Source organism: Cupressus sempervirens, chromosome 9 (assembly GCF_028749045.1).
Source record: "Cupressus sempervirens isolate cs-2001-9-10 chromosome 9, ASM2874904v1, whole genome shotgun sequence".
Classification (NCBI taxonomy): Eukaryota; Viridiplantae; Streptophyta; class Pinopsida; order Cupressales; family Cupressaceae; genus Cupressus; species Cupressus sempervirens.
Genome location: NC_143126.1, coordinates 127,861,900 through 128,006,078, shown reverse-complemented (window position 1 = coordinate 128,006,078; position 144,179 = coordinate 127,861,900). Strand labels below are relative to the sequence as shown.

The window sequence follows — 144,179 nt, the reverse complement described above, 5'->3', positions numbered from 1 at the left end:
GATTTTCGGCTTTGATGACACCATAAATGTAATCAAAGTTAAGCATAAAAATAAAAAACAATCATTAAACATCATTACCCAAGGCAAAGCCTCTAAAATTATCCTACCAAGACCTATTATAAATCTTGATCATGCAACTGCAAGTTCCTCCTTTCCCAAGTACAACCTGGTCATCTAATTACTCAAGACTCCGACCCATATCTCCATTTTTGAACTATTGCAAATCTCTCTAGAGCATAAGGAAATAATTACTGAAGCCTTAGTATCGAATGACTTGGATGTGAGTAGATTTTAGAACATGGTCAGCAACCTCATCACCCCTCACTATATATCTTTTTCAGCTCAAGATGACATGTCTATCATCTAGCCTCAAAACTCTCCTTTGCATATTGAAGTCTTTATCCATAGAAATAGAGTTAAGCGAAAATTGGTTGATGGTGGATTAGGCCTCCATATTTTCACACTCAATTTAGTAAAAGCCCTAGGGTATATAGAGGATGTTTTTGACCCAAGAAATAAAATTACCATCAAAGCTTACGATGACAAGGAAAGATCCTCCAAAGGCATGGTTATTTTTCCAATCAGAGTAGGACCAGTTGTGAAAGAGATTGTTTGTTAGGTCTTTGATCTAAAATTAACTTATAACATCCTATTGGGAAGATTGTGGATTCATGACATGTAGTCCTTTCCCTCCACTTATCACCGATGTCTTAAATTTCCTTACATGGGTCAAGAAGTGACCATACCCAAAGACCAACATTTTGCATAGTATTGTAATTCCTTAGTTCCTCACAATAGGGAAGAAACTAATACACCAAAAGATGACATTAACCATTCCACAACTATAGAAACTTCATACTCTACCAACCAAAATGACAACCACTCATCAACATCAACTAAGAGTAAAGAGAAAGTGGGTTGTTTGGGTCCTTCTGTTCCTTCACCATCATCATCTAAAGACCCCAGTCACACTACAAAGAAATGGATAAATTGATGAAAGAATTTGATAGAAAGTGTAAATTGCATCACAAAGGGGTGGGAGAGTACTCAGTTTCCTTATTTGATCCCCCGTTTTCTCCAAGATCTCATGGAAAACCATCATCCACCAAGCCTTATCATGTAGTACATTTTATTAAACCAAGCAACACACCTCCAAACTCAGTGGCAAAATTCAGTCAACAAAACATTGATATCTCTACCCACCTATATAGAGAAGGTTTTAACCTAATGAAAAAGATGGGATGCATGGGAGATGGCCTTTTAGGAAAAGGGATAGGCATCATTGAACCTCTAATGGCATAATTTATGTCTAACAAGTCTAAAATGGGAGTAGGATATGATGGACAAGATAGCACACAAGCCTCTTCAGATGCTCATCCTAAGAATAGAGATTCCTCCTCTTCCACCTTGGTGTGGGTACCTAAACAAAAGGATGGTTATAGTCAAAAAACAACTAACATCATAAATGAGAACCTATCCTTCTTAGGTTCATATCCCATGAAAGAAACATCTATAAACACCTCTAATAACAAAGACAATGATGATTCCACTAAATAGGAATTTGAGTCATTATCTGAGGAGTCTCTTCATGATAAAGAATGTGATTTAGTCCACATACCCATATTTGACAGTCTATCTACACAAGGAACAACTCGTAGTCCAAGACCCACTTCGTTGAGAATTAGGATACAATAGAGTAGCTTAGAAGATGATAAACATGTCATAGGATTTTGATTTCAAATCCTATTCCCTAACTTTTTTCTAGTAGAGGTTGAGAATGACTACTATGAGCCTCTCGCAATCTCTATTTTTCTTCAAACTCTAGAAGAAGCTCATGTCATGGATCTAATAGATACAACATATGAGCCATCCAATGAAATCATGTCCTTAAATCCTACTGAACCTATTCCATATTATGAATCATTACCCCTAGTCCATCCTAAACTCATTAGCTAGGATACAAGAAAGCCTCTCCACATCCCTTATTTTGACACTGACCATAAAATTTTCCTCTACCTTAATGTGGTTGAACCATCTCATTGACAAAGAATAGAAGAAAGGTATATAGTCAAGTCTCGTACCAATTACCTCAGTCACATTAGAACAAGTCAAGCATTCCACAACCTTAATAATCACTACCAAGTTGTGGATGACCTCGAGAAAAAAATGGAAATAAACAAAAGTGATGCATCCCAAGGTGAAAACCCAACTGTGGCACCCGCGGATGGGGTGATTGATACTTTACCTGAATACTCTGAGGAAAGATCTTCTATTCTGATTGAACCAATAGAGCCAATCAACATTGGCACAGAGCTAGAACTAAGGGTAATTTATTTAGCATAGTCCTTAAGCATAGAGGAAAGATAGGCATTCATTCACTTCTTTGAAGAAAGATAGATAAACTTTGCATGGTCTTACGCAAGCATGCTTGGATTAGACCCAAATTAAATCCTCCATCATCTCAATATTTCTCTGAAGGCCAAGTCACTAAAACAAAAGCTTAGAAATATGCATCCCCATATAGCTCTATTGGTCAAGGCAGAGTTAGAAAAGTTAATAAATAGCAATTTCATCCAACCCTTGGTGTGTCTATCATGGATATCCAACATTGTCCCCATATCAAAGAAGAATGGAAGCATACACATCTGCATCAATTTTTGAGATCTAAAAAAAGCATGTCCTAAAGATAATTTCCCCCTCCCCAACATCGACACCATTGTCAATCTACCAATGGGTCACTCCATGTTTTCACTCATGAACATGTTTTTAGGGTCTAATCAAATCAGGATAGCACTGGAAGATCAAGAGAAAAGAGCTTTTACTTGTGCATGGGGCACATTTTGTTGGAATGTAATGCCCTTTTGGTTAAATAATGCTAGGCCTACCTATCAACAAGCCATGACCACTATCTTTCATGATATGATGCATATTTTCATAGAAGATTATGTGGATAACATTCTTCCCAAATCCCATAGTTTAGAAGAACATCTCCCCATACTAGCCAAAATATTCACCCACCTAGAAGTGTTCAAAGTTAGGCTCAATCCCAAGAAATACACTTCTGGCATCAAATTAGGTAAGCTCCTAGGATACTTTGTCTCATCCAAAGGGATAAAAGTTGACCTTGAAAATGTACAAGCCATAATCAGTATGCAATCTCCAAATAACCTGAGTTAGTTACACTCTCTTCAAGCTAGGATTTAGTCAGTTCATCAATTCATTTCTCAATTGGCAGAAATGTGTATACCTTTCACACACTTGCTACACAAAGATATAAATTTTAAGTGGGATGACTAGTGTTAGAATGCTTTTGACTTTCTCAAGACCTACTTGATGAATCCACCTGTACTAGTACCTCCTATACCACACAAACATTTTTTATTGTACATTTCTCTAATGGATAAATCAATCAAAGCCCTCCTAGCCTAAGAAAATGACCAAGGAAAAGAATGTGCCATCTATTACATCAGTTGTACCTTGGTCAATTATGAGCTCAATTACTCTTTTATTGAAAAGGCTTGCCTAGCCATAATTTTTTCTTCCAAAAATCTATTTCACTACCTTCTAACACACAAAGTCAAGCTCATATCCAAAATTGACCCCCTCAAATATCTTCTCAGCAAAATAGCATTAATCAATCAATTGGCTAAATGGATGATGATCCTAAGTGAGTTTGACATTGAGTATGTTGATAGGAAGGCAATAAAAGGGTAGGCCATTTTCAATCAATTGGTAGGTGTACTTATAGAGAGTTCAAATCCTATCCTAACATATTTTCTAGACATGCACATTCTTCAGACAGAGCTAGCAATGTGGAAATTTTATTTTGATGGTTCCTACACACACCATGGATCAAGTGTCAGTATCTTGTTCATCATGCCACTAGGTGTTACCATCCCTATCTCTTACAAACTACTTTTCCCCTACACTCAGAACATGGATGAATATGAAGCTTTTGTCTTGGGTCTCAAGCTAGCTTTAGAATGGAAACTGACAGCACTAGAGGTTTATGGAGACTTCCAGTTGATCATCAATCAAGTTATCGAAACTTATAAGACTAAAGATGAAAAATTATTGCCTTATAAACATATGGTCAATACACTCAAGGCATGTTTTGTTCACATTACTTTTGAGAAAATTCCTAGAGAGAAGAATAGAGCAATAGATTCTACGACCACCTTGGCCTTCTTACTTCAGCTCTTGGACCATCACAAGTGGTATGAGTTCCTAGTAGAAGAGGTGGTTCAACCCACATTTATTCAACCTGATTCCCTTATTATTTACCACTTAGATGCTCCCGATTCCCTTTGGTACAGCCCCATCATCACTTACCTCCATGATAACACCATTCTATTTTACCTCTCACACAACCAAAAATGAAATTTCCTTCTACAAACCATTTGTTACACCTTGGTGGCCAATATGTTGAATAGGAAAGGTCTTGATGGTACTTTATTTAGATGTCTCAAAAGGGATGAGTCTAGAGTTGCTCTGTAGGAAGTCCATGCAAGGATTTGTGGGTCACACTCCAGTGGGTTCACACTATCAAAGAAGATTCTAGGATAGGCTATTTTTGGCCAACCATGGAAAAGGACTCTATTGAATATGTCAAAACCTTTAAAAAAATGTCAAATCCATGGTAACCTTGTTCATGCACCAACCCAAGAGCTCAATCCTTTGGCCACACCATGGCCTTTTTATCAATTGGGCTTTGATTTGATTGGAGCCATCCATCAACCCTCCTCTGGTTGGCATAAATGGATTATCACCACCACATAATACTTCACCAAGTGGTTCGAAGCAGTGCCTTTTGTCAACTCTATGGGAAAATAGATCTCTTCTTTTATCCTCAACCATATTATTTGTCAATTTGGCATACCTCACGACATTCTCACAGACAATGCCCTATACTTTAAAACTCAAATAATTGATGAATTATGTGAAAAATTTCACATTATATACCACTCCTCATCAATTTGTTATACCCAAGGCAATGGCCAAGTAGAGGCCACCAATAAAACCATTATCAACATCCTCAAAAGAACTATCAATGATATTGGTAGAGATTGGCATGTACAGTTGAACCCCATCCTTTGGGCCTATAGGAAAAGTGTTAAGATGCCTACAAGTGTGACACCCTTCTCCTTGGTTTATGATTATGAAGCTATTCTTCCTTTAGAGGTTGAGATCCCATCCTTGAGAGTTACTCTTTGAGACATCCTATCAGATGAGGATTACAGAGTGGCCCATCTAGAATAGCTAGAGTTGTTAGCACAATATTAGCATACAACACATGAACATCTCAAAGTGTATCAGAATAGATTATCAAGACATTACAAGAAAAAGGTCAAACCACATGTGTTTTAGATTAGTGACCTAGTGCTCTAAGTAAACCCTAAGAACCAAGTAGAAAGGGAAAAGAAAGGCAAATGGGAGGCCAATTGGATTGGTCATTACCTACTTTTAGATTGTGATGGTTTAGAACTAGCAGAACCGATTAACAACATCCATCTCAAATGATTTTATGTTTAAAATCTTTTGGGAAACACATCAAAAATACCAAAAATATCAAAAGATATCAAAAATAGCAACAAATAAATAAAATTTGGTACAAAAAGAAGTGAGAATGCCACCTTTGGTTTGAAAAGGGACAAGAGACAACAATTTTGGACTTCCCTAAACAACACAAGTCCTTCAATGCCGAAAAACAATTAGGACGACCCTCAAGCAACTGTCTCTATACAAATTTTGCTTGTTTCAAGCACTGTCGAGTTAATTTCACACATACCCAATTGAGAAACACTTGTGGGTTATAATTTTGGAGTCTTTTGGCATCAAATGTGGTTCACAACTATAGAAATAGTTAGTATGATAGTAGCAATAGAGCAAGGAAAATAGAGCCCACAATAGCAATAAAAATAATAATAATAAGAGCAAACCAAAGCCCTTTTCCTTGATTGAATGTACACCCACAGCTCTTTATGTTCATTCAATAGCCCCTATCCATACCATGAAGCAAAGACTAAAGTAGAACTAGAGGTGGGAGTAGTAGGAATCAAGAAACATTTGAGGGTCACAATTCCATGGTTCTTTTGGCATTCAAATATAGTTCTAGCAGCACAAATAGATAGTATGACAACAACAAAGGGGAGCACAATGAATTCAGCAACTTAGGGAGTCTGATTATGTATTGAGATACCATAGACATGAATTGCAAGAAAATCAATGCACATCTCCACTATCCACCTTGGCCAATGATCTCCAATATTTATTTTAGTCCTTAGTCAACCCATTTGATGTCATAAACTCCCTTCATTACCTCTTTAGGTACCTCACATGGTCTTCGTTACCTCTTTATTCCAAAAAATCTCATTCACATCCTTTGTTTCACCCCCACAACCGAAAAAATTGCCTAATTCTTTAAAAAAAAAAATCAAAGATAGCCTAAAAATATCAAAAAAATCCAAATATTGCCAAAAATATCAAAAAAATTCAAAAATTGCCTAAAATTATCAAAAAAATTCAAATATTGCCAAAAATTATCAAAAACATTAAAAAATTGTCTCAAAATATCAAAACAATTCAAAAATCATCTAAAAATATCAAAAAAATTCACAAATTACCCAAAGCATTCAAAAGGGGGTCATAATTGCCAAACACGACCATAAAAGCTTGACACATTAACAACACCCCAAAATTCTTATCAATTACTACGTCATTTTAGCTCAATTAGGCTATACAACAGGACATAATATATTTGAACCCAACATGCCTTGCTGATATTAAGAAGCAGCGTAGTAATGTCCTTAAACATTTCACAAGACTTTGGAAAATCTAGCACAACACGAATAGCACAAGAGGTGCCCCCATTTTCTTCCTCTTGTCAAAAGCAACAATTCCCCATGGATCATTAGTCTTTTTAAAGTTACGGTGAGCATAATTAGTCTAGTCCCCTTCAACAAATATATCAATGCTATCCCAAAAGCCCATATATCTATTAGACTCTTTCATCCTCACACAACTAGGGGCATAGAATAAGTAATTGGCTCCCCCCTCTAGCATGTTTTTCAAGGCCTAAGCATCCTTTTTTGGCCCCTCTAGTACCTTTTTAGGTCCCTCAAGTGCCTCTTTCAAGGCCCAAGGACCTTTTATAGGCCTCTCTAGTGCCTTTTTAGGCCCAAAGTTCCTTTTTAGGCCACCCAAGTGCCTTTTTCAAGGCCCAAGCATTCTTTTCGGACCCCTCTAGCTCCTCTTTAGGCCCAAAGCACCTTTTTCTAGGCCCCTCAAATGACTTTTTAGGCCTCAAAAGCCCTTTTTAAGCCCAAATGCCTTTTCTCAAGGCCTCATTTTGCCTTTTTCAAGACCTCAATGTTCTTTGAGCCCCCAACATGCCTTTTTCATGTTAAAGTACCTTTTCAAGGCCTTGTTTCACCTTCATGAGACCCAAGTATCCTCTTTTGGGCCCCAAATGCCTTTTCATAGGCCTCAAGAATGTCTGTCTCATCACACACCTAGAGAAACATCCCCACATTGGCCCTATTATTGTTTGTAACAATTCTTAATATACTCACAGACATTCTCACCTACCAATCATGGTTATCCTCACTCTACAGATTGTATTGTTCTCACTTTTTACAAGAGTCAAACCATTCCAATATTTATCACAAAAACACAAAAATATTCAAATATCCACCAAACATTCCAAAAACATTTAAATATTTGACAAAACCACAAAAAATCCAAATATATTCTGAAAATACCAAAAATACACATGACAATGCATTATAATCAACATTAGTTGTCCCTTTGATTGCCACAACAACAAGCACAAACTTTTTATTCTCCTACGATAGCAATGACAACATTACATTAAAATAGTATCTAGTAGGTTATTTATTCTAGCCTCCCTGTGGGAGGTGGCACAATAGGATGTCTAATTAATGGTGTCTCTTCTAGCCTAGCTCTAGACAAAGATGCTCCTAGTGTCAACCCCCGCCATACCCACACTGTATCCATGGGAATTGGAAACCTCCCACCACATAATTGTGTGTTCAAAAAATGTGTAAATTCCCTATCTATAAACTACATCTCTCATTGGTCCTCATTCAGGAATGCCTGATAATAATGTCCCATCCAATAAGAGGCTTCCTAGTGTACCTTTTTCATCTGGTGCATTTCCACAGACATATTCTCCACCAACTTACTTACCCTTTGTGTAATGATCACTTAGTGGGCCATATCCCACGACTATTGCATCTGATCAGTCATCATTCACCACTGATCTATCTCCACTTTTGCCTCACCCAAAAACTACTACAGTTGCCTCACCTTCCCCTCACTTAACACTAACTACTCCTAGAACTTCAATGCCAGGGAGTTCACCTTTGCAATTACCTCCCTAAAAGATTCAGACTGCAACTACAATAGCACCAACTCATTTCGAGTGCTATCTAAACCCACCTATGCCATCTTTAGTGATTCTTGCAACTATTGAACTCATGATCATTTAGACTACATTTCGCATCACTTCCCTCTACTTGTGCATGTTCTACACACAATGCTATCTCTAGTGATTGCACCTGCATCCACTCTGCATCCACCACTGCTTATAGTCATCTTGCCTCCATTTGCACCCCATCCTCCTGCACCTTCTCCATCAATCCCAGCAAAAATGTAACTTCTTGTTCTACATTCTCTGTTCTACGTTCTCTATAGCTAATAGTCTCTATAATCCTTCCATGTCCTATAATGATTGATCTTCATCTCTCACCTCTAGTTGTGGCTCCCCCACATTTACACCGCTCATTCTCCCTTCTGTTGACCCTTGTCTTGACATCCTGAGGCTCATCCACCGATGCATCCCACTCATTATTTCACCTCCACTAAAACCCCCCAAATCTTCAAAGTTTCTCCCACAAAATTTTTAGGGGATTTTATTTTCCCCATCTCCTCCTTTTCTCTCGACACACTCTTTGTCTTCTTAGGTGGACTATTCTCCACCTGCATCACTAGCCCATCATCTAATACCACCTACAACACTTATTGCACTATAGGCCCTGATAACATCATTACAACTGACAAGGGCATTTCTTCTGCCTCCATCCCCACCTCCTTGGGTTGTGTTGTCCCTTGTCTTGACTAACTTGCCTCATCTAGACCTAAAATTAACACCTAGAGTTTCAATCGATCCACCCACTACTCAAAGGTTCGTTGAACATGCTTTGCTCTTCACCCTTGCCTCATCCACCTTCACTTGATAGCATCACTCTCTTGCTGCAAATGATCTGGTGAGCTTGACATATTTTCACTTGCATGATTCCTACAACTTCTCAATACATCCAATAATTGCATTCTACTCTTCACTTTTCCTTGGTTCATTCCCATATTATTCATCTCCTTATAGTCGTTACTCTCCTAAGACTTTTTCTATTCTAGGCTTCCACATATCCACTCTTTGCATCCCACTGCACTAGTGCCTAGTACACTTGACCCTTGGCTCCAACATTCAACCACCCAATTTTTTGTTGATGCACATTGACCATAGGATTTTGTTGCTAAATCATCGCTGACACATCCCATGCCTTCTTGTTTTCCTAGTACAACAATTGCTCCCAAGAAAAATTGAACAAACTTGACATTGTTACACACAACTAGAAGCATGCCTAGTTCACAAATAATGATTTTCTATGCTATCATGTGATTTTAGTACCTTAATGATGTGTTTGACTAGAGGTACTAGGATGAAGTCATGATATTTTTATTGGTTTTTCATTGTTTAACTCCTATGATCCTTTAGTTTTGCACATTATTGGTGTCCACTTATAAGTGCCTCATCTCGAATGGAATGCCATGTGTACCTTGACCAATTTTGTATGCTACCTTACGTGAGGTCTTTTATCTGACAAGTGACTATTTGCATGCCTAATTTCATTATCACACACTCTATCACAACAATTAGTTTGCATCTCTTTAAAAAAGTGACAGTTAGTTGCATTCATCTAGTTTACATTTCCATCTTGGGTCCCTTGAAAAAAAACAATTGGAACATAAATTAAGATGCAATTCACCAACATTAATCAACAACTTCATGACTTGTTATCAAAAAATGGACAACAACATCAACATCAACCTTAGGATGTTTTTTTGAGCACTCGACTATCATGGACATTGTTTCTTCATCCCATCCACACTATCATTACACTTCATGAATTCACCTTTCCACTCCAATCATTGTGTTATGTGACTTTTGAATCTCAGACACTTCTATTCACTACCAATTTTCACCACCTCATCAGCTGCCTTGCATTGCCTTTGAATCTCAAACAATCTCATTTAACCACCTTCCATTTCATCTAATTCGTTGCATCATATTTTCTCATCCTCCATCAACTTCATGTTGCAATATCATCCATTCATCTTGTGGCTTTTGAATCTCAAAATTTGACACTCCACCTCATAGCCTTTGAATCTTAAACAATTTCATTTCCTTCCATTTTCACCTTCACTCACCCCTTATTTGTCACATCCCATTTTATCACACTTCCATTTATCTTTTCATCGCCTTTCATCCCAGCCCCACACTTAGACATTTCATTCCACTTCATTATTCCATATCATCCTATCATATACCATTTTGTTCCTTCAACATTTCATTACTTCTGTTCATTTCATCATATATCATTTTGTTCCTTAGACATTCCATTCCCTTTTACTATCCATTTTGTTGCATTACATTACATGTCATGTCATTTCATTTTCATTCTGTTACCTATTTCAATCCATTACCTATCACATTTCCTTTCATTTCAATACTTCTTTCATTTTATTTTATTGCCTACCATGGCCTCACATATCATTTCATTTCATTTTTATTTTGTTCCCTATTTGAATCCATCACCTCTTACTTATCATTTCATTAACTATCATGCCCTTACATATCATTTCACTTCATTTCCCATTTCATTTCATTTCATTAACTATCATGTCCTTACATATCATTTCCCATTTCATTAACTATCATGTCCTTACTTATCATTTCATTTCATTTCCCATTTCATTTCATTTAATTACTCATTTCATTGCATTTTAATTTCTTTACCTATTTCATTCTATTTTATTTCATCTCATTAAATCACACTGTATTTCATCATATATCATTTCTTTTCCACACATTTTTATCACATTTCATTACATTACCATGACATTCACCTCATTAAAATTCATTTTTCACAATTCATTCCATTACATTACAAATCATTTTCATTACATCATGTTACATTTCAATTCATTGCATGAAATTTTCTTTTACCATATCACATTTTCATTACATTATTCATGCCATACGATCTATTTTGAATCATGATACATCTACATTAATCACTCACATATATATACACATCTGCATCCACTGCTACCATATCCATCCACTTATACAATCACATGCACATGTAAGTCCATGATATAACAAGTGCACAAGTCTGAACATCAACAAGCTTGAATATCTCATAAATCAAAAAGATCGAATCATCAACATCAAAAGGTCATCAACATCAACATCAAAAGGTCATCATCATCAACCTAAAAGTATCCTCATCATAAATGATATACATGCCCAACGAATAGAATAAACACAAAAGCTCACCAAATAAACCCTATCTCACACTACATACATCATCTATCTATGTATGATCCGAAGGTCCTTGCTCACTGGGGGCACTCATCTCATCTCGAAAAATTGAACACTAAACAATGACATTAGTTTTTCATCACAAGTGATCATCCTACATCAATCAAATCTCAACATCTAGCTATTCAGCTAATGGTTCTATCTTGAACCAATTATGTGTCCTACTCTCTATCCTTAGATGGACATGCTAGTTTTCCCTACTCTATATCTTGAGGGGGCTAGTTTTTCTATCTATCAACATTACCTAATTGATTCTATAAATCACTTCATGACTACACATTCCCTATCAACTATTCTCAATAAAAATTTTTAGCAATAAAATTGGAACGTCCCTATTTTGCACATCCTATTTTCCAATTTCATTTATGAGGGGGTAGTATACCGAGGTATCAAAATTTTCCAAAAAATCAAAAATGTCCTACCACAACCAAATTTTAAACATCAAATCAAACCAGAGCATTCAAAATGGGGCATCAAAATTTTTACCAAAATCAAAAACATCCTGCCCAGCCAAAATTTTCAAACATCAAGTGTACCAAAACTGAGATATCCAAGCAAAAATGCTGCAACACCAAATCAATAGCAATCAAAACATCAAATCAACAACAATAAAAACATCAAATCATCAACAATGAGACACCAAACCATCAACAGATAGAGACCATGACAATGACAAAATATCAAAACATCATCGAATAGACATCCAATCATCAGAATTTGACCTAAAATTAGACAATCAAGATAGTCTTTGAACTAATATGCTTTGCATATTAGCTCAAAGATGGGCATTTGTAGACACACAAAAATTGGCAAAGACTTAAATCACAAAATTTTGATCAATTAGTACAAATTAAAGATAAAAATAGATGAAATAAAACAAACTTTCAAATCAAAAATTAGATTAGATCATTAATCACCTATCAAATTGACAAGAATTAAATCAACTTTAAAAGAGGAGAAAAATAATTCAAATTCATAAAATGAGATTCAAAAAAAGGTGGAAAAAGAAAAAAAAGTTGAAAATAAGTAAGACATTTATTAAATCAATAAAATCATTTATCCTCACAAGATTGAAAATCTCCCTTTTTCATTTTAAAAGAATTAGAAATATCCTCCATTATCCTCAAAATCAAGTCTATTGGACTCTTCCTCCTGGTCTCTTATGAGATATTTTCAGTTTCACTTTCACCCTGAGTCAAAGGTGAAAATCTTGATTCTTACCCCAAACTCATCCAAAATCCTATAACTAGGAGGGAAATCTAAGAGGCAAGGGACCCAAATTTTTTATGCATCTGCACTATAGGCACATTTGAACTCATCATTTTAGCATTTTCATTGTAGTAAGTTTAGAGAATTTTCACATCATTTTGCATCATTTATTTTATGTTAGTTCATAGCAGGATCATTTCAAGAGCATTTCTAGGAGTTGTATTTCACATATAATCTACATTTTAGTCATAGATCTTGCATATTTTCATTGTAAATCTACATTCTAAGCATACTCCCATTCTAGAACTATCACTAGGATGCCGGTCTAAGAGCTATTTTTGTAGTTGTAGTTAGGGAAACATGAGATGCTCATAGAGATTACATTCTGATGATGATATCTTGGGTCTAGTATAGTTGGTCGTCAGTCTATTTGTATACTACACTAAATTTTCATGAATACACATTCACACCGAGTACAAAAACCATAGTATTATTTCAACTTACATTAAACATTTACATAATCCATTAGATTATCAGTAAAAGCAAATTGAAATACAATTTAGAGTGAATTACAACTAAAATTTAATAAACTTTTCTCAAAAAACAAAATAGAGACAAAAAAAGAGACAAGATTCGGTGTGAAATCTAATCTCAATATTTGTATTCATTTCTTTGAACTATATACAACTCAATGATCATCTCTATCATAAAATAACACAATAGACCAAAAACTATACTTTTTATATTCAATTTTGGAATTGATTTACAATATGCATGGACCAATTAAAAATTTACATAAACATATGAAATAAATGAAACACAAACCATCAATCCACATCTTCGAAATCCTTTTATAGACAAGGACTACAACAAGCTTCAGATGTGAGGGCATGTATATTCAAAAATAGCTACAACCTTTTTCATATAAGACAAAACTTCAAATAGAAATATTGAAGATAACCAAAATTTGAGTAGTTGTTAGTTCTACTATTTAGGATCAACTCTGAAGTTTGTAATAGGAATACACCCACAATAGGTAAACCACAAAGATAAAATGTCTCTATTAAGTAGTCATCCTCCCTTTTGATATTATTTGACATTTCTGCATGCTCAGTCACTGTCTCTAGATGTAAATTCTTTAATCTCTACCACAAGCTCCGAGATAGCAATATTTGTATCAATCTCTGGCTAGGTGACATCTCAAATGGTGTTTATTTCATCTAAAAACTCACTCCATCTAGCATCAATCATTTCCCTTACTTCAACATTTTTTTTCATATCCAATTCGATCATGTATAGCAAGTCAATCATATCATAGACAACTATAACAACTATCTCATTATTACAATAAGAAATAAACTATGGATGCATCAAACTATCCTCAAAAGAGGAAGACTACTCCTACCAATCTTTTATGCTTCTATTAGCATATATAATATTAGGAATGAAATTGGGTTCCCTATGTCAATTATCCTCATTTTATTCTAGATCAATTGCATCTTTCCTAAGAAAAATCCATTCAATTCATTTACCATATTTATCATCTTCCTAATAGGAATGATTACTCCATAGGGAAATTCTTTCTTCTGAGTCAAAAAAGGACCAAGCTATAAAATAATTGTGTATAGGGGCCTATTAAGTTGTCGTTATGCATGATGCTAAATAGTAGGAATTCTTGCAAACTCCTATCTTGAAAAGCTGATTTTGTGAATCAACTCCAAGGTTCTAGGTTGATCTCATGACCTACTAGAATCCATTTAGTTGAAGATAAATGTGATTGTTCACAAGGAGTCATTTTCTAGTTCATCTTTATTTTAGATAAGATGAAGAACTTGCATGCTACTTAAAAATAAAATACCGAAAAGAACTATGTTTTAGTATTTTTATGTTTTTTATGAATGCAATCTAACAATGCAACTAGTATGAATTCCTATTCTAATAGGGGGGGTATCAAAGAAAATAACAAGAAATTTAAAGAAAATGACATGAAATTGAAATTCCTAATAGAAATAAGCTATGGAAAATGACATGTCTATGAGTTAAGCTTTCAAAGAAATCGGTAGGTAACCAATGAAAGAAGGAGCAATGCTTCCTTGACTCCATTGATACACTTCCTTGATTCCACTGATGCAATCATCATTAAGAAACTTAGTGATCATATGATGTTTCACCCTTCATCAAATCACAAGACCATGAAAAGTGTGCTCATGCAAGAAGAAAAGTTATGTAGGCACAATTCGATGATTTCTTCTCAAGCTAGTTATGTCATTGAAATTTGTCAAAACCATAACAAACACCAAAACTAATGAATTGCACAACCAGAAACAAAGCAATAAACCTTTGGCTCAATCAAAATCCCATGAACATAAATCCACAAAAATATGACACATTTGGGCAAGAATTACTACACTCCAAATATGAGCACTAAAAGCATAATTTTATTGCAAAATAATGGCAGCCTTAATGACATATTACAATGTAGTATTTATAAGAAATTGTCTCCTTAATTTATGTTGAGACTGAGAGATACCTTCATGCAATAAAATTCTTTTTAATTTAATACAAACTAATTATATACAAACTAACAATCTAACTGGTGCTAAACAGAACTCCATCCATTTTTTATTCATTAATTGGATGCATGAGCCTTGAGTCAAAGTGGAAGTATCTAGAAGTGGAAGTGTTAAAGAAGTGCTAAAAATGGAAGTTGATCCTTCAATAGGCATTTGTTAGAGTTAAATTGTCATCAGAATGCATTTTCAATGCATGGAAAGCTCTATTTTCAAACTAGCAGTTAACTGTCAACGCACCTCTAGAAAAGTGGACTTGCAAACCTATGCACCTATGAAGATGTGGACCTACAAACCTATGCACTTGTGGACCTACACATCTATGGAGCTACGCACCTCAAAATGGTCCAAAATCTCAAAATTTTGCTAAGTATCAAAATTGAAATTTTGGCATCTGGGTTTTGTTCCCCTTCATCACAAGACTATGTCTGGATGTTTTCCCTCAAATTTCTCTATGATCTCACTAATTTTAGCTACATATAGTAAATCTAGAGCTTCATATTTTTCCTTTATCTTATGTCTATAATTATCTACTTTAATTAGGGTGTCAGCAAAATCCCTGAGTTTGGTATCCAATTCTAACAAGGCTTCTTCTATTCTGAAAGCTTGCCGAATATCTTCATCATTAGCAGCTTCCTAAAAAATCTTCTTAAAACTCTCTACTACTACCTCTACAGGCAAAAACTTCTCTCATTCCTAATATTCAAAAATCATTAAGCATGCATCACTATAATGCTTCTCTGCTTCCAAAATTCACTCTCAGGCTTGGTCCTTGAGCCTATGGATCTCTGCATGTAATGTTTTTATTACTTTATTAGCATCAACAATCTTCTCTATCCAATCATCAATCAAATATAATTCCTTCACCGTGTATACACCTACCAAAATTATGTACCTTTTCCCCTTTATTGCTTGCAAAATTTATAAACCCTTACTCTAGGCCCTTACCTCATCCACAATGCTAAAGTCTTACTTCAAAATTGCTACCATTTTATTCACATTCTCTTGCATAGCATGCAATAACTCTAAGTTCCCATGGATAATCAAAATTTCCTTATCTTCAAAACTTTCCTACCACTATTGAAAAGCTTTCAAAAATGGATCCACATGTACAACTCCCTGTTCTCTGAGTATGGTGCTCAATGTATCCTTGGGGTGCTCAAGATCTAGAGGACCAACCACTTCAGCCAAATATCCCCTTAGAATCTCATTTTGCCATCAAAGTGTTCAAAGTTCAACCTCTTCCTATTCCATGCTCTTGAAGACTTCCTTGATATCCATGGTTACCATTAACCTAGATATATCCTATGTGGGCCTCCCAAGCATGACCTCTTTGATTTAATAGTCTTGAGGACTGAGGCTTTCTACATCCATATCTTCAGGAGGGACAACCACTTGGGAAAATAAATCCTAGTCTCTTGTATTGTTGAAAAATTCCAACGGTCTTGCCTCATGCAATGGAGACTCAGGTTTGTTCAAAATCTCTTCCAACACAAAAATGTATTCCTCATTAGCATGGAATTATGGTTTTTTGCTCCTCATTATTTCTTTCTAAAGACATCTCGGGATGCACTTAGCTTAAGGCCTACCTCTCGAGGTTGAAGGAGTATGTTTTGCTACCTCCTTTACCTTATCACTCCTCCTCAGAGTACTTTCTCTTTGTGAGGGCTCTTATTTTGTGGCCTCTATTTTTGTAGACCCTATAGTGTGCACCTCAGTGTATTGGGAAGATGGTTGAGAATATTCTACCACTTGTCCCTCCTTTGACACTTCATCAGTTGTCATTTGTTTTGGTTCCTCCTCTTGTGAAGGTTCCTTTTGAACCTATTCTTCTTCTAAACTTTGAGGTGGAGGAGTAACCGAGCCTTTATCTACCACTATGATTTGTGGTGGAGATGGGGGAGTAAGATTAGGACCCTATGAATTTGGTGGCATCTACGTCCATTCTTCTAGTTGGTGTTCACTTGTAGGGGTATACCTGATCTTATCCCCAACCAATTCTATTCCCATGGGCATAAAATCAAAGTCTAATATTTTGAAAATGTCATCACCCTCTTCACTCAACTCATCCACCCATTGCTATACTTTATCTTCTGAAGAAGAGACTCCCAATGGTTCCTTTGGGGTAGATGGTGGTATTATTATGGAACTTCTCCTTGACCGTTCCATAGCTCTAGCTAGCTAGGCTAATCCTTGTAAAGGCACCTATTCCTCTTCTTCTTCCTCTTCTTCTTCTTCCTCATCTTCTCCTTCTAGAATGGTCTCTTTAGGGACAAATGGGAAAGGCACCATTCTTTAAGTTAGCCTTTGGCTCTTCTTCATTTGGATTGTAATCCTTTTCTATTTCATGGAGGTAGAAGGGAATGTTGGCTCTACTTGTGGAGAAGGAATGGAAACCTACTGAATCTCTCCCTCTTTCAATTGGCTGGGCACAAAGGGAGGCAATTGAGGGTCATCCTAGACTTGAGTAGCTCCAATATCCTCAGACCCTTGTACACTTTCTTCCTATTGCTAGGGAGGTGCTTGCACTCCACCCTCTTTTGCTTCAATCCTTTAAGGGAAGGCTCTCTTCCTTTTCCTTTCCTCTCTGAAGGATGATATTATCCAACTAGGAAATCATGTTGGTATACTATCTTTGACCTGATGGGAGACTGGGCTGCAAAGGTAGGAATTGTAACTTTCTTTCCTCTACCTTTCTTTGGGTAGGCTTGTGCGTGAAATATCACAGTATTATGTATTAGATCAAGCTAAAAGAATTTCTTGATCCAATCCTTTTTCATTCTGATTACATGTCTCACTTGATGATAAATATCATTGCCCTCCTCCTTGTCAACCTCAGTAGTCATGATGGGTCTCTCTTCGATTTTGTTCAAGTTGAATAGGGGGTCTAGTAGCTCCCCAAGAATCTTGCTACCTTACTTCCTCTAGAATAGTTATTTTGAGAGCCTTCTCTACCAAATACAAAGTCATCCTACAATAGTCCCTAATATGGACATCGTAGTCATTTGTTGCATTCATCCAGTGGTCTTCAACGGCTTCTTTGTGATGGAACTCTTTGCTAGCCAAACTCTCAACTTTCCCAATATTATCAAAATAGGACCGAGGAGAGTTGCATTCCTCAAGGGAATAATGTTTCCACTCCCACTTAAAAGATAGAATATCTTGTTTTTGCTTGACCTAGTATGGTCCTATGACCCAGGGCCATGTCCAACATGGTGTCTATTGCTTCCTGACCCTATCATACGCAAATTCAATCGGCCATGCAATCTCCAACAAAACCAATTTATCACTAGGATATCTAGGGAGCTTCTTAGGATTGATAGAGGCACCAACTACCCATAGATATGTGAATGTCTTAAACTGGATGTAGTACGCCCCAAGAATTGTTATCTGTGCTATTGCCTCATCAAATAACCACTTTGCATAGTCTCCCTCTATGAATCAAATGATTTTGAATATGAACACATCATTCACGATTATTTATTCCTTGCTCTATGTTGAGAGTTTCTTCCTCACCAGTTGAGGGTAAACAATATAAGGCCAGGCATTGGGATCATGCATGCTACCTCTTTTGTACAATCTGGGGTAGTTTTTTGCCCTTTCTATTAGTAGATATACCATGTAGGAAGTCATATAGAACTTCTTCTTATCCTTGACTACCTCTAATTGTTCACACAAGTTTTCACTTGATGTGGTGGCCTAGTCTAGTGGCATCTTTGCCATCTTGATAGTCTCAATAAAGTTCACCATAAAAACACTCAAATGTCCCATTGCTGGTAGACCCATGACCCCACTTAGAAGAATGATGGAATAGCCAATATTTGCCTTCATATATCCCCTTTTCATGTCCACCTTCCCTGCTATCCTCCCTAGAGGAGTCTTCTCAATGAGGTAAGATGATTGAATTATTTTTGTTGCTTCTTTCAGGTGTTCTCTATACCACCCTTTTGCTACCTCATAAGGGTCTTATGAACTGGTTTGCTCTTAGGAGATGAAAGACCATTGCAATGTTGTCGGGTTAGAGGTCCAGTACAACTTCTTCAATCAAAATTTTAACTACCCTTTCCTCTAGAACAAAATGTTGTACTAGTGTCATGATTAACTCTAATAATTCTACTGATGTTGGGTGTGAAGCTGTGCTTACCAACCCTAATTGAATTAAAGCACACTAGTACATTTGAGCTCATTTTTTGATGAATATTTGTCAAAATTTTGACCCAGGTTGGTCAAAATGTCAACTAACCAGTTCGTCAAAAATTTTCTCATCAAAATTTTGACCAACTTATTGGTTGGTTGAAATTTTGACCAATCCATTGGTCAAAATCTTTTAAAAGCCCTAGCACAATTTCTACCAAGCATTGGTCAAAATTTTGACAAATGCATGGGAGAAAAATACTAGGAATTGATTGAAATTTTGACCAATGCACTACCAAGCATTGGTCAACATTTTGACTAATGCTTGGTAGAAAACTGTTAGGCATTTGTAAAAATTTTGACCAATGCTTGGTTGAAAATTGCCAGGTATTATTCAAAATTTTGACCAATGCTTGGTAAAAAATTGCTAGGTATTGGTTGAAATTTTGACCAATGCTTGGTAAAAAATTGTCAGGCATTGGTCCAAATTTTGACCAATGCCTGGTCAATTTTTTTTGAGGCATTCTATAAAATAGTTCACATGCCTTGCCTATGATTTGACATTTTGCATGCATCCTGCACTCTCTCATCATGATGATGGATTATAGAGAGTGATTTGAAATGATGATGCTAAAAAATACACAATTAAATCCAAAATGAACTTGCATTACAAATGGATTGTGGAAATCTGATATTGTTAATTTTGCATGCATGTCTACAAGGACAATCACAACTTAAACATATATATATATATATATATATATATATATATATATATATATATATATATATATATATATAATAGATTTCATGGCAGCTACCTGCCCAATTTTTTCCAATTTTATTTGGCCGTGTTCATCTGATTCATTAAAGTTGTTCTATTTTGCAGAATATGCAAGATGAAATGATGAATTTAATGGATATAAGTTCTGAAATCCAAGACTCACTTGGGCGAAGCTACACTGTGTCAGACGACATTGATGAAGATGAACTCATGGGTGGTAAGCTCCTGCTTTGTGTACAATAAGAGAACATATTAGCAATTTTCAGGAGCCAAAATAAATTATCTAAAATCAAAACCAAGTTTTAGAAATTGAAAGATTTTAAATGTAGCATGTCTCTTCTCTAGTCTTAACTGATAGAACCTTTATGACAGAGCTAGATGCATTAGAAGTTGACATGGGCTCAGAGACCAACACTGATAGTATGCCTGTATATTTCCAACCTGATAGAGATTCTGATCTGGATGCTGAACTCAACTTGCCTTCAGCGCCTTCTGGTCATTCATCGGCCACTCTACAAGCCAGCCCTTAGGTACTTAAATTGCGCACTAGACATCCATGTAACCACTTAAAAAGTCAAGCTTGTTCATTACAATGCCATATAATAATTTGTATAATTGGGTTATTTTTAAAACTTTTGTGATGAACTATACAAATTTGCAGGCCACAGATGAGTTTGGGCTGCCAACAGTTCCAAGGGCCTCACTACGATCATAGGATGACTATCTCCAGATTACTGGATATCCATTATAATGCATTTCTAGCCTGCCTGTCATAATATCCTTACCATGTACAGATAAAAATGACATATTCTTGCAATCACCATTGTTTTTTATTATGAGTCTTATTTGTTGGTGTTTTGTATCTTCTGTCATCTTGGTTTGTATCAGTGTCTGCTGAAGTTCTTGAATGAAGACAAGCCCAGGCTACTTGATCTAAAATTTAATAGTAACATGGTGGAGACAATGTCACTTAATAAATATCTAGAAACTCTAAAAGATGCTGGTGATTTTAAAATAGCGGATAAATCAAAGATGTGATGGTGCAAAAAAGAAAACCATGCAATTTTCTTTTTAATTGAAACTTATTTATTTTATACCACAAATGATAAAATAGTAACCACTTATGTATTCGGGAGAGAATTGACATCATGTTCAAGGGGCACTGGTCAGCAGTATAGTAGAATCTTATGTTATCGCCTAAAGGCTAATAATGCAATCTTTAAACATCAAAGGTGGAAAGTAAAAGTCAAGACCTTCTCCACCCTGTACTACATTTTATTTATCAACTTTGATGGTTCATTAGCATATTCTATCGGATTAACTATTGGAACATCTTATGGAAACTGTGGTTGATAACAATATCTTATCCACTTCTATCACATATCATAATTCTAAAAACAGCCTTAATCATGCATTTTGGAAAAGATTCCATGCTGAACGACCACTCCTAATTGACAATTAAAGAAAAGCTCTAATCACCTTTTTAGAGATTATTTTATTCAAAGCAAAGGAACATGCCATATGTTAGTTTATTGTTTTGGATATTGATGATTGTGTTTGTTGGCAAAGATGCAGGCTTGTCTCTTTTTGTATCATGGTGTGAGGTTGACGTTGCTACTATTTCATGTTAGGTAGGAATAAGTGTCAGTGTAAAGCATGCAACTTAATTGGTGAGATTGGAATTTGGCTGCTGGACATAAGATTTGACTAGTTGCATTTAAACTATCCAAGCTAAACCACACTAATTTTTGGGACAGAGCGATGATCCTTATAATACTAGGAGAGGGCATGTAGAAATTCATGTAAGCTACGAGAGGGCATGTCAAGAGGTTGGTAGGTATAAATTGCTAAACATGTTTCATTAGTTATGCCATATGGTGCAGCATGTTAGGTAGGCTTGAGTGGTGAGCAAAGCTAGGGAATTGACAAAACCATCAATATTAGGTAGTCCAAATTGAAAGATGATAGTACTGGCTGCTCTTAGACTTGTTCAATAACAAGTACCTAATGAAAATTTCACTGACCCAATAATCAAAACCACACTCCACACCTAGCAGATACTGGGCTCCGAAGAACCACATAATATTATCCATTGACAATTATGAACTAGAGCCCAATTGAGTATATGTAATAAAGTATGCAATAAAGTAATTTTTCTTGCTACAATGGAATAAAAATTGAAATCAAATATATTTCAAAAAACTTGAAAACTAGATTAAATAATATTACAAAATATACTCATAATACTAAACTTCTCTGCAAGGAAAATCACAGTATGAGATCACTATAGGTGAAAGTAAAACAAGAACTCCACAATAAAACTCATTTGAAAGAGTTTCAGCTAAGTGTTAATGTTGTTTCACATAAACCCAAGGACCATTTCATGAAATCCATTGTAAATGCAACCAATAATAGTTCCTATAGTTCATCTTTAATATCAATAGAGAACATATTTATAGAAAACAATAGATTAAATACCACTTCGACATATAAAATAAGTGTTTGATATAGGAACCTACCTTTTAGACATAGCCCTCAATGCATCACAACAGTTTGTTTGAATGCATTAAAGATACATCCATTATTGATTTGAAATGTGCATTAAAGTTGCAAGCTTTTGACCTGGACAATGATTTCGAGATTTCCCCTCAAGTTAACAAGGAGGAGATTTTTCATGCACTCCAATGCTCACAATCTAGAAAGAATCCCAGAGAACTTGACAAGGGCCTAAAAAGTTTTGGAATTAGTAAGGGAATTGATAGTTTCTATTCAATTTCAAGAGCACATGATGTTTCATAGACCTGTCGCTCAATAGCATGGGTGTTGATAATGACATGTTTGATATTAGGCAACTCTGTATAGTGTTGTAACCAAACTTACAATATTAGTGATGCATAAATATTTCCTAAGAAACCATTTGACATAAGGAAAAATGGAGTAAAACCTAAAAAAGGTTTCAACAAAAACTCATATAGACAATATTTCATACAAAATATTCAATCTATATTAAAGCTCAAGTGTACTCCCAATGAATCACCTACCTGAAGTGCATGCATATATAAACTAGCTTTCTCACACAACTGTGCTATATGAGGATGGTCATAGTGACTGAAAATTTTGTTTTCCAAGATAGCATTAGCAACATTAGGGAAAGTGACCAAATTAATCTCAAGAACCTATAGTTTATAGGGCTTGAATTGTAGTGATTTGGATAATGTTGCCTATGGAATCATTGTTGTTTCCAGTTTGACCGGTCTTTGGTTTTTCTTTAGGTTGTCTCTTAGATTTACGAGCAGCTTCACTTGGATAGTATTTAGTCGCACTCCTAAGATATTGTGCTTTTATTCATTGCACTCATATCTTTCCCATTTATTCTTTTGGTCCCAAGTTTGTCTAAGATTTCCCCTTACCTGCTAATTTTTCTCTTTGTAATCATTCCCATTTATCCCAACCCAAACATTATGGTGAAAAGTTGAGTTGTTCTGGGATGTGGTGACTGCTGAAACTAAAAACTGTGGTGTTTTTATATATAGGATGTTGTGCTACAGTGAAATACTAATGTTGGTTTGTGGTTGACTGATATAGAAATTAACAAAAAATAATTTCAAAATCATGTTGTGATAATGCTATCAAGATTTTAGCTATGTGATTTTGAGTCAAACCCATTGAACCATGTTTCATGAGTAGTGATTCAACATGAATCCATCTCTAATGAGAATAAATGGAACACTTAGTACTCATTGGATCTAGGTGATGCTCATAGGGGTGAAACACTAGGATTTCCTGGGAGCTCACCCATCCTAGTACTACTCTAGCCTGAGCATGCTTAACTACAGAGTTTCCTCCATGGTTAAACCCAAAGCTTGCAACCCCATTTGCAAGCTTTCAACATCATTTCATAGTTCAATATCCCATTCAACCATCATCTCAAAAACAAAAACACCATTATAATTTATATATAGAAACATGATTTGGTACCATTGCAAATTAATGAAAGTCACAGATAGCAAGTTAAAATAATTTTCAAATACTGACAAAAGAAATAACAAAATGTATCAAAATTGTAAATAAAACCAAGGAATGAGTAAGGAAAATTTCCTCCATAGAACTATTTTCAATATATATTTATAGAGTTCTTTACATTTAGTCATAAACTAATTTTAACTAGTATTTGAAAAAGACTAAAAAATCTTTCAATGTAGTAACAAATAATTCCTAACAAAAAGAAACCTTGAAATACAAACCCATGAGTTAGGACACTCTTGTATGGTGCCTATCCTCTAGTGGCTATGCTGGCTAACAAAGAGCTTTGAAACCACCCTATGTGTTGATCACTTCCTTCAAGATAAAGATCAACAAGCCAAGCCAGTCCATCTCTTTTCTCCACAAAAATAGCCCAAGAAGATGCTAAATCAAACCAAACATCCATGGTTTTTGTGCCCTTTTTATAGTTTTGTACTTCACTATGATAACTTTCTGGGAGGAGATCCTCAATACTCATGTACAATCATGCATCACTCCCATTTTTGGCTATAACATATTTAATATGTGCTATAGTTTCTTTATTCATCGATGGCTTACCAGAGCTCACATGATAAAAAACTAGAATAGGCACACCCCATGCTCTATAACATGAAATGCACCAATTAGATCAGCTGACTATCATGGATGTTATCTAGTTCTTAGCCTATGGAGGAACCCATTTCACATTCTTGATAGCATCCAAAATAGCTTGCATGAATCTCTCAACAAAGGAAAACCACTATTTCCTTGCTCTAAATATTGTAGGCCTTTTGTCCTCTAATCATAAGGATATTTATGTTTGTACGCTTCTTCCATGATAAGACATGAGTGTTCATCTAAGCTCTTGAAAATTTCCACATTTCCATCACCCAATACATCCAAACAAACAAATTGCCTAGTTTCTTTAGTAAACTTGCCATTATCATCTACAGGAGATAGTACTAGAAGCTTATATTTCATGCCAGTCAAAAAAATCTTTTTGGTCATGGCCTGGGGCAGTATGAACTAGCCCTATTCTAGATTCTGTCATTATGTAATCTCCACCCACAACAACAAGGCATTCCCTATTTTCTAAGGGATGGATATAACTACAATTTTCAAGGTGTGAAGGACAAAAAGTTCCCAACACATCAAGCTTAACCCCCTACTTCAACTGTAGAGTACTAACTAAATCTACTGCAACAACAATATGTTGGCTGCTTTCAAAAATAGACTTTTTAACACCTTTTGTAGTAGTATATTTAGATGATTTTTTTCTTACCTAGACCACTACATAAAGAAGCTAACCATTGACTACTACTACAATGTTTCTAGGAATTGTCCATGGGGTTGTTGTCTAGATAGCCAAACCCAAACTAGGTAGAAGTCCTTTGAGAAAATTAGGAGTTGTTTCTGCTACATTAACCACTTTGAAAAAAACATAAACACTTCTTGATATGTTTCCCTATAGATACTCCAACTCAGCCTCAATCAAAGCTGTACCAGACAAGGGACTCCAATGAACTAGTTTCCAGCCTGTATAAATGTGGCCCTAAAAAACATTTTCCCAAATACATCAATCTATGCATCTTCATACTCTATAGCAAGTGTTAGATAGGGATTGTCCCACTATCCCTTTATTCTATATCTCCTAAATAATTTCCTTTGAGCATCAATAGTTTTCTTGGCAACTTGAGCAACTTTCTTTCTTAGTTTCAATGGTGTGAGCTCTTTCATTGCATCTTGGTCTATGGTCTATAGAACTTTGAGCTCAATGGGCAACCCATAACAATCCCAAGCAAGCACATAGTGCACCTTATACCCTTCAAGTAACTTATATCTGTTGATAAAATCTTTTAGTATCTTTTTCAAGGCATTCCCAATATACAAATCTTCATTGGCATAAGGGGGACCATCATGAAGGGTAAAAATATCCCCTATGTTCTTGTTTGCAACATTTTTTAGCTTTCTATAAAGCTTTAAATTTTCTGAGGAAAAGGGTTATGTTGGAGCAATCCCCTTACCTTCTAAATTTACCCCTATTAATTATTCCCATTTATCACAACTGAGACATTATAGTGAAATTTTGATTCACTCTGGGATGTAGTGATTGTTGAATCAGAGATGTGTGGTGGTTGCTGAGATTTAATTTTGTGGCATAGTGGCCAACAAAAAGTTTTTCCTTCACCTGCTTGGGAATTAAACAAATAACTCTTTTAGGGTAATTAGAGGACCCTCCAGTTATAGTGTTAGCATTTTATAAAGCATCAACTTCTCCAAGAAGGAGGCTTCAACAGCGTGGGAATTAAACAAATAACTCTTATAGGGGAATTCCTATAGCTATAGTATTAGCATCATACAAAGCAATAACTTTTCCAAGGAGAAGGGTTATGTTGGGGCAATCAAGGACTTTTAAATTAGCATTTAGTGAGCTATAGCAAAGTGTAGAAAAATACAACTTAGTATGTAGTGAAGATGATGGCAGTTTTTTTAATATGAAACAACAGTGGGCTGCAATAGCTTGGAGCTAGGCAGTGATTTGAGTAGGGTGCTAGACTACTTGCAATGAAAAGGAAAACTTGACTTAGAGTCCCAAAGAGGGGCTTGGATAGTATGATAGACCAAAATTGTGCATGTGCCAAACCTAATAAGGGACCACTTAGGTTCCTATACAAAAAAACTCATGTTTGGGAGGTATGCAAATTGGGCACAAGATCCAACTTCATTTAGGATGGTTGGTTGCCATTTTTGAGCTATTTTGCCATCTCATAATAATTATTGTGTTAAAATCATTTTAGAACAAGAGGTTTAGCATTGATAGTAAATTCTAGTATCATCCAAAATCATCCAAGCCGAGCCAATCTAAGGGATTCCTCAAGATGTACATAGTTATATATGTATATATATAATTATGCATGTACTAGTCCTCCCAAGTGATCATTCAAATTTCTTTGTGAGGACACACATCTCATTTTAGGACCATTCAAATCAAATGAGGGATCCAAATTGGCTAAGTACACTTGATTGATATGTATGAGCTTTTTTGCCATCTCAAAATAGCCTCAATATTTGACACAATATAGAAGAGGGGTAGATTTGGAAGTCCAAAATCAAGAGTTGATTCATCCAAGCCATATACACAAGGAATATTGTGGAAGCCTCCATCTAGCTCTTGTGTTGTGCTACTTGAGAATATCTCTCTCATTCAAAAGACCCTAGAAATTTCTACTCCATCAAATTTTAAAGTTCCTTATAGTCAGCTAAAATAGATTTCAAGCCTTGTAAACTGCAACTCACTAAGACTAGCAATTCACTAGTCAATCAATCACCTATTATCCTAGACTTCTAACTAGTAATTGGAGATTTTAAGTTTATTAAAACCTCTCACCAACCAATTGGAAATACTTCACACATTGTTAGGGGATTGGGGATTTAAGAAAGACCTTAACTCTATGCCAACTTTTGAAAGGCTATGTGAGACCGATAGTTAGGGAAGGGAACCAAGACCACAACAAGTCAGTTAGACTTGTGTGCTCAAAAAAAAAAAAAAACCCTTTAGAAAGAAAGAAAAATGGAATTTAACTAAAAATATCTCTAAAGGGAGAAAATTAATATCAAGATAAAGAGAATCCAAATGACCAATGTCAAAAGAGTAGACACAAATGAATAGACACATAAAATAGAAGAAAGAAAGATATTGTGTACAAGGGAACGAGGGGGGAACTAGATTAGATAGTTTTCAAATCTTGCCCATTGTAGGAAAGAGGAAGATTGGTACCATATGGGTATTCCAAAAGGAAGGAATTTTTACCTAGCACATTTTTTTTTTTGAAAGGACTCCTCGCCAAAGAGTCAAACTTTTTATGCAATCCTTTAGATTTCTTTAATTATCCCAAAAAAACCTATATCTCCAATTTAAAAGTATCTTTGTCAAAATATCTTATTGAATATCTTCTTTACATTTTTATGATGATTTTCAATGATATCCAACACTATTTCTCTTTTATATTCAAGATGATTCAACTACATGATTCTCTTCTCAATACCAAACTAGAATTGCTCATCTTTTATTGCCTTTTATAGATTCAAGGAGTGAGTTCTAAAGGAAATGAATGGTTGCATCTATATCATATACCAATTGGAAGGGAGACATACCAATAGTACTTTTGTAAATGATCCTATCAGCCCAAAGTGCATCTTGAAGTTTCTTCATAATTAATTTGTCAAAAAAAAAAAAAATCAAAATTGACCCACAACACAATGCATGTGAAACAAATAGAAGCACTTGTGCATTACACCATGACCATGGTAGTAAGAAACTCCTTTAAACAACTGGTACATGAAGCTCTACAACATAATAACTTCTTAATAAGAAGGGGGTTGGGGATGAAAGAAAGACAAAATTAAATACCAACAACAATACCAAAGAGCCAGTGATTCATATAGATAATCTAAATAAAACTACCATAACTTGCCTCAAGAGTTTCCTTAGTTCTTAAGGCACCTTAGAACATAAGATTATACACCAAAATTGATTTATTACAAAAGAAAGTATAAATAATTTGAATATAATGCAAGACTTGGTATCTACCTTAACTCATGAGAAACATTAATTTATAATATGTAAAAGTTGAAACAATATTTCTTAGTATAGAAAAATACCTTAATAGGATTATGAGGTATTTTTTTGTGGATTTTTTGTCAATGTAATTCCTGAGATCACAATCCATGTATTCAAATACCAAATAGATGAAGAGTCTACCATCATTGCATTTCATGTGATGGACATCAAGCAACCTACATAATTGCTTTAATTAGCCCCAATGAGAAGATTGATAAATGCAATGTAAACAAATACATAGGAATTATTGTCATTGAGAAACAATGCATGGAATGTAAATAAACACAGAGGAATTATTGGCATTTAGAAACAATGCATTTAATCTAAATAAATGCAAATGAATTGTTGGCTTTGAGATAAAATGTGTTCCTTACCTTACAATGTTAAGATTCTTAGATAACATCCTTAGAATGGATATCTCGTGAAGGGTAGTAGTAGTAATTCCATCTTCATCACACTCAAGCTTAGCTTTCTTAATTGCTACAATTAGAGCAATAGTTTGATAGTCACCTCAAATTTTAATAAGAGCAATAGTTTTATAGTCACCTCAATTTAGACTTCAATATCAAAATCCAAAAGTTATTTATAAATGGGAAGAAAATATGTGAACTTACAACATCTAGAAAGCATATACCTAAAGAAAAAGATCGGTGATGAAATTGTATAAGTCAATAGGGCAACCCCCCTCCATTGGAGACATCATCAGTGCAAAATTAACAGTGCCCTATAAATAATTTTCAACAAATAAGACCTCTTTCTTTAAAAAATCTTCAAATTCACTATCAAAAATATATTTTTATAAATTGATAATACGTGGGGATCAGAGAGTAGAATTGTTTGAAGGAGAAACAAGTAATCTAGAGTGTACCCAACCTACAAAATTCATTAGTGCTCTATGTTATGCCTCATTCACAATCTATAAAGCTATAAGCATTAAACACAACAAAGAGAATGTTGAACTAAAAGAAACAAATGCTTCTAAGAAATATATACTTGTCCAGTTAGTTTAAACATAAAAAATCCCTATCTCCCATCATAAATGACAAGTGAACAAATCCAAGGCATACCTATTTAGAGTAAATAAGTATTTTATCAAACTCCCTTCTCTCAGCAAAAGTTGGTACAACTTTTGGGGTAGGCCTTGCTTTAATATCTATTTTTAGTGCAAGGTCATTGTCCATAGTGTACACCAAGAAATAAAAGGTAACTCTAAAAAAATCATTTAGCATCATATATACAAGTGTGCATAAAGTATATAATTAATTATCCAAGTTTTTAAATAGAACAAAGAGTTACAAAAAGATCTAAACAATCAAAAAAAAATTTATGGCAGAAGAATGACAAGATTAAATAGTAGAGTAGATCAATCCACTAATAAAGCATTCTAAAAGTTCATAACTTCCTAGTAAAAAAAAAAATAGAAGATGCTGCAACATTAAAACTAGAATGGGTTTTGCTAAAATAGAGCATGAAGAAACAACTTTAAGATTATAAAAAATTCTGTGCCACTTGACTAAAACAAGATATAAGTTCCCCAATAACAAGTACCCAGACCATTTATATTTTATAATATAATAGGGATAAGAATTTCCAAAACACACTTTCTCAAAAGGTGAAATGAGGAAATAGCTGCAATTTATAGTCACAGAACAAACATAGAGGATGGTTGACAAAAATAACAGACTTGACATTGGCAAATTTAGCCAAAAATAGAATTATACTAATTACCAAGATTATAGGAAACCTTAAGGCATAAAAGACCATATAATAGTTTAGTAATTACAAAATACAGTGTTGATTAGTGTGCAAATCATGGTACCTATTTTAACCAAAAGTATCATAACTAACCTTCACAAGATCCCCCAATTCCTCAATACACTCCAACTTGTCCTCAGCAAGCCAATTATCTAAAAAGATCTTTTTGTTCTGATTTACAACTAATCATGATAGTTCAAGAGACTTAAATGCATTTAGGTTTCTTTTTGTCAATAAAGTACCAAAATACTAGAGAAGTGGTAGTGTTTTACCTGGTTGTACTGGAACTCTCTATAAAAACATTGGCAGTTTCTTTAATAATAATTCTAAGTATGCTATTTTTCAATATTGAACACTTGCTATTTATTAGACCTACTTTTGATAGAATATATCTTTGATGAAATCCAAAACTACCTAGAACTTTGCTACAGCGTCTGGTGTATGAAGAATGCCTTAAGGAGATTCTATTGCAAGTTTTGTTGCTTCTTTATACTTCATCTGAGAAAACAACTCTTGGAAATGATGGAAAACCTACATGACAAACACAAATATCCAATTACAACATATATTTCCTCAAGCTGCAAGAACATAATATGCATGCATTTCAGAAATGTAGTAAAATATGCAACATTATTATTGTTGACACTTACCAAATTTTTGGCCCCTAGAAGGTTTCCTCTTTTAGCAAGATTCATAGCAAGCTCAAGGTTGTTGAGCTAGAGAAATTCAACACATAAATTAGTTAATATATGGAGAGCATTAAATGGAAGGCTAGCTTTAGTTAAAATACCATATATCAAAAAACCACATGTCCGCTAACAAAAGGCACAATTGTAGCTTCATTTATAGTTGCAAGCGAAACTTGCCCCCTTTGATTGATAGCAAAGAACCCACCAACTAAAACTACTTTAGATGTTAACAAGATTGGATTTGGACTGATCCTATTCCTATAAACTATTGTTGCTATTTCCAAATCATAAAAAAATAGAAGTCCTAGCTTTGTAATTAAATATATTAGACTATACATATATCAGACCATACAAGTAAAAGAGATAAATTTGGCATACTCTTTTTCTTTTTTAAACTATTACAAGTATGTAATTAAGTACTAGTACAACATAACATACATTTTTCTTACCTGACATTGCCACATCATGTACATTAACATTTTGATCCGCCACCACGTCAACATGTTGAACACTTGGAACATGCTCCACTCCTTCACCATGATGTTAAATTGTATTCATAATTGCATAATTAATTTCTAATAGAAAATTAATACCTCCACCACTATGATGTACCTCATGGACTTCATCATGAGTAGGTTATGTGATAGGATATGAAGGTTGTAATAAAATGTTATGCACATTGTTATGTAGTTAATTTGCATTCAAAACTAATACCAAAAAAGAATCTTCTCAACTATTCAATTTTATTTACTTTTAATCTAACCAATACCTATGAGATATCATTTGGTGTATTGGATTCTTGGGCAAGGCTTTCAAATTATTCACATAAGCATACAGCCATGACTTTATAGCCTTCCTTCAAGGCATTTTTTCTATCTTCATCTATGAGCTCCACATTGAATTCTATGCTTTGTATTTTTTGCTTAATATCGTCAATTTTCCATGTATAGTTTCATTAAAAAAAATTGTTTACAATATTATATAAAAAAATAAATATGAAATTTTATTGCTTCTACTTACAAGTTGAAATTGGAGACTCATATAGCCACCAAAGACAAGTTTGTGTTGGCCAACCTTTTCTAGTCTCACTTTTGTAGCCATGGATGTGTCCTACAATCTACAAACAATTTCAAACATCTTAGATTATATATTTAAAAATATCAATAATTAGTGCATGATTACAATGTACTTAATACTATCATGACATACCTTTTTTTGCCCTATGCTACTTTATTTACTATATTTTCACGTAGTCTATTCTCCTTTGCATCTTCTATTATTTCATTCCACTCCATTAGTGGAATCATAGGAGGATGGTCATACTTTGGGTTATGTTTAAAAGCCCTTCTATATTGATCCTTTACAGTCTTTATATTCTTTGATGCTCTTTTGAGAAGTAGGCCAGTGTCAAAGATGTAATCCAATGATTTTTTAATTCCATAGCTTGTAAATTCCCTCTTTTTAAAAAATAATTAGATTGTTAGATTAATAACTTTAATATAATACAATAAATGGAAGAAAAGAAAATTTATGTAGCAATGATATGAAAATACGTACCTTTTATGTATGGGGGGTCCAAATAGTCTCAATGTCATATCAAAAAGATGATCAAAGAAAGCATTATTACCTATAAAAACATAAACGGATTATCAATCCAAAATGAGTAATGTAAAAGTAAACTAAATTTACACTTTAAATAATAACAATTTTGAGGCACCTGGAAGCTTTTGTTCTTTTAATAGAAACATAGTTTTCTTGTCTAGCAACAATGTCCTTACATACGAATCAGTATTGATCACTTCAATTGCTCTAGGAAATGGATTAGCTTCAGTAGTACTGGCCTCTTTGCTCTATCAACTAAAAAATAATTACAATTAAAGAACACACCAAATGAAATAAAAGATAGAGAAACACCAATAGTCAAACTTTTATCAAAATTACAATCTAGATGTACTAAATGAAGATTTTTATTTTTTATTTCATTCATAGTAGAAAAGAACATCTATGTGAAACAAAGGAAATAACATTACAACAATAATAATCAGCATCTACGTCATGGAAAAAATCATAAGTTTAGTGCAACAATTAATGTTCAACATTCACAACAATAATGAATACAAGAAAAAAAAACTATGCATTGAATATCATGAAATTGAATGGGGCTACTGATGTTCATTTTGATTGTGAGGCCTAATTTTCAAAGTTCTAGCAGATTTTATTTTCAATGCTTTATTTATATAATTTGTTAATCACAACTAGTATAGTTAGAAAATTTTGTAATAAGGGTATTTTGATTATTGTTCCTATAGGCGCACACTAGAAAAATCAAATAGGCTATAACTCTCAAGAAGAATACTAGTAGGAGGCTTAGAAAAGATGCTAGAAAACAAAGGAAAATGTCAAAGAATGTTTTCTACATCATACAGAATAATCCTATCATGCACTAGTTATCATAAAATCATAGTACAATAGGAGTTTTGAATATTTTTTAGCACATTGTTCTAGCTTAGGAGTACCCTATATTTTTGACACAACCTCTATCATGAGTTCAGGTTACTGCAAAGTTTGTTAAGAAAAATATGGTTGTTGTTGGAGATTTTTGAGGTAGATTCTAGAAAAGCTTAATATTAAGGGTATGTGTAGGATCATGGTCAACCAAACTATGCCCTTAAGTGGCAATAAAAAATTAGAAAATCAAGGTTATGTCAACTTGATGTGCAATTTTCTAATTGTTATTAACTTTATATCAAAAAGTTGAAAGAAAAGAATCTCTAGAAAATTGAATCTAGTTTCTAAACTACTAGGACTTATCTCAAAAAAAAAAAAAAATTGATTGGTCAAAATTTTGAATTTTAATGCAATATTACAAAAATTTCACAATAAAAATAAGAAGTAGACGTATGTCTAACCACCTTAATCAAAATCAAATGATAATATTTTTTAATAATATTCTAGATATAAATAGTAGACTTGCACCTGGATGTGACACATATTTTTGAATATTTTTATTCTAAATAAATAATAATCAATTAATTTTTGACTTCAGTATTTTTGGAATAAAAAATCTCTCATGTGTGACCACCTTAACTAATTCAAAACTTTGCAAAATTCAATTTTTTTCCCCCTTATAGTAGAACAAACATAGAATGTGATGCATCTTTTGGATTTAAAAAATGTTGTACCATTTGAAAGTTATAGTTGTTTTCCAAGTAGTCTATCAATCAACACTTTATACATAACTCCATTAGAAAATAAGTAATAATTATTTACTAAACTCATAATTTGACAAAACTTACATTTATGGAAAGACAAGAACATTCTTAAGAAACCCTTTTCATTTCATCAAATTTTGGTGCAAAAAAAGTTGTCAACTACATGTTTGAAGTAACAATCACTTAAAAATAGGCCAAAAGCACATTTTTAGGATGTTTTTAAAGTTGACCATATAGGTTTGGTATTAGAAAATATAATAGACCTTATAAAGATATTAATTGTTTTCATTTAGTATCAGGTTGGGTGGGAACAAAATTGGAATAGATTTTGAAATGGTTTGAGATATTTTAGAACTACAGATTTTCTAGATCGCCTCTTTTTGGCAAACCATGATCCTACACATACCTCTTATAAATATGAAACCCTTCTCAATTCAATAAAATTTAATTAATCAAACTATTATTAGTTGAGAAATAGATTACCAACACTACAAATAGGCCAATACTAGAACAATTGTTACTATATCGAGAAAATAAATGGTCAAATATGCAAAGAATTAGAAGAGTTATTGACAACCACAATAAACTAGTGAGAGCATGCCACAAGGAAGTAGTTCTTATCCAAGATTGAAAGCTAAATCCCTCTAAAATTGTAAAGAAAATGAGAAACAAGAGAAAACTATGCAACAAAAATAGGGGATGGATATAACTCCATGCTTTAGGCTTGACTTCAAGATAGAATAAATTTCACAAAAGATGGACTAGGAGGATAAAGTAGTGAAGGGTTCAAATTACTATATTTTTAAAATTGTTGTCTAAGCTCTTTGAGGAGAAACCAATTTGGAAAAAACAAACCTTGTAGGAATATTTGGTAGATTATGGACTAAAAGTTACATATGATCATTTGGAAAGGGTTATTTTTAGAAAAAATAACATTAGTTTGGGTGTGGTCCATATTATAAATGGTTACTCCCAACAAAAAAGAAGAAGCAAAAACCAAGATCCAATAAACAAACAAGTTGATAATCAGCTTCAAGAATGAAGATGAATAACTTAATAGAGCCTTTCTTAAGCAATTGGAGCTGCTAAAATGCCCTACCCTAAATAAATGGTAAACACAAAATAAATTCACAATAACCAGTTTTATTAAAAAACTACTGCTAGCTAAACCACAGTTGATGATTGAACAAAAAAATCAAATTGGTCAGAAAGAACCCACATAATATATATTAGAGATGACTTCAAAAAATACCAAAAATAATTCATCAAGCCACTGAGAGCTATCATATCAATAAAAGAAAAAGATGAAGATAAACTCATAAAAATTTGGAAACTTGGGTTCAGTGACTTCCCTTCCACAAAGAAGAAATAGAATAGTAAAGATAGTTATCTCATACTGACAATTGTTTTACAAGATAAAAAAATTGCTAAAATAAACTATCAAGTCATGAGCAAAAGTGCTCATATTAACATCAAAACAAATACATTATACCTATAGCTTACATATGCAATACCAAAGATCATATATCAAAAGTATAAGCTCAAGATAGAGATAAAAAAATAGAATAATAAAATCTTGAGGGCATAGACATTATGAAATATATCAAAACAAGGTTTACCAGTTCTAGTGGGCATAGACGAGGATGTTTGCATGGTCCTTGTTGCTGACAATGCACTAGGAAATACTAGACCACCAACTGAAGGAGGCATCTACACTTCATCATGAGTTGAAGAATAGAATATTATTAGCAAAGAAATTTGCAATGGATAAAGTTCAAATGAGATACTAGCTAGAAGCATCCACAAAAAAAAGGTAAGTGTTATAATGTTGATGAAAACAAACCAAGAAAGGGTTACTTACACAAAGGTTGTGCGCTACAACCCTCACCATGTGATTTTGCAACTGTCACATATTTCTATACAAGAACACATAAAATTAGAGATCATGATCCATAAGATACTATAAAATATTAACATCTATTGAAGTTCTATTATTGCTTTAGTAGAATTACTACTTACCTTCAAAGATTGGATTCTACGATCTAGTTCTTTTCTTAGTGCCTCTTTCTCCTTGCTTGTGTCACCCTCGATGATAATGTTAAAAATTCCATCAATGTATCTTTGTTTAATTTCCTGGGTGATGAACATAGGGTCAGCACTAAGGGCAATGTCATGTAGAAATGATGCCTATATTTCAGTGGTCATTCTAGCTTTTTCCTATCATTTGTGACATCAAATATTAGTAAAATTCAATTAAAATAGCTCCAAATCTATAAAGAAAAGAATGTAATAATATTAAATTTGTTTCTATATTAACATTAAAAATTACAATAATTAATGTTTACCTCTGCTAAACATTTCTGAGATGGTGCATCCATGTCGTCCTATAAAAAAAATTAGTAAGTCTTAGAAATTGGTAGAAAAATTAAAGTAATAGACTTACCCAAAAAAATATTAATAATAAAGTAGATTGTATATGTAAATCATTTGTCTTAAGTTAGCCAAAAATTTGGTTTAACTAATGTGTATATCTAAACAAATATTTGATATGTTCTACTTAATGTTTATATCTGCACATATGGTTTGGAAAGAAAAATTTGGTCGAACATGACCCCATCATAGTTGACATTGATCCTACCTAGACATTTCATTGATCATCATGATCTTCATCCTTGTCATCATCATCATCATCATCATCACTATCATCGTACTTGTCACTTTGATCATCGTCATCACCACCACCATCTTCATTGCCATCATCATCATCTTCATCACCACCATCATCATGACCATCATCGCCATGATCATCACCATCTTCATCACCATGACCATGATTTTCATTAGCATCATCATCATCATTATCACCATTATTGTCAGCATGACCAAAATCATCACCATCTTCTTCTTCATCATCACTGGGTAACTCTCATTCTTGATAATCATTTACTTCATCTTGTGCTTCTTCAATAGCTTCTTCTTTGATCACATTATATTTTACTAGCCTTCCTCTTGGGTCATGTCTAACAACAAATGACTAGCCTAGTTTGTGTGAAACACCAAAGTAAAACACTTGCTCACATTGGCTTGGAAGAACATTGGGCTCATCTCCGACTGGTTCAAATGACCTTGTATTAATCATAGTAAATCCACTATCATGTTTAATAACAATCCTATCTGGATCATTTTGATTCAATCATAGTCTGAACCATTTTATGAAAAATAGAACTATTTTCAATGAATTAAAGTCACACTCAAGTATATAATCCAAAATTTCATAGTATCAATTTTCAGATTGTTGATGATGTAAGTCAATTCTAGATGAAATATTGGTAACCATAAAGACAACACTTATCCTAGAATTACATGTTTTCTTCATTTCATCTAACTTTTTTGTGTGAAATTTATAGCCATGGTAGTACATAGCTTTGTGATATTTGACCTACAATTATTCAAAAATGTCAAGATTATTTGCATCGATCTGTGAGTTGATATTAAATTTATGTCTCATGATTAGTAATCTTATGTGTACATTTGTATCTCTTAAGACATATACTAGATCGAGTACCATTGGCATAACATTGGGACCTTCATTACAATGAGCTTCTTTAACCAATGATGCAACACCATCCCATATTAATGAGCGACAATTTTCTTGAGACTATTCAATCCATACCATCATCCAATCAAGATTGTTTACAATATACAAATGTAGTGCATCCCACTCATGACTAACTATAAAGAAGACAATTAAACTAGTTAGAAAAAACTTATATATATTGATGATGGATAAAACTTATTAAAATACAAAATGCAAAACTTATAATTACCTCTCACCCTCCACAATCTACCTTTCCCTATTAGGTACTCTCCTTCAAATTTGTCATTAGATTTGGGATCCCAAATGCGATCTGTTGGGGTTGATGAAATCCAACTCCGAAGATGCCCAAGATCACCTACATACAAAAACTTGTCAAAGGGAAGCCAAGGGGAGAAGAGCATGGAGCAAAGGAAAAATCCTAAATGGACATGAGAGACCACAAGATATTGAAATACAAAAAAATATGTATTTACAATATGCAAGAAGTGATGTTATATGAAAATAAAATGAGGGAGAGACCATTTATAAAGGCCTTAAGGAATCTTCTAGAATGAGCTAGAAGATGCTAGGAGATAAGTGTGACAACTAAGCATACATCCACATTAGGTGGAAAGTCCTCGAACAATGTGAGAGGATAAGTATGACTTAGCAGAGAACAAACTCCCGTATTGTCAACAACTTATAACTAACTCCTAGACTAAAACTAATTAATGAATGCATTTACCTAAGTAAGCTTAAGTAAATAGAATACATAATTAGTAAATTAATTATTTACTCTAAGACTCCCCCTTAAGTGCAACTTAGAGAAATTCCTTAAGCTCACAAAACTAAGAAATGCAGAATGGGCCCCAGCAACAAGGCCATGTTAGGTACCCATGTACAATGCAAAAAAATGCAACCTCTAAAAATGAGGAAAGAGAGAAAACCACATGGGAAAAACCCTCCCCCAAAAAGAGGTAAGAACCTAGTGAAGAATTGAAGAAGCCTCCAACTAGGGAAATGTCCCCTAAAATAGGAACAAAGAGTGATCATGAAGAGCATCATTGAAGCATGAAAAAGTCGCAAAATCTTCCATCAAGAAGAAAATTGGTGATTTGAAGAACCTCCAAGGAAGAAGAAGGCATGAACCGAGCATGTCTATATGGTAGATGATCCATCTCACCGAGATGAATATGTAGCCAGCCACCACAATCACCTTGTATATAGGATCAACCATTATATACATAGCTCACACTAATGAACCATCAAACCAAGGATGTATTAGACTATCAGAATAACCCCCCTTAATGCAGATGGGGTGTGATGATAGACAGCTAAAAAGGAGGGCTAAAGTCCTACAAATGAACCAAGAACGAGAGAGGAAGAGGTATAGACACCTATAAAGACACGGTCACTCTGACGCTGCATAGGGCTAAGGTCATGGAAGGGACACTCACTTGAAAAAAGGAGAATGCCTAAAACAACAAATAACTATCCCCCCAATGGTGCTTTATGAAAATAGTGCAGGTACAACTATCTCAAAACAACACTCATGACCCCTAAAATGCAAAAGTGGCACTTTATCTTAGTGTGATACATAAAAGTGCTTCAAAATGATAGCTACAATGATCAAAACTAAAAATAAGCTGATACAAAAAAAAGTACAGCTCAAAACAAAGGAGCCATGCCAAGAAAATGATCCTTGGGCCTAAAACACTCAAGATATCCACCATATAGAAAAAATGCCAAAAATATGATAGAAAGAGCATGGGCCAAAAAATGAGAAAAAGAACCACATTTCTCAAAAGGTGATAGAACTATCTTTTCAAAAATATAAAGTTTTTAAAAAAATGACATGGGATGCAAAAGATAAGCTTGTCAGAGTCAAAAATTGAACTTCAAACTTTGACTAAGAAAATAGGAAACAAAAAAGCATCAAAACTTGAACATACTTATATCAATGTCTCTATTTCGGAACTAATTTTCTGGCGATTCTTTCAGATCAGAAAAATACTTCCGTGTGCTCAAGTTATGGCCAAAAAACTACAAGTAGGTCAAAAAGGACCTTGGAGAGTGCAAGAAGAAGGCTGATGTAATGCTGATGTCATGCTGATTTCATCATTCTACGAGAAAAAAATTGATGGCCATAAGGTCATCGAAGCAAAAAAGAAGCCACATGGCAGGCTGATGATGTGGTAGGTGACATGGCAGGTCCACATGGCAATGTGCCATGTGGCACCTATGTCACATGTCACCCCCACAGTTACTGATTGGGCACTCCCTGGCACTGACTGTGCATGGGTGATAGAAATAGGTGAAACCTTTAGCTGAGTGATGAGATCAGTGGTGTTGGAGTGGCGAATGTGGTGTCACAACCGGTGGAGACGACAGAATGAGTAGTTCTTGGGCTACGGCGGGGGCTGGGTGCTGCTCAGATAGTGCTGCTAAGGTCCATCGATGCTACCGCTAGCTGTGGTGGTGCATGGGCCACATGGTGGCGGTGCAGCAGTGGCCGCTAAGTGCCATGCCCTTTTTTTTTAATTTTTAAATTTGCCTCTTGGAGCTCTGCCATCAAAAATGAAAAGTTTTATATGAATTTTGACTACAAACGACGTTTTGAATCCATTGGTAGCATTCATTTGGGCTGAAAGTGCTCTGAAAAATTGGTGATCCCTTGATTTAAAGAAAAAATACACAAACAAACTAGGGTTTGTGACTTCAAATCATGGCTTCAAAAAATTTTCAACCAAGCAGCAGCAGGTAGGCTCTGATACCCTGTTGGGGTTAATGAAAACCAACTCCGAAGATGCCCAAGATCACTTGCATGTGAAAATCTGTCAAAGGGAAGCCAAGGAGAGAAGAGCGTGGAGCAAGGGAAAAACCCTAAATAGACATGAGAGACCACAAGATATTGAAACACAAGAAAATATGTATTTACAATATGCAAGTGATGTTGTATAAAAATACAATGAGGGAGAGACCACTTATAAAAACCTCAAGGAATCTTCCAGAATGAGCTAGAAGACACTAGGAGATAAGTGTGACAACTAAGCATACATCCACATTAGGTGGAAATTCCTCAAACAATGTGAGAGGATAAGTATGACTTAGGAGAGAACAAACTCTCGTATTGTCAACAACTTATAACTAACTTCTAGACTACAACTAATTAATGAATGCATTTACCTAAGTAAGCATAAGTAAATAGAATAAATAGTTAGTAAATTAATTATTTACTCTAACACCATCTACATGAATATTTTCTACGAAATTTGGAATATAATCACTAATGTACACCATGGTCTAGTATACCATATATCCCTCTACCATAGAACCCTTAGAATGTGCTCTTTGTCGAACCAAGCTCTTCATAAATTTGAAGTGCCTCTCAACCATCCACATAGACGTAGTTCATACAGGTCCACACAATTCAATCTCTTCAACTTGATGTATGAGTTAGTGTTCTTGAGCATTGAAAAATGTTGGAGGTAAACACTTTTGCATTTCACACATAAGCTGTGGAATTTTTCTCTTCTAATAGTTATATCTTTTTAATTAATTTCTTTAAATGATAATCACCTAAAAGAGATTCAACATGCAAAAACACATAAACGATATTTAAAATATAATTATACAATAGATTTCATATAAAAAGCTACAAATCTAATAAAAAACACTTCTAACCTTGTGTATTTTCCAAGATCATATATAACTTATTTAATACTATTGTCAAACTGGTGTGGAAGGGATAGAGGTAGGATTTATTACAATCATTAAAAAAATGATCATTTCAATCTATTATTAAATAATGCAATAGGTTGTGTATTCAATTTTACAAATATACTATAAATAGAGAATATGACTTACCTTGACGAAGGTATGCCAATCACATGTTTTAAACCTTGGCCCAAAATCATCTTTCTTTGATAGAAGAGTGCTTATATTTGCAACAAATCTTGTTGAATTTTTTTCTTTTTTATGACTTCTTTTAATGCATTGCTTAGTTACTTCATTAATACCCAAGGAAAAGCACTTGTATATTTGATTCAATGAAATCTTTTAGTGCATGATTGGATTCATAAATGTTAGTACAAATTTTGGAAATTTTTCTCTATCATGCATTCCATCCAACATTTTTTATAGTTTCTTTGTTACATTCTTTCCAATATGTCTAGCATCAAACAAATGCACAATTGGGAGATCATTGTAGTATGGTAACCTACTAAATTGAGTAAGATAAATTTTCATTCCTCTAAGAATTTTATCATTTGTGCCTTGAAAACCTTCATGAGCATCAATTATAACATTAGTAAATATAAGACAGAATCAAAATATAATTTTTAGAGTTGAGATCCCAAATGCGATCTACATGAATATTTTCTACAAACTTTGGAAGATATTTACTAATGTAAACCATGGTTTGGTATACCATATATCCCTCTACCATAGAACCCTCAGAATGTGCTCTTTCTCAAACCAAGCTCTTCATAAATTTCAAGTGCCTCTCAACCATCCACATTGACCTAGTTTGTACAGATCCACACAATTCAATCTTTTCAACTTGATGTATGAGTTAGTGTTCTTGAGCATTGAAAAAGGTTGTAGGTAAACACTTTTGCATTTCACACATAAGTTGTGGAATTTTTCTCTTCAAATATTTTATATCTTTTTAAATGATAGCCACCTAAAAGAGATTCAACATGCAAAAATACATAAATGATATTTCAAATAAAATTATACAATAGATTTCAGATAAAAAGCTACTAATCTAAGAAAAAATAGTTCTAACCTCATGTGTTCTAACCTCATGTATTTTCCAAGATCATATATAGCTTGTTTAATACTATTGTCAAATTGATGTGGAAGGGATAGAGGTAGGATGTACTACAATCATTAAAAGATGATCATTTAGATCTATTATTAAATAATGCAATAGGTTGTACATTCAATTTTACAAATATACTATAAATAGAGAACATGACTTACCTTGATGAAGGTATGTCAATCATGTGTTTTCAACCTTGACCCAAAATCACCTTTCTTTGATAGAAGAGTGCTTATATTTATAGTAAATCTTGTTATAATTTTTTTTTTTTTTTATGACCTCTTTTAATGCATCACTTTGTTGCTCCATTAATACCCAAGGAAACACACTTGTATTTATGTGGTCTCCATTGCTATTTGATTCAATAAAAAATTTTAGTGCATAATTGGATTCATAAATGTTAGTACAAATTTCGGTAAGTTTTTCTCTATCATGCCTTCCATCCAACATTTTTCATAGTGTCTTTGTTACATTCTTTCCAATATGTATAGCATCAAACAAATGCACAATTGGGAGATCCTTATAGTATGGTAACCTACTAAATTGAGTAAGATAACTTTTCATTCCTCTAAGAAGTTGACCATTGATGTGTTGACGACCTTCATGAGCATCAATTACAGCATTAGTAAATATAAGACAATATCAAAATACAAATTTTAAACTTCAGATAACAAATTGTACATTACCTCGATGATTTAGTCAATCGTATTTCAACTTTTATATATGAGGTGTCATTCTTTGTGGCCTTGATGATGTGTCTTCTTTCCCATTGAAAAGATGTTTTTCAAAAATTTGATACCTATGATTATTGTAGAGAAAGTGCCTAAACTCATCAAACACCTTCTTTCCTAAACTTCTTGAATGATGAGATTTCATCTTTGGACCACAAGCTAGACATGCAAATTTTCCCTTTATCTGAAGACCTAAGAAAAAAAAAAGGAACAATTGGAACATGTACAATTGTTATGGGCAACTTAAGAATACAATAGTAATGTGTAAGTACTATAATAGACCAAAAATATTTGATCTTAACAATATAACATACTGCAAAAATGAGTTAGCCTAGAGGCATCATGTATTGTCCATACAAACATTGCATTGAATTGAAATCGTCAGTGTCCTACTAGTGTAGAGATGTCATACATAGTGACACCATCCCATAACTTCAATAACTCATCAATTAGGGGCTCAATATACACGTTTATATCTTTAACTTGGTACTTATCTAGTAATTGAATGAACATAAACATTATATAATTATTATGACCATTTTCATGCACTATTTATAAATTAATTTAGATAACTATAAAATGAAAAAATACCTAGCACAATCATTGACAACATTATGTGCTCCCTCTTTATGGACATCCAAGGAGGAATTTTATTGTTAATAACAAAAATAGGCCACACTGAGTTAACAGATCTCATATTTCCATAAGGATTGACACCGTCCACTGCCAATGAAAGCTTCAAATTACTAGATTCTTCTTTAAAGTGTGACCATGTTTCTTCTATCTCTTTAAATGTAGAACCATCAACATGCATCACACAATTTCATCTTAACTTCTATTGCGTGCATGGTAATTCATAAATTGTGCCAAGCTAGTGCACCTGAATAATCATTGAAGATGTGGAATAATGAGAATGTATTGAAGAACCTTGTGAGGCACCTTTTTTTTTATTTGATCTAACTAATATCTACTAATATGAAAATCAGGGAAATTAGTTTCAAATTCAAGTTGTTTATGATATAGAATTTGATCATTGAGACATGCATGTATTGTCTGATACTTCATTCCAATATGATTCATAATGTTAGATAATTCTTAGTATGAACGAGGTGAAATGTTTGATGGTGGTAACAAAAACTCACTAATCAACTTACAAAACAAATATGCATTGTTAATATAATAAATAGTAATTCAAAATGGCATACCTTATCATATGTGACATTGCTACATTCAATATACCATTCATAACTTTTAAGTTCACCAACAACACTATAGCCAAGAGTAGATTTTTTTGGGAGCCTTCATATAAGGGTTCCTGTGCCTTCTCAAGTAGAGGTATATCAAGACCATCTTCATCATCATTATTAGATTTGCTAGTACCATCATTGTGAGCCTCTTCAATACAAGCCCCAATACCATCCTCTTCAATCATGTCCTTTTGCACATTATCATCTTCTTCCATGGGAGTGTTATTCTCAACTTGGATATGAACACCTCCATGTTCCTCTAGTAGGAAATCTACATTCAATGATGGACAAAAATCATGGCCCCCTTCAACATGACCATGTTGACTACAATGACCCTGGGCTGTTGTGATTAGCATTCTTTGATTCTTTAAGCCCTTACACTTTTTGCAAGGACAATAAAATTTATCAAGTTTTCTTTAGAACTAAGCCTACAATGCATCCATTGTCTCATTATTTTGTTCTAGGTTCATATTGTTAGGCGTGGTCTTTCTTCATAGAAAAATATATTTGCAAATAAATTGGACATGTTGTAGTTAATGTTTATAACTACACATATGGAAATTGTTGATTAATGTTTTCAAATGTAACTAAAATGATCCTATAATTTTTAGAAGGCCTCAAAATGTTTGCAAAATGTGGAGTTATAGAAAATGAATCTTAATTATTTGCAAAATGCCTCAAAGAGATGTCACAAGGTGAAAGTTACTTAGGTGCTATCGACAACATGCCTTGATTAATCCTATTAGCAATGACTAATGTAATTAATGCATCAACTAATGAAGATTACTAAAATATTGAAACATATTTTATAACAATTTTTTTCTCGAGGAAATATATGCTCTTCAGTAAGATATAAAAGGAAATATGAATTAGATGTGATCTATGTGTGATCTAGGTAGATGGACATTACCTTTTGAAAATCATTCAACAAGGGCAAGCATGTTCTTAATAGATATATTTATTCTTCATATGGATCTACTCTCTAATTATAAATAATATAGTTCTTTTCTCAAGCAATACATCAAATTTACAAGGGCTGGTATATTACATAGCTATAGTCGGCATTGCATGGAGGTCATATTGGTGGAATACATTTTGTAAATATCATAAATTAAAAGCTACAGTACAAAAATTGTTTGTTATTTAGTTTCAAAATTACTCCATGCTTTATTTTAAAATAATCAAATGCTTTTCATTAAGAACCTATGCAAGTAACCAGCTCAGTATGACTCCTAACTCTCATGTAGCAAAGGACAAAGCTTGTGCAAACTACAAAAGCTAATCCTCATATTTTATTTGAAGGAAAAATTAGTTGGGTTTTCACAATGGTAAAATAAAGCAAACTCTTTGACAAAATTTCTCAAAGTTTAGGTTACAAAAATTTCAATATGGAACATCACAGCATCTTAGAGTTGTATCAAAGCACAAAACATCCTGCTAGCTTGTGTTTAGTGATTTAGTATTGATGATGGCTAATGTGAGAATAAGTCTTTTAAATAGTTCAGTGCAATAAATTGTTTAGAGACATTAAATCTATACCTTCAAATGAGGTTCTTGAAGTGAGTATTATGCTCTTCTATTTGGGAATTTAGCTTATGACTCCTCTTAATCTTTCCTTTAGCCTTGAATTGTGAATCAATGCAAGAGACTTTGAAGATACATCAAGTTGACATGTTTTGTTATTGTCTAGTCAATCTATCACATTTTTCAAATGAAGGTATTACAAATGATGCTCTTGAACTCTCCATGATAGAGTAAAAGGAAGTAGAGGATCATGAAAAAAAAAATTACTCGAAAAAAATAGAAATATGTATTACTTGTTAGTTTTTTATTTCTAATAACTAGCTCAATGAGATCTCAATATTCTAAACATAGCTAAGTAATATTTATTGGTAAGAAAAACATGAGTAAAAAGGGATGCAATTTATTCTTATAATAACACAACTCTTACCCTTTTAACTAATAAAAAGAGATTTGTGTACTCGTTTCATACTCTTTATGGATTAATAAACTCCTCAATATTAAAGAATGATCTATCTTAAACATGCACTTCAATCAAGCCTATAGCCTCATCAAGTTTATTTTCATTTGAAAATATTTGATATTATTTGGAGTAATTTAAAGAGAAATATGGAAGGATAGAATATTAGAAGAGGAGGAAGAGGTGGCCCACTTTTTTTTAATTGTACAATCAAAAGGATGATAGACCAATAGGCTCAAATATGACTTAAGCATTAATTTACTAAATGATCCTTTGATGATAATGAATTGGAATTAGTTGTATTTGAGGAGATACAACAAACTGATGTAAGATAGAAGCCTAATTATGCTAAATGAAAACTTATAACATAATAAAAAAGACAAAAATTAGACATGAAATTATAATGAGTGGAAATAGAAACCACATTTCATCGCTAACATAGGATTTAAATTTGAAGTTATTTTGGAGGGTATAGGAAATCTAGATGTCATATACCTGGGTATAGGATGCCTTCTCACTATATACCTTATACTTTCTCCCAAAAAAATTAGAGATCATTCATTTGATCCTATACTTTCTAGATTTGTAATAATAGGTTTGCCACCAATTCTTGCACATGAAAAAAACATAATTTTTTAAAAAACCATAAGTATTCTATACACATGCAATGTCATGTAAACAAACATTTAAGAAACCCCAAACTCGAACCAATGGTAGAAAAATGTGATAAGTACAAAAGAAGCCATAGGTTAGGGAAACCATAAACCCTAGAGATAGAGAGAGGTAGCTAGATTGTAAACCATAATATTAAAATACCTAGAGAATGTGTACAGGATGTTGAGGATGCCCTTAATATTCTATGTTTCTCACTCTATAGTCTCCTTAGCCAACTATTAATGCTATTTATGCTAACAAGAACCTAGATGCCCTCTGCAAAATAGTTGGTGGTTTTGATCATCCTATAGGAATAGAGGACCCAAGATGTCAGTATGTAGAAAAGTTTGAAATAATCCCAATTGCATTGCTTTAGTTTGAAGAAAATTAAATTTGGGTTGAGAAATCTACCTAGCTCTTGTGTCAACATGACAAAACCTTGAGAAATTTTGTGTAGCCATTCTTTGAGAGACCTTGTGAGGACAAATACTTTTAACTATCATCCATATGTAAGTGGTAACATATGTGCTCCTCGCAGCTACAAAATTGAGGCCTCTCCAAAACACAATATTTGTTGCCCTCCTAAAAAATGATGCTTCAAATCATTGTGTAAGAAAAACTTGTAAATCATTAAAATTTAATTTAATTTCCTGGTCATTGTACTTGAATAAAAGAGATTGTGCTCCTAACAATGCAAGAAGGACTTTGTACCTTACACTAAAGTCTGCTTTCAAGAGTTTGGAGATAAAGTGAAATACTAGATCACTTTAAATGACCTTATGCCTATGTGGCTATAAGATATGATATGGGCATACTCCCTTCGACTCATCATTTGGCAACAAATCCATATATTGTAGCCTACAATCTTCTCCTTTCTCACACAACTATAGTGAATCTCTATAAGAGCAAATATCAGGTAACCCATCAAAGTTTTTCTTAATATTACTTTTTATCATGTGTGGGTTTTTATTGTTAATGTTTCAAATCATTTTATTTCAAGTGTCTTGTGGCTATGCTATTTTGGTTTCTGTTAAGATGATGTGTGCTGGGTCCTCCTAAGCCAAAGACCCAATGTGGACCATTGACTATAAAAGATTTTAACTATGATGATTTGAAGCTAATGTTGTTGGTAAAAGACCACCTTTGGGCTTGAGTACTTGGTTGAAATTGGATTCATTTGGTTGTTTTCTATGATATGAGCTGAATGTAAGGAGAATCTATTTAAGTTTCTAGTGAGTGAGAATGTGAATGAATGTCTAGTCAAGCCCTTTCTCAAGGGAATGAAGAGAAAATAGTCAAGAATGGTGATATTTTTGAGGGGAACTTGATATAGATTATAGGTAGGAAGAATAGGCAATATTTTGGTTGGAGAAAAAACTTCCACTTCCCAGCTGCAAGAAGAATTACATAATTTAGGGGTGGATAAAAACGTTTAGGAGATTCTGGTCATTTCTTTTCATTATGGACCTTGAAGTTAATCCTTGGCTCTATGATCCTTCTTTTTTTGTTGACTTGGGTTGTGTATAGAGTGTAGAGATAATTAAATTTATTAAGGTGCATGTTGTAGTTCTTTCTTCAAATAGACCTATTTATAGAAATAGTGTATATGCTAATGTTTTAGAATGCTAGAAAATAGTGCCTCTTGAAAGTGGCCATACGAGCCAATCTAGTCTAGTTTGCATTTCTTAGTGTTTCTTAGTGGTGTCTGAAGGATTATTTGATTCCTTTTGTTATTTTTTTAATTTTTTTTTAAGGGTTATATTTGTGCAACATGGCTCTCATTGATTGTATGCTAACTGGATGGTTGGGTGTATGTAGGAGCAACTTTTGTTCAAAATTTCTATCACTATATTTGGTGAAAAAATTTCATTTTCTATATAGTTTTTGAATTATTTTTATATCTCTAGCTATTTTTCTTGATAAAATAGGGTTGGAGCTACTTGATAGACCCCAAAAATATATATCTGAAAAACTACCTATATTTACTCTCTTATGTTGTTATTCAGAAGAAGTGAATGAGAGTCAACTTCTTGGAGCACCAATCCTTCTTTTTTTTGTCGTTGACCAAATATATCTCTTATTCACTTTCTTTTAGCTGATTTTTTTGTCTTACAATTGACCCCTTTGAGTGTTAATCTTCTTCATTTCACACATGCATTCAATCACAATAATTTGTAATAGAGACCCCATTAATGAGTCATTTAATTAACCTCTTTGAGAGTTAATCTTCTTCATTTCATACATGCATACAATCACAATAATTTGTAATGAAGACTCCATTAATGATTCATTTACTATTATATACGATCTTTGATAGATTTTGTGGAAAGTCAAATGGCTATTTTATATGATGGTTGTTAGACCGTACTTTAGTTCTCATGTTCTTATGCTATTAATTGCTTCACTAGAAAATGCTTTGTTTGTATTTCCAATCTTAAGCATGTTTTTTGACATTCATTACTTTTTGACTGTGGTTGTATCTAGGGTCTTGACCAACTTTGGCCAAGTCTTCTATAGACACAAAAATCATTTATCCATTCTCCACAATAGCAATACCATCAACTTCAAATGCTGACTCCATAGGGACAACAACTATTAATGCAAGCACAAGCACAAGGAAATCTGACATCAACTTTACGTTCAAATGTTGATGATGTGGAAAGCATAAGAATTTGGATGCTTTTGAGTAGTAGGAATCATGTTGCTAGCAAGGATGGTCAACCAAACACTATTGGTGATATGACTCAAAATGCTAGATCTCCATTGTAATCTACAAAACCTGAAGCTAACATGATATTGAAGGTATATGTAGTGTTGTTTATTTGGAAGCATAGTTTAGTGTGGCTTAGTGATTTCCTTATTCTTCCATGTTTTCTCAATCATAAACTTCTTTTATGACATCTAGAATGAGATTTCAATAGAATACTTGTCTTAGTTTCTCTAAATTTATTTCCTTTTTCCTTAAGGAAGTCTTTATGCATTCCAATAATTTTTGTGTGGACCCCTATTAAATCTTATTAATTGAAAAACTCTATGTTGTTTTAAGTTCTATCAAAACATGGGATAAACTTACAATGGTTTTTGAAGGTTTTGTTATGTAGTTTCTAATGGCATTTTGCACCCTGTTGTTTCTCTATATGGCACAAATTGCATGTTACAATTTGTGCCTAATGCTTCAAGCACGCTATTTATGTCATAAGGACATTTGATGATTGATAATATTATAGAACTATCTAGGTACTACCAAGTAGTTTTGTTAACATCTCATTATTGTCATCATATTTCAATCAATTCAATTTATGGAATATTTGTTGTATTCCAATTGAATACTATTTTTTTTATCTTTCAATCATGTGAGCACTCATTGATCTCATTAAAAATTGCCATTGTCTTCCATTTGAAATGTGTATCCTTCTCTCAAAACAATCAATGTGTAGTATATTATTTTTTCTTAGAACTGAAGTCTTGGAATAAAAGCAAAGCCTCTACTTTATTTTCCTTGCAAACTCATGTATTTATCTTTCTTGGAGTTCTCAAATTATTGTGTAAGCGAAGATTGATATTTTAAGCCCCTAGACAAAATTGTTTTAATTTTGTATCCTTTGTTCCCCTATTAAGGCATCGTTAAGAATCCTTTGAATGATAGGAGCCTAAATAGTGTACTTTGCTAGCATTGAGATATAAAAGTGAAAGGATAGAGAAATATTCTTTTGTTAAATTTAGAAGAAAGGAACTAGCAGATATGCATGTAAAGGGAAAAGAGTATTCATTCAAAGGGATGCATGCAAAAAGATTACTAGGGGTGGCAATAGCAACTAAAACAATTTGATCGACCAATTTTGTGGATCATCATTGAATTGTTCACAATTACCTCATAAAAAATTAAATATTTGAACTATAATAACTTTTTCTATGGTGCATATAGGTCATAGAAAAAAGCAATGAAACTGTAATCCTTATTCATCCACAATGATACCAACTCTAGAGATATCATTTCCCAGATATAGGAGTTCATGTAGTAGCCAAAAAAGTACTTATTTTTTGTGGTACATAATTTTAATTCTTCATGCTATTGGGTATAATCTCATGGTTCTTAAAGTGCTATCATTAGTTTTCTTGAGGTGAGGACAAAATACCTTAGAGGTAGTTCTAAATTACATTTATAAGATGAAATAACTTTAGGACAAGATACCTTATAGGTCTAAATAACTAAGTTGGTCTAGAAGTAGACAGAGAAGCATGGTAAATAATTCTTAACCATAAAAATGTGTTTCGGTAGCTTTTTATCTTTATTCTTAGGTCCCATTCTGATTTGGTCACAATCATAATCAAATATTAGGTCATATTTGGAGAAGCTACATGCAACTCATCAACTGACTATTCTATTCTAGATAGAAGAAACTGGTAATTTTTAGCTTTATTATTTAAGTCATGATAACTGATGTACATTCAAAAATAAGGATCCTTTGTTTGTATTTGATATGACATTGGTTGCTCTGATTTTCTTTTGCATTTTATGGACTAATATGATAAAACTTTCATGTGGCTGAAACCCTATGTTTAGATACCATGAACACCCATGTAGCATCTTCTAAAATTCCTTTTGATAAATTTTAATCTAAAACATTAATGCACATATACACAGTAAAGTTGAAATGGAAACCCAAAACAGTGTTACCTACCATGTACCAAAGGCCAAGGTTCACCATACTCCCATCCACCACCACATTTGCACTAAAGTTGTCAAACACTATTGGCATATAGTCCTGGCCATAAAATCCACATAGGTTCAAAACCCATAAGCTTTCAAAATAAAAGAAACATACCAAAAGATGTTTACAAAACAAACCAAACAGCCCACTAAGCCCTTAAAATCGAAGATTCAAACATTTATTTACTTTTCCTCCACCAACATACGCCAAATTCAAGATTTACAGTTAGGAAAGTGTTTCTTGTGTAGGAAATAAGCATACAAGTCTTTCCCATGGCATAACAATGAATTAGGGTCCTGTCCTCCCAAAGCAAGCACTTGCCTTAAACTTGTGCTTCCACAATAGAACATGCCACCACTATTTTTGTAAAGAACAATTATAGGATGGGGTCTATCCTTGAATGCACCAAAATACATGTATTATATGTTGTCTCAAGGCACATCCAAACACCACTTGTAAGGTTCACCATGGCCCTTGCTGAAAATGCCTCCCCTCACTGTCATGCCAAAACTACGAGGGCAAAAACACACAAATATTTTATTTATTTATTTTAATTATAACGCATTCTCATTTTGCAAATGTTGGTCTATAAACATGTCACTCCTCTCACCACTCACTCCCTTTCATCTACAAAACACCCTACCAGACATGATGGTCAAAGCCCCTTTACTTTTCACATTCAACAAGCATTTCTCTTTACATGAAATAGAACTATTTTTATTTTAACATAATGAAGCTTGTTTTGGTTGAAATTTTGACCAACATGGGCATGGATTTAAAAAAAAGTTTTTTTTCCTTGCATATTCTGACCAATTTGACCCATTTTAATAGATGATCTAAAACTTTGGTCTAAAAATGGGGTCAAATGTACTAGTGGTAGATACAAAAGCTGATCTCTCTATAGGCTTGTTGCAAACTCTAAGAAATTCTCCCAAGTCAGTGTGTCCCAAAAGAGTGTCTATTATCTCTACGTAGTCATCATGGAATCCTGATTTTGATGGGACCCCTTAGAATTTGATGACTACGGGCTTAGGTGTAATCTTCTCACCAAATGTGGATGCCATTATATCTATACAAAGAAAAGACGTTTATTAGTTTAGGATAATGAAAAGCTAAAAAAAATTTAAAAATGCAAAAACCCATTCAATTCCCCTTCGATTATTTATCGATAAAAAATAAAAATAACATGTGCACCATGCACTAGACCAGGTGCACTATGTGCACCTCATTTTTTGTGCTTTTGCAATGTGTATGAGGGGTTTTATGTTATGGAGGTTTGTGGGATATGTAAGATGGAGCACAACACAAAGGTGTGCTTAGTACAAGGGATGCACGTGACACATTGGGCATGGAGGTGTGCATAGTACAATAGTGCTCATGTATTATGTGTATTTTGTGAATGAGGATTTTTATGATGACAAGGTGTGCAAGGTGTGCATGGTGCATGACAAGAAAGGTGCACACTTTGTGTGGTGTACACAAGTGAGCAACACGATGCACACAGTAGTGTGAGGTATGTGGTGTGATGAAGATGTATGGCATGTAGGAGGTGCATGGCAGTGAAGATGTGTGAAGGTAAAGTGCAAATGGTGCAGGATGCGTGCAGCATGGGGTGCGTGCAGCATTGATGTGCATCGGTGCATGTGCATGGTGTGCAGCTTACATTTGTGCAAGGTGTGCAGTGTGGAGGTTGGGGTGTGATGCACACCTTAATGTAGGTGGAAAATCAGAGAATGTTGTGTCAAAATAGAAAATTGTGAAGAAATCATAAAAGACAAGGTGGAAAGTTTGGAGGGGGTGGGGGTTTATATAGCCCTGGCCACCCTTGGTGGTGTGTAGTGTGCACTGTACAAGTGTAAAGCCATGCATTGCACACCACCAAGGGTGGGGTGCACTCTTGCAGCTGCACCAAAGGTGGGATGTGCTCATGTAGCCCTTGCAAGGTGTACAGGTGCACAAATTTTGAATTTTTTTTAGTGCTTTTCTAATTTTTTAACCTTTTTATGACTTTTTTGATTTTACAATTTTTTGAGTTTTTGGATTTCACAACTTGATGACGTGGACTTAGGGCCTCAAAATTAGTCCAAATCCAAAAAAGAGATAGGGGGTCCCTATTTCCTAAACAAAATGGGGCATGCATTATGAAACCACAACAAATAGCCCCAAGAAAAGAAAAAAATGACAAAGGCATTTATTCATCAGCAAACATCCCGTCAATGTGTATCAAACACCAATAGAATTTTGAATGCCTCAAGCATATTTCAAATGACTTTACAATCCAAACTTCAAGATCCAAAACCATCAAACTCAATGTGTGATTCATGTATTCATTCCCTTCAACATCTCAAGATGTAGTCATTTTAAGTTCTCTGACAACTTGAAAACAATCTTCCACCCCTCTTGGCTCATTCATTAAAAATATTCATGAAGGCTATTCATCAATCACTTGCTTGACCAGATGAGAGAATCAGTTCAAGGGCTCTTAGCGGGATATCACTTTCATTTAATTTTTTGGCAAATTTTGAAGAATCACTCCATGTAGCTTGTAATGTCACTATTTGACAAAGCACTATTTTAGTACAAGATACTTTGTTTTGAAATTGCATCCTTTTTCCATTTCAAATCTTTAGAATCCTTTAGTCTTAACACCATCCTTTTCTTTTGATTTCTCCCCTTTTTTTTCTTTTTTCTTTATTCTATATCTTGACTATTCTTAGATTGTGCAGCCAGGACATCGGTGTCATTTCTTGGATTTGAACTTTGGTGAACATCCCTTGTGTTCCTCTTTCAAAACTTTTAGAAACTCTCATGTCAAACAATGATCTTAGTAACCCTTCAAGAAGATCACTCTTGTTTGAACCAATTGGGGTTTAGATCACCCCTTGCTATTTTCAAACTTAATTCGACAACACCTAAGATGATTGATTCTTAAGTTTTTAAAGTGTTGAGAGCTCATTGATTTAGAACCCTAAATTTAAGAGTGAAAGTCTCCCTATTTCTACAAGCAATGTTCACTACTTAGTTGGTATAAGACACACCATCATCCAAATATTTTGAAAAATAAATACCTCTTCCTAAAATTAAAACCAAAGAGTAGTTAGGAGGACATCTTGAGATAAAATCTCAAGTGCACCTTACCCGCTCAGACTAACACAGCTTTGAAAGTAAACATGCAACTGAAAGCAAACACACAATTAAAAACAAAACACACAACTGCAAAAATAAAACCTAACTAATTTTATTTTTTTGTTTTTTATAAAATTCTTTTAGGCCTCAAAATACTATTTTAGAAATTTCCCATTTACTAGTAAGGGAAGAAATTTCCCCTGTAAGGAACTAAGCCTAATAGTGTTTTCTCTGAGCATTTCCACAATCTGATAAGGACCCATCCACAAGCACTAAAACTTGGTATGGCTACTTGACTTTTCTTTCACCTTATCCCAAAGTAGAAAAAGTTCAAAAATCCTAAATGATTTTATCATGGCTCTCTTGTCAAGCCATTTTCTCACAATAGCTTGATGTTTAGCCATGTGCTCTAACGCAAATGCTTGTTTCTTGTCCATCTCTATAAGATTCATCAATCTAATTTGTATTTTTTCAACATCTTCAGCATATCCATTCATGAACTTCAAAATAGGAATTTTGAGCTTTAGTGGGAATACTAGTTATTGTCCATAGACAAGTAAATACGAAGAAGTCCCCAAAGCATTTTTGACCCTCACTTGATCTGTCCATAGGGCATATTTTAGTTGTGTATGCTAGTCTCTAGGGTTCTCCTTCAATAATTGCTTTATTACTATGATCAAGTTCTTGTTCGTACATTCTACTACCCCATTTCCTTGTCGGTAGTAGTTTGAAGAGAACTTGATAATAACTTTATTCTCAAATGCTCATTGAGTCAAAAATATTGATGCAAAAGCAGATCCATTATCACACACCAAGGTAAATGGAAGTCTAAATCTAGTAACAATGTGTTCCTACAAGAAGTCTGTCACCACCATGGTAGTACAAATTTTGTAAGTTTCAACTTCTGTCCATCTTGTACAATAGTCAGTGGCCATAAGAATATAGATGTGTCTAGTTGATCATGGTGTAACTAGACCAATGAAATCCAACCCCTACTTTGTGAAAGGGTGCATCTGGTATACAAGTTGTAGTGGCATTGCTAGGTGTCTTTCTCAGTTAGCACTTGTTTGGCAGACATGACAAGAGCGCACATACTAAAAAGTGTCCTTGAATAATGTGGGCCAAAAATAACCTGACCTTAAAATCATATGAGCCGTCACTTTCAACGAACCATACTTGGTACCATACTTGTTGTGAAATTGTTCCAAGACTTCTTGTGCTTCCTCACATCCTAGGCATTTTCAGTAGATCCCTTCATAGTTCCTTTTGTATAACTTTTTTTCTTGCAGCATATAGGACTCACACTTCATTTTAAGTCCTCTATGTTGTGAATTATTCATCCAACTAGGGCATTAATCCTATAGGAGGTAGTACACAATATCCTAGTACGAGATATCTATCAATACACCTTGGCTAATCTCAACTTGAGCTACTATCATTTTCTTCTAATCCTCATCATCAGTCTCTTTCTCAAACTCAAATTTCTTTTCATCACCAATTTGGTTATCAGCTATCATCCTTGACAATCCTTAACCTCTAACTAATTTCATAGGTTAGATCTCAAGGTCAAACTCTTGAACTATTTCCATCTATTTATCTTGTCTTTCACCAAGTTATTTTTTGCATCAATAATGTCTTTACTACTAGGCCAGGTACAATAGCATACACCTTACTTCTTAAAATGTAATGGTGCAATTTTTTTATCACTTTAATCAAAGACAAAGACTATTTTTTGAGGTTAGAATAATTCAACTCAACATTTCTCAGTGGGCAACTCATAAAAGTGATATGTCTTTCATCTTCCTTCTCCTTCTTCTGGGTCAAGACCCCTACACATGAATTCTTTGAAGCAAAAGAATATATCTTAAAGGGAAGGTTGTAATTAGGACTTACCAATACTAGAGCTATGGAAATGGCTACCTTAATATCCTTGAATGATTACTTTACCTCCATAACCCATTCTATTTTAGCTCCCTTCTTGAGCAAATTATTGAGAGGGTCCACAATTTCTACAAATTTTCTTATGAATTTTCAAACAAAATTTATCTTTCCAAAGAAGGACTTGAGTTCCTTCCAACTATTTGGGGGTGATAACTTCAAAATGCCTTCAACTTTATTAGGATCAATGGAGATGCTAGTTTCGAAAATGATATGACCTAGGAGCTTGCCTTTAGTGACCCCAAATGAAAACTTCTTGGGATTGAGAGATATTTCATATTTACAACACCTATTAAACACCTATCTTAGATCAGCAATGTGAGTAGTTTTATCCTCTGAAAAGACAATCAAGTCATTCATATAGATAACTATACATCTATTAATCAACCCTTTAAATGCTTCATCCATGGCTTGCCAAAATGTAGCCCCCACAATAATTAATCCAAATGGCATTCTCCTATAGGTGAAGTTCCCCATTTGGTTATAAAGGCGGTCTTTAATCTATCTTCTTCTTCTACCATTACTTGATTGTAACTAGAATATCTATCCAAGAAAGACATCATTTTCGAACCATTCATGATCTGTAAGACTTCATCCAGTAAAGGCAATGGGTAATTGTCCTTCTGAGATGCCAACTTCAAATTGCAAAAATCTATGCAAAGTCAAATCTCTCTAGTCTCCTTTCATATAGTAACCAAATTATCCACCCATATAGAGTGACACATAGGGAAAATATTTTTTGCATCTAGTAATTTCTTGACTTCCTTCATTATTAGAGGCTCGAGAATGGGATTGACAGGTCTTTTCCTTTGTCATAAATGTTTGACTTTGGGTTTGAGTGGAATATCCTGCATAATGATCCAAGGATCATATGTCTTAAGATTCTCATAGCTCCGAGCAATGACATCTTTATATTCTATGAGAAATTTGAGCATGTCTTCCCTCTCCTATAAACTACATGTTTTTCCAATCCTTACCATCTTGGGATAATCTTTTGTTCCTAAATTGTATGAATCACATTTTTTAGTCCCCTTTTCTTTAGGAATTATTTTTTTGAGTGCTGATTCATCATGATCAAAGATACATTCTAATTCAACCATTCCCTTTAGAATAGTATTGGTTTTCCAATTTAAAATTCAATCTTTGTCTTGAATTGTAGTATCCTTAGGTTCATCACCTAGGGTATCATCTATTTCATGTCCCTTAAAGTGACCACTACACATAATAAATTCTAGTATATGTTGATCATCCTAAAAAACTTGGAAGTTCATGATATTATCAGGAATAGATGGAGCAACACCCAGTTCAACTGAGAATTATTTCAACTTTGTTCCTTCAACTGGCTATAATGAACTTGCTAAAATAGCAAGGGCATCTGCTATCATGTTCTTCCTTCTTGGGATAGAATTTATATTCAAAGCCTCAAAGTCATCCAATAGATCCCATACTATTTTCCTATAAGCAAGCAATCTCTTGTCATTGCAAGAATACAATGATTTTACTTGTCAGATAACGAATTGAGAATCTCCTTCAACTATGAGAACTGTAATTCTTTTCTCAAGTACAAAGAGAAGTCCTTAAATCAATGCTTCATATTCTACAAAATTATTAGTGCATCTAAATTACAATTGATATGTTGCATAAAAGGATTTACCTTTTAGACAACCTAGCTCAATACTTGCACCGACTCCTGATTTGCACTTGGAACCATCAAAGTAAAGCATCCAAATTGAGCTTTCTTTGGGTTTTCTAACCTTATCCTTATTTTTCCTCATTTTTTCTTTTACCTGAGCTTTAAAGGATTGTTTCTTAGGAACCCCTTGTAATTTTCCAAGAGATGGACTTAATGATTCTCCATTGTGAATTTCTAATAGAAGAGGTGTGTGTTTTTCCTTTTTGTCTTGAATTTCTCCTATCAACTCTCAATTTTTTTCAACTTTAGGCAAAGGATGAATGACCACAGAAGTCCATCCCTTTCTTTTTATGTACCATCTTCTTCTTTATACTTTGATCATTCCTAGTAGAGGAGAAGACAAACCTCCACTATCTAAAGAGGTATCACTATATGATGGATTCAAGTCTTTAGTTTCTCCTTCAATGTCTTTATTGACATTAGTTGTGTTTTTAAGACTTTGGTTTTTTTTGTGCTCATTTTGTGGGTCATCAACTTTCCTTACTTTGACCATTTGTGTCAATACCTTAGCAATTGCTTCTTGACATGATGAACATTCAAACTTTCAATGGCTAGCTTTATGCAATCAACAAAATCCTAGAAGGAGGAGAATATTGGGATCAGCTTCTTCTCCTAGCCATTATAGATTAGCCATCATATGGTCTATGAATTATGTCATGACCTCATCTTTTGGGGCTAAAATCATGGAGTCCATATCTTGATCATCTATTTTTCTAGCTGACATGGTATCAAAAACCATCACCTTGTAGGATTCTAAATCTATTTGTAAGAAGGCTACTCATTAGGGGCATTGTAATTTGTGATCATCTATTTTAACTTTGGCTCTGCATCTATTTTTATTTGATTGTTCAAACCTTTCCATAGTAACCAAAGTTGAATGAAATTCATGGAAAACCATTCCCTTAGACATTTCATCCATTCTCTACTAAAGAGTAATCTGTATATCTCTAGGATATCAACCACATGTATATCAATGACATCTTGAATTCAGGGGTCAAATGTCAACTATATCAGTACATCCTTCAATACACCTATGACTTTCACCTCTATTTTGTCCAACTGTATCACAACTTGATTGGTAGGTTGAGGGGTGACCCCTAACTTCTATGCTATGGATAATAGCATGACATTGCACAAGGCTCCTGAATCAATAAGGCAATTATGAAGATTCTTCCCATGTATTTTGATACTAAGCAAGAATGGGGGCACCTCTAACTTATCTTTAAACATAGTGGGCAATGCCTCCATAGCATTAACTTGTTGCAACATCATCTTTTGAGGGGTATTATTTGCATTGTGAGAAGTCTTTGTATGGTCTAGGGTCTTCATGAACACCTCTCATTGTTGTGGACACTTTTACAACATGTTAAACATAGACATATTGGCCTTTATTCATTTCAAGTCTTCCATCACACTATATCTTTCAATAGACCAAGAAATATTTTTCAATATCATTGGTACATTTACTTGATTCTAATTTTTTTTTCCTCAAATTGGTGGTTTAATAGGCATTGCATTGTTACTCGCCCTTGGATCGGGAGGAGTTGGTTGTAGTGCTAGAGGAATTCCATCAGTACATATTATGATTGTCACTATGAAAGGCAAACATCTCTTCTTGTTGAAGGTCAGGTTCTTGGCTGACTGGGAATGAGAAATCTTCATCAAAAACTATCCTACTTGTGGCTTTTGCATTAGGTCATAGGATTCTAATAGCATAGCATTGAATTGCATAGGAGGAGTATTGTTATTTACTTGTAAGCCTTGGTTCATTTCTTGATTTCCATTATAGTACGTGCCATCATTGTTACGTGCATTATGATTGTTGTCATACTGATTGATATCTACATACTAAATGTTGTAGTTGTTGTTATCAGTAGGAATGCTTCCATTGTTTGGATGGGTGTTCCACTATTGGTTTGGTCTCTAGAAGCCATTATTTGGAGGATTGAAGTTGTTTCCTCCATTATTGTTTCCTGCATTGCTATTGTTCCCAATAAAGTTTCTATTATAATTTTGGCCATAATTATTTTTTTAAGGACCAATATTGTTTCTTTCAAAAAAAAAAAATTTGTCCTTGGGACAACCTAAGATGAGTCAATTTGTGATATAGTCTTTTTCATCTGATCAAATTCTGAAATGAAGCCATTGTCTGCATCTATAGGAACTATTGCCTTCTTTTCAAAGAAAGCGATCTTAGAGGCTCATATTGTAGATATGTTAGCATAGGGTTCTATGGAGTGAGTGCCTATTGTAGTGGAACTAGGTTCATAGGTATGAATTGACTAGGCACTAGGGGCACTCCAACTAGGTATGTTGGCATTGTTGTGATGGCTTGAGCTAGAAGCATCAATCTTGTTCTGTTAGGATTGGCTTGCTTAGTGAAAGTTATTTCTTCTACAAAGACCTTTTCTAATGTATCATTATCTACTAGAGGAAGCCTTCTTAGAAATATAGCAACAAGAGGGTCCATAGCATTTAGATAAATCTTAATGGCTTCTTCAGCTGGTATAGTATATGGTGTTTCCAACCTGTGATACGTCATATAAAAGCAATGATTAAAGTGCAAAATTGTCTCAATTGGATCCCTTTTAATCGGTATGAATTGTCGTTGTATCACTGCTAGGTTGACAAAAATTTTAAACTATTCTAGGAACAACTTTTCAAAGGTATCCCAATCTCCAATACATCCAGGTGGCAAATTAATGTACCAATTGTAAGAAACTTGCCCCAAAGAGTAGGGGAATAAGCAAAGAACCACATCCTCATTAGCAATTTTCTTTCGGTTGCAAATTTCTTTGAATACTTTAATGTGGTCTTTAGCAGTTTGTGTCTCTTTGTAAATTAACTTTAGGTAAAACCTTTTAGGATTCTTAGGGAGGTCATGAAGTGTAACACTTAGATTTATTGGTGAGTCTACAACATTTGTGACAAAGGCCATTAGAGGATTTGGTAGACCTAAGGGTGGTTGTTGAGGTGGAACTATTGTAGTATGTGGCAATCCACCAAGTGGTTGGAGTGGAGGTGGAGTTGAACAAGATGGTGAAAGTTCAAATGAAAGTAGTTGAATTTGGGGAATCCCTTTATCACTGTGTGGTTTGTAGAAGTGGGTAAGCTCAAGAAACTCATGTGCTCTTGGTGAAGATCTTAATGCTCACTAAAATGGGGATTCTAGATCGAAACCCTCTAGTTTGTACTAATACTAGAAAAGTTGCCCCTCTATAGAAGTACACTTTGTCACAAATCAGGTGCACCATAGAGTTTTGTGCACCTGCACACTTGCATAGCTACAGACCTATGCACCTAAATTTCTCAAAAACTCAGAGAATTTCCTAAACTTGTAGAAAATAAAGATTTTTGTGAAAAGTGTAGAATTTTGAAATTTTGGCAAATTTTCCTTCTTTTTTCAAGAATCAAAAGTTTGGCTTTCCTTGTAGTGTCATTTCTATTGAGTTGTTGTTATACACAATGCTAAATGGAAGGAATTCTTGTGAACTCCTCTCTTGAAAAGCTGATTTTGTGAATCAGCTCCAAAGTTCCAGGTTTATCTTGTGACCTACTAGAATTCATTCAGTTGAAGATAAATGTCGTTATTCACAAGGATGCCTTTTCTGGTTTGTCTTGATTTCAAATGAGATGAAGAACCTGCACGTTGCTTCAAAATAAAATATGTAAAAGAACTATGTTTTTGTATTTTTTATGTTTTTATGAATGCAATCTAACAATGCAACTAGTATGAATTCCTATTCTAATAGGGGGGTTAGCGAAGAAAATAACAAGAACTTTAAAGAAAATAACATGAAATTGAAATTCATAATGGACATAAGCTATGGAAAATGACACATCTATGAGTTAAGCTTTCAAAGAAATTGGTAGGTAACCAATGAAAGAAGGAGCAGCACTTCCTTGATTCCACTGATGCAATCATCAATGAGAAACTTAGTGATCATATGATGTTTCAACCTTCATCAAATCAAAAGTCCATAGAAAGTGTGCTCATGTGAGACAAAAATTTATATAGGCACAATTTGATGATTTCTTCTCAAGCTAGTTACATTAGTAGAATTTGTCAAAACCATAACAAACACTAGAACTAATGAATTGCAAAATGAGAAAAAAAGCAATAAACCTTTGGCTCAATCACAATCCCATGAACATAAATCCACAAAAATATGAAACATTTAGGCAAGAATTACTACACTCCAAATGCAAGCACCAAAAACATAATTTTATTGCAAAGGTGGCCCTGATTACATATTATAATGGAGTATTTATAAGAAATAATCTCCTTAGTTTGTGTTGAGAGTGAGAGATATCTTCATGCAATAAAATTCTTTTTAATTTAATAAAACAAACTAATTATATACAAACTAACAATTAACTAGTGCTAAACATGAATCCATTCATTTTTTATTTATTAATTGGATGCATGAGCCTTTACATGTTAAAAAATTAAAGAATTATGAGAGAAGAAAGAAAAATAAAGCTTTGAGTCAAAGTGGAAGTGTCTAGAAATCACTAGGCATTTATTGGAGTTAAACTACCATTAGAATGCATTTTTGAGGCATGGAAAGCTATATTTTTTGAACTAGTAGTTAATTGTTGGCGCACCTCTAGAAGAGTGGACTTGCACACCTGCACACTTGTAGAGTTATAGACCTATGGAACTATGCACCTAAAAACATACACACATATGGAGCTATGGACCTACAGATATTTGCACCTCAAAATGGTCCAAAATCTCAAAATTTTACTAAATATCAAAATTAAAATTCTGGCATCTGGGTTTTGTTCCCCTTCATCCCAAGACTGTGTTTAGATGTTTGCCCTTGAATTTCTCTATGATCTTAGTACTTTTAGATTCATATAGTAAATAGATCCTCATATTTTTCCTTGACCTTCTATCTATAATTGTCCACTTCAATTTGAGTGTCAATGAAATCCCCAAGTTTGGTATACAATTCTAACAAGGCTTCTTCTGTTTTGAAAGCTTGTTAGATATCTTCATCATTAGGAGCTTCCTCAAAAATATTCTTAAAACTCTATACTAATACCTCTATAGGAAAAAACTTCTCCTATTCCTCATCTTCAAAAATCCTTAAGCATGCATCACTGTAATGTTTCTCTACTTCCAAAATTCGCTCTTAAGCTTCATCCTTGAGCCTATGGATCTCCACATGTAATGTTTCCATTAATTTATTACTATTAGAAATCTTCTCTATCTAATCATCAATGAAATCTAATTCCTCCATTGTGTATACACCTACCAAAATTTTGTACCTTACCCCTTTATTGTTTGTAAAATTTGTAAGTCCTTACTCTAGGCACTTACCTCATCCATAATGCTAAATTCCTACTTCAAAATCAATACCATTTTACTCATGTTCTCTTGCGTAGCATGCAGTAACTTTAGCTTTCCCTGGATAATCAAAATTTTGTTATCTTCAAAACTTTCCCACCACTATTGATAGGCTTTCAAGAATTGGTCCACATGTACAGCTCCCCCTTCTCTGAGTATAGTTTTCAATGTATCCTCAAGTTGCTTAGGATCTAGAGGACTAACCACTTTGGCCAAATATCCCCTTACGATCTCATTTTGTTGTTCAAATGTTCAAAGTTTGACCTCTTCTTGTTCTATGATCCTAAAGATTTCCTTGATCCCATGGATACCATTAACCTAGTTGTATCCCATGTGGGCCTCCCAAGCATGATTTTTGTGATTTTATAGTCTTGAGGACTAAGGCTTTCTACATTTGTATCCTCAAGAGAGACAACCACTTGGGGAAAAAATATTTGTCCTATGTATTTTTTATAAATGCCAATGGTCTTGGTTCATGTAATAGAGGCTAAGGTTTGTTCAAAATCTCTGCCAACTCAAAAAAGTCTTCCTCATCAGCATGAAATTGAGGTTTTGTGCTCCTCATTATTTTTTTTTGAAGCCCTTAGGATGCACTCAGCTAAAGAACTACCTCTCGAGGATGAAGGAGTATGTTTTACTACCTCCTTTGAGAACTTTCTGTTTGTGAGGGCTCTTCTTCTATGGCCTCTATTTTTGTAGACCCTATAGCTTGCACCTTAATGTCTTGGGAAGGTGGTTGAGAATATTCTACCACTTGTCCCTCCTTCAAAACTTTATTGATCACCATTTGTTCTAGTTCCTCCTCTTGTGAAGGTTCCTTCTAAACCTATTGTTCTTCTAAACTCTAAGGCATAGGAGTAACCAAACCTTTATATACCACTATGACTTATGGTGGAAATGGGGGAGTAAGATCAAGACCCTATGAATTTGGTCACATCTGAGTCCATTCTTCTAGTTAGGATTTACCTATAGGGGTATCCCTGATCTTATCCCCAACCAATTCTTTCCCCATGAGCATAAAATCAAAATCTAACATTTTGAAAATTTCATCACCCTCTTCACTCTACTCATCCACCCATTGTTGTACTTCATATTCCAAAGAAGAGACTTCCAAGGTAGTTTTTTGCCCTTGCTACTAGTGGATATACCATGTAAGAAGTCATATAGAACTTCTTCTTATCCTTGACTACCCCTAATTGTTCATGCAAGTTTTCACTTAATGCGGTGGCCCAGTCTAGTGGCATCTTCACCATCTTGATAGTCTCAATAAAGTTTACCATAAAAAAACTCAAATGTCCCACTACTAGTAGACCCATGACCCTACTTAGTAGAATGATGGAATAGCCAATATCTTCCTTCATATATCCTCTTGTCATGTCCACCTTCCTTGTTATCCTCTCTAGAGGAGTCTTCTCAATGAGGTAAGATGATTGAAATATTTGTGTTGCTTCTTTCAATTGTTCTCTATACCACCTTCCTACTACCTCATAAGAGAGTCTTATGAACTGATATGCTCTCAAGAAATGAAAGACCCTTTCAATGTTGTTAGGTTGGAGGTCCAGTACAACTTCTCTAGTTACACTTTTAACTACCCTTTCCTTCGCAACAAAATGTTGTGCAAGTGTCATGATTAACTCTACTAATTGTATTGATGTTGGGTGTGAAGCTATGCTCACCAACCTTGATCAAATCAAAGTAGACACTAGAGCTGATCTCTCTATAGGCTTGTTGTAAACTCTTAAAAAATTTTGCAAGTTAGTGTGTTCCAAATCAATGTCTGTTATCTTCACGTAGTTGTCTTGGAATCTTGATTTGGACAAGACCCTTTGGAATTTGAAGACTATAGGCTTAGGTACCATCTTCTTGCTAGATGTGGATGTCATTATATCTACACAAAGAAAAAATATTTATTAGTTCAGAATAATGAAAACCTAAAAAAGTAAAACAAATGCAAAAATCCATTCAATTCCCCTTCAATTATTTATCAATAAAAAATAAAAATAAAAATAAGGTGCGCATCACGCACCAGACTAGGTGCACTATACAAACCTCATTTTGTGTGCTTTTGCAATGTGTATAGGGGATTTTGTGTTATGGAGGTTCGTGGGGTGTGTGAAATGGAGCCCATTGAAGGGGTTACATGTGATTTGTGGGGTGCAAAGGTGCATGCATCATGGATGCATGATAGAGAAATGTTTATGTATTACATGTCTATTGTGAATGAGGGTTTGTGTAGTAATGAGGTGCATGAGGTGCATGTGGTACATGGTAAGCAGGGTGGGAACTTTTTGTGGTGCATCTAGGTGATTAGAGTGATGAATGTGATAGTATGAGGCATGTAGCATGATAAAGATGTGTGTTGTGCAGGATGCATGCAGGAGGTGCACGGTGGTGAAGATGCATGAAGGTGAAGTGCATGCAATGCAAAATGCATGTGGTATAGGGTGCACGCAGAATGGATGCACAGTAGCACATGTGTGTGGTGCATGGCTCACAATTGTGTGAGGTGTGTGGCATGGAGGTTGGGATGTGATGTGCACCTTAGTACAAGTGTGAAACCAAAGAATGCTACATTGAAATGCAAGATTGCAAAGAAATCATAAAGGACAAGGTGGAAAGTTTAGAGGGGGCAGTGATTTATATAGCCCTAGCCACCCTTGGTGGTGCACAGTGCATACCGTGCAAGTGTGCAACTATACATTATACACCACCAAGGGTGGGGTGTTCTCTCACAGCCTCACCAAAGGTGGGATGTGCTCATGCAGCCCTTGTGAGGTGTGTGGGTGCACAAATTTTAAATTATTTTTTTAATGCTTTTCTAATTTTTTTAATTTTTTTAATTTTTCCTATTTTTTAACCTTTCTATGACTTTTTTGATTTTATGATTTTTTGGGTTTTTCAATTTCACAACTTGAGGACATCGACTTAGGGGCTCAAAATTAGCCCAAATCCAAAAACGAGGTAGGGGGGTCCAAATTTCCTAAACAAAATGATGTGTGCATTGTAAAACCACAATTGGGCCCCATGTTGTAAATAAAGGGGATATTAGGGCTAATGCCTCTAAGCATTGAAACTCAACTCCTTGCAGAGTGATCTGATGGACAAATCTAGACTAATTGCAGTATTGAATGCTTAAATGAAATCAAATTAGTGGAAGTCTTAATACATTTATACATAAATGAAATTATGCATCAAAACTTAAGGTGAGAAACAGAATTGAGAGAAAAGAAGATAGAAAGTGTGAACAAAGTTTGATTTTGGAGTTCTCCACAAACGTGACTACATCTCAAAGTCCGCTCCAATAGAGTGAGACCAATCCATTTATTCTCCAAAATCAATTACAAACACCAAGTCCATTCCTTCGAGCACTTCAGCAGATACAAAACTTCGACGTACAAGAATGGCTCAAAAATCTCCTTAAAAGACTGTTACCTCTGGTTTTACCACCAAGGATTTAGATTCAAACGCACGACTTATTCAACGGTTAGTCTCAGAGTTGGTATTTTAATGCTACAACCCGCGAGTTTTTTGGCCGACAGATCTAAGCGGTATCGATGGTTGGCACCATCACGCTATAAAGAAAATGCACGATATTTATGATAGCGCGATGATGCCCTGAGGACACATTGCAGAGGTGGGTCCGGCGTTCTACGAGTCAGAAAAGGTTCTTAACGCCCTTGGCGCTATGTCGCTATCAAAAATCGGCCAAAAAATCTCCATAGCAACATAGCGCCCGGTGGAAATAGTCACGACGATGAATTTTGACGACTGGCGGAATCAAGTGTTGTGACGACGAATCAGGAGAAACCACATGTTCCAGGTCAGAGTTCCTGTCGACACAGCTAACACAATCGAGGCTTACGTTCACCACCGTCGGATTAGCTCGAATCAATGTTAAGCGCCATCGCTCTATGGAGGAGTTGTGCGAGGGTTATGACATCGACATCGTGCCTTAGTGATGCGTGTCAGGTGGGGCCGTGTCTCAAAGCAATGCCAGGTGTATCAACATGGAGGGCGGAAGCATGAGGTACAACAAGTCCTCACGATCGTCAAATTTGGTCACATCAACGGATGGCGCCATCTCGCTATGGCAAAGATGTGCGGATTTTATCATAGCGACATGGCGACCTTTTGCCACGTGTCGGTGGGGTCAAGTCTCACCAGGATGCGTCACTGAGGTGGTGCCAAATAGGATGGGCCCAGTCGCAAATTGGAGGGTCCATGGCAAATCAAGAATTGCCACATATGCTAGGTCAAGGCACAGACATGTCGTGGGACCAATTTCTTGATGCAACTAGCACATTGCAGAGGTGGGTTCTACACCGTCAGATCTACAGGGATTAGCGGCAGGCGCTATCTCGCCATGGAGAAATTGCATGAATTTTATGATAGCGAGTTAGCGCCCGTGCGCCACGTGTCCTGGTGGAACCATGTTTCATACAGCTGGCCCAGTAAGGACTAAGCGATCATCAGACCAATGGGGAAGTGCCACACGTGCCACGGGCCCAGTGATTTACAAGGGAAGAGGTTGCAGAATGACGAGTCTCCATGATTGTTGGATCGAGGCCGATCGACGGTAGGTGCCATCGCACTATGGCGAAGATGTGCGAGGGTTATGTTGGTGACACAGCGCCTTGTCGACACATGTCCTGTTGGCACAGTCTAGGATGATGGTTGGCGATTAGTGTAATCGTCACCATCATGATAGTATTCAGGGTGGCGCGATTAGTCCAATGAAGGGTGGTCGACTGCGGGAGGACCTCCAGGTGGCGAAATAAAGAAATGCAATTATAGGGAGCCCAGTTGACCTTTTGACCTCGATGGATTCATGAACCAGGAGGCAAGGATAATCGATTTTGTCATGCGATCTGATCTCCATGATCAATCTCAACCTACCAGAGTAAATGTAAAACATAGAATGACACTCTGCCCACCCATTGATCCATCTACCAGGTCGGAGCGCAGTTATGACACCGTTTTCTGTCTTCTCAGGACATTATTGGCGAAAGAGATCAAATTTTCTGGAGATTTTTTCCATGATTGTCTTCCATGGTACTCAATGGCAGGTAGTTGCAGGGTCATTTCAGCAAAAAAGATCTCAGTTACGCCTGAACTATAAAGGAAAATTTTGTACATTTTGTAAGGGTTGACTCTTCCTAATTTTCTCGGCTGTTGCTTGCAGACTTGCAGTGAAAAATCCCTTTTTCTCTGAGCTAGATAAACATCCTGTATCATCTCTTTTAGCCATCCACGTGTATGTGTATCATTTTTCCTCTCATTGATGCATTGTTGAGATCAATGGTATGCATATTGTATCTATCTTTGGCCTATTGAATAATATACAAGTGAAATCTTCTGTTCTTGGTGTTATTCAGTTGGTCTCCTGATCTGCATGTGGCTGTTGGTTGATATAAGTCTGAATGAATGTATGACCTTGAATGTTACCCTAGTTTTGTAGTGCATATATGGGTAGAAAAATGAGTCTGAACACTCTATTTTGGTGTATCATTGCCTTAGATTAGACTAGGTAGATTTGCTTTAATGCTCCCTTTCTCCCTTTCCCTTCTGAGAATAGATAGGTGTGCCCTGACAGTAAGAGGAAGCCGGCCTTCTTCGGAGACTCAACCTCACAGTTCAAGTCCCACAGCTTGGAGGTTGTTTCCATGTTTCACTAGGTTGTCCTTGTGCATAGGCCTTGGACAAGGGTGCAAACCTAAGTGACAACAGTTTTTGGCATGCCCGGTGGGACTCATATCAGAAGATTTCAGGTCTACTGGTGTCAAGAAGAAAGAATTCTAGAGATAAATGCTGAAGAGCTAGTGTTGGCTTCAATTTTCAAGCCTTCAAGAGGCTGATTCTTCAAGTACTTGGCAACTCTAAACATCAAAAAGTCTGGTTCCAGACCAAGTTTGCAGTGATTCATGCCCAGGACTGAAACAAGGGCATCTTCTAGAGGTAAATTTCAATATCAAGAGCTTTCTCTTTCAAATCCTAGGAGAAGAAGAACTAGAACTTCATTATCACCAGTTAGGGGCAGAATAACAGTTGATATACCTGTAAGATCTATCTCTACTCCCCCTACTATTCAAACTCAGCCTAGATTGCCATTAACACTCATCAATAGAACACTTGTTTATATGGCACAGCCAAGAGTTCATGCTTTTGCCACCTTTAATGGTGGAAGTCCTCTGTTGTTAGCCCAAAGACATGATATACCAATATCTGCACTAAAAAGTATACCTAATTTTACTGGTGAAACTTCTATTTCCCCTCTAGAGCATATCCAAGAGGTAGCAAATGTCTGCAATATTCACGGTATTATAGAAGATGATGTTGCCATCAGACTTCTAGCCTCATCTTTAAAAGGAAAAGCATTACAGTGGTATAGAGGCTTAGCTCATGGTTCCATAACTGATTGGGATGGACTAGGAGCAGGATTATGCAAACATTTTGAGGATAAGAGTGACCATTTGTCACTACTAGAGCAGCTGACTACAATAAAAAGAGCCCCCCATGAATGTATGACTGATTTTAATTACAGATTCCAAAAGACATGGGATAGAATACCTACTATAGTGAAACCTACACCTGGTAATGCCTTCTTGCATTACCTTAGAGCTTTCAACAGTGACATTGCCACTACTATCCAAACTATGGGAGGAGATACATTACCAAATGCTTATGAGACAGCTATAAAAGCTGAGAATATCCTAATACAAGGTGGGAAGTTGGTTCCAAGGCCTCCTATGCCTTTCTTTCCTGATGTTCCCAACCACCAATCAGAAATAGCCCCCCTTCCTACAATTTCTACGTTACAAGCCCTTACTCCAGTTCCCCAAGCTTCCACATCCTCAAATGGAATAGAGGAACTCAAGGAAATGCTCCAAGGTCTAGTGCTGAATATAGATAAAAGAGAGAGGACTCTAGATAAAAAATTGCAAGAGCAGGGGAAGGAGTTGAAGGACCAAGGGAAGAGATTAGAGGATAGTTTTTCTCTAATACAAAAAATGAGTAACAAGGTGGTGGCCTTAGAAAGGCAGCAAACCCAAAGTGGCAAGCCCCCCCAATTACAACATCAAGCTCTAAGTGGTGGTAAGCCTCCTAATCATTGGAATAGCTCTTTTGATCAGAATAGGAAAAATAGTCATGCTGCTACTTCAAGCTCAAATCAGAGTAGAGCTTTAGTTCCTCAAAATAACTTAGCCCAAGATCAAGACTTTTGTCCTTCATGTAACTATTCTTATACCTACTACCTATGTCAGAAAGCAGAATCTTATTTGGCCCTAACTGTCCAGGAGTCTACAGTAAAGCAATCACACAAGGAAGATCATCCCAAGGAGGCCTCATATGTTCAGAGGCATAGTGATTGCTCTTTTATGAATCACCAGATGGAGGAGCATTGTAATGTAAACCAGTATTTTGTTGCTCATAACACAAGAAGCAAGAAGAGAGCTATGGAACATACTGCCCCCCTTTCTCCTGAGCAGGCCTCAACTTCAAGTGTTATACCTCATACACAAAAAGCAAATGAGCAAAAAAACACTTCACAACAGCAAAGGCAAGGTCCAAGAAAGGAGGATGCAAGTGATCCCTATGTTGCTTCATCTCAGCCTCTCATGGGTACAGCTCCCAAAGTTTCCGCCAAAATTCCTAATGCACCCTTGAGTGTGGTAGAGAAAATGAAGAAAACCAATGTAAGCATTTCCATGTGGGATGCAGTTGCCACCATACCAATGCAGAAAAGGATGCTGCAGCAAGAATTGGAAAAGATTGAGCCCAAAGATCAGTCATCTACCATGGAGGGTGACACTAGTTTAGTACAACCATCAGGTGAAATGGAGACAAATAAAAAGGTTAGACCTCCTCCATTCTATGTTTCTCTGATTATAGGGGGCAAGTTAGTCCATAATTGCATGATAGATTCAGGGACTAGCAGCGCAGTAATGCCTAGGTGTGTTGCTGATGCTTTAGGAATGAAATATGAGACCATTATTAGGGATGTGTTACAACTAGATGGGAGTACTGTCAAAACTGTAGGCATCCTTAGGAGTGTGGAAATGGCCCTACATGCATGCCTTGGTTGTACTATGATTCAAGACATATCTGTTGCTGAAGTCAAGCCCTATTTTGCCATCTATCTTTCAAGAGACTTCACTACCCAAATAGGTGGATTCATATCTGCTGATTGGTCTTATATGTCATTCAAGACCAGATATGGGGCCAACGCTTCAATTAGAGTAGAACCTCAAGCCCTTCATCACACTGAACCCTACACTCCCAACTTCATTAATATGAATTGCCCCATTTTGGAGATGGATGAAAATGACATAGTAAATGAGCCTGCCACCTCCATAGTAGAGATTCCTAATTTCTTCTTAGACGAGTGGGAAAATACATGTCAGTTTGAGCCTATGTCAGAAACTCTTGAGACATGCCTTAGTACATATTGCATAATAGAGAAGGAGGCTCAAGTTCTTGATCTTGTTGGAGCTAATGATGACATGAGTGGAATATGGAATATGTACTTTGATGGCTCAAGGAATAGAAATGGAGCAGGGGCCGGTATTATGTTGATCTCTCCTGCACAAATAAGATACTACTCTTTTAGGCTCCAATTCAATTGTACCAATAATGTGGCCGAGTATGAATCTTTGATCCAAGGTCTCCTACTTGCCCAAAAGAGGGGAATTCAAGCCTTGAAAGTATATGGAAATAGTGAGTTGGTAGTGAACCAAGTGAGAAATTAGAATATCACCAAAAATGGCCTGCTCAAGTCTTACAAACATAGAGTCTGGGATTTGCTTGAGGGTTTCCAAACATTTAATATCCAAAGCATTCCTAGGAAAGAAAACAAATATGCTGATAGACTTGCAGTAGTGGGTGCATCTTATGATGTGCCAGGGAATCTCGAGGAAGAGAGGAAGCAACAAATAAGGGTGGTAGTAAGGCCCGTTGTTCCTAATAATAATACTCATTGGCAGGTGTTTGAGTCTGATGAGAAAATTGTGAGTTTCTTGCAGAATGAAGCAGAATTTTCAGAAAGAAATCAGTCAAGACTACAAGATCAGTATGGTGATCAGATCATTCACCTCAGTTCCAACAAGTTTCCCAAGGGTCTCATTACCTTGGAGAGTGTCTTTAATCCTGATGATCAGACAAGAGGCAAAGGAATAAATCTAGCTACAGAAAAGGATGATCATGCTCCAGTTACTATTGCTAATGGAAAATCTCTTACCATGGGGAAGGTATGTTCTGAGGCTGAGCAAGAAAATTTCATTCATCTATGACAAGAATTTAACGATGTGTTTGCTTGGTCATATGATGACTTAAAGGGGTTTGACCCTAGTTTGTTTCAGCATACCATAGATTTAGTTGATAGGGTCAAACCAGTAAGGCAAAAACAGAGGCCAGTAAATCCGAAGATTGAACCCTTAATGAGGAAGGAACTATCCAAGTTGATTGAAGCTAACATAATTTTTCCTATCAAATACTCATCATGGGTGGCTAACCTTGTCCCTGTAAGGAAGAAGAATGGAGAAATCAGATTGTGTGTGGACTTTAGGGATCTTAATCAGGCTTCCCTTAAGGATCACCATCCTCTCCCTTCTATGGAACAAATTTTTCCAAGGTCAGTGGGTAAAGGAGGTTCTCTTTTCTTGATGGATTTTCTGGTTATAACCAAGTGTTGGTTAAAGAATCTGATAGATATAAGACAAAATTTACTACTAAATGGGGCACCTATGCTTATTGCAAGATGCCATTCGGACTAACAAATGCAGGTGCCACGTTCCAAAAGGCAATGGAGGTAGCTTTCAAAAGATTAATCGATAAGTTTGTCTTAGTATACCTTGATGATATAACTGTATATTCCAAGAATGTAAAAGATCACCTTGATCATTTGAGACAGGTATTTCTAAGATGTAGAGAGTTTGGGGTTTCCCTCAACCCAGCCAAGTGTATCTTTGCTACAAGCCAAGGAAAATTACTGGGACACATTGTATCTAAGGATGGGTTGACCATTGATCTAGAAAGAACAAAAGCCATACTTTCCCTTCCCCTCCCTAAACACAAGAAAGGGCTGCAAAGTTTCCTTGGTAGGATAAATTTTGTAAGAAGGTTTATTCCTAATCTTGCCATCATGGTGAAACCCCTTACAAACATGCTTAAGAAATATATGGTCTTCTCATGGACCAAGGAGGGGAAGGAGAGTTTTGAAGAAATTAAGGCAGCCATAGCCTCAGCCCCCACTCTCATGAACCCAAATTTTGAGAAAGATTTCATCCTCTACACTTTAGGTGGTGAGTCAAGTGTTTCTGCTGTCTTAACTCAGACAAATGACAAGAATGAGGAGCAGCCCATAGCCTTCTTTAGTGAAGGGCTCAAGGAATATGAAGATAAGTATAGCTTTGTTGAGAAGCAAGCCCTTGCAATCATTAGATCCTTGAAGAAATTTAGACACCTCTTATCCCACAATAGGATCCATTTGTTGGTGCCCCATGTGAGTGTAAAAGACTTCTTGTTAAGCAAGGACATCAGTGAAAAGAGAGTTGGATGGATCACTAGGGTAATGGAATATGATGTTGATATTCAAATTACCAAGTTGGTAACAGGGAGAGGATTATGCAAAGAAATGTTATCAGGTCAGGATTCAGATAAAGGGACTGCTATGGTAATTGCAGAGCAGCAGGAGGAAAGAAATGTTAATGCCCCAAGGAGCTGGATGGATGACACAAGGAACTTTTTATCAGGGAATGGATACCCTCAGGGATTGGACAGAGCTAAAAGAAGACAATATAGACTGCAATCCATTCCCTATGTTGTGATTTATGATATCCTATTCAGGAGGGATTTTAATGGGACCCTGTTGAGATGTATTGAAGAAGATCAGGTTGAGAGGATGATTAAAGAACTTCATGATGGCCCTGATGGTGGCCACTTACAACCGCCATGAAGATCATGAGGGCTGGATATTACTAGCCATCTTTGTTTCATGATTGTTATAGGTATGTGAGAAAATGTGAGAGATGTGCTTTTTTTTCAGGCAAACAAAGACTTGCAGCTCTTCCTCTTCACCCCATTCAGGTGGATCAGCCCTTCACCTATTGGGGGTTGGATTTTATAGGCCCCATTAATCCTCCATCTAGTGTAGGTCATAAATGGATCTTGGCTGCTACCGATTATTTCACTAGGTGGACAAAGGTAGTTGCCTTGAAGGATGCTACAGAGCCATCAGTTGTTGAATTCCTTGATGGAATTGTATCTAGGTTTGGAGCTCCTTCTACTATCATCTCAGATAATGCCAAATCTTTTATTGGAACCCAGATTTGTGCATGGGCAATGAGTCACAATATCTATTTGAGCACATCATCGAACTACTATCCTCAAGGTAATGGTTTGGCTTAATCCTCCAATAAGAATCTGATCAGAATCATAAGGAGAATGATAGAAGACAATCAGAGGGTCTGGCATAAAAAATTAAGGACTGCTCTGTGGGCTGATAGGATAACACCCAAGAGATCTATTGGGAATTCACCTTTTGTGCTGGTATATGGTAGGGAGGCCAGACTTCCAATCTCATTGGAATTCCCATCCTTGGAGTTGGCTCATCAGCTGGAATTGGTTGAAAATAGTCCCATGTCAGTGAGAATGGCAGAGTTGATTGAACTAGAAGAAAAGAGAAACAAAGTTATGCAAACCCTGGAGATACACCAGCAGCAGATGAAGAAGAGTTTTGATAAGAAGGCAAGGGCCAAAATCTTCAGAGAAGGAGATTTAGTTCTCAAGTGGGACTCAGACAGAGAAAAACTAGGAAGGCACTCCAAATTTGATCCACTATGGAGTGGCCCTTATCTGATCTCCAGTTGCAAACAAGCCAATGCGTTCCAGCTAAGCAGCCCAAATGGTGAAATTCTGCCCATTCCAGTCAATGGGATCCATTTGAAGCCCTGTTTTTGAAAGTTGTGAATCCATGTACATAGTTAGTTTAGTTGCTTCCTGTTGTTCCTGTTTTACAATAAGTGCGCGTGCACATGGCTCACTTCTTGACTCGCCAGTTCCCAAAGTTTTGACAAGTCTTAGGTTACTGAGGAGGTCCTATTTTTTGTTTTCAAGTCACAAGACAGAGCCAGAGTTCAATAGTTCTTTAATTTTTTGATTTCCTGATTAAGGGTTAGGGTTTCTTGCAGCTCTCAGTTCGATAACTTCTGGGCCCTCTTTTCTGACTCTATGGCCCAATGGATTATTCTCAAGCACTGGTCATGTATTGAACAGGCTCATGCCCCCTGCGAGTCACCAGAAGTGTTACCTCTGGTTTTACTACCAGGGATTTAGATTCAAACGCACAACTTATTCAATGGTTAGTCTCAGAGTTGGTATTTTAATGCTACAACCCGTGAGTTTTCTGGCCGACAGATCTAAGCGGTATCGATGGTTGGCGCCATCGCGCTATAAAGAAAATGCACGATATTTATGATAGCACGATGACGCCCTGAGGACACGTTACAGAGGTGGGTCTGGCATTCTGTGGGTCAGAAAAGGTTCTTAACGCCCTTGGTGCTATGTTGCTATCACAAATCGGCCAGAAATTCTCCATAGCGACATAGCGCCCAGCGAAAATAGTCACGGTGACAAATTTTGACAATCGACGGAATCAAGTGTTGTGGCGACAAATCAGGAGAAACCATGTGTGCCAAGTTAGAGTTCCTGTCGGCATAGCTAACATAGTTGAGGCTTACGTTCACCACCTTTGGATCAGCTCAGATCAATGGTAAGCACCATCGTGCTATGGAGGAGTTGCGCGAGGGTTATGACAGCGACATCACACCCTAGTGATGCGTGTCAGGTGGGGCCATGTCTCAAAGTGATACCAGGTGTATCGACATGGAGGGCAGAAGCATGAGGTATGATGAGTCCTCACGATCGTCGGATTTGGTTGCATCAATGGATGGCACCATCTCGCTATGGCGAAGATGTGCAAATTTTATCATAGTGACATGGTGACCTTTTGCCACGTGTCGGTGGGGTCAAGTCTCGCCAGGATATGTCGCTAAGGTGGTGCCAAACAGGATGGGCCTAGTCACGGATTGGAGGGTCCACAGTGAATCAAGAATTGCCACATATGCCAGGTTAGGGCACAGACATGTCGTGGGACCAGTTTCTTGACACAACCAGCACGTTGCAGAGGTGGGTTCTACACCATCAGATCTACAGGGATTAGCGGCAGGCGCTATCTTGCCATGGAGAAACTATGTGAATTTTATGATAGCGAGTTAACGCCCGTGCGCCACGTGTCCTGGTGGAACCATGTTTCATACAGCTGGCGCAGTAAGGACTAAGCGATCGTCAGACCAATGGGGAAGTACCACACGTGCCGTGGGCCCAGTGATTTACAAGGGAAGAGGTTGTAGAATGATGAGTCTCCATGATCATTGGATCGAGGTCGATCGATGGTAGGCACCATCGCGCTATGGTGGAGATGTGTGAGGGTTATGTTGGCGACACAGTGCCTTGTCGACACGCGTCCTGTCGGCGCAGTCTAAGATGGCGGTTGGCGGTTAGTGTAACCATCACCATCATGATAGTATTCAAGGTGGCGCGGTTAGTCCAATGAAGGGTGTTTGACTGCGGGAGGACCTCCAGGTGGCGAAATAAAGAAATGCAATTGGCCTGTGCGGCCTAGTTGACGCATAAGCAGCCCGGTTGCCCTTTTGACCTTGATGGATTCATGAACCAGGAGGCGAGGATAATTGATTTTGTCATGCGATCTGATCTCCATGATCAATCTTGACCTACCAGAGTAAATGTAAAACACAGAATGACACTCCACCCACCTGTTGATCCATCTACTAGGTCGGAGCACAGTTATGACGCCATTTTTAGTCTTCTCAAGACATTATTGGTGAAAGAGATCAAATTTTCTTGAGATTTTTTCCATGATTGTCTTCCATGGTACTCAATGGCAGGTAGTTGCAGGGTCATTTGATCCAAAAAGATCTCAGTTACACCTGAACTATAAAGGCAGATTTTGTAGATTTTGTAAGGGTCGACTCTTCCTGATTTTCTCAACTATTGCTTGCAGACTTGTAGTGAAAAATCCCTTTGTCTCTGAGCTAGATAAACATCTTGTATCATCTCTTTCAGCCATCAACATGTATGTGTATCATTTTTCCTCTCGTTGATGCATTGTTGAGATCAGTGGTCTGCATACTATATCTATCTTTGGCCTATTGAATAATATACAAGTGAAATCTTCTATTCCTGGTGTTATTCAGTTGGTCTCCTGATCTACATGTGGCTGTTGGTTGATATAAGTCTGAATGAATGTATGACCTTGAATGTTACCCTAGTTCCATAGTGCATATATGGGCAGGAAAATAAGTTTGAACACTCTGTTTTGCTGCATCACCACCTTAGATTAGACTAGGTAGATTTTCTTTAATGCTCTCTTTCTCCCTTTCCCTTCTGAGAATAGATAGGTGCGCCCTGATAGTAAGAGGAAGCCGGCCTTCTCCGGAGACTCAACCTCGCAGTTCAAGTCCCACAGCTTGGAGGTTGTTTCCATGTTTCACTAGGTTGTCCTCACACATAGGCCTTGGACAAGGGTGCAAACCTAAGTGACAACAAAGACCTCTCTATTCTTTCAAAACTTCACCAAGACCAATTTCTCTACATGTCTCCTTCAAGAATTACAGTAATTCTCCAACTTTGATTGCCTTCTAAATGACATCCTACACCCCATTTTTATACAAAATAATTTGCCTAAATTGGCTCAAAACCAATTAAGGATATAAAACAAAACATCCCCTTTGAATAACCCCTTTTCCATTTTTATATTTTGGCATTTATACAATTTTGGGGGTTAATTGTTAATAAAATAACAATATATCCCTATTTTAAGGGTGGCTCTGTCAGTAGTCACATGATAAATATGCTTTAACCCACAAAAATTTCAAGATGTGTGTGTGGCATAGCGACAATTATTTATTTTAGGATCCGACCGGTTTGGTGTTCAACTCCCGTTGGCACATGCCTTAAAATGGCTTTGGCAGCATTCTTAATTTAAATAGAGTATTTGACACTTGCATAATGAATACAACGTGTGGCCCACGACAAGGCCTTATTTTGATAAAGAGGTGGTTAGGGGTTCGAATCTCACCACTATCTTATTTTTTTACTTTTTTTATTTTGGTTTAAAATTGCCACCATGACATCATGATGATGTTATCAACTTTCAAATGACATTTTTAACTCCAAAATTCAAATGGCCATAACTTTCACATATGAAGTTTGTTTTTGACGAAATGAGTGCCTTTGGAAATCTCTCATTAGGCTCTTCATTTTGAAATCCATAGTTGACCACTTTTGAGATAGTTTTATTTCACCCCTTATCTAGCCCTCTAGTCTACCTATTGACCAAAACTTTGATCAAGTATAACTGGCGCGAACGGACTCCTTTTTGCTCCATTCAAGTTGTGTTGGAATTAGGATGCTAAGATCTTTTTTATGGTGCAAAAATATAGAGACACTTTGATTTTTACTGAAATTATCCACCGGATCATGCCTCCCCATTGAAGACCTTTTGGACCTCCAAAAGTGAGATTTACGTTGACATAAAGTGAGGACTTGACCTCCCCACTTGTCCTGTATCATCTGTATATCTAAATACCTAGCTCACAAGCATAATGAAGACTGCAACAACATTATTGATCATAAACATTATTCTATCACTTCCATAAGCATCTACATCAGTTGTCTTAGCCACTAACCAACAAACATTGACTAGCATCAAGCTAAACAATAATGCAAAAATGAAAGAGAATAAATCAACAACATATCGATCCTTCACAACTGGAACAATTTTACCCAAGGAACCATCAATGCTTTTAATCATCATTCCCTCATGCTGTACTGTGGGTGCACCTTATAACATCTGACCCTGGTTAGCTATTCCAAGTTCAAATGTAGAACCACCTATACTGATAGACATAAGAGTTAACTCTTTACTTGTATTAATTACCCTTTTTAACTGTCCTGTGTTTGCAAAAGAACAATTAGTCTTAATCCTGAGAGAATGCACAATATACTTAATGCCATCTTTAAACAAGTGATGATGATTCTTCTCCCTATAGAAAATTTATTTTCTATCATAAAGATAAGGGCTACCAATCACTATCCCACAAATATCCAATGGAACCACATCAAATTGTACTTTATCCACAAACTTACTAGTGACTATGAATCTTAAGGTGCATTGTCTTGTTACTTGCAACTTATCATTTTCACCAATCTAGCCTAGTGGATAAGGTTTCTTATGTAATGTTGTTTTCAATCCCAAGTTTCTCACAATACTCTCAAAAATAAAGTTCACTTGAGAACCACTATCTATGAGTGCATCAATTTTAGTGTTCTTAGAAACAACCTTTAAACAAAAAAGCTCATTCCTTTTCTTATTTTCAGACAAATCATTTATTGTAGAAGTAGAAGCACAACTAATAGCAGAAACACTAGAAATAAGATCTTTACCTTTCAAACCCATAGCTGTTATCTTAGTCTCATCATTTGAATCTGAACCAGGATCCATAACAACATTTGTTGCTTTCTCCTTACCTTTCTATTTTTGATCAAATTTTTGAGCCCCTTAGGCTTCAATTCGGGATGCAACTTCCAACAATGTTCTTCATCATGACCCTTCCTATCACAATGAGTGCAAGAAAGTTTCTCATCCTTCTTGACTATAGCTGCCTTCTTTCCTTTCTCTATCTCTACATTCTTAGAAGATTTCTTTACATCATTATCAAAGTTATCAATAAATGATCCTTTACCCCTTGACTCTAAGTGTGTAGCTTGAACCGACACTTCATCCAAATTACAAGGGTTCAATACAAAAATAGAATGCCTAAGGTAGGAATGAAGACCTCCTATGTACTTCAAGAAAGTATCCTGGGTGTACAAAGGAACATTCAAAGCAATAGCCCTTTTCCTAAATTCATGGGTGTACTCTTGGATAGTTTGGCCTTTCCCTTGCCTAAACATTTTCCAGTCCATCATTAAATGTTGCACATGTCCTAGGGGATAAAATTGCTTCTTAAGAGCATTCAAAAACTCTACCCAAGTTAAACTGACTCTACCATGTTGTGAAACTTTTTCCTTAGTCTTACTCTCCAACCAGGTTAAAGTTGTACCTCCTGATCGAAGAGTAGCTAATTGAATCCTATCAACATCATCTAGTAGGTTTTGGACTCTACAGTAGACTTCTACTTGCTAAATCCAATCATCTAATTTTTCAGCATTAAGTTCACCACAATACTTAGGCAAGTGAAATTTTACATCTAGTTTGATCTTAGGCTTATACCCACTCTTGAAAGGATTAAAAGAAGTAGAATGAGGAGAAGATGGAGAAGAAGGAGAATATGAAGAAGATGATGAAGACGGAGATGGAGGTTCAGGAGGGTCACTACCACCTCCTACTACTTTGGCTTTTTCATCCTTTAATGAGGATTTTGCTTCCTCCTTCTTCTTAGCCTTATTTTCTTTTCTCAATTATCATTCATGTCTCTCTTGGAGAAGAATGTCCACTTTAGCCTTCATCTCAAGGAACGCTCTTTGAAATTCTTACTCACTGATCTAATCAGGAACATCCATTCCAGAAATAATCATCTTTGGAAATTTCCTTCACTTCTCGATCTCAGGATTAAATTCTTCAAGCTTTCCTTTGCCCTTTTGAATCCTGTATCTTGTTAGCATCCAAGAAAATAACAGCAATAATAGTCAATTAAGCTCTGATACCACTTGATCTGATGGACGGATCTAGACTAATTGCATTATTGAATGCTTAAATAAAATCAAATTAGTAGAAGTCTTAATAGATTTATACATAAATGAAATTATGCATCAAAACTTAAGGTGAGAAAAAAAATTGAGAGAAAAGAATATAGAAAGTGTGAACAAAGTTTGATTTCAGAGTTCGCCACAAATGTGACTACATCTCCGGGTCCACTCCAATAGAGTGAGACCAATCCATTTATTCTCCAAAATTAATTACAAATGCACCAAGTCCATTCCTTCAAGCATTTTGGTAGCAACAAAACTCTGACATACAAAAATGGCTCAAAAATCTCCTTACAAGACCTGTCTATTCTTTCAAAACTTCACCAAGACCAATTTCTCTACAAGTCTCCTTCAAGAATTACAATAATTCTCCAACTTTGATTGCCTTCTAAATCACATGCTACCCCCCTTGTTTATACAAAATAATTTTCCTAAATTGGTTCAAAACCAATTAAGGATATAAAACAAAACACCCCCTTCGAATAACCCCTTTGCCATTTTTATATTTTGGCATTTATACAATTTTGGGGGATAATTATTAATAAAATAACAATCTATCCTTATTTTAAGGGTGACTCGATTAGTAGTCACATGATAAATATGCTTTAACCCACAAAAATTTCAAGACTTGTGTGTGGCATAGCAGTAATTATTTATTTTAGGATCCGGCCGGTTTGGTGTTCAACTCCCATTGGCACATGCCTTAAAATGGCTTTGGTGGAATTCTTAATTTAAATAGAGTATTTGACACTTGCATAATGAATACAATGTGTGGCCCAATGGCAAGGCCTTATTTTGGTAAAGAGGTGGTTAGGGGTTCGAATCTCACCACTATCTTATTTTTTTTACTTTTTTTATTTTGGTTTAAATTTACCATCATGACATCATGATGATGTCATCAACTTTCAAATGACATTTTTACCTCCAAAATTGAAACGGCCATAACTTTCACATATGAAGTCCATTTTTGACAAAACGAATGCTATTGGAAAGCTCTCATCAGACTCTTCATTTTGAAATCCATTGTTGACCACTTTTGAGATGGTTTTATTTTGCCCCTTATCTAGCCCTCTGGTCTACCTGTTGACCAAAACTTTGACTGAGCATAACTTGCACGAATGGACTCCTTTTTGCTCCATTCAAGTTGTGTTGGAATCAGGATGCTGAGATATTTTTGATGATGCAAAAATCTAGAGGCACTTCAATTTTTACTAAAATTATCCATCGGATCACAGAGTAATGTAACTAATATGTACATTTTTTGAGGCATGTTTAAAGTGCCTATTTTGTGCATCGTTAGGTTCTAAATTGTCCTAACATCTATGTATTTTGCACAATCCCACTCATAAATTTCCATCTACTAGCTTCCTCCCATGTTTTCTGCTTTAGCTTTTGTTTAGGCTTCATGGTCTTTTACCTCTATGATGGGCCTAGTTACATTTCTCAACCTCCTCACCATAAAGTTATCGAAGAGTTATCTGATAGTCTTTGTTCCAACACATAGGTTCTTTTCAATTATTCTTTATATTTAACCTGGTATCAATTGAGATGTTGTATGTCTAGTAGAATAGCTCTTCTAGTATATCTATCTTTCTCTTCCCCATAAGTGATGATGTGTTTATCAAGTTATGTATTTGATCACTAGATAGAATAGTGGCATTCTAGAATATAACACTCCCTTGTGGGGAGTGTATTATTTTCATGAAGGATAGCTTGTTTGCCTCAAGAGCTATGCTCTATAGTACAATTTTTCTACTATCAATATTAAAACCATACCCTTATGTCTCACTAGCAATATTTGTCTCCTCAAATGAGACTAATTTATCTTGCCTTTTGATTTGATTGAGCATGAAAGATGAGTTGAGTTCCCAACTAGGAAAGAGAAGAATTCCACTTCTTATTACCAAATATATAGCTTTATCTATAGTGGGGGTATCACTATTTGGGTCATATTCTTGTAACCTTTGCACTAGTTCAACAATTTTCTTGGGGGAGTCTCCTTGTTGTATCTACAAGGTGAGCTCATTTTGCTTGACCTTATACAAGAATGATTTAAATTCTTCTATGTTTATGAATTTTTCATTCTTCATAAGTTCCTTAACCTGGATCATTCTTTCATTCAACATTTATATTTGTAGCTTACTTTTATTAGGGATTCTTTGATTTTCCTCGACCTATTTCACCAAAAAATTATGCCTAATGGTATTAAAATATTATGACCTCCTAGGAATTTTTTTTAATTCCTTTCCTTTCACCTTGTCAAGAATTCAATCATCTTTTCTCTTTTTCTTCCTTGAGCCCATGAAGAGCTCTTTGGCTGATCATCCTCAACTTCAATTGCCATGACATCCTCTTGCAAAGGGGATTGAGGCTCTATTGTGTCTCTTATTTTAGTAGGTACTTGTGTCATTATCTTATCAAAATTATCAAGGCACTTGTTATACCTATCCAAGTATCTTTCCTCATGGTAGAAACCCTAGAAATATGGATCTATTTCTTTCATGACTTCTTCTACTCTCATTATTTCCTTCCATATATAGGTTCTAGCTCTATAGACTTTCATATCCAAATAGTTTATTATAAATCTTCCTCCCAATTTTGTTTTCTATTAGGAAGTGTATACTTCCTCATTTGTTTGAGAGCATGCCTTGCCAAATCACTTGGGTCATAGGTCTTGGAAGGGGCTATTGGAAGCATGAATTCTTCAATACATGCATCTATCTCTTCTATTACATCTTTTCTTATCACAATGTCTGCATTTTTTGTATTCCTAGCCACAAAAGAGCCTTTCTTGATAGAAAGGCCTATATAGTCTTTATTCATCACAAGTAATTGCCAAAAAAACTATAATTGACCTAAACTTTGAGGGATATACTTGGGTAGCACATGAGGGCACTAGGGACACCCATAAGCCATTGTTAATGAAAAATTTTCAAAAAGAAAAAGACTAGCCTAATCATGGCTCATTACTCTATCCCCATTTGTGAAAGTAGATGGTCTTATTAACATTCTCACCCCTTTATGTATTCTCTTAGTTATATCTACTAAGATGTTTGAAATGAGAAAAATAAAATCATTATGAAATGCAATGATATTAGAATAAGGATAAAACCTTTTTTATAGTTGAGTCCATAGCTACCTAGGAAGATTCTCTCCATTCTCCTCAATAGCTTTGATGAAATCTGGATTGATATGCCCTATATTTTTAATAATGTGTATCAATAGTGAGTCATGACATAACTTAAGATTTTCCAATTCATCCTTTTCAATTGCCACAGTCTCATTATTCATTTGGTTAATGATACATTCTACAAAATCATATTTGGCATTGTGATGTGAATCTTGGATATCTAGAGCCATGATATATATGTATCTAGGGGAATTCATGGTGCCATCTACTCTAACTAATTTGTCAATCCTAAATACTATATATCTAAAGTATTTGTAGAAGAGTTATAGAGGCATAATATCTTCTACCTTCTTTTTGTAGTTCAGCCTTGTCCTTTTTTATCTTGGAGATGTGTCTTCTCATAACTCTTCTAGTAAAGAAACTCTTTGGACTTTTCAAAGTTTCATTCATTTTAGCCTACTCAATTGGCCTTTTCATCGAACCTCTTATGTCAAAGACTTCAATAAAAGTCTCCATGTCCAATTTTCACACAATACTCATGCCCTTTTTATGAAATCCTTTAGTTGTAGGATTATATGATTTGATTAATGTCTTCACTAGGTGAACATCTACTATAGCTTTTGGCATTATCAATTTTGCCATGTTTCTTATCCAAGGGTTATAAATTGGCAACTTATGAAACTTGTTGTTGTAAAAATACATGAAAAGATCATTCTCATTGGTATTAAGTACAATAACATCCCTACAAAAGTTGTATGCATCATTGAATATATGAGAAAATATGGTTTGAGCATTGGAGGAGCCTAGAAGGAAGTATACCCATTCTTTTACATAAAAAAATTGCCAACTTTGGCTTGGTCTATTCAATAACTTGTGAATTATTTTCTATACCAACTTGGGCTATCATTTTTCCTTCTTCTTGTGTCATGATTCTGCAATCAACTCTTCAAACAATTATTGTCAATATTAGCTCTGAAACCTCTGAATGTTTTTGTAAACTCTAAAGATTCTTAATGCTCAGGCTTCTAGCTCTAAATTGTCCAAATACTATAATTTAGAAAGTTGTTATGTCAACTCTTTAATAGAAAATAAATAGCAAAGAAGGATTTATGGTGACTTTATGTCAACGTATACAAGAATTCTCAAAATTAGTAAAATTGCTTAAAATGACTTGTACTACCAACCTTTCAAAACTTTTCATGTGCTTTTTGATAGGACATCCCTTTTTAAATCATTATGATCTTTTTAACAATCATTTTCTCATTTTAAAACTCATGCCTATGACCCTATAACTACCTTAAATCATCATTTCATGGTCAAATTCTATGTTATCCTCTAAAGATAGTAACCCAATGATCATGGATTCAAACTCTCATCATTGATTCCTAGTCTATTTTATGTTTTGGATAGTTATCCATGGGACTAAGCAATGTAAGAAATTTATCCTCCTTTTAGAATTGCCTCATGCAATTGCTCCTTATCAACATTAACACTTTATTCTCACAAGCACATGATTACCTTTATTAGTCATGAAGTCATAGCTTCACATGCATTTATTCCTCTTAGACCTTTTTTATTGCAACCACACTATAATTTTTTCCTTTTATAATCCTTTAAGACTTCTCAATTTCATGGTTCTCCATACTTTAAAAAATTCTACCCTGCAACCATATGAGCAATGGATTTCTTATGCGCTCTTAACCTAGTCACTCTTTTACAACTTGTTTTGACTAATGCCTTCTTAACATTGTGATAGCATGCCTAAACATATTCTTCTTTCAACTTGACCATATTTCTTGGTCACAATTTTAAACACTACACATTCACCTTAACCACGTGGCCATGCAAACCAACATCTTCCTTTCATTTTATAGCTACCTTTTCCAAGTCGTGACTTATCTTGATTATTATCACTTAATTGTTGTGGGTGTGATTAAAGATCAAATTTTCATGCTTTTAACCTTGTCACTCTTTCACATTTAAACTTCTTAGTTATATTCTCACCCTTGCAACTATGTGAACAAAATATTGTATTATGTGCTCTAACCACTTTCGCTCAATCATAGTCATCTTAGACTCTTTAATGTTTGAGGCTCTAACTATGTGATCACAATAGTTCACATGGTCACTATCAAAGATCATTCTATAATTTCTAATTAGGCATGAAAAAGGCTTCATTAACTACTTCGTTTAGTCAAGATTTAAAAAGAACTTGAACACTTAACTATTATGACTCAGCAATCAAAGGGGTCATAGCCACTTTGCTAGGTCACACCATAAAACATTACAGTCTAAAGATGTGCTTCAACCATGTGATCAAATTGGTTGCATGGTTACCTCTCTTAATAATTTTAAATGTTCACATTAAAATGCAAAAAATATGATGAAACAAGAGAAAACCACTTGATTTAAAATAAGGGCGTGGATTATAGGCCAAGGGTTTTTAAGAAAATTGGTTTATGAAATTTTAAGGAAACCCTAACTGCTAGGGATGGAAGAAAATATCTTTTTCTTAGGAAAATTGTAGGATAATGATTAGGAGAAAAACATGCCAACAAACTAAGCATTAGTAGTCAGTTATTTCTAAGTGATAGTAAAAGGGATTGAATAAATATTTGATGAATTTGAGGCGACATAAGTTAATTTCTTGAATTATGTGAATTGTGTTGATGATAAGCTTGATGATCTGGTGGCATAGATTTCTAGAGAAACCATTTTTAGATCAATTTAATGAGGATTGAAAGATAATTTTCTAGAGGGAACATAATGGAAAGAAGGGAGGATTCAATGAATCTAACCTAACCCTATGATGAAAAATTGTGATCAATTGATGAAAGGTCAAAATTCTCTATTTAAGGAGATACAAGGCTAAAAGAAATAGGGTCAAAGGTCAAGTGTTGAGAGTCTAGAGCTATTGATTCATATGGTGACCAAAGGAATGAACCTACTATTGGCATTCTAAGAATGAAGGCATAAGGAGGTGAAGACTTTAAGGGTGAACAAGCAATCAAAAATGAATGGAAATGAATGCCATGAAGAATGGTGAATTGAACCAAAGATCTAAAAATTTTAAGCAAGTTATTTTTTTAATAAAATCAAGTCCTAATGTTACATGCTAACAATTTTATTAGACTAGATAAATCCTTTGAATTAAGGTTGACCTAACAGTCATGAGTAAATCCTTTAACCAGATGAAATTCTAATAGAATTTTCTAAGATCCTATAAAAAGGATCACTTTTAATAGGGTGATTAAAATCCTTAAATCAAGGTCACATTTAATAGTGTGCATTGTAACATTTAATAGGGTTTTCTTTGCAAAGAGCTCACTTTAGAAGAGTGAAAATTGGTAGCATGTTATTGGTGGTTTTTCCCAATTGGGTCTCCATGTTAAAACCTTGTGTAAAATTGTGTAAATGAATTTGTGATGTTTCATGTTTACATTTCTACAAAGTTTATTTGACCTAGGATAGTAATTTACAAAGGTATGAAGTTATTAGATAATCTAATCAATGCATGTACATATATGATTGTTAAGTACTGAAAAGTTTTATTTATACATTTGGACTTTGAATAACTAATTTAAACCCCCCACACCCCCCTCCCCCACCCCCCTAGTTATTCTAAATTATTCCACCAAAATTTATTTGATAAGACATATTGTTACATAATCTAAATATCATATCTATTTGATTAATTAAGAGGATTTGAGAAATTCTTCATAACAATAGCACCTAGAGGAAAGGTTGAGTTATGCAAAGGATATTACAATGGACATTTGATTAGATTCACTTTGATGAAGAAAAGTGATTGTTTAAATCAAGAAAGTTAAGCTAAGCTAAGCAATAAAGTAAAAATCTAAGGAATGTTAAGTGAGTCTAGTATCAATGAAGCCATACCAAGTGTCAAGAAGATATAGTGTTGAGTGAGCATCAATATCAATTGAGCAAGATAGTTGATTTTGAGCTAGCAATACAACATTTGGGGTTGAACTGTGATGGAAATTTGTGACAATGGTGTAATTTGTGGTTAATTTCATGTCTTTTTTTGTCAATTTCCTCTAACATCATCACAATACTAGCATTGGCATAGTAATTGTGACACCCTTACGAGCATAAATAAAAAAAGAAAAAAGAAAACATAACAATCATTTTTTATTTGAATTTTATTATGGAGATGTGTGCATGAAAGAGGTGGAGAGCTCTGAATGAGGGTGCAAAGATATGAATGTTGTTGTGGCCCTTGTGATCGATGCATTTGGTTGATGTGGCCTTGTGATCTCTTTATTTTGTTGTTGTCTCCTTGCTCTGTGATTTCATTGTTGTGCCATACCCTTGCTCTTTGATTTCATTATTGTGTCATGTCCTTTCTTTATTATTTCATTATTGTGTAATGCCCTTGATCTTTGATTTCATTGTCATGTTGTGCCCTTGTGATCTACGTGGTCATTCTATGCTATTTTCTTTAAAGGTGAGAAGAGGTACATATGTAAATATGTTTTTCTTTTCATTGTAAACAAGTATGGCTTTATATTTCCTTTCAAACATGTATTTCTTTATATGTTCAGAGAGATCCTTTTAAGGTGCTTATTATATATTATGTTACATTAGAAAAAATGATCCAACTGCATACATATTCTAGAATCTAAATAATAAAACAATAAAACTCACTCAACTCCTGCTAAGTGACTTACCTCAAGATCCTCCACAAAAATAATGCAAGCCATGAAAAATGGGTAGAGTTTGCAAGAAATTTTACAAAAACATATCATAGCAGATATTTTTAGAAAGAATCAAGCCATAACTGAGTTAAATTGGTCTAGTTTTTTATTAACTAGGTTGAATACAAATTCTTGTAGAACTATCATCATATTAGGTACAAGAAAAAAAACAATCAATTGTTCCCAGCTAGTAGGATTAAATACAATTTTTGAAGGTGATAAAAATACATATGTAGATGCATCACTAGCATGCTAAGCATGAAGTGCATTCCACAAGTTATAACAAATGGTTGGATATGAAGGCTCCATACACTAGCCCAACAATGCAAGCCAAGGATATAAACATACATGTATTGGAGTCTCTCTACAAGGATCCCAAGTATCTAGTTCCAATTTGAATTATGGGTGGTTTCATTCTGAAATGTGGTTTGAAGGTAATGGTTTGTAAGCATGGTTACTCTCTTTGTCCAACTCTCTTTTTTAAGTTCTTATACATGGCTATATCTTGAGAGTTCTTGGATATCATTATGTATTTGGATATGGCCTATTGGGACCCTTCCTTTTTTCTAAAATGATGTAGGACATAGGTTTTCCAAGTAAGTTTTCTAAATGAATGAGATACATATAAAACTAATGTAATCTTTAATATTAATAGTATGATATTCTCTTTTACATTGTCATGTTATTGATTTTGGTGTGAACTAACAAAATACACAAATGATATTAAATTGTAAACATGGTTATCTTTGATATTATGTTTAATTTATAATTATAGTTACATACTACATGAATCCCTATTTGAATTATGTTCCCTCTATTTTTCTCTAAAATTTTATATCCCAAGATTTTACTTTGTGTAGACTTTGGTCATTATGAGTATATGATGATTAGCTAGTTTAGTATTTTATTAAATAGCATCGGACATAAAAATTATTTATTTAATTGAACTCCTTTTTGAATTCTTTATTCATATATTTGTAACCACACTCCTTACTATTATCCTAAGATGATATGGGCTATTCTATGCATCATAAAAACATGGAGAAAGAAATTGAAAATTTATTCTAGAATATATAACAATAAAGAAAAAATATAGTTGGTAGAAGCAAGGATAAAGATTACTTGAAGATGGAGAAACAATTTATCAGTTGAAAATAATTTGAATAATTAGTTGTTCCTAGCTAGCAAAATCAAATATAGTTTTTCAAGGTGATAAAATTGAATATGTAAATGCATCACTTGCATGCTAGGCATGAACTACATTCCTCAATTTATAATAAATGGTTGGTTATAAAGGCTCCATACACTAGCCCAACAATAGGAGCCAAGGATGTTGAAGAATAACTTTGGTGAAGAGTAGAGTGAAAGGAGTTGAAGAAGCAAGTTCTAATTCTATGTAAATGTCATAATCATGAGGCTCATTCCTTTGTAGAAGCCACAATGACATAATGACATTATGTCTAAACTATGCATAGGATTTTGAAAGGGTTCCCAACCTTGAAACACTCCTATAAGAAATGGCAAAGCAAATGTCGATGCAATACATGACAAATTCCAAGGTGATTAGATGTTATTTCCAAGGTGATCATGACAAATCCTAATATCTTGATATCTTAAATGTAATAAATTGGATGGTAAGAATCTTGTGAGAAGTGTTTTTTTTTTTAAGATCTTATACATAGAAACTTTTAAAGTAGAAACTAGCTAAAGAATGTACAAAAAAACCTGCAAAATGTTTCAACTGAACAAATCTAACCATACCTCTCTTTGACTAGAGAAAAATGTATGTGTTGGATAAGGGAAGGTAGGGCACATTACAAGAGAATAATATGAAAAAATCAAACTATAGACTTGAGACCAATCTTGCATACATATTTTTCTAAATGATCTTTATTAACCTATTGAGCTAAAGCTTCAGTTGTTACATAAGAAAATACCAATATCAATATTTATGACATTCAAATGAGAAATGTTAGTGTAGTTTTTTATTTTTCCTATTTTGCTAGGTTTTTCCTACACTTTTTAATAATCTCTCTTAGGTTAATAATGCATGTCTTATTAGGTGAATGGTTGTGAGGTGTCACCTTCCTACATGTGAGCATCCATTAGCTATCTTGGGAAGATACTTTTCTATCTTTAGTCCGATAGATGACTACTCCTCATTGGTTAGTGTTGCCACCTCCTCCGTCTTCCTAGCCTATATAAGCATGCTACCTAGCTTGTATTTGCATCTCTTGTTTTTGCATCCTCTTAACACTATTTTTCTTCCAGCATTTGCATTACTCTCTTGGAGACTAACTCTGTGTTGCTATTTTGATTTAGTATCATCTGCATTCACAGTTTAGATATTTACTCTTTGCACTAGTTTTCTGGGTTATTAATCTTATCAGATTCTAACATGGTATTAAAGCTTTTCTATGTGCAAGAGTAGATTTTAGTTTCCTTATTTGAGAGATTCGGGGGGGGGCAAATAAAATTTATTGTAGTTTTTTGAAAAATGAAGTATGCTCTTCTCTTGCATCTTTGGATGATCCTGAGAATTAGAAAAGTTTTGATAAAAATAGTTTTTCTCTAGGGTTTCAATCTGAAATCCCAAAACCAACTTGCATATGTCATGTCCCATTTTCAAATAATTAAAAAAATAATAATCTTTGCTAAGGCAGGCTAGGCCGAAGAAAGTGAAGTTTCGAAAAAAGGGGGTTAATCTTTGGAAACCGTTGGGCTAATAAATGAAAATTATTATTAAAATAAGTTTCATTAACCTCTCTTGGATGTGAGTTATAGTTATGCCCTCTTTTAAGGGGTTTGGAGGCATTTTGGGCTCATTACAGAACTTGATTTTTGCTCATTCTTTGTTATTCTTCAGAGGCTGCCAAACCTATGGAGAAGGAGACCCAAGAACAGGAGTTTACAGGTTTCCAGGGAGACCCAAGAATGGGAGTTTGTAGGTTTCCAAGATGGCTAAGGAAAAGAGTTTGAAGCCATTCCATGTGCATGCTCATACAAAGTTTGCCTTTGTGCTGAACAGTGTAGATTTGTGGGTTTTTGGGTGTGTTTTTTGCATGAGTTTGGTGTTTTCAGTTGAGCATTTCATATCAATTTTGGTTGCTGCTGTATTTCAGACTTTAAGCTGTTAAAATAGAGCTGAATATATGTATTGGGATGTGATTAAACTTTTGAGATAGTTTATTAGTGTTGTGTGGTGTTTTCGGGCATTTTTGTGTTAATTTCGGGAGCCCGATGAGCATAGTTTTTGTCCTACATTTGAGAACTGTTGTGTAAAGTTTATACGGATTTGGAAATGTCATTTTTTAGGCTGTTATGCTGCTGAAATTTCTATAAAAATGTCCACTTTCAGATTTATTAATAATTGGTGAAGCTGTGAAGCTTTTGGCACAATTTCTGGCATACCCGATTTGGGGTTTATTGAGAAATTTGGAGGATCTTTGTGATATTAGTTGTTTGATCTTAAAGATCTGATTAAAGGTTGGAAATATCATACAAAAATTAGAAAAGGGACATTACAGTGGTATCAGAGACATGATCTTGCCAGCCTGAGGGTTTGTAGAAGTTGTAGGTCAGTTTTGACAACTACCCAGATCTTGCATGTCAGTTTTGACAACTACCCAGATTTTGCATGTCATAATTTATGGTTGCATGTTTCTTCTAATCAGATACATGTTAAAATTTATGGTTACATTCTACTTCTAATCATTTTCATGTTAGTTCTTGGTGAATTTGGTGGTTGTAGAAGTTTGCATTTCAGTTTTGACAACTACCCAGATCTTGCATGTCAGTTTTGTCAACTACCCAGATCTTGCGTGTCATAATTTGGTGGTTGCATGTTGTTTCTAATCAGTTGCATGTCAAAATCTATGGTTTCATGCTACTTCTAATCATTTTCATGTTTGTTCTTGGTGAAATTGGTGGTTGTAGAAGTTTGCATGTCAGTTTTGACAACTACCCAGATCTTGCATGTCATAATTTGGTTGTTGCATGTTGCTTCTAATCAGTTGCATGTCCAAACCTATGGTTGCATGCTACTTCTAATCATTTGCATGTTAGTTCTTGGTGTTTGAAGAAGTTATATCCTATTGGGGTTACACTCTACTTTATCTAGAATGGACAGGTATAGTATAGAGTCTCAGAGGACACGATCTTGGACAATTGATAACCAGAGTCAAAATAGTAGAAAGGATGGTTATTTAGACATTCGAGATAAACCTATGAAAATAAGCCATGACATGTCTGAATAGTTGGTTGAGCACCACTGTATAATGAATGACATGTTATCTGACCCAGCTAAGGTGGATAAGTTGACTGGATTTCTATTTGGCATATTTTCTCATAGGACAGATGACACAATTCCCAAGAAGTTGCATGAGGAGTTTGAAAAACTAGCTGATAGCCAGGTAGAGGTCCCAGATTCTACTCTGCCACAAGAGGTGGTGGGAAAGGATATTACACAGATTGATAGTAACGGTCAACTTGATACTCAGATTGAGACAATTGTTTACGGGTCGTCAAAAAGTGATGCCACAAGTATTCAGGATGGTATAGTTACAACAGGCAGTGACTACAGTGTAGTGGGTTCAGATGATGATTATGAGGATGTTGTTGTGCAGGATGGTGAGATACCTGGTAGAGATGAGCAGATATTGAGCATTCATGACTTTGCTGAGAAAGAATACCAGGCACAGTTAGATGCTTCATCACATGAGGTTGAGGCTGGTAGTACTTCACATGATTTGTACAGCCAGCTGAAGGTGAACAAAGATAGTATTGTGACTTCATTATCTCATCATGACAAGTATGTGGAGTTAGTTGGTATTGGTCATATTACTCAGGTGAGGAGTTTTCTTGAGTTACCAGTTGATTCTAGTTTACGGATATGGACTCAAGATTGTTATATTGGTGTTTGGGATTCAGTTGACTGGAGATCTTTAACACTTTTTGGTAGCAGTGTTTGTTTGGGTGCTATCATGGAGTTGATTAGCAAATTACACGGTGTTGTCTTTTCTTGTGCCAATATCTTGTCTGATGTTGGTATTAGTTTTTATACACCGATGTTGGGCTTTGTTCATATATCTAGTCGACCATACTTGCTAGAATGTGTTGATGATATTTCATATTTGGCAGTGTGTATAGATGAGTCCCAAGATCATATTGGCATTGATGACATCCAGGAGGATGCAGTGGGCAGTTTTGAAGACTTAGTTTCCTTGGGTATAGAGGAGTTGGACAGCAATGCTAATGTTTTTGATACTCCGTATGTTGATATGAGCTTTAGATTTGATTCACATGATATGGATTGTAATACTCTAGAGACTAGTAACTTTGAGGATACTCTTTTAGACAATGCATCACAGGAGGTGTGTAGGAGATAGTCAAGCCAACGCCATCATGTGTCTAATCAGTTGAGAGTTAGTGACCGAGACATTGCTATCACTTGCTAGCATTTCGATGCTGTTCGTCAGTTGTTAGCAATTTATGGATGAGGTTCTCCTACTAGTGATGAGTAGGAAGGCAGTTATCTTTCCTTGACAGAGATCCACTCTTTATGGGAGGCTATTCAGATTTTGAGATAGAATTATATGCAGTTGCTAGCCGACAGAGATTATCTTATGGAGTGGGGTAGTACAGCATATGATGCATTGTTGGCCAAGGAAGATGAGGTGAGTGAGCTTATTGAGCAGCTTGAGGTGACTTCTGAGATTCTTGAGAGTACACAGTTGGCTTTCAAGGAGTCACAACTTCATTTGGCTAAGGTGACCATGGAGTTAGAGCAACTATAGTCTTTACCTAATTCTATACAGTCACAAGCTATGGTGTTTGGTGATCCGAGGATGTCCATGGCCGAGATTGTCAGAGATAGTGGAGATGGGGATGCATCCATCCTTGATACTAACATTGGCATATCAGGTTCATTCCCACTAGAGTCAGGTTCAGTTGATTTGGGTGTTATAGAAGATTGTTGTATGCTTGACATGGTGGTGGCCTCTGGTACTGATGGCACAGAGACTAGAGATGCATCAAAGATCGTGTATGATGTTGGTGATTCGACAGTTGGCATGGTTCTTGCTAGTAATACTACTCCCTTGGTGATATCTTTGGAGGTAGTAGTCAGTTCCAACATGGTTAATGATCAATTGCAGTTAGTTTCATCTGGATTACAGTCTGAGCCACTAACTGAGATTGGTGCATTCTATCGGCATTACACTATGAGGTACACTCATCAATTTACCTTTGATAACCATGTTGATGAGGTTATGATACATAGATGTACTTTGGTTCCTAGTGCTTATCATCAGTCATGGAATAGTTTGATGCCTCAGGATGAGAGTTGTGATTGTCATGACATGGCGATAGGTCCTGCAGTTGATAGCTTGATAATACATGACTTAGAGCAGGAGTTTTGGAGTGATGCTTTAGCAGGTGTTGTTATTGATTCTACTCCTTTGGCTATGACATCTCCTGACTTAGCTAGTGATCAGTCACAGTGGGTTATATCACTTGTTCATGGTGAGTTGTTGAATGAGGTTGGTTTTTTTAATCAACATTATATTGCAGGGTATGTACATCAGTTAGCAATTGATCCTTGTGTTGAGGAGTTGATGGTGGGAAAATTTGGTTTGGGTTCCATTTCTTGTTGTTTATCTTGTGATGGCTTTTCACCATCAGGGGTGCATGGGAGTTATGGTTATGAGATAGTGGTTGATGATCTATAGAGTTGTGTTGACTATAGGAGTTGTACAGTGTGTGGATTCTCCATACTTGGTATAGTTTCATTTGAGAGCATTCACCATTGTTGCAGAGTTGGATTGTACATTCTGTATAGGCTAGTGGAATGCGTTGATGGTATTTACTGTGTTGGTAGTCCACTTTACTTGGGTTTTGATGTTCTAAGAGTTTGTGTCTCGTGGGTTTCTAACTGTGGAAGTTGTGATTTTGGAGTTTGGTTGCGCTATAATTGTCAGTTTGATTATGGATTCCTCTTGGTCATGTTGCAGAGGATATTGCAGGAGCCTATGTTAATTGGTAGTAGTATAGTTCATGACTACATTTGGGATCTAGGTGGATTGATTGGTTTATTATTCAGCCATTGCTTGAGGACAAGAAATGTTTGGGAGGGGAGGACTTGTCATGTCCCCTTTTCAAATAATTAAAAAAATAATAATCTTTGCTAAGGCAGGCCAGGCCCAAGAAAGTGAAGTTTCGGAAAAAGGGGGTTAATCTTTGGAAACCGTTGGACTAATAAATGAAAATTATTATTAAAATAAGTTTTATTAACCTCTCTTGGATGTAAGTTACAGTTATGCCCTCTTTTAAGGGGTTTGGAGGCATTTTGGGCTCATTACAGAACTTGATTTTTTCTCATTCTTTGTTATTCTTCAGAGGCTGCCAAACCTGTGGAGAAGGAGACCCAAGAACGAGAGTTTACAGGTTTCCAGGGAGACCCAAGAATGGGAGTTTGTAGGTTTTCAGGAAGGCTAAGGATAGGAGTTTGAAGCCATTCCATGTGCATGCTCATACAGAGTTTTCCTTTGTGCTGAACAGTGTAGATTTGTGGGTTTTTGGGTGTGTTTTTTGCATGAGTTTGGTGTTTTCAGTTGAGCATTTCATATCAGTTTTGGTTGCTGCTGTATTTCAGACTTTAAGCTGTTAAAATAGAGCTGAATATATGTATTGGGACGTGATTAAACTTCTGATATAGTTTATTAGTGTTGTGTGGTGTTTCCGAGCATTTTTGTGTTAATTTCAGGAGCCCGATGAGCATAGTTTTTGTCCTACATTTGAGAATTGTTGTGTAAAGGTTATACGGATATGGAAATGTCATTTTTTAGGCTGTTATGCTGCTGAAATTTCTATAAAAATGTCCACTTTCAGATTTATTAATAATTGGTGAAGCTGTGAAGCTTTTGGCACAATTTCTGGCATACCCGATTTGGGGTTTCTTGAGAAATTTGGAGGATCTTTGTGATATTAGTTGTTTGATCTTAAAGATCTGATTAAAGGTTGGAAATATCATACAAAAATCAGAAAAGGGACATTACAGCATATTTGGAGTTTTCAATTAGTTTTGCAAGTTTCAGCATGCCATTGATGGACTTAAGAAGCTGATCCAACATTTGCATGTCATTTTTTGATTTTTGGAGCCATTTTTCAGTGTTAAAGGTATCTGATTTACACTACAACAACATCTTCTATACATCAGCAAGAAAAACGCTTTCTGGGTTTTGTTCGCAGCCCTGAAAAACCATCTAGGTATCTTTTAGATTTTACATGCAAGCTATATATTTTCCAGAATTGAGCATGCAAAGTTACAGCCATACCCCTATCTATTGGCTGTCGCAGATTTGAATACAGTTTTCAAATGTCTCATTCTTGCTCATATGGACTCCGATTTTGATGATTCTTGTTATAAACTTGGCTATTTTTTTGTGCTCTATCTACTAGTGGAGCTATTTTTTGATTTTCATGCATGAATTCTTCAGAAATTGTAGATTCTCAGCCGTGACTATGCATAGTTCTCGTTTTGGAAATTTCGGAGGATCATAACTTTCTCATACAACCTCATATCGAGGCAATTCTTTTTTTGAAAGTGCATGATTTTTTGAGTAGATTGCAGTGGTGCTATTTGTTTCCTTAATTATTGTGCCCAAGTTTTACTTTTAGCATATGCTCTTCATGAGGGTTTGTAATGCATTGAAATCAAGACCACTAAGTATCTCTTTCTAGTGGTAGTTGTAAATGCACTAAAATTAAGTGCCAAATCATATTTCTTTGGCAAGGGGGGGGGGGGGGGGGGGGGGGTTGTTCTTTGATTGAGTAAAAAGGGGGGCGCATTGTCATGGCTGGGTTCTCTTCTTTTTAGTATTTCTTTGCATTTCTTCATCATGGATCAAACAAATATGCCCATCCTAACTCCATACAATTACTTTGAGTGGAAATCACGCATGATAATTCACTTAAGGAAAGCTGGATTAAATAGGATAACTATGGGACTTGAAACCAAACCTGCTAAAGATGAAGACAAGCCTAAGTGGTTTAACAAATGTGATGAGGCATATGGAACATTGTGTTTGTCTATTTCTCCTGACTTGCTATTTCACATTGAGTCTTTGGATACACCACATGAAGTACGGACAAAGCTAGAAACATTATTTGGCACACAAGATTCAATGAGGTGTCATATGTTGGAAAATGAATTAATTAGTTTGAGTCCAAGCAATTTCAACACAATCCAAGATTTCTTCACCAAATTGAAATCACTAAGGCTACAGTTAAAACAATGTGAAATTGAAAAGAAAGATGAACAACTGATTCTCAGTATTCTCTCTAAGTTAAGTTCAGAATATTCTTTGTTTGTCTCTACCTTCTATGCTACTAAGGGTGCACTTGGTACTCAATTCACCATGCCATCTCTAGATGATTTTGCTATCAATCTCACTCGAGAACAGGACAAGCTATTCTAGATGGGAACTCTTAAGTCCTTTAAGTCACATGCCTTAGCAACCAACCAAGGCACAAAATAACAAAAAGGACAAAGTAGTAACAACAATAGTAAGGATGAGAAACAAAATAATAGTGAGGAAAAGAAGGATTAGATACCAATTGCTTCAAAAGCAACTATTGATACCTCATCCTCTAAGGGTGATAAGCCTAAGACAGAAAAGGTTAAATTTGCCTATTGTAAGAGACCCAGTCATGATGAACATAAATGTTTGAAGAAAAAAATTGATCACTTGACATACATTCTTGAGAAGAATAATATTAGTGTTCCTGAGTCTATAAAAAAAAGTTCTAATGAAGAGTCTAACAAGGCAAAAGAAAACAACAAGGGGAAAGGAAAGGGCAAAGCTCTTGTTGCAGTTGCTTCCTCACCATCCACTTCGGTTCTTGATTTGGGTGCTTTGCACCACATGGCTTCATCTAAGGAAGAACTTGCATCCTTGGAGCCATGTACTATGCCTTCTATTTTGATGGGTGATGACACTCCTATTGAGGTGTGTGGGAGAGGGTCTATTGATGTGGGGGATGGCACATTCCATGATGTTCTTTATGTACCCTCATTATCAACTAATCTCCTATCAATATACCAAATCACTCACACAGGTTTAGGCAAGCGGGTTGAGTTCACTCCTGATCTAGTGGAGATATGTGAGTTGCATAGTGATTTTGTAGTTGCAGTTGGGAGAGCAGATCATCATTCACGGCTCTATCTTTTTTCTCACTTTGTTCTTGATCCTCCTTCATCTATTTTTGTTCACTCACTCTAATGATGTGAGTAAATTATGGCATGAGTGGTTTGGCCATCTTAACTTCCACTATTTTCATCAGCTCAACCAGCAGAGCATGGTCACAAGGTTGCCTTTAGTTCAATTCTTAGGAGGTGTTTGCCAAGGTTGCATTCTTGGTAAGCATCCTAAGGAAAAGTTTGACAAAAGTAAGGCATGGAGAGCTTCATAGATACTAGAGTTAGTTCACAGTGATTTGGCTGGTCCATTTCAACATCCTTCTTTCAGCAGGGCCCGATATGTCCTCACATTCATTGATGACCTTTCTCGATATACATGGGTGTACTTTCTCAAACAGAAGTTAGAGGTATTTGATCATTTTCAAGACTTCAAAAATTTTGTAGAAAAGCAATCTGGGAAAGCCATCAAGGTTTTGCACATAGACAATGGTGGTGAGTATGTCAACCATCAGTTTGAAAGATTTTGCACTTCAGAGGGGATTGGTTTACAACATTCAGTTCCATACAATCCTCAGTAAAATGGTGTTGTAGAACAGAAGAATAGATCCTTGAAGGAAATGGCAAACTGTATGATTCACTCTAGATCTCTTGCACCATAGTATTGGGCAGAAGCCATTAATTGTGCTTGTTATATCCAGAACTATGTTCTTCACCAAGCCTTGAAGGGAGTTACTCTTTTTGAAGCTTGGAGTGGTCGAAAACCATCAGTTAAGCGCTTTCGAGTTTTTGGCTCTCCTACATGGCCCACATTCCTACAGAGAAACGTAAGGCCTTGGATCCGCAAAGAAAACCTTGCATATTTGTAGGTTATCCTAATGGTGTGAAGGGTTATTGGTTGCTCCACCCTACTACACATGAGTTTTTCATTGAGAGGAGTGTTCAGTTTAAGGAGGGATCTTCAAGCTCACTTTCTATCACTTCTCCAACTCCTTCTACCTTGACATTAGAGTCACTTGGAATACATGACAGATCTTCTGATAAGTCAGATTCACTTGAACAGTCCTCTACTTCTACTTCTGATGCAAAAAGTGATTCAGAGAACTCACCTCCTTCCTCTCCTAGTCATCATTCAAAGGTTAATGATTCCCCTCCATATTCTCCATCTTCTTGCCCACTTTGGGATAGACAGACCTTGCAGTCTATAGGTGATTGGGTTGGGAATCCATCAGACACCAGGCGAACTCATTCACAATTCTAGGATGCTCCACATGTCTTCATTGCTACTGCCTTAGATCTAAAGTCCTTTCATGAGGCTTTTGGTATTTTTGAGTGGGATACAGTTATGCAGGAAGAGTATAGTTCCTTGATGAGGAACCACACTTGGGATCTTTTCCCTCTTCCTAAAGGAAGAAAACTTGTTCGATGTAAGTGGATCTATTAGACAAAATTTGTAGTAGATGGGTCAGTTGAAAAACACAAGGCTCGCTTGGTCGCCAAAGGATTCTCTCAGGTTCCTGGGATTGACTACTCTGAGACTTTTGTGCTAGTTGCCCAAATGAATTCCATTCAAATTGTTCTTGCCATTGCTATAGCTAATCGTTGGGAAGTACATCGGATGGATGTGAAGAGTGCTTTTCTTCATGGTGACCTTCATGAGGAGATCTACATGGAGCAGCCACAGGGCTTCCTTCAGGATTCTTCACTTGTGTGTCATCTTTGAAAGTCTCTCTATGGCCTCAAATAGGCTCCTCAGGCCTGGTATGCCAAGATGGACTCCTTCCTTCTATCAGTTGGGTTCACTCGATGCCATTCTGATCCTAATGTCTACATTTTGCAATAGGGTGATTCACTTCTATTTTTGGTTTTGTATGTTGATGACTTATTGATCACAGGAAGTTCTTCACCCACCATTAAGGCTGTCAAAGTTGCCCCTTGGGACAATTTTTTGATGACTGACTTGGGCTTGTTGCATTACTTTCTCGGGATTGAGATCCTTCAGTCTCCTTTTGGGATCACCATCACATAATCCAAGTATTCTCTAGATTTACTCTCGAGGTTTCATATGGCTGATTGTAAGCCTGCTCTGACTCCCTTCCTTTTTGGAGTCAAACTTGAGGCTCAATGTTCTTCTCCACTTGTTGATGGCACTTTGTACTACCAACTTGTTGGGAGTCTTATTTATCTGACTCATACGAGACCTAAAATCTCCTATGCTGTAGGCATGGTCTCTCGATTCATGCAGGAGCCCAATGAGTTACACTAGAAAGCAGCCAAGCAGATCCTTCACTACATTCAGGGTTATCATAGTTGTGGGATTCACTACGTAGTAGGTATTGAGCTTGATTTGGTGGGCTACACAGATTTAGATTGGGCAGGTGATTCTGAGGATCGCAAGTCTACTTCAGGGTATAGCTTCTCACTTGGGTCAGGTCCTGTTTGTTGGTTGAGCAAAAAGCAGTCTGCTATTGCTCTGTCTTCTACTGAGGTTGAGTATCGGGGGGTTGTAAATGCCACCACTGAGGCCATTTGGATTCAACATCTTCTCACTAAGTTTGGTATCCAGATCAGATGGCCATCAATCATATTTTGTGACAATCAGAGTGCCATTCAGATCTCACAGAATCCAGTTCATCATCAACAAACCAAACACATAGAGGTCCACATGCACTACATCCGGGAGCTCATCCATGGTCATGTCATTGACCTTTTCTATTGTCCAACTTCCGAGCAAGTTGCTGATATCTTCACCAAACCCTTCACTAAGAGCAAGTTCCTTCATTTGCAAGCTTTGTTGGGGGTGTAGGATGCTTCATCTTTTGGGGGGGCCTCTTGCTCTCACTCAGAGTCCTGAATTTTTTGTGGGGGGGTCTCCTTTCTCTCCCTTTTGAGAAATCTTATGTACATGGGTACCTCATCAGGCTTGACTTGCCGGGACCCATTTCTACATCCACCTAAGCTTCGCTTATGGGGGGGTGTTAGTGTAGTTTTTTATTTTTCCTATTTTGCTAGGTTTTTCCTACACTTTTTAATAATCTTTCTTAGGTTAATAAAGCATGTCTTATTAGGTGAATGGTTGTGAGGTGTCACCTTCCTACATGTGAGCATCCATTAGCTATCTTGGGAAGATACTTTGCTATCTTTATTCCAATAGATGGTTGCTCCTCATTGGTTGGTGTTGCCACCTCCTCCCTCTTCCTAGCATATATAAGCATGCTACCTAGATTGTATTTGCATCTCTTGTTTTTGCATCCTCTTAATGCTATTTTACTTCCAGCATTTGCATTACTCTCTTGGAGACTAACTCTGTGTTGCTATTTTGATTTAGTATCATCTGCATTCATAGTTCAGTATCTTATCAAATTCTAACAAGAAAGCTATAGAAAAATCATGGCTACAATTTATATAAAATTAAAAAATGCTTACAAGATGCCAATAGCATATCATCACAGACACAGATTGTCCCTACATGATCAAGCCCAAGCCAAATCTAGGAAAAAGCATTGTTTGATTGCAAATAATTAGAGAACAAATATAAGATTAGAAATTTCAATAGAGTATGTTGATAATTAGTATGAATGAATGTAGAGGTCAACTATAGAAGAAGATCATATAGTTGAGGTAACATACCCTCCAATTTATTGCATTTAAGATATTAGGATATGCTAGTTTAATAAAATTTAGATGTTATTACTAGGGCGATCATGATAGAACAAGGAAAAATGTATTTCTCGCTATAGATTGGTTGAACAAAGATGACGTTTTGACACAATAATGACTCATGTTAAACACCATTCACTCGCATATAGATAAACCAATAGATGACTAAGTTGAAGGAAAAATGGATTCTATTGAAATATGAACTAATTAGAAATCATGTGAATAACTCTTTGAATGTTCAAGGAAAAAGAAGGCCAAAACAAGAAGAATGGAGGGAGTGACAAGGATTTCATTTATTAATAGTTTGTTTGTCTTGCTAACTTGGTTTTACCTTGACTCTAGATGCCCAAAAGTGAGGAAATAAAAGGATGTTACCAACAAATGGGTTAGTGTATGTGTTATATCACCACCTTTTGAATTATAAGGTACAACTCCCTTATATTCAATATATGCAATGAATTGTATTTTTAATAGATCATTGGGATAGGGGGCATGCTCTTAACTTCAAAGAATAAGAGGATAAACTAGGATGCTCAAAGCTACAAACACCCTAGGAAGAAATAAATTTTGGTAACCTATAACACCCAGTGGAGTGGATATCACAAGCTACCTTGAATTTCTTCTAACATCTAATCCTAACTCTAAGTGCAGATTATTCCTACTAAAATGAAATCTAGAGATAGAACAAAGGTGCATATGAAAGATGAAATGGGATCCACCTTGACTAATAATTCTCCACTAAAATGGAATCCAGTAAAATATCCTTATATTCAAATACATCTATCGTACAATCTCATATAAATTCTAAAATGCAAGGTTAGCTTGGTTGAAAGAGGTAATGAGAGAAAACTAGGCATGCTAGAATAAATGGAATCAGAACAACCACATTACGTAATTGGAAACATCATACAAATCCTTCATTCCATCTAACTCTTTGATTCTCACTCAACATCTAGAAATGTAGGGGGAAAATTTAGACAAAAATTTTTATCCTTGTATTATTAGAAGAAATTACATTTATAGGCCCCCTCTTAAGGTTCTTGGCTAGTTACAAATTCATCAGTTACATTAACAGAGCACTTGAAATGCTCAAAAATCCAACAGTCAAAAGTTACCGTTTGATACATCAGAAAAATATAGCAGAAATAAATCTTAAAGTTCCTTGAAATGGTTCACATTCTCCTCTAATCTATAGCAATCACATTGGCACCAATTCCATATAATTCATATTCCAACAGTCACTGCAGTTTTGAATTCTAACCATTGATCTTAAACCAATGATCACAATTAAAACCCAACCATTTCCCTTTATGACTTTCTCCACTAGTCCACCTAGGTACATGTGTGAAATCATCATTATGTCACTAAGATTATTTTCCTTGCATTCTTTTAAGCAACATAATGACAAGAATTGATCTTTTAAGATCCAATGGTTGCAAAAAAGATCTCTTGTTCAATTTAGAATATGGGTCCACCTTCTAGCTATGTACATCATGGCATATAGGTGGCACTATTTCATTTCTTGGAGAATCTATCAATTATAGAAAGTGAAGGACCCATTGAGATACATGTTTCTCTATTTCTATGTCACCATAATTAATAATTGAGCAACTTTTCATGGTGACACAACGATAAGCATAAATCTTTTAAGATTTGATGATCATGGAAAAGGTCTTATCCAAGGTGACTTGACAATTCAACTCATTGACATGGACATTCAAATTTTTTTTGGACCATTGATTTGATTTCAACTTAAGTTTTTCCACCTTTGACCATATTCTTCACCATTTTTATATCTTTTAGTGTTCACTCTACCTCAAATTCAACTAATATTATTTTTGTCTTGTTCTCATAATCTACATATCATCTTTTAGCCTCGATCTTCGATGTTGTCCACTACTATTATCTTTGAATACACCTCTGATCTCTTTTAAATGTATCCTTCATTTAGATAGATACCTTTGACCATGAAGTTAGAAATTCTCAGAGAGTTAGAATTGCTTCCCTCTCATCTGAGAATGGATTGATACTTACCCTCCCACCTAAATTATCTAGCAAAAATTGAATTCACTTTAACTTGATTGATTCACACCAATATAAACTTAGGGAAGGGATGAGAGAAGAATCCCTAAATGGAAAACTAGAACCAAACAAGACCCTAACCTTTGACTTGATATCAACCTTAGAATTTTAAGAATAGGGGACTAAAATCATGGTAGTAGAGTTACAAAAAAGAGGAATGAAGAGGAATGGGATAGAGGACAAGGGGCCACCTCAAAAGAAGAAAAGATCACCCTTATACCCAAGTAAGCAAGAGACATATTCCCCCACTAATGAAAGTAAAGAACAACATATTGATAGATATTTTGTGGTCAACATTGAGGCCCTTTCAAATGATGATCAAATAGGGCCCTAAGGTGCAAATGTCTTGGACATTAATATAGGCACCCTAGATCATGATTAAGGGAATCAAAGTCATGATGATGAACTATGTGAGGTCACCTCCCTAACATGATTATCAAAGTGAATATTATGGGGAAAAATAATAATAGCCCAACCCATTAGGAGTTAGCAAGGTAGATCTAATATGAACACCATGTTCTTGCTTCTGAGCTAATAGTTCTTTAGGTGTATTTTCTTGTAAAACATTAATTTTGTTGAACAATTGTAAACTCTTAGAAAATGCATTCTTGTTTCCTGTTACCATTGATGGGATTCCCTTGAAAAAAATCAAAATGAAGAGGCATAAATATACCAAGTTTTTCTTTCAAAACCATATGTGTAGATATAAACATTAAGTACAACCAACTCAATAAGGATACACAAATAAGTTATTCCTGTGAAGAAGTATCATGTTAGATTATACAAGGGAGTTTGATTAAAATAGGGAGACAATAACTAGCTTATTATCTAACTTTCAAATAGTAGGCAATGACAAATTTCATTGTCCTTGTAAATTTTGTAATGGCTTAAAGACAAGAAGAAGAAAAATCAAAACAACTAGGAGTTATTGTAGGGAGAATGGTCACATTGAAGGACATTTTTATTATCATCCATTTGTAAGTTGTTTGTTATATTTTTTTAACAATTAATATACATGAAGCATAGATGGGGGTTTGATTATCATCATTTTTATATAGGTCTATCTCCCCAAGGTAGTACATGATATCCAACACATCTTGGAGGAACATGGAGGTGTGAGTATTGAAGGACAAGATCATGATCCCATGGAAGATGATGATCATGCACCAAAAACTTCATTTGAAGATGATGGTATGAATGCATTGATCCATGACACATTTGGTACTCATGTTGTTCTTTCTGCTACTAATGATGATGATGTGATAATGATTATGATGAGGATGACATTGAGGCCATCCATGATATACCTCTACTTGATAAGTCAAACACAACCCTTTACAAAGGATCCCAATTTACTATTATCTCTATTATATTATTATTGGTGAATTTGAAGGTTATGAATAGTTTATCCAACATAACAATGTAATGTATGTTAAGGCTTGTGATATACATCATTATAGTTTAGAAAAGGTGAAATATGTGCCATTAAGGTTTTTTATACTAATTACTAATAGTTTTTTCCACCATAAAATGGTCTCCCTCACTCGTACCGAGAATTTTGTGCCACTATGACACATATTGGAATGGAGTATCAATCAATAGATTCTTGTCCTCAAGATCATGTTATTTATCAGAAAGAACACAAAAATGTAATAGAAGCCCTAAATGCCACATGAGAACATATCAACATGATCAAGTGACAAAAAAGATGCCTCACAAGGTTTTTTATTACATCCCCATTATTTTGTGTTTTTAAGGACATAGAGGAAAAGTGACCACACTTTAAAGAAGAACCTCTAAATCTCAAGCTTTCTTTGGCAATTAACAATGTCAATCCATATGGAGAGATGACATCCATTTACTGAGTATGGCCTATTTTTGTTATCAATAATAACCTTCCTCCATGGATGTTAATAAAGAAAGAGCACATTATGTTGGAAATGATTGTTCTAGGTATTTAATTATTATATTTTTTACCTACAAGTTATTATAAGTCTTGGAGTGAAATGATAGCAATAATTATCTGATGTTGTTCATTCAACTAGGTAACTACCAAGTGAAAGATATGAATGTATATATTGCACCTCTTATCGACAAGCTGCCAATGTTATGGAATGGTTTCAATATGTATGATGTCTTTAGACCAATTGGACCAAAAAAATTCAATTCTGTGTAACGCTTGTGTGGACAATTGATGATGCCCAACGGTTAAAATATTTTTGTGGTATGTAATGTTGAAATCTAGTTGTACACAATAGTACTAATTCCAAAAATAAACATATTTAATCCAATTGTATCATTATCTTGTAGATCTTCAAACAAAGGGAAAATTTTCATGTCCAATGTATGGTCTAAAGATTAAATCTTGTCATTTCAAAATTTTAAGAAAACAAGTGTTTGATGAGAATAGGCACTTCCTCCACAAAAAAACATAATTATCAAAGTTTCAAAAAACATCTTTTCAATGGAAAAGATGAAACTACATCAAAACCACAAAGAATAACACCTCACCTATGGTAGTTGGAATATAATAGAATTTGAGGTCATCAAGGCATCAGTATTGACCACCTTCCAAAGGGACTACAATGTTAGCCCAAAGAATTTAGTAGGATACCTTACTATGAGTAGCTACAAATTGTGTATTTGTTTGATACCATTCATATTTGAAAGAATGTAATAGAGAAACCATGGGAAATATTGGAAGAAAGGTGTGACAAAGTAAAAATTGCCAAAATTTGTAGTGACATTCATGATTCCAATCATGCAATGAAAAATATCATTCAATCAGACAACAATGGAGACCAAATTAATGCAAGTGCCCTACCTTGGTTTTTAACCGAGCAATAAAGTAATGCCATAAAAGAAGCCATACAAAAAATTCAATTTACTATAGGATTTTCTATGAATATAAGCAATCTCATATAAAAGGGAAGTTAATTTGGCCCAAGGCTGAAAATGCATGATTTACATGCCTTCATCAATGTAAGTCATGACCTTTTGTATTTACAATATATTTGTTAAACTGTATCCAAATTTTATTGTATTACATTAGAAAAGAATAAACTGATTAGTTGACAATTGTTTTAGTATGTGAAACCCTAGAGCTCCCACAAAACTTTGACAATAATATCAAACAAGTGGTATATGATCTTGGAAAATACATGAGGTAAGAAGTGATATTTTTTCAATATATCAAACAAGTAATATATTTTAAAGTCTTGTATTTATTTGTTTTTGTGTCTTGAATAATTTGTAGGTGTTTTTCATCTAAAGAAATCCATTAAAAAGATATTAAATATTGGAAGAAAAGAATTCGTCTACTAATGTGTGAAATACAAAAGTGTTTACCTTCAACTTTTTTCACTACACAAGAACACTACCTCATACACCAAGTTGACGAGATTGAATTGTGTGGACTTGTACAACCTAGGTCAATGTGGATGGTTGAGAGACACTTGAAAATTTTGAAGGGTTTGGTTTGATAAAGAGCATTTCTTAAGGGTTCTATGATTAAGGGATATGTGGCATACTAGATGATGGTGTACGTTACTCAATGTCTTCCTAATCTTGTAGTAAAGACCCATATAGATTGTATTAGAGATCTTGACTCCATTAAAAAATTTGAAAGGGAGAACTTGGTGGAGAAAGGTAGATTTAGGAAAGTGAAAGGTAATAAATTATGAGATTTTATTATATTTAATTAATTGTTAATCTTCAAAATAAATCTATTGTAAGTCATCTATTTACTTTTGTATGGCTACTAAAGAGTAGGATGCAATACACTTGATTATAGAAAACAATCAAGATTGGATGAAGGTATGGATTGAATGATGTCAACATTCTAATCATGGATTAAAATGGGAATCCATGTCTTCATTGGTTAAACAAGATCATTATAATGGAGATCCTAATGTTACACAAAAGGAAATCGATTTGGCATATGGTTTAAGAGATCTCTAGGTATTTATAATTTTGTTAATTAACTATGTGTTTTTGAACTCATGATGGAATAATCTATACATGTTTGAAATTATTGTAGATGAAGCACCAAAAGACTATGTTATACAATGGTTATAAGTTTTTCATCAAAGATTTAGATGAAACTAAGAGAACTTGTGATTCTGGGATAAATGTAGTCTTCTAGGTGACCAATATTTCATCTAGAAATGAATTACATTCTCGAGAATCTCAAAATTGATACAGCGGCATTTCAGTTGATATACTTGACTATGACTTTAATTCCTTCAAATTAGTTCTCTTCATCATCAAATGGTATAGAATATGACTCAATAAAAATGATATTGGTAGAGATTTCAGCATGAGAATGGATTTCCAATGGTTAATAAAAGGTTGTTTGAGCTTGATGGGGATGAGCCCTATGTTCTTCTAAGCCAATGTGATAGGTATTTTACCTAGAGGTTCCATATAAACCAAGTGTTGACATTACAATCAAGTTTTTTATTAGTGACACACACTTACTCGAATAGTAGTACCTACTAATCTTATTGTATAGTTAATAGTGTTAACCAAGAATATTAGTCTTTACCAAGTTCCGTAGTTGCTACCGAGTTCAAGGAACACTATTTAGTTTGCGTCTAGTAGTTTCTACCATGATGGTGATCAATAGTGGAAACTAAGCTTCATAAGGTTTACTGAGTTCCTTACTAAAAACCTAGTTGTGCAATGCTTATTGAGGTCATAGTTGTAGTTATGTGAATTGAGTGTTGACCAAACCACTCAATATTAACCAAGTGATTTAGTTTATACCAAGCTTTTTGTGATAGCATTGACCAAGCTATGCACTGTGAATCAAGTGATTTAGTTTATATGTTGAGTTTCATAGTACTCACTAAGTTATTAGTGTAGACCAAGTTTAGAATACTTCCAAGTGATTAGTATGGACCAAGCTTCTATGTCTACCAAATGCATGACAATGTTAGGCATTAACTATGGATGTCAAGTATAAGAACCTCGTTGAGCTAGTCTTCAAAACCTGAGTTCCTACAGTTGGGCCAATTTTGTGTATTTTGTGTAAACTTGTATTGTAGCTGACTTTGTTGAATTATAATTTGGATTAGTATATATGAAATGTTATGTATCACATCCAAAAGCATGATGTATGAAGAATATATTACACAAAGTATAATGCAAATTTGAAGAAAGAAGTTTGAAGTAGAAAGGCTACATCAATATAAGGAGTAGAAAATATTTATCTATCACAACAAGGTGATCATTACACTCAAAAGAATCTCATTTAGCAAACCAAGTTGTAGATTAGAGATAAGCTATTGTTTCAACCTAATAGGTGGATTAGTTAAATCCTTTCACAAGGTAGACTTAATAGTCTTTTGTAAATCTCTTTACTGAGTGCATGCTTTATTGTATGTTTGTAAACCATTTTGCAAGATGGACCTAGTAGTCCTTATTACTCCTAATAGGGAAAATTATTAGAAGTGATATTGTAAGCCTTAATAGGCCAACTTTATACTGTAGTACTAAAACTTGTGGCTATTATCTCCACCCCAGTTTTACTTTATCTTTGGAAGGTTTCTAGGTCACCACATTGTCTATCAAAGTGCTATGAATGTTTTAATGATTTAAGTTTCTTATGCATAGAATTAGATCAAAATTCACATAAAGCATTAATTGGTAAATAATGATCATATTTGATAAGTTATTGATTCACCCCTTCCCTCTTAGTAACCTAGGCTATCATATATATTTCCAACAATTGGCACCAGAGCTTTGTGGTTCTTAGGCAAGAATTTTAATAGATTGAGAAAAGATTAGAGGCCATGGATGTATTCAAACTTGACAAAGCTATTGACAATAAAAAGTTAGATTTGGAATTGGCTATTGGAAAACTCAAGAAAGAAAAGGATCAACTCTCTCAATCCTTGAAAAAAAGAAAATATCTTACAATGTAGATGAATGACACACTCTACATTGAAGAAAGATTTGAAGACATCCATTTAGTAAACAATTTAGATGAAGCTAATGAGGCAATCAAAGAACTATTGGAAAAGAATGCTACACTTCAAGAAGAAGTAAGATAGATGAAAAGAGAGAAATAAATTTAGTTAGTAATATTGTATAAATGATATAAATAAATTGGAGCTTTCTTTAGATTATTGTTAGATCAATGAACTTGTAGAATCTCAAATGGGGATGGCTAATCTATCTAAAGAAGGCCACATTTTGAATGAATTAAATCATGCATATGTGATGAATCTGACTAGTAAAGAATCATTAAGTACTCAAAAAAATGGCAATAACACAGATAGAGGATATTTTGACTTCTCAATTCATTTTTCATTAGATCAATCCCCTATTGTTGTCACCACAGTGATGAAGACTCCAAAAAAGAGAGGTAGAAAGCCAAAATTTGCAAAGATGTTATTGGAAGTGGATGCTGGTATTCAATCCACTCTTGATGATAATTTTTCATCAGTTAAAAGATTGACAAGGAGAACAAGAGGTTCTCCTTGTCAGAAATAAAAATCATTACGTGGAATGTCAGAGGTATCAATGCCTTTGAAAAAAGAGGTAGGATCAAGTAGTTGCTACATTCTACAAAAGGAGATATTATTGTTCTTCAAGAAACTAAATTATTAGAACAAGTTTTTGATAAGATGTTGGCTAAATGGACTAATTGGCTGTTAGTTCATGCAGAGGGACATGGGGCCTCTAGGGGTTTAGTAATTTTATGGAATGCTAAAAGTATTCATGGTATTCTTATTGGGAAAGATTCCAATTGGCAATTGCTGAAAGTTGAACACTTTGATTTGAAATTCCTTATCTTCAACATATATGGTCCCACATCTACAAATGATAAGAGGAACCTTTGGGCTGTACTAATGAATCTTATCCAGCAATAAATAGAAATGAATTTTATATTGTGTGGGGATTTCAATGCATTACTACCAATGTCTGAAAAGAAAGGGGGAATTTGTCTACCCATTAGAACTATCCAAGATTTTTCTTCATTTTTAGAAGATAATAAATTAAGTGACATTTCTCCTGACAATGGATTATACGCATGGACTAATCGATGTATTGGTTTTTTAGAAATTGCTGAGAGACTAGATAGGTTCTTATTTTCACAATCATGGAAGCTATTGAGTTTTAGTTTTAGATCTAAAATCTTACCTTTTGCTATATCAGATCATTTTCTAGTCTAGTTATTGATATCAAAGAACAACATATCACAATGTCTTAATCGAGCTAGTTCTTTTAAGTTTGAACACATGTGGTTCAGGCATCCTAATTTTATTATGCTTTTAAAATGTTGGTGGATAAATGCTCCAACCTTTAGGGATCCTAAGATGCTTTAGTTCTCTAAAAAGCTTTGTTACATGAAAGGGATGATCAAGGAGTGTGTAATGGGCACCCTTGGATGTCTCAAAAAACTAAACCAAATTGCTGAAAGGAATTATGTCAAACAGTTTGCATTCAACTTCTTAAAACCCCTTATAACTCTGGAAATCAAATGTTTATTTGTTTGTTGTATTTTGTGCATGGAATTGGTATCATACAACATAAACAAGAAAGAAACTACAACAATATGCAAAGTGGAAATGAACTGCTGCTAATAAAATGTTATTTTCAGAATTCATAAAACCAAATACATGGCAGATTTATCAACTCACTAATTACTTCAGCAATATTGTCATAATACTCCAGCCCATGCTTACAAACTTGTTGCTATAATACTTTGTCCTCCAATCAGTCCACTACCTTCATAATACCATTCCCTCCAAGCGGCATAAGTGTTAGACAAGTAGTGAAGAAGATATGAGCAAAATATCAAATTTGCCTGTAGCCGGAAATGCAACTAAACTTCCTAATAATGAAGCCAATAAGAAAGAATTCCAAAGGCCAAACCCCAAGGGAATGACATCTAGAATGTTACAAGAGAGGATAGATGTCCTCAAATGCCAAGAACAAAGCTGCAACTCACACACCAATTTCTTCTCATATTCAACCTGTCTAATGAAGCTACAAATGCTTCCTTTTATTCTATTCCCACGGGTCCTCTCAACTCATATGGGCAATGTGGGATAAAGATGTGTAATATAAAACATATATTAAAATACCCCTTAAGTCTCCCTTGGGTACACATCACCATAAAATAAATATTAAAGTAACACTTTAATATTTTACAATTAAATTAGATGTTACTTTAATAAAACTTTAGGCATTAAAATGTATTAGCAATCGGACTCCGAATAATGCGAGTGATAGCTCATCAGAAAGCTCTCACCGAGGAGTATCGAATCCAATCACCAAAATTGACCTGCACTATATCCTGCCAACTTACTAAAAATAGTAAGTATGCCTGAAACTAAGTAAATCAGCTTCGTTTTGGCCCAAACTGGAAATGACTAGGCCAAAACACTCCAAGATCCCATTAAACCCTTCGTTAGCCCTCGGGACCATGTAGAACAAGGCTAACACACACACACTTGGTCAACTACTAAAATGGGGACATTACAGTTCGCCCCCCTTGAAATTGCTTGTTCTCAAGCAATCTCAGTCCAGCCTGCTGAGTAACCTGCTCACTCTCCCATGTAGAATCTTCCTCCGACAGATCTTTCCATCTGACCAAATACTCCTTCACTATCCTATTTCTAAGCTTCCTCTCTTTGGTATCCAGAATAGCCTCAGGTACTAACACAAGCTTCCCCTCCTCATCCAAAGGGGGTAAATTTACAGAAGGCACTACACTCTGACCAATGGCTTTCTTAAGCCTAGACACATAAAACACATTGTGCACTCGATTACCCTCTGGAAGCTCAAGCTCATAGGCGACTTTGCCCACTTTGCGAATCACCCTATAGGGACCATAAAATCTAGGTTTCAAATTTTCAACTCTGCTCTTCTTGAGCGATGACTGTCTATATGGTTGTAGCCTCAAGTAAACCATATCCCCTACCTCGAAACTGTGCTCTATTCGGTGCTGATCAGCATACAATTTTTGTTGATTCTGGGCCTGTTGTATATTCTCTTTGAGCACTTTCAGGATGTCCTAACTATCCTACAATAATTCTTTGGCTTTGGGCACTCTACTATCCCCCAAAACTAAATCCATGAAGCTAGGTGCTTCATAACCATAGAGTGCCATGAAAGGAGTCATCTTGATGGACATATGATAAGTGGTGTTATAACAATACTCTCCCATATGCAACCATCTGATCCAAGCCTTTTGTTGTGTAGTTACATAGTTCCTCAAATATCCTTCCACCCATTTATTCACAATCTTTGTTTGCCCATCTGTTTGCGAATGATAACTAGTGCTAGGTGTAAGATCTGTACCACACAACCTAAACAACTCTTGCCAAAAAACACTCATAAACTTACTATCCCAGTCGTTGACAATGAATTTGGGCAACCCATGTAACCTGAATATCTCTTTAAAGAAAAGATCTGCCACCTGTGTTGTTGTGTAAGTGGACGGAATAGCAATGAAGTGAGCAAACTTCGTCAAGTGGTCCACCACCACATAGATGCAATCCCTTCCCTGCACTCGTGGTAAACCAGTGATGAAGTCCATCGAAATACTTTCCCATTTCCTATCAGGAATGGGCAAGGGCTATAATAAACCTGCAGGAAATGTGTGTTCTCCCGTATTCTGTTGACAAACCACACACTCCCTGACATACCTTTGAACATCATCCTTGAGCCCTTTCCATGAGAACCGCTCTCGAATCTGCCTATAGGTCTTGAAGACCCCCGGATGTCCAGCTGTGGGTGCATCATGAAATGCCTTCAGTATCGCCTCTCTCAAATGTGATGATGGAATCAAATAAACCCTGTCCTAAACTCTGATCAATCAATCTATCACCTCATAGCGATCATTTTGTATGGTACTGAAATCAATCCAGAAGCCCAAGCATCTCTGACATACTCTGCTATAATCTGATCTCTCCAATCTCCTAAAATCTCTACCAGAGCACATAAGTGAGGTCTCCGAGATAAGGCATCAGCCACCACATTTTTCTTACCTTTGACAAACTCTATGTCAAAGTCATAAGCCTGCAATTTAGTCACCCATTTTTGTTTCCGGTCATTAAGATCATGCTGGCTCATGAAGTATTTAATACTGTTGTAATCAGTCTTGATCACAAAACATCCACCTACCAAATATGATCAAAATTTGGCCAATGCATGCATTATGGCCAACATCTCCCAGTCATAGACAGAATAACTTTTCTCAACTCCTTAGAGCTTCCTACTCTTGAATGCAATGGAATGCTTCTCCTGCATCAATACTGCTCCAATCCCATCACCTGATGCATCAAAATGAAGCTCAAAAGGCTTTGTGAAATTAGGTAGAGCTAGAACTGGACATGAAGACATTACCTGCTTGAAATGCTCAAAACACCTCTATGCTGCCCCTGTCCACACGAAGGCTCCTTTCTTGGTAAGATCTGTCAAGGGTGTAGCAATCTATGAGAATCCCTTAACAAACCTCCTATAAAAACCACATAAACCAAAGAATCCCTTAAGCTGTGTAAGGTTTGTGGGAGTAGGCCATTCTATAATAGCTCTAATCTTTTTGGGATCAACCTGAACACCATCTGCACTAATGATATGCCCCAAGTAAAGGAGCTCAGTCATGCCAAACTCACATTTAGATTCCTTGGCATACAATGACTCTCTCTCCAGAATAGATAAAACCTCCTCTAGATGATGTAAGTGGTCCTCCCAGGTCTTACTGAAGACCAAGATGTCATCAAAGAAGATCAAGACAAATCTCCTCAACTGCTTCTTGAATGCCTGGTTCATACAACTTTGAAATGTAGCAGGTGCATTAGTTAGACCAAATGGCATAACCATGAACTCAAAGTGGCCATAGTGACATCGGAAGGCTATTTTCTCAATGTCCTTTGCTCTCATCCTGTTCTGATGGTATCCGGATCGCAAATCAATTTTGGTGAAGAAGCATGCCCCATGAAACTCATCAATTAGCTCATCAATCCTAGGAATGGGATACCTATTTTTAATTGTTTTCTTATTCAGTGCCCTGTAATCAATGCACATGCGCATCATCCCATCCTTCTTCTTTACCAATACTATTTTTGAAGCAAAAGGGCTCTTACTGGGCCTGATATGCTCCATCTCCAACAAATCTGTAATCGCCTTCTCTATCTCATCCTTGTGTTTCTTAAGATGAGGATAGGGAGTAATCATAACTGGTTTGGCTCCCTCCTCAAGCTCAATAACATGTTCCATCCCTCTGTCAGGAGGAACCCCATGAGGAATATTGCTAAATACTTTAGCGTGCTTATCAAGTATCTTCTGGACATCTAGTGGATGACTCTTTTCTTGTGGCTCTGGTGAAGTTGGCATAATGTGGCACTCTGCCGCCCACTCTATGTCATCATGACGAAAAAGTCTTTGCATTCTCCTCAAGGACACGACTCTGCAACCTCCATCTGAAAGCCCTCTAAGTACCACAGTTCTGCCCTCATGCTGGAATCTCATCTCCAATTTCGCTAGATTGAGTGTGAACTCAACTAGTGAAGCCATCCATGTCATGCCGAGGATGACATCATAATCTCCAATGGCCACAACATAGAACTCACCAACTCGTAGCCATATCCAAACCTGATGCAAAGATTAGATATCTTCCGAGTGCATAATAACTTATCACCGTTAGCCACCATGACTCTAAACCCATCATGCTCCTCTGTCTGTAACCCTCTCCTGGCTACCAACTGTGCATCTATGAAGTTATGTGTAGCCCCAGTGTCAATAAGAGATATCACTTTCTGCCCCTGGATAGTACCCCTGACCTTAAATGTGATTTCCTTTTGGGCCCCTATCAAGCGTGCCAATGATCTATCATCCTTAGGAATGTTGCTCTCCTCTATAGTGTTACCCTCATCTGAATCGGAGTGCTGATCCTCCCCTTCTGACTCTGACTCTTTTGCTGAAAAATACTCCATTTGATTTGCCTTAGCCTTGAGAGAACATTTATGAGATAAGTCCCAAGGCTCTGTACAATGGAAGCACAGCTTCTTCTTTCGAAGTTCATTCAAGGTTTCATTGTCTAGTCCTTTTGATCCTTCTTTGGGTTTGCTATACTCTTTCTAAAATGATTTTTTGTCTTTGTCCTTGCAGTAGGAAGAATCTGTTGAATGGTTTTTTCTTTTGTATACCGAAGGGGCTAAATCTCGTGCCTTTTTAGTTTCTTTAGCTAACGTGAGTGGATCATGTCCCTTCACCCAACCTCGTAATGGATCAACAAGACCATCACAAAATAACATCACCAATCTCCTAGGAGAGATATCAGTAACAAGTACAAACAAGCGCTGAAACTCGGCAATGTAAGCATCCACAGAACCTGACTGTTTTAACTATGCTAGCTCCTTGAAATGTAACTCAGGATCCTTAGTGTCAAATCTCCCAATCAATGTTTCGGTGAATTCCTCATAGGATGTAATCTGATTATGCCCCAAAGTCACCATGCCATGATGCCACCATTCATGTGCAACGCCATCCAAGTGCATAGCCGCATACTTGATAGCCTCCTCCTCAGGCATAGGATTTAGCTGCAAGTATGTATCTACCTTCTACACCCGAGCTCGTGCAGTCATCTTCCCTAAAGCATCATAATAAGGTAAAGAAAGTTTTCCAAATTTCTTCCTTAGCTCAAAGTTTTGATTCCTCCCTCCTGCTTTAGGCATGTGTCTCATCCTCAAGTCCATATAATCTCTAAGAGAAATATCTGCCTGAAACTCTGGTCTACTAGCCTCCCAGTCCCTCCTGAACTGATCCTGTAACTCAGTAATCTACGGTTCGTTTACTGGTTGAACCGGATCTCTGGGTGGAAAAGTGGGTAGAAGAGGTCTCGAGCTCGCAGTCCGTGCTGGGCGTGCAACGTGTCTAAAGTTATCAGCCTCATTCCCATTATTTTCGTGTCCATTATTACCATTAATGTTATTCTTAGGACCATTGTTGTTGCCTTGGCCTTCATGGTTATTTCCCCCATTGTTATTGTTTCTCTCATTGTTATTGTTTCTGTTGTTGGCATCACCTGGATTAATATTGACACCCATCTGTTTAGCCATGAGCTGCAACATCATGTCCATTCGCCTATTCTGCTCCTGCTGCATATGCTGCCGCTACTCTAATGTATCTAGTAACTGTCGGAACAATACCTCCCCCTGATCTAGACCAGCATTTCTGCCTCTACCTAATCCTGTATTCCTGTCATCTTGATCACCCATATTATTTTCCTGATCACAGAATATCTCCTCTGTGTCTATATGGTTGAATTCAATGTCCCCTTGCACGGATGTACTAGACTGTTTTCTTTGCAAGTCTGAAATCCTATTTTGTCTTGCTCTGGTATCGCGGAAATTATAAGACCCCTGTCGCATGCTCAAACATAAATGCTTAGCCTATGTTTTTTACTTACTTTTTCCCCCTATCCGGTTGTTCCAAATTACCTATAAGACCTCCATAGGATGGCAGGACTTATAGCTCTGATACCACTGTAATGGGCACCCTTGGATGTCTCAAAAAACTAAACCAAATTGCTGAAAGGAATTATGTCAAACAGTTTGCATTCAACTTCTTAAAACCCCTTATAACTCTGGAAATCAAACGTTTATTTGTTTGTTGTGTTTCGTGCATGGAATTGGTATCATACAGCATAAACAAGAAAGAAACTACAACAATATGTAAAGTGGAAATGAATTGCTGCTAATAAAATGTTATTTTTAGAATTCATAAAACCAAATACATGGCAGATTTATCAACTCACTAATTACTTCAGCAATATTGTCATAATACTCCAGCCCATGCTTATGAACTTGCTGCTACAATACTTTGTCCTCCAATCAGTCCACTACCTTCATAATACCATTCCCTCCAAGTGGCATAAGCGTCGGACAACTAGTGAAGAAGATATGAGCAAAATATCAAATCTGCCTGTAGCTGGAAATGCAACTAAACTGCCTAATAATGAAGCCAATAAGAAAGAATTCCAAAGGCCAAACCCCAAGGGAATGACATCTAGAATGTTACAAGAGAGGATAGACATCCTCAAATGCCAAGAACAAAGCTGCAACTCACACACCAATTTCTTCTCATATTCAACCTGTCTAATGAAGCTACAAATGCTTCCTTTTATTCTATTCCCACGGGTCCGCTCAACTCATATGGGCAATGTGGGATAAAGATGTGTAATATAAAACATATATTAAAATACCCCTTATGTCTCCCTTGGGTACACATCACCATAAAATAAATATTAAAGTAACACTTTAATATTTTACAATTAAATTAGACGTTACTTTAATAAAACTTCAGGCATTAAAATGTATTAGCAATCGGACTCCGAATAATGCGAGTGATAGCTCATCGGAAAGCTCTCACCGAACTCTGAATAATGCGAGTGATAGCTCATCAGAAAGCTCTCACCGAGGAGTATTGAATCCAATCACCAAAATTGACCTGCACTGTATCCTGCCAACTTACTAAAAATAGTAAGTATGCCTGAAATTGAGTAAATCAACTTCGTTTTGGCCCAAACTGGAAATGACTAGGCCAAAACACTCCAAGATCCCATTAAACCCTTCGTTAGCCCTTGGGACCATGTAGAACAAGGCTAACGCACACACACTTGGTCAACTGCTAAAATGGGGACATTACAGAGTGGAATGTGAAGGTTTTTAAAAATGTGTTCAAGCAAAAACATGAGAAGGTAAATTCAGTCATCATTCAAAAAGGTCTTAGTCTAGATTTATATCATGAGCAAAAATCCTTGAAAGAAGAATGGGAGGAGCTTTGCAACATGGAGGAGATTTATTGGAGACAAAAGTATCATGAACTATGGTTAAGAGATGGTGATAAGAACACAATTTTTTTTCATGAAACTACTAGAGTTAATAGGGCAGTTAACACTATTTTTTCAATTAAGCACTCAGAATCTGGTCATCTTATAGAAGATGACAATGGTATTAAGGAGGAAGGTCTTCAGTTTTTTTCAAATCTCTTGGCTCCCCCTCATTTGGATTCTATTGATGACAATTTTATTAATGATTTTATTAGTTGTATTCCCCCTCTTATTACAATAGATCATAATAGGATGTTGCTTACACCTTTCACATTGGAAGAAATTAAAAAAGTGGTATCTTCATTCCCACTTAACAAAGTCCCAAGCCTTGATGGATTTATAGCTCTTTTTTATCAAAAATGTTAGGATTTTATTGGTTCTTATTTATTGACAGTGGTTGAAGAGTCAAGAAGGAATGCCAAGATGGTCAAGAGCTTCAATTCAACTAACATTGCTATTATTCCAAAAGTTAAGTAGCCGACCTCTTTTGTTGACTTTAGGCCTATCTCCTTATGCAGCATGATTTATAAATTGATTACTAAAGCTATATATATGAGGTTGCAGAAATTTATTCCTCGTATCATTTCTTTAGATCAAGGCAGTTTCGTGCGAGGAAGAGAAACATGGGAAGGTGTTGTTGTTGCACATGAGACTCTTCATTCTATCAATTCTCATTAGTTGTTTTGTTTTGTGATCAAGCTTGAAATGATGAAGGCCTATGATAGGGTAAGATGGTCATTCCTCTTTAAAATTATTTTCAAATTTGGTTTTTTAGATAAGTGGTGCAGATGGATCAAAAATTGTATTTTTGGTGCTTGGTTTTCAGTTGTTATTAATGGAGAGTCAATTGGTTTTTTCCCGTCTTCTCAAGGGATTCGTCAGGGTGATCCACTATCTCTAGTTTTATTTATTTTTATGGCTGATGCTTTCGGTAGATTCATCAATAGATATTCACAATTGGGCTTATGGCAAGGAATTTTGATTCCTCATACATCTATCAGAGTTACCCATTCCCTATTTGCTGATGATACTCTTCTTTTTGGTACATCAAATGTAAAGGAAGCTAATGATATTAAATATGCCTTGGACCTATATTTGGAAGTTTTTGGTTAGAGGATCAATGCCAAAAAATCCAAATTTTTCATTTTTAACATTAATGATGCAGTAGCTCAAAGGATTTCTTCAACTTTGGGTTTCCCGATGGATCATCTCCCATCTGTTTATCTTGTAATTCCTTTTTTTTATGGGAATAAACAAGACAACTTTTTGGCTTCCTATCATTGATAGAATTAAGGGTAGGATCTCTACTTGGAAAGCTAGATGGTTATCTTTTTCAAGTCATATTTTTCTAGTTAAAGCTATCCTAATAGCTATCCCAAACTATTATTTGTCAATTCTTAATGCTCCCTCTTCTATAATCTTGCAAATTCAAAATATTATCAGAGATTTTATATGGAAAGGAAATTATGTTTGTTTCTTTTCTTGAAATATCTCATGATAAGGCATCTGGAGGTGTGGGGTTGCATGATATTGCTACTAGAAATAAGGCTTTTGGGGGCAAGCTTATGTGGCAAATGTATACAAAATCTCATACAAAATGGTGTTCAATCATGCAAGAAAAATATTTAGATTCTCCAAGTCCTTCTAGAATTTTTACTTTGTCTAATCCTCCTTTAGGTTCAGCCATATGGAACTTTATGATGTCTTCAAAGGATATTGCTTGTAATTATGTTACTTGGAAAATTCATAGTGGAGAGAAAATAAAGTTTTGGAAAGACTGATGGAATGGATTTCCCCCTCTATGTAGACAAGGAAAGTTGGATGAAGCACGCCAAGTCCTAAAAGCTAAGTGGGGCTCCTCTTTTTGGGACTATGTTTTGGCTATTGAAATTCATTCAAGAAGGGTTCTCTAGAAAGAACATCCAACACATCTTCTTAGTCATCCAAGTCTCCTTTCCTTGAGGGACTGTCTTGTTGAAAGAATTGTTTTTCTTTCTAATAGGGAAGATATAGTTATATGGGCCCCATTAAAAGGTGGTGATTATTCAATTAAGGAAGGTTATTATGGTCTACGACAAACATATAATTCAAGCAGAAGTTTAGAGCTTTTTCCTTTTGTTGGAACTCCACTATGTTGCCCAAGGCTAGATGTTTTTCTTGGCTAGCCCTTAGAAAAAGAATACTCACTAGAAAGCAGTTGTCCAAGCTAGGTATTGTTGAATCTTTTATTTGCAAATTATGTAACAAGGAGCTAGAATCTACAAATCACCTACTTCTCTAGTGTCCATTTGCTTATCAGTGTTGGGTTTTTGTATTGAACAAGCTTCAAATGTCTTTACCCCTGCCAAATAGTGTTTGGGAACTATTTCAATGTTGGCCAATTCTATTCTCAAGATCTCTATTTACTAGTATTTGGAAGTGCATCCTAGCTGATGTGGTGTGGGCCATCTAGTGGGAACGTAACAAGATCATTTTTCATAATGAAAAATCAAACCTAGAATCTGTTCTAGATGGGATTGAGAATGAAATTTTGAAAAGAGTAAATGAAAATATATTCAATTGTATGAATAATATTTTAGTATTTGTTTGGGATTATCTTCTTCTAAAACTATGGAAACAAATTAAGTTACCTCCAGGTTTCTCTGCAAACTAGAATTCTAATAATCAATCTGATCGACTCCATTTAAAATTGTCTCCCCCCTCTAGAAATTTTCTAAAGTTAAATTTTGATGGTTGCTCTCATGGGAACCCTGGTAAGTCAGGATTGGGTGCTTGTATTAGGAATTGGCAAGGTGAAGTAGTTGAAATCAAAGAAAATGTTTTACCAGTTGGTACTAGCAACCTTGCAGAAGCTAAAGCCCTATTGGTAGGTCTAATTTTGGCAAAGAAATGTAATGTTTCCACCATCCATATTGAAGGTGATTCTTAGGTAATTATAAACTCTTGTCTCTCAAAATCTTCTCATACCTAGAAACTAGCCTATATCCTTCAACAATGCTGGGATTTAATTGATTCTTTTCAAGCTACTTGTTTCTCTCATACTTTGAGGGAGGGCAATAAACTAGCTGATTATCTAGCTAATCTTGGTTGTGAGGGCTCCATATTTGAACCTTGCCATTCAAAGGTTTTTTTTGAAATTCCCATGCTTAGCAAAGTTCCATAGTTGGGACACAAAGAAGATGAATGAAGCTTAATAGAAACTAGTACTACAATTGATTGACTCATGGCTATTATTTTTCATATTCTTTGTTCATAAGGATTCATCTTTTTTCTGAAAATGGAAAGTATAGAGTTGGCCTTCATGGTTCATCTCCTAGAAGTTGATTTGGATGGTATTTTTTGGTTCACAAATGTTCCAATTAGATAGGAGGTTCAATGCTCTCTTGATTTTAGTTAAATATTTCAAAAGGAGAGCTTCATTGGCATAATTGGACCTTGATCATTGTTGAGTATTGATATATATCATATTTTAGGAACTCATGCTTAGTGCCGAGAAATTGTATTTTTTTGTAGGTATGCCTGGTATGACATATAAGCTTTTAACACTTTTGTAATTCAGCAACGATTCAGAGTTTTTTTGCTAGTTCTTTCTATGATGAGCCCTTGAACTAGTTTATTAATAAATATATTATATAAGTGCTATGTCACTTTATATATATATATATATATATATATATATATATATATATATATATATATATATAAAATTTATTTATTTATTTATATAGTATGAAGTCATGGAAGAGAAAAATAAGATAAAAGAAGACATAGAAGGAAAGACCAATGAAATTCAATACCTATCCCTTCAATAGGTAGACTTCATTAATCAGCTCACAAATACAAATGAAGAGATCATGAATCTAAGATTAGAGAATGAAAGATTGTAGAATGACCTAAACATAGAAAGGAAAACCAATGAAAGGATGATGAAATATCTAGTAGATATAAATCAACTAAATGAAAAAATCTAATATAGATAAAAAAGGAAAAATAGGAATTGGATATACAGAAGATATACAAAAGAAGTTGAATCATCCAAGCAAGGAGCTCAAAAAAATCAAGGACCTACTTGTAGTCACTGTGGCAAGATAGGTCATACATCAAACAAATGTTGGAGCAATGGGAAGGCTAAATTCAATGGAAAATCCTACAATTGCAATCAGCATATTCATAGAGCTAATGAATGCAAAGAAAAACCTAAGTTTAAAGGAAAATATCACAAATGTAAGAAGCATGGGCACAAATCCTTAGAATGCAAAACTAAGATTGAAAGAGGGTAGGGTGTATGGGCCCCTACTTGTCATCACATATCTTGTATGAAAATTTGAATTCTTGTAGAAGGGAAGGAATGAAAATCCTTGTTGCATTGGCCTCGAAGGGGAATTTGTAGAAGAATGGAAGTTCTTGAATTTTAGCCCCAAAAGGGCTATCTTATGGTATTGTGATTCACATATCCTATTGAGAAAATTCACCTCCCCCCTATTTTGGTTCAATTTTGAACCTATTGTGCAAAACTGAGTTTGGAATGCATGCTTGAATTGTTCATCATATTATGTTGTTTTACCTCCGTGTTGGTTCTTGTCTCTCCCATGGTTCCCTTGGTGAATTGAAGATATTGGAAAGTGAAGTATTTGATCAACACAAATCCACAAAGCCTTCAAAGACCTACATGTAAAAACCTATCACAGAAGAAAAAGACAAGAGGAGGCAAAGGATTTTGCTCTGAAAAATGCGCTAATATATTTTCAGAAATGAAAAAGATTAGATTATACAAAGGAGATCCATCCTTATAAAAGGAGATCAAAACCCAAAAAAGGGTAACCTAAAAAGGAAAAGCTATTTACTAATTACTAAATAATTATTAAATAGAGATGTAAAAGGTGCATAAAGTAAAATCTTAAGAAGGGAGTAAAGAAAATTTAATAAATGAAATTAAATCAACACTTTACTCTAACACCCCCCCCTTAAGATGAGCAACAATGCAAAAAGAGCAAGGAAACTACAAAGAAAAGCTTAAAGCAAACTTGGGTCCTAGCAACAAGGCCTGATGATGTACCCAAAAATAACTAAATCTCTATGAAGCAGAGAAATAGAAAAAACCTAGTGGGAAAAACTCTACTCCAAAAAGAGATAGTGAATAAAGGAAGGAAGGAAGGACTCATCACTGAGATCCCCCAAGGACAACTTCCTTTACCCCAAGCATAGAATGCAACTAAAGATACCGTGGCGATGCAAAAGGTTTAGTGAAGATGTCTACAACCTACTTAGTAGTAGGAATATACTCCAAGCTCAAGGCACCATCCTGAATGAGATGCCTAATGAAGTGCATGTGAAGCTCAATGTGTTTGGTCTGTTAATGCTCAATAGGATTGCATGAAATGTGTATAGCACTCTAATTGTCACACCATAGAAAGGTAGGACTATTAGGAGGAAATCCAAACTCTGTCATCAACTGTCGAAGCTACAAAACCTCTTGACTAGCTAATATAGTTGCCCTATATTCTGCCTCTATAGATGATAATGCGTGAGCATTCTTCTTTTTGCAACACCATGTGATAGGACCAGAACCAAGACAAAATACAAAACCATAAGTAGACTTGTGATCATCAATGTCACCAGCCTAATCTAAATTTGTGAAACCAACAATGTGAGGATCCCTTGATGTGTAGTGAATGCCATAACATATTGTACCACTAATATACCTTAAGATACATTTGGATTCTTGCTAATGACTCTCATGAGGATCATGGTAAAATTGAGAGAGAAGTCCAACCGCAAAGGAAATATCAAGACGTGTGTGTGTTAGGTACAAAAAATTACCCACAAGCTATCTATATAGAGTGGAATCCACTATAGGGGTAGAGCAAGTGGTAGATAAAAAAACACCTGACTGAAAAGGTGTAGGGGTGGGCTTATAATCAAGCATGCCAAATATCTGAAGCATATCATGAGCATACTTCTGCTGAAGTATGGTTATCCTGTCTGAAGACTGAACAACCTATAGGCCCAAAAAATAGTGTAGAAGGCCAAGATCTATCATCTCAAACTGCTCTCTCAATTCTTTTTCAACACCCTGTATCATGGAGATTGAGCTTCCTATGATGATGAGGTCATCAACATAAAGCACAACTATCAATAAGTCAGCCTCATGACGTTGAATGCAAACTGTAGGATCAGAAGGACACCATGTGAAGTGGGAAGCAAGCAAGAAGGAATCCATTTTCTCATATTCTCATACCAAGCCCTAGGGGCCTATTTGAGACCATGTAAAGACCTCCAAAGCTGGCATACTAATGAAGAGTCTTGCACAAAACCATGAGGCTACTTCATATAGATCTCCTCATGTAGGTCTCCATGCAAAAAGGCACTCTTCACGTCCATTTGAAAAATTGTCCATCTCTATGAAGCTGCTAGAGAGAGTACAAGGTGAATAGAGTTCATCTTGGCAATAGGGGCAAAGGTTTCAGAGTAATCAAGACCCTCAACCTGTTTGAAACCCTTTGCAACAAGACATGCCTTGTACCTATCAATAGAACCATCTGTAGCATACTTGGTACAGTACACCCAACGACACCAAACCAACTTTCTTCCTTTTGGAAGAGGACACAGATCCCATGTGTGGTTCTTCATCAAAGAAGAGTACTCCTCATCCATAACCCTATCCCACTCTAAGTGTCCAGTCACTTGTGAAATTTTTTAAGGATCATAAAAAATGGCATGACTTAAAAGGCCACTTCTTGCAGTCTGAGAACAAGTAAAATGAACATCTATAGGATCACCTGCCAGAGGTCCAGCTGCATCAACAGTATCACAAGCCCACTTGGGCACTCACAGAACATCTGGTGGAGGAGGTAGAGGGGGATCAATCTCAAGATCTTCCTTAGAGGAGGCATAATCCTATAGAGGAGTAGATGAAGTACTGGGTAGTGAAGAAGAAGGAGAAGATGGAGGATCCATAAAAGGATAATGCTCATCAAACTAAACATCTCACTGAAACAAGACATCTTTGGAATTAGGATCAAACAACCTATATGCTTTCACATCTTCAAAATAGCCAATAAATATGAGTGGTTGGCTCTTCTTCTCCATGGCTTTTTGCTGAGCATCTGGAATAAATGCCCAAGCCTCACTACAAAAAATGAAAAAAGTAGAAACATCAAGCTTGACATGAGTCCAAGATTCCTCATGAGTCATGTGTTGCAATGCCTTATGAGGCATCTAATTCTGAATATAGTTGGTGCAATTGATATCCTCAGCCCAAAATGAAGAACTCATAGCACGAGACTGTATCATACAATTGGCCATCTCCCATAATGTCCTGTTCTTTCTCTCAGCAACCCCATTCTGTTGAGGTGTATGAGGAACAAAGAACTAATGTTGTAAACCATGCTCAGCGCAAAAATATTTAAAAGATTGATTCACATATTCCCCCCCATTATTAGTGTGTATATGCTTGACTGAAAGACTAGAGTGCTTCTCCACAAAATTCTTAAAGATTCAAAATGAATCAAAGACATCAGACTTGGGCTTCAAAAAGTACACCCATGTGCGTCTAGAGAAGTCATCAATAAAGGTGAGCACATATCGAGCACCAAAAAAAGATGGAGTGGGAAATGACATCAAATCACTATGTATAGACTCCAATGGTGCCTTAGCACGTGTGGATTTACCTATCAAAAAAGAATCTCTATGATGTTTTCCAAGAGCACAACCTTGACACACACCGTCAGTACAAGAGATCTGAGGTAACCCAATCACTAGCTCCTGTGTACTCATCTATTGTAGATATCTATAATTGACATGGCCAAAATGCTCATGCCAAAGTTTTCTCACTATGTCTGCATGAACAATGAGAGAAACACCTGTAGAATTGGAGCTCTCAAAGCCATCAAACTGATATAAGTGAGACTAAAGATCAACACTTCTTGTAGCAACAACCAAATTAGGATCATGGAGGTCTCAAATAACCACATCATGTGGTGAGAACTCAACTTTCTTTCCAAAGCCTGAATGAAAAATTTGGAAGATAGACAAGAGGTTCATAGAAATGGTTGGAACCAAGAGAAAATCTTGTAGTGAACCACCCTCTAAAGAGATAGTTCCTGAACTTGTGACTGAAAGTTGAGAAGAATCACCAACTGCAATCTATGTAGTAACACTCTAAGAAAGTGAGGTAACCAAATTAGGTGAGTGTGTCATATGATGGGAAGCTCTGGAATTAAGAATCCAAGAAGTTAGAGAAGATAATGCATGTGCAAAAAGAGCATGTCCTTTCCCTGTAGGTGGAGGTGGAGGCTTTGAAGAAGCAATACTAGACTATTACATAGCCTCTGCTAATGCCTCAAGACATTTCCAACACCTAGAAACTAGATGTCCTTCTTTTCCACAAAAATTGCAAGGTTCACTTGTATACTTCTTAGTCTTGGAGGAAGACTCACTAGACTTAGAAGTATTACCCTTCTAAGAGGGTTTTTGAGCATCTGATCTTGGAGGAGGCTTGGAGGAACTCTCACTGCCTGCTGAATCTGTCTTATGCTTTAGTGTTGGCTTTAGCTTTCCTGTAGATGTATAAGCTACCAATGCCTTTGTGTTAGAACTAATCATAGTATCCAACTATGTGAGTTTTGACTACTCTCCAGTCAAGCAATCACAAAAGACCTCAAAAGAAGGCATAAAAAAATGATTCCCCAAAGCATCTTCGGTGGAATAGAATGTGGAAGAAAATATCTAAAAATTCCCTTGAAGCTTTGAGAGAATTAAATAGATGCACTCAGTATCAATCTTCATTTTTCCACAACTCTGCAACAAGGATCTCTGTTGAATAAACTTCATCAAGAAGTCATCAATAGTCAGAAAGGAATCGGGTGCAAGTGATGTAAGTTCTATCTCTATCTGAAGTGCCTTGAACTCATTTATAGTACCAAATAAGCCTTGAAGCTTTGTCCACATAGCCAGAGGAGTATTACACTTGTCCAGATGAAACTGTAAACTATTTGATACCTGTAATGCAATCAATCTGATTGCCTCATCCATTTTGTTTTGATGCTGCATAATCTCAAAAGGCCTCTAAAAAATAGGTTGAACTACATCTAAACATGATGACAACCCTCTTGACCAGAGAAGCCGAGTCATTGAGGTCTTTTAGGTGTGATAATTATGAGGGGTCAAAAGTTCTAGAGAAGAAGTGGTCTTGGCACTTGTTTTAGAAAGTGTTTTTTTTTTTTTTTCATGATATACTGATATAATAACAAAAAATAATATAAAAATGGCCCCCACAATGTAATAAATTGAAACCCAACTTACAAATAGATTGTGTAAATGAGTTAAGAGCAAAAAAGATTCAGATATAAATTAAAAATACCTCATACCAAATACTAGAAAAAAGACTAAGAATCTAGCAAGCTATCAAAAAGAGCTTTCTGGTGCTTTTTTCAGATAGAAAAATGAAGCTATAACAAAGAAGTTATGCCCCCCAGAAGATAGAATTCATCAACAAACTTCAAATGCCAAAATAGCTATCAATTTCGAATAAAAATCCAAAAATTCCTTTTCCATCATCTTCATCTCGGAATCAACTTTTTGATGCTTTTTTTGGAACTGAAAAAGACCCCCGTATGCGAGAGTTATCGTAAAAGAACCAACTGTAGGTCCAAAAATAAACTCTCTAGAAAATTACAGAGCAGGGGAAAAAATTGACGGCCGTACGGTCGTCAACAACTAGTCATCGAAAAAAATAAATTTGGTCACTAGTTTGAAGATGTCACACTGCCCGAGAATGACCTCAGTGAGGCTGAGGACCAGATGATGTCACTATGCCTAAAAATGAGGTCATGTTGAAAAATGTTGATGTCAGTCTTCATAAAAGTGATGTCACACCATCGGGATGTGATGTTTCCACTAGTTGTTGTAGGTGATTGCGTTGCTGATGGAGGTGAGGCCGAGGTGGTGAACACCAGTTGCACTACCAACACAAGAAGATGGTGGGTGGCCCGTCGGTGCTAGTGGGGTTGAGCGTTGGGTGGGGCTGTTTGCAGGTGGTTCACCTCCTGTAGCTGAGCATCGACCGAGAGTAGGCAGTGCTCCCATGGCTGCAGGGTGGCCAGAAGCTTGAGCAGCCCAAAAAAAAGGGTTTTAAATTTTTTTTGAATAAAAATGCCTCAATCTACATACAGAAGGCTGTACGGCCCTGCTGGGCTAAAAAAATTTGCCTCCCAGAGAAATGTTGTCCAAATTGGACAAATTTTATATGGAAACAAGTGTTTTGACGCCTTCTGAATCCATCCGTGATGTTCGTTTGGCCTTAACCTGCTCCATAAATTAGTAAACCCCATGTTTTCTAAAAAAATACCCAAAATTTTTTAAATCTATTCTATCAAACCCTCGTTCTCCTTTTTCTCCAAATAACAAACAAGTTATAGTAGATCTGGCTCTAATACCATGAAGGATTTGATCAACAAAATCCACAAAGCCTTTGAATACCTGCATGCAAAAACTTGTCACAGAAGAAAAAGATAAGAGGAGGCAAAGGGTTTTTCTCTGAAAATGTGCTAATATATTTTAAGAAATGAAAAAGATTAGATTATACAAAGGAGATCCATCCTTATAAAAGGAGATCAAAACTCGGAAAAGGGTAACCTAAAAAGGAAAAGTTGTTTAATAATTATTAAATAGAGATGCAAAAGATGCATAAAGTAAAATCTTAAGAAGGGAGTAAAGTGAATTTAATAAATGAAATTAAATCAATGTTTTACTCTAATAGAAAGGACCTCTTGTGAAAGACTTAGAAGAGAATTCAATTGAATTGTAACATTATGTGTAAATGTATTTAAATTTTGATGTATTTGGCAAAGATGTCAAGTTTTCTTACTGTTTCTTTCCCGATGGAGCCTTGAACCAGGTTAATTAACAGAGAGAAATGATTGAGAAAACATCCTTGCATTGTATCATGTGTTATTTCAATTTATGTAAATGTGTGTGGAGCAATAGCTCAAATGTTGATGTTTTCAAACTATGTAATTTTCAAGTTTCCATTATGTTAAGGAAGAAATTTTGTTATGTTGAAATATTTCAATTTGACTTATGCTTATTGGGAGATAAAACAAACCTCACATAGTTGATAAACAAAAAATTATTCAACCCTCTTGTTAACAAAATAATTGGTGAATTCAATTTGAAGAGGAAGAATATGTAAGCCTCCTTGTATAAAAATCCTTAAGACACACAAAAAAAAAATGCCTTGGACAAATTTTGCATGTTAGAAAATATTCTACACTCAAAAAAAAAAATGCACCCCTAGGAGCAAAATTGATCTCTTGAATTTGTATGAGAAGGCAACTTTAATTCATTGGAGCAACAGAGAATATTCTCATTTGATTCAATAAAATTTTATTACAAAATTCTTTAAATGTATAAAGAAGGTTTTGTTCAAAACAAATAAATAATGCAAAATAAATGAGTGCACCTTTTTGTTTAGGAGTAAGGCAGAAGTTAATGTAGATCCTTGTTGAATTAAAAAAAATTGTAACTATCTTGCCACCCACTTCTTACCTCACTCACTCCACCTCTAATCTACCTTGTGCACCACCTTGGGACTCATGTTGACTTGGTGTCTTGAGGTATAAATGTATATATGGAAAATTCCTTGTCTTCTGCCACCCATCCTTGGTTGTGTACTTTGCGTCGGGATTAGGTAGGTGGTACACATCACCCATCACCATCCCCTTTTTGCATCCACATACTCCTGGTTGATTGCTATTTGGGAGGTGCCCAAGACCACTTGGGGTGGCATGTGTGATGGATGAGAGATCTTGAATGGAGAAAGTTTTAATTTTTTTTATGTTGTTGAATATACCTTTTTGCTTTCTTACCTTTCTACTCTCACCCTTCTTCCAAACCTGGTGTACCCTTTTGCCTTGAAAGTCTTCAAGTATGTGCTTTATTAGACCTTGAGATGTGTGGAATGGCATGGGGAAGTGCCATGACCTAGTAAAGATGGAGTAGGCAGGTGGGTGGAGTAGGACAACTGGCCAACTGGCCAAGTAGGGTGTTTTCAAAAGTTTAAAGTTAGTGTTTAGTTTGTTGAGTTAGTAATAGGGTTGGATTAGTATTGTTTAGGTTGTTGTTAGGATGTTAATTTAGGATTAGTATTGGTAAGTTAGTAAGTAGTGTAAGTTAATAGATATAAATGTAAGTTACTAAGTATAGTTTAGTTTCAGTTTTTAAAAATATTAATTATTTTTTTAGTAATTTATTGTTTTATTAAGTTAGCGATACCTTATTTTAAGTATTTTTTTAATGTTTGATTTTTATGTTAAGTAAAAATTTGTTAAAGTAAATTTAGTTTTATTTTTTGGGAAAGTTAATTAAAATGTTTTTGAATATAAGTTATGTTAGTATACGTTAATCTAGATCTTAATTTATTTATATTATTATTATTTTGAATAGATCATAGATTTTATTATAACTAGTTTTAGAATAAAGTTTAATTATATTTTAGATAGTTATTTTTTACATCTTATAAATAGTAATTAGTTCTTTGATTCCTATGCTATGAAATAATTGGACTTATATTCTTTTATATCGCTATTTGACTAATTAAAATATATTGTTCGATAATATTTTGAGATAGTATTTTAGTGTAGTTGTTATTTATTTAAAAGTTTTCTTTTAAGTTAGTTGCAAATTTAAGGTTAGTTTAGTTTAATTTTATGTTAGTTAAATTTAGATTAGTATTAGCATTAGTGCCCTTAGTATTATTAAGTAGTGTTTAGAAAATGGTTTATCTATTGTCTTGTTTTAATTATATTTGTTTTAATATGTTTTAAATTAATTAATTTATGGAATGGTTATTAAATTTTGTTATTAGTGTTAGGATGTTAAGATCTTAATATTAATTAGTATTAGTTGAAGGTGTTTAGATTATAAGCTTAATTTAGAAATTAGTTCTAATTTAGTAGAAATTTTATCGATATATTTAAAGGTGTTAGTAAACTTCGTGTGAGCTAATATCTTGTCTTAATATTTTTGTATATGGTAGACTAATAGATAATGTTAATTTGTTTAGTTAAATTTAAGTTCAATTTATATTGTTGTTCAAATAATTTCACTTTATCATTGAAATCTTAAGGTAATAACAAACCAAATGTTGATACCAATTTAATAATGAGAATTTAACTTCATCGATGTATTTCTTCTCATGATTATAAACTTAAGATGAATGTAGTAAACCTATTCTTGCACTTGGGAATCAACTCCTAAACCTTAGTGAACCTTATTATTATTAATTTTACAAAAAAATAAAATTGTGTGTTTTTGCCCTCATATTTTGGGCATGACAGTTATCCCAAATTGGCATATCTCCAATCTAAATCCTAATCAAATGCACATCATTGGAGAAAACTTTTAGAAGAAAGCTAAGTAGTAGAGGCTTAGAGAAGAAAGGAATAAAGAATTTCAAGTTCTTGAATATGCAAAGAATATTCTAGTAGATGCACTTAGTACAGAGGTTGACACTTCTCAACCAATTTTGGCTCAATTAGTAGAGGTAGTCTAGAAATTCAAGAAAGATTTGAATGGACAAGAGAAATTTTTGTAGAGAGCAAAGAAGAAAATTGAGAATAAGGTATTGAAGCTAATTGCACAAAAGATTGCAATTTATCAAGTAGACTTGTCTACTATTCTAAGCTCATTGGAGACCTCTTGCAATAATGTGACTTCACTATTCAGAAAAATCTATGATACTTCAAATTTCACCAAAGAAATTAAAGATAAAATTTCTAAGATTGATGAAGATCTAAAGGCTAGTGCACAATAGTTGTGACTTGACTTGAGTTATAGCTCTACTCAGTATACAAAGATAAGATTCTTAACTGATATACAAGTAGAATTACTAAGAGAAGATGCTAGGGTAAGAGCTATACTTGTGGACAGATAGGGAATGGTTCTCCCAAACATGGATGCATTAATAAAATATATTTCACATGCTAAAAGCCTCATCCATGATAACAACTTTTCTATTGTAGACCACATGATAGAACGTTAAGCAAAAGTTCAAGTTGCATTGCACACATGCAAGGTGTTGCAAGAAAATTGGGACAAGACATTGGCACTAATTCTAAAGGTATATTCAGCTTTCTTGTCACATTTTGGTATTAGTGTATAGTATATAGCATACACCTTTGGCATTAATGTCAAAAAGGGGGAGAAGATATAATATAAGAGGTAGTATACAAAAGGGGAAGATAATGTATATGTAAAGGGGAAAAGATGTGAGAAGATATAAAGTATATTGTATATATAAATGGGGGAGAAGCATCATATTATACATTTATATAGATATTTAGAGAAACATCAATTATAAATACAATTTTTGAAAAATCTCAAAAATAGAGTACTCTACCAAGTTGGAGACACGAGATAGAGAATAAAAGGTGTTTTGAACTTTCTAAGAATTTAGTTTTGTTAGATAAGTGTTTTTGTCTCTAATACCAAAGGGGGAGATTTTTGACATTATAGTCAAGTTTGTTATTAGTGAAACACACTTATTTAGATAGATAGTATCTACCAAGCTTATTGTACAGTTAACAATGTTAACCAAGCATTTCAGCCTTTACCGAGTGCTATAGTTACTACTGAGTTTAAGGAATAGTATTTAGTTTGTGCCAAGCATTTTTTACCATGATGGTGATCAACACTGTAAACCAAGCTTCATAAGATTTATTGAGTTCCTTAGCACAAACTGAGTTGTGTATTGCTTACCAAGTTTGCAGTTATAGTTATGTTAATGCAGTGTTGACCAAGCCACTTAGTGTTAACTAAGTGATTCAGTTTATGCTGAGCTCATTGTGATAGCATTGATTGACCTATGTAGTCTGAATCAAGTGATTCAACTTATATGTTGAGTTTTGCATTATTCACTAAGTCACCAATGTAGACCAAGTTTAGACTACTTGGAAGTGATCAATATGGACAATGCCAGGCATTGATAGTGTATGTCAAGTATCAAAAACTTTCCAAGCTAGTCTTCAGAACTTGAGTTCTTGTAGTTGGGTTGACTTTGTGTATTTTATGAAAACTTGTATTCTAGCCAACTTTGTTGAATTATAATTGGATTGATATATGTAATGTTTTCTATCACATCCAAAAGAATGATGTATGAATAATATATGACAAGAAGTATAATGCAAATTTGAAGAGAAGAAGTGTGAAGTAAAAAGGCTATAATAGTATAAGGAGAAACAAAGACTTATCTATCATAGCAAGGTGATCGTTACACTCAAAAGAATCTTATTTAGTAAACCAAGTTTTAGATTAGAGATCAACCACTATTTCAACCTAATAGGTGGATCAATTAAATTCTTTCACAAGGTAGACTTCACAGTCTTTTATAGATCTCTTTATTGAGTGCATACTTTATTTTATGTTTCTAAGTCTTTTTTCAAGGTGGACCTAGTAGTCCTCATTGCTCCTAATAGCATAGATCATTAGAAGTAATCATTGTAATCCTTAATAGGCTAACTTTAAACTATAGTACTAAAGCTTGTGGTTATCATCCCCACCCTAGTTTTAGTTTGTATGTGGAAGGTTTTTGGGTCACCATATTTTGTGTCAAAGTGTTATGAATGTTTTTAATTCTTTAATTTTTATGTATCGATGATTAGTAGAGAATATTAAACTATTCTTGAAACCAAGTGAAGCTCAAAATTAACCTATGATTGCATGACAACTAACTATGTGAATCTCTTGGTTTTAGGCAATGTAAAAGGATGTCATTATTAAACTCATTATTTATGAAATTTAGTTATACTATATGAAGTATTCAAAATAATGGCTTTCTATGGGATTGCCTCAAATTATTCCTCTCTGACATATTCTATTGTTTCTATTTATCTGCAATCATGTTTGATTGCATTTGATAACTTTTTTTGTAAATTGGAATATATGAAGAAGAATTTGAATAATGGAAATAAATGATATTATATCATTCTAAAGTATACATTGATTCATGAACTATTCTCATTATTTCTTTTGAGTGTGGTGATATATTGAATAAAATTATAGGGAAGAAGTAGAGGATCCTAAAATCTGGTCAAAGATTTTTCTTCTAAACATGGCCAAATTAGCACATGAAGCCACTACAATACGTTGTGTACTTGAACTTATGTTTCATTTTTTTGATAATGGGAGACACTAGTCCCTTCAAAATGGACTCACACTATGTGGTTTATAACATCCAATGCGTAATGGAGGAAGTAGGTAATATTTATTTTTTAGTTACTTTTTCATTTTAATATTTTATGATATTCCATGCTTTTCTACTGGTCAATTTGCAGGTCATTGCAAGATTTACACAACTCTAATTTCCTATCAAAAAAAAACACCACAATGATGACTCTTCAATTATAAATTCCACATTATGTTTTGAGGAAAAAATATAGATCTAATTTGGGTTTAGAAATTCATTTTACATCTTTTCAATCTAAATACAATCAAAAGAACAACGCATTAGGAAAACATAGAATCTAGTTTCTTACCCACAATAAAGGGCATAATTCTCCATCCACCCTTATAAGACTCTTTATTTTGTACAACATAATTCTTAGTTCTTGAATGTGATTCTTCTTGCACTCTCAATGGGAACAACTACACTAATATATCAATTGGGTCCATTCAAAAAAATATTTTCATTGGTATATAAAGATTTTTGTTACACTTCAATTCATGAATAAATCATTAATATTATTATCACAATGCTATATTATTAAATGTAATATGATATATTCATGCAAACTAAATTGTTACACAATCTAATTGAGAGTTAACATTTCCCAATCACTACCCATAATTTATATCTACACAATCTAGAACAACTACCATTCAACATTTCAAATTCTCAATTTGGTTGATTGCATTACTAAATCAACTTCTATGTTTGTTATTCTCAAATCCTTGTTATATTTTTGTCAAAAAACATATTTATACATATAAATTGCCATAATGTTAAAGTTCATCTCTCTCTCTCTCTCTCTCTCTCTCTCTCTCTCTCTCTCTCTCTCTCTCTCTCTCTCTCTCTCTCTCTCTCTACACACACACACACACACACACACACACACACACACACATATAGATGTGTGTGTGTGTGTGTGTGTGTGTGTGTGTTTCTAAAAATCTATCATATTGACATCCATTCTTGTATATAATGGCATGAAGGAACATAGTCATTGGAAGGCTTGCATTTGATAAATACTTTGTATGTAGGTGCTTGTCTTTATGTCTTCTCTCTATAGATTAAATTCATTTATTTTTGGAGGATTTTTAAAGGATTTGGACTGAATTTTCATATAGATTATGGTAAGCATGAAGCAAAATCATTTTACTTAAGAAACTATAAATGTTTGGTATCATAGTGTCTTCGATGCAGTTTTTTTTATTAAAATGAATAACGACAATATGAGATGTAAAGAAGCTTTATTCATGTGTTATATAATTAATATATATTTTTAATATCTTATAATAGATGATTGATTTTTTAGAAAATATTTAACTTCAGTACAACATATATGTATAAGATTGATGAAGAGATGCACAATATTGTACTTGTGCCCTTTCCATATGATAATTTAGACATTTTTAGTCCTTGGGATACCACTTTTTTAATTTGTAAAGTACTGAAATAAGAGTACTGTATTCTAATTATTTTTTGTGATTTGATTTAAATTAACCTCTATTGAATATTAGTTTGATCTGTATTGTTATCTGTATTCTATTCAATGAACCTTCTCACAACATACTAATTCAAAGATGGAATATACATGCTTGTAGAGTTCAAATCTTAGCAACCATAGGGACAACCACACCAATAAAAGTTGCGACCAAAACCATATGAGCAAGAGGAACCTCTAAGAAAGAGATGAACAAGGAAGAAACATATCCCCCATTAAAACACCAATAGGAAGAGTGGACATGCCATTACAAGGATCATGGAAAGGAGCTCTAGTGACACCATCAACAACAACAAGAGGTAGTCAAATTGTGATAGAAGCAACTAGAACCATCACAATAGGTTCTTGAATCATGCAATCTTCTTCATAATGTTATGAGTTATTAAGCATGATTTTAAGATCATACTCACAATATGCTAGTATACATTATTTAGAGGCAAGTGATTCTTGGAAAACACTCCACAAAATCACATGCATTACTCATTGATTTTAGGGGATACTCATATAATGCTATGTGTTAAATATTTTTTATTGAAATAAATTATTATAAAATGAGTTTTTAAAAAGTTCAAAACTTAAAATTGGATTCAATCACTTCTCAATTGAAACATGTATGATGAATAATGAAGTATACCTTACATAAAAAGAAAAATATAATGATAGAAAAAGAATTTTTATTAACATTATTTTAGGGATTTCTATTAATTGAATTGAATTGGATCCTTCGTACATTGATTTTTTAGTACCTTAGATATATTTAATTTTATATTGGAAAAATGGTGTGATTGTCTTGTTCATAAACTAGAGTTTCTTTAGAACACATTAGAGTTATATAGACATAATAGGATTCCAAATTCTATTGTAAAGTTTTCATGCAAGATCATAGTTTAATGTGTCATGAAAGAGCTTTTTAGTAATTTAAAAATTCATTTATATAAACCTCATGTATGTAAAATAATTATAGGTTTTCAAAATTTAGTTTCAAAACAAAATGAAATCAAATGATGAATGTTGGTGCTAGGAAGAAAATGCCTAATAGTGAGCTAGATAATAAAAGATAAATAGATTTAGAAGGAACAAGTTAAAGTAGACCTTGTTTAATTGAGGAAATTTGCAATATTAGGTAAACCTACAAGAGAGAAAATGGAGTTTGCTTCAGATGGAGGAAATTTGTGCTACGTGAATGTAGTTGTACCATCTTGAAAGGACCTTATAAAAAAAATGTTAAGTAATAAAAAGGTGTTGTAAATCCCTTGGAAGATGGGTAGATAAGTAAATACAATACAATATCTCATCATGTGAATATCTCATCATGTGTCAAGACATGAGATATAACAAACATTGAATGATACCATAGGGAAAACATCTGAAGAATATGTCACACTACAAATATTTCACTCAACTCTTCAGGATACACCCATGGCCAAGAAGCCAATCAAAGCATATCTTTTATAAAGAGAATGATGAAAAAATATACTAAGTGTCAAGTATCCAATTTATTATGTTGTTTAGACCTACACCTCATGTTTTATAAAGACAATGATGAAAATAATATATTCTTCTTTGTTAGAAATACATTTTACTATGTTGATCACATGTATATGTCATTTAGTATGGGACATATAGTTTCCTCTTTGGCCCCTCTCATAGAGATTGTGTTTGACATCCTTCTAAGTTGTCTAATTAATAGTACTTTTGTCAAGAATTTCATAGATAGTGTTACGTTTTCATTTCCTTTTTATATTACTATAGATAATAAGCCCAAAATTGTGATTCTTTCTCCATACAAGATTCCTTGGATTCAACATATATTTTGTGTGCAACATTAGTTTATTGGGGACTTGACATGAAAATAGGTAGACACTGCCAAAAGGCCACTTGGAAATATTTTACCCTTCCATGACTTTAAAAATGAAATTTGTCATTCTATCATTGCTCTTATAAAGATATATTTGTTGAAAATAGATTGAAGAAGTATCAAAGAGGGAGATTGTTGACAATAGATTGACACAAGTATGATCAATATGCTTCAATCATTATTTTGTCACTGAAGTCAAACCTGCTATTTTTTAGTAAGATAACTACTTATATGATTTAATTACTATCACTTATTTGATTGATGAAGAGGATTTGATCAAAAGATGTAACAAAAGAACTTAGAGGAAAGGTTGAGTTCTAATTATGTAAAGGAGTACAAGAATTAGTTAAGAAAGTGATAACATGATGCATTGATAATCTACTTAAGGTTACAAAGGATGGTTACACTAAGAAAGTCTAGAAGAACAAGTTACACAAAGTTTTTCTACCAAGCTTGACCAAGTGGATAGTAGGTGCCAAAAAAAGTCAATGCAAGTTGAGTAGAAAATTATTTGGAGTTGAGTAAAATTTTATTCTAGTGTATGTTGAGTACAGTTTAGTTGATATCTAGCACCAATAAACTTTAGTTCATGCTGAGTGATTTTATAGAGGATGTTGAGAAATGTAGTATGTGTCGAGCATCAGAAGCCAAATAATGTTGAGTGGCTGCATTATTTAAAAGATCATGAGTTTGATGGAGCTGAGCCAACAAGTTTATTTTCTTGGAATGTGTGGACCAGATGGAAGATAAAGTTGATGATCCAGTGACACAAAATTCAAGGTAAACTATTTTTAGGTGAATTCAAAAAGGATTCAAGGAGAAGTCTCTAGAAGAGATATGGAATGTGTGATAAATTCATTGTATCCTACCTAATATGTCCTAACCCTAAATTGGATGATGGAAAATGTGTGGCAAAAGATCCTAATTTTCTATTTATAGGAATGATTTGTCAGAGGTAAATGTTCTCATGTGCAAAAATCTAAGGAAGATAAGGAGTCAAGGGTTTTTCTTCATCAAGTGATCAAAGAAAAGAGTCTACATTGACATGTTAAGCAAGAAGGGTTAAGGGTATGAATGCTTGAAGGACGAACAAGCTATCAAAGTTGTAATGTGTCAAAGCAAAGTAGAATGGAGGACTAAACTAAAGATCTATAATTTGGAAATGGAGTTGTAAATTATTATTAGATCAAGCCTTAGTGTTACTCTCTAATAATTATATTAGTCTAGGGTAAATCCTTTGGATTAAGGTTGACGTAACAGTCATCTGTAAATCCTTCAAACAGGTGACATTCCATATGAATGGTCTAAATTCTTGTAACAAGGCTCACTCCTAATACAATGATTGAAATTTTTAAGAAGGTCACATTTAATAGTGTGTATTGGAACCTTTAACAAGGTTGGCCTTTCATAAGGCATCATTTCAGAAGAGTGAAAAAGAGTAGCATGCTACTTGTGGTTTTTGCCAGATGAGGCTTCCACATTAATTATTGTGTTAAGTGTGTTGATGAATATGTTATGTTTCATGTTTACATTTCTACAAGTTCATTTGATAATAACCTACAAGTTTTAGTGATTGCATAATCTTATGGATGCATGCGTGAAAAATATGTATGGGTTTACTAAGCTATAAAAAGTTTTGCTATACATCTAGACCTTGGATAACTGATTTTCCCCCCTATTTCTTCTAAGTATTCCAAAAATTGGTATCAGACCCATTTTCTTAAAAAGACTACTTTGAAGGTTCTCGAAGCACAAAGATCAAGGTGCCAAAAAGAGAAGTACCAAATCTCAACAGAGATAACTTTCTTGCATAGAAAAGTTTGATGAAGCTACACCTTGGAGGACTTGAAGATCATGCACAATCTACCATTACTAGTGAGCATGTTGATCATGCTAGAGCCCCAACTATTGAGGATATGAAAAAGAAGAAAGAACATAACCAAGCAATGTTGGAAATTGCTTGTACCCTAGGTTATGCAAAATTTGATGATATCAAAGGTCTTGATAGTGAAAAGAAAATGTGGGATGCCTTAGTTGTCATCTATGGCAGAGACATTAATGTTCATAGAGCCAAAGCTAGAAGTCTCTGAGGTAAGTTTAATGATATGAGAATGGAAGAAGGTGAAAATATTGCTCAATATGTTGCAAGGATAAAAGAAACTTTGTTAATGCAATAAGAGGAGCTAATGGTAAAATAGATGATGATATTGTGCTAAGAAAAGTCTTCAGAATACTACTTCTTGTATATGCTATTAGAGTTTCTACAATTCAAGAATTTAGATGCATACTATGAAATGATCTATCACTTGAAGGTCTGGTAGGTAGACTCACTACTTTTGAGCTATCTAACTTTGATAATTAAAAACTTGAGAATATTGAATCTACTTTCAAAGCTAAAGTGTCATTGAAGGAAATTGATGAGAAGAAGAAGAAAAAGATAAAGTATATGTCCAATGACAGTGATACAGATGAGGATGATGTATAATGGCTTGAAGCACTACTAGCAAGAAGATTCCACAAAGGTAAAGATAAGTTCAAAGGTAAATTAATAATCATTTTTCTCAATTGCAATGAGGTTGGTCATATTCCTACTAGATGCCAGAGAAGAAAAACTACCTAGGTGGTGAAAAGTGTTAGTGTAGTTTTTTATTTTTCCTATTTTGCTAGGTTTTTCCTACACTTTTAATAATCTTGCTTAGGTTAATAAAGCATGTCTTATTAGGTGAATGGTTGTGAGGTGTCACCTTCCTACATGTGAGCATCCATTAGCTATCTTGGGAAGATACTTTGCTATCTTTAGTCAGATAGATGGTTGCTCCTCATTGGTTGGTGTTGCCACCTCCTCCCTCTTCCTAGCCTATATAAGCATGCTACCTGGCTTGTATTTGTATCTCTTATTTTTGCATCCTCTTAATGCTATTTTGCTTCCAGCATTTGCATTACTCTCTTGGAGACTAAATCTATGATGCTATTTTGATTTTGTATCATTTGCATTCATAGTTTAGATATTTATTCTTTGCACTAGTTTTCTAGGTTATTAATCTTATCAGATTCTAACATGGTATCAGAGCTTTTCTATGTGCAATAGTAGATTTTAGTTTCCTTATTTGAGAGATTCGAGGGGGGCTAATAAACTTTTTTTTAGTTTTTTGAAAAATGAAGTATGCTCTTCTCTTGCATCTTTGGATGATCCTGAGAATCAGAAAAGTTTTGACAAAAATGATTTTTCTCTAGAGTTTCAATCTCAAATCTGACAACCACCTTGCATATTTGGAGTTTTCAATCAGTATTATAGGTTCTAGCATGCCATTGATGGACTTAGGAAGCTGATCCATCATTTGCATGTCATAATTTGGTTGCTAGGGTCAGTTTTTGATTTTTGAAGCCATTTTTTACTGTTAAAGGCATCTAATTTACACTACAGCAGTATCTTCTGTACATCAACAAGAAAAATGCTTTCTAAGTTTTGTTCGCAGCCCCGGAAAACCATCTGGGTATCTTTTAGATTTTGCATGCAAGTTGTATATTTTGCAGAATCGAGCATGCAAAGCTACAACCATATTCCTCTCTGTTGGCAGTTGCAGATTTGAATGCAGTTTTCAAATGTCTCATTCTTGCTCATACGGACTCCAATTTTGAT

General features: G+C 35.1%; 1 pseudogene; it reads right to left on the bottom strand.

Annotated features, from left to right (window-relative positions):
• Nucleotides 1-24,279: 24,279 nt before the first annotated feature.
• On the bottom strand, nucleotides 24,280-129,994 carry LOC149537864 (isoleucine--tRNA ligase, chloroplastic/mitochondrial pseudogene; annotated as a pseudogene).
• Between the last annotated feature and the right edge of the window lie 14,185 nt (nucleotides 129,995-144,179).